This window comes from Lutra lutra, chromosome 6 (assembly GCF_902655055.1).
Source record: "Lutra lutra chromosome 6, mLutLut1.2, whole genome shotgun sequence".
NCBI lineage: Eukaryota > Metazoa > Chordata > Mammalia > Carnivora > Mustelidae > Lutra > Lutra lutra.
Genome location: NC_062283.1, coordinates 36,998,459 through 37,141,954, shown reverse-complemented (window position 1 = coordinate 37,141,954; position 143,496 = coordinate 36,998,459). Strand labels below are relative to the sequence as shown.

The 143,496-nt window shown below is 41.1% G+C and overlaps 4 protein-coding genes, 1 long non-coding RNA gene and 1 other non-coding gene across 7 annotated transcripts; 4 read left to right on the top strand and 2 right to left on the bottom strand.

Moving 5' to 3' along the window:
- The first annotated feature begins 3,125 nt into the window (after positions 1 to 3,125).
- On the top strand, positions 3,126 to 22,573 carry DDX43 (DEAD-box helicase 43). 2 transcript variants are annotated; one of them, XM_047733966.1, is made up of 17 exons: positions 3,126 to 3,473; positions 5,948 to 6,003; positions 7,770 to 7,899; positions 9,139 to 9,270; positions 10,997 to 11,078; positions 12,371 to 12,527; positions 12,977 to 13,095; positions 13,531 to 13,635; positions 14,020 to 14,161; positions 15,338 to 15,438; positions 16,694 to 16,781; positions 18,193 to 18,320; positions 18,521 to 18,630; positions 19,359 to 19,497; positions 20,646 to 20,733; positions 21,326 to 21,481; positions 22,317 to 22,573. In XM_047733966.1, the coding sequence occupies exons 1-16, from the start codon at positions 3,227 to 3,229 to the stop codon at positions 21,440 to 21,442; spliced, it is 1,941 nt and encodes a 646-aa protein (XP_047589922.1). In that variant the 5' UTR covers positions 3,126 to 3,226; the 3' UTR covers positions 21,443 to 21,481; positions 22,317 to 22,573. The 2 variants fall into 2 exon arrangements, with proteins under 2 accessions (XP_047589922.1, XP_047589921.1); XM_047733965.1 differs by having other exon boundaries at positions 13,525 to 13,635.
- An 11,459-nt stretch (positions 22,574 to 34,032) lies between these two features.
- On the top strand, positions 34,033 to 50,612 carry LOC125103241 (uncharacterized). Its single transcript, XR_007128327.1, has 3 exons — positions 34,033 to 34,285; positions 39,052 to 39,054; positions 50,602 to 50,612. It is a non-coding gene; the product is annotated as an uncharacterized LOC125103241 (long non-coding RNA).
- Positions 43,533 to 67,423, bottom strand: CGAS (cyclic GMP-AMP synthase). Its single transcript, XM_047735161.1, has 5 exons — positions 66,653 to 67,423; positions 59,032 to 59,251; positions 52,672 to 52,914; positions 46,684 to 46,786; positions 43,533 to 44,571 (listed from the first exon to the last, which is right to left on the bottom strand). Exons 1-5 carry the CDS (start codon positions 67,349 to 67,351, stop codon positions 44,220 to 44,222), a joined length of 1,617 nt encoding a protein of 538 aa, XP_047591117.1. The 5' UTR covers positions 67,352 to 67,423; the 3' UTR covers positions 43,533 to 44,219.
- Positions 58,628 to 58,732, top strand: LOC125103454 (small nucleolar RNA U13). Its single transcript, XR_007128439.1, has one exon. It is a non-coding gene; the product is annotated as a small nucleolar RNA U13 (small nucleolar RNA).
- Positions 67,424 to 73,827: 6,404 nt separating the features above from the next.
- MTO1 (mitochondrial tRNA translation optimization 1) lies at positions 73,828 to 104,731 on the top strand. The gene is made up of 12 exons (XM_047732951.1): positions 73,828 to 74,146; positions 82,997 to 83,196; positions 83,280 to 83,397; positions 90,214 to 90,503; positions 93,139 to 93,251; positions 93,339 to 93,529; positions 93,764 to 93,894; positions 95,472 to 95,676; positions 95,756 to 95,927; positions 100,312 to 100,430; positions 102,819 to 102,979; positions 104,469 to 104,731. The coding sequence occupies exons 1-12, from the start codon at positions 73,930 to 73,932 to the stop codon at positions 104,628 to 104,630; spliced, it is 2,079 nt and encodes a 692-aa protein (XP_047588907.1). The 5' UTR covers positions 73,828 to 73,929; the 3' UTR covers positions 104,631 to 104,731.
- A 16,660-nt stretch (positions 104,732 to 121,391) lies between these two features.
- Positions 121,392 to 126,173, bottom strand: EEF1A1 (eukaryotic translation elongation factor 1 alpha 1). Its single transcript, XM_047732953.1, has 8 exons — positions 126,033 to 126,173; positions 124,841 to 125,018; positions 124,387 to 124,566; positions 123,981 to 124,277; positions 123,734 to 123,884; positions 123,381 to 123,637; positions 123,064 to 123,298; positions 121,392 to 122,971 (listed from the first exon to the last, which is right to left on the bottom strand). Exons 2-8 carry the CDS (start codon positions 124,982 to 124,984, stop codon positions 122,847 to 122,849), a joined length of 1,389 nt encoding a protein of 462 aa, XP_047588909.1. The 5' UTR covers positions 124,985 to 125,018; positions 126,033 to 126,173; the 3' UTR covers positions 121,392 to 122,846.
- Positions 126,174 to 143,496: the final 17,323 nt, after the last annotated feature.

Here is a 143,496-nt window from a genome sequence, read left to right as displayed (position 1 = left end):
CTGGAAGAGATTGTAGAGAAGTGGTATAATTTCTTCCTCATATTTGGTAGAATTCACCTTTATGTGGCAGGATAAAGTGAAGGAAGTCCTTCAGAAAGTAGAACAATTCGGGGGTGCCTGGCTAGCTCAGTCCATAGAGCATGCGACTCTTCATCTAGGGATCATGAGTTCAAGCCCCACATCGCATGTAGATATTATTAAAAAAATAAAAAATTAAAAAAAATAAAGAAAATAAAACAATACTGAAAATTTAAAACTTCTGCTCTGTGAAAGACACTGTTAAGAAAGTGAAAAGACAAGGGGTGCCTGCTTGGCTTGGTTGCCTTCTGCCTTTGGCTCAGGTCATGATCCCAGGGTCTTGGGATCAAGCCCCCTGTTGGGCTCCTTGTTCAGTGGGGAGCCTGCTTCTCCCTCTGCCACTTCCCTTGCTGTGTGTCCTCTCCTCCTCTCTTTCTCAAATAAATAAATAAAATCTTTAAAAAAAAAATAGGAAAGAAGGGAAAAAAAGAGTGAAAAGGCAAGCCACAGACCCAGAGTGCTTAGAGGGAAATTTATAGCCTTGAATGCATATATTAAAAAAGAAGAAAAATCTAAAATCAATCATCTAAGTTTCCATCTTAGGAACCGGAAGAAGAGAGGAGCACGATAAATACACAATAGCAGAAGAAAGAAATATAAAAATTAGAGTGGATATCAGGGCCACCTGGGTGGCTCAGTTAGTTAAGCATCTTCTTCCGCTCCGGTCATGATCCCAGGATTCTGGATATAGCCCTGAGTCGGGCTCCGCTTAGGGGCGAGTCTGCTTTCTCCTTCTCCCTTGCCCACTGCACCTCCCACCCCGCTCCTGCTTTCTCTCTCTCATAAATAAATAATAAAATCCTAAAAAAAATTAGGGTAGATATCGATAAAATTGAAAACAGAAAATCAGTAGAGAAAATGGATCAAATCAAAAGCAGGTTCTTTGAAAAGAGCAATAAAATCATAAACTTCTAGCCAGGCCAACAAAGAAAAAAAGAGACAAGACATAAATTACTAATATCAAAAATGAAAAAGGGGACATCACTACATATCCCATGGACTTTAAAAAAATAATGAAGGAGTATTATGAACAACTCTATGTCCACAAATTTGACAATTTAGATGAAAGGGATCAATTCCTTGAAAGACACCATCTTCCCAACTCATAAGAAGAAATCAGTTGAATAGGAAAGACATAAAGAAATTAAATCAACACTTAACTTTACAAAACAGAAAGCAGCAGGCTCAGATATATTCACTGGTGATTTCTACAAAACATTTAAAGAAGAAAATATACCATATTTTAGCATAGTTTAAAATAGAAAAATTTAGATAAATAAAATTCAATCCAAGAAAGGACTGGTTAAAGAAGTGGTAGCAAGGGTGTTTGCAAAGTTCTATTTTTTTGACCTGGGTCATGGTTACACAGGATTCACTGCACGATAATGATTTCTTTAAGTTTTATTTATTTTAGTAACCCCAACCCAATGTGGGGCTCAAACTTATGACCCCAAGATTGAGTCGCACTCTCCCCCAACTGAGCCAACAAGGTTCCCCTTACTGCATAGTTATTTATTAAGTTATATCTTTGTTCTGTGTACTTTCTGTGTGTATAATATATTTCACAATAAAAGTAGCTAAAATTAATACATCTATGTTTAGGAATACTGTGAAATACTATACAATCAATAAAATAATAGGGTAAACCAAAGAGAAGGAGAAGGTGGGGGAGGAGGAAGGGGCCAAAAATATACAAATTTTCTACAATCTCTTCCAGAAAATAGATGATAAAGGAAAGCTCCCTAACTAATTAACCCAGTACCAAAACCAAAGACTTTGTAAAACTACAGACCTCTTTCTCATGGACCTAGATGCAAAAATCCTCAACAGAATATTAGGATTAGATTAGATTGGATTAAACTAGACTAGATTAGATTAGAAATCTAATCCAACAAAATCCCTCTCTAAAGGTCATTAATACTATCCATTTCATATTAAGGATTAGATAATGATATTAAATATGAGACACATTTATGCTTTTATCTATTTTCTGGGTGCTTTAATAGCACTGTAATCCTATTTCTCCAGAAATAGGATCTCACAGTAAGAGTTACAGTTAAGGGCGCCTGGGTGGCTCAGTGGGTTAAGCCGCTGCCTTCGGCTCAGGTCATGATCTCAGGGTCCTGGGATCGAGTCCCACATCGGGCTCTCTGCTCAGCAAGAAGCCTGCTTCCCTCTCTCTCTCTCTCTCTGCCTTCCTCTCCGTCTACTTGTGATCTCTCTCTGTCAAATAAATAAATAAAATCTTTAAAAAAAAAAAAGAGTTACAGTTAATCCCATGTGAGTTAACCCATTCAACCTGTATGGACCAGGTTTAGTTAACGGTTTTCCTTTTTTTCATTCCCCAGCACAACATATTAGATAACTACTTTGAAAGGTGAGTGAACTGAGATTTGTTTAGATAATTCAGAGATCCTAATCAAAGTAGGGGCACCCCTAGCTGGCTTACAGCACTGAAATAGTATGTTCAGCCACAGAGCCACCGTGCAATGATGGGAGTGCCTCAAGCATTTATTATATTTATTTCGTTAGCTCTAATACTACAGCAACCATTCAGGTCAAGTGTTGTGTGAAGCACTGAAGCACCATTTTTAGCCCAGGGGTTTTTAAGCTGTGAGTCATTTTATTTTGTGGATTACAACCAATATTTTAAAAATGAATATAGGGTTAAGTACATCAAGTGCTGCTCTGAAAGCAATAGTAAATGCTGTTTTGTCACCCTTCTGTTTCAAATTTTTTTATGTATGTACTGGGTCATGTCGCAAAAGGGACTGATGTTTACGAGTCACTGAGATGGGTACTTGGGGTGGGAGATCAGCAGGGAAAAGCAAAAAGGAGGACCCGGGAGTCCCACGCCTGAAAAGGAACACGAAGCCGGCGCAATGACACGTTCAAGGAGCGCTCACACGTTAAAGAGACTGGATTGGTTAAACCTTCAGAGTCCCGCCCACGACGTCTCCTGCACCAATGGATGTGCGGCCAGGGCGAGGCGGGGCGGGGCGGGGGAAGGGGCGGGGCGAGCCGCGAGCGGGCTCCTTAAGTAGAGGCTGCGTGGATGCACTAGTAGAAAAGTCTACGACGGCACGGTGGAGTGGTGTAGAGCCAGACGGGAGCGACGTCGGACGCGCCGGATCTTTCTCACGGAACCATGTCAAGGCAAGAAGGAGGCGCTAACGCCTCCTCGTGGGTCGTTGCTTCCCGGCGAAGCTCGGCAGTGTTCCGTGCTTCGGAAAGGAGGCCGGCGGAGGACCCGAATCCGAGAGCTTCGGAGGCCCGTAGAGGCGGCAGAGGTGGCGGCTGGAAGAACTCCGGCCTCCAGCAACCTGTGACCGCGGGCCTCCGAGAACCGCCGCTTTGCTTTGGATTGAAGAACGTGTGGGTGGGCGCTGTGATCGGTGAGTGAAAGAGGATGGGTGTGTCGGACAGGGCCGGGGGCGGAGCCTGGGCAAGGCGTCCTTGCCCCACTCTCCTCACCTCCCATCAGCCGCCACTTAATGAGTTCAGGACTTGACCTGGGTTATTCATAATACCTTAAGATGCTGTACTTAGTCATTTAATGCACATTTGATATTTCGTGGAGACGATATTTTGGTAGAACAAACAGATGTATGAAATCTTTGGGATGAAAGGTCAAGTCTTTTCACAGTTTACCCCAAAATGAACAACAAAGCAGTCCTGAGTACAGTCTGTTCCTTTGGGCCCCATTTAGAGCCATTGAACAAGGTTTAGGATATTATAGGGTTGTTCAGACCATTGGCCATATCTTGCACTTAGTTTCTTTTATTGAATATGATTTATCTGCTGAAAAACAGGATCTTTTTTCTTAGTACATCTTGCGTCTTCCAAATTCACCTTTGATAAGCATTTGGAAACAATAGGAATAGAGATTTGCCCCCATTTGTGGCCATTAAGACTGAGAATAAGTTCCAACATTTTCCCTATTAGGTATGGGAGCTAATATTTTGTTTACCCTCTTTTAAACCTGTTTTAAAAACAATAACCAGGGCGCCTGGGTGGCTCAGTGGGTTAAGCCGCTGCCTTCGGCTCAGGTCATGATCTCAGGGTCCTGGGATCGAGTCCCGCATCGGGCTCTCTGCTCAGCAGGGAGCCTGCTTCCCTTCCCCTCTCTCTGCCTGCCTGTCTACTTGTGATCTCTCTCTCTCTGTCAAATAAATAAATAAAATCTTTAAAAATAAATAAAATAAAAATAAAAACAATAACCACATTTTTTTAGGCTGCTATTAAATAGAGCATTAGGAGAGGATTGCTAGGCCAGCTAGAGATTCAGTGTTTCTTCAAGAAGGCTCAGGCTCAAAGATCTGACAAGTGATGCCCCATAAGTGAAAGCCACTAGGTTTGCGCTAAAAATCACTCAACACTTACTGAGCTCCTGTGACAGTGCAGGCACAGTGCTAGAGGGCACCTGCTTAATGTTGGTCTGGAACCACTTTTTTTTCCTTAGTGTAGTTAAAAAAAAATTAAGCTTAATTTTAGGGTTACAGTGTGCGGCACAGTACTGTTAACTGTAAGAACAATGTTGTGTGACAGAGCTGTAGAATGTTTTCATGTTGCATGACTGAAACTGCCCATTAAACAACTAACTCCCTATTTCCCCCTTTTCCCATCCCTGGAAAATACCATTCTATTTTGTTTCTTTGTTGGACTACATTAGATACCTCCAAGAAGATCATGCACTATTTGCTTTTTGTGATTGGCTTATTTCATTTAGCATAACTGTCCTCAAGTTTTATTCATGTTGCAAATGATAGAATTTCCTTTTTTTTAGGGCCGAAATCTTCTCTAGCATATTTATACTATGTTTCTTCATCCAGTCATCTGTTGGTAGACATTTAGCTTGGTTCCACCTCATGACTATTGTGAATAATGCTGTAATGAACATGGGAGTCTAGATAGCTCTTTGAGATAGTGGTTTTGTTTCCTTTGGGTATAGATCCATAAGTGGAATTGCAAAATCCTATGGTAGTTATATCTTTAGTTTTTGGGGGGACCCTGCGTGCTTGCACCAATTTATATTCCCACCAAGAGTGCACAAGGCTTCCCTTTTCTTCACATTCTCACCAACACTGATCTCTTATATTTTTTAAGATTATTCATTTATTTGAGAGTGAGAGAGCAGAGCGTAAATGCATGAGTGGGGGGAAGGGGCAGAGGGAGAAGCAGATTCTCCACTGAGTAGGGAGCCAGACACAGGGGGCTCCATCCCAGGACCCTGAGATCATGATCTGTGCCGAAGGCAGCCACTTAACCCACTGAGCCACCCAGATGTCCCTCTTGTATTTTTCTTTCTTCCCTTCTTCCTTCCCTCCCTTCTACCTTCCTTCCTTCCTTCCTTTATTTCTTTCTTTCCCTTTTTATTTTTTTTCTTTCCCTTTTTAAAGATTTTATTTATTTATTGGAGAGAGAGAGACAGAGATAGCGAGAGTGAGAAGCAGGTTCACTGCTGAGCAGGGAGCACAATGCGGGGCTTCATCCCAGGACCCTGGGATCAAGACCTAAGCCAAAGGCAGCCGCTTAATCAACTGAGCCACCCAGGTGCCCCACTCCTTTCTTGTATTTTTGATAGCCATTCTTTTTTTTTTAAGATTTTATTTATTTATTTGACAGAGAGAGATCACAAGTAGGTAGATAGGCAGGCAGAGAGAGAGAGGAGAAAGCAGTCTCCCTGCCAAGCAGAGAGCCCGATGCAGGACTCGATTCCAGGACCCTGAGATCATGACCTGAGCTGAAGTCAAAGGCTCAGCCCACTTAGCTATCCAGGCGCCCCTCGATAGCCATTCTAATAGGTATGAAGTGATACCCAGTTGTGATTTTGATTACAACTTTTTAAAAATTTTATTTTTAAAAATAGGTCGTGGGGGATCAAAAATAAAAGACATCCAAAGTACAACAAACACGAAAATACAGGTAAGTGGTCTGAGATCTTAAATCCTCAAAGAGTGTAGTTCTTTTCTAACTCTAATTTTTGTTTAGCTATTAACATAACTGTAGTAATTTAGTAACAATGTAGTAATTTCACATACTGTGGTCCATTCCAGGTCCAGGTTTTGTGACTCCTAGAGGAAAAATCTTTACAGATAATCTCCACTGAGAAATGAGATCTCTGAGGGAATATTCATTACGCGCTTCCTGGCTCTCATGCCTCAAACATTGACCCACTCCTGTGTTCCCAGTCTCAGCAGCAACATCATTCACCCAGTCCCCAAGCTGGGAATCTCCGATTACTTCCTGTTCCTTATCCTGTAACCAGTGCTTTCTGTTTCCTGTGTTTCTCAAGAAGAATCCCATCATTTGGGGTGTTCTCCCCTAACGGTTCACCCTACTTCCAGTCTTACCCGCTTTAACCATCCTGTACCATGACCAGGGCAATAATTGTGTTCATAATTTTTCTTTTTATGCATAAAAACTTTTTCTGATATCTCAGGGTCTTAAGAAGTCCAGACTTCTTAGCATGGTCCACTTGATCTAGCTCCTTTTCCTTCACTCCCTCCTCGAACTCTCTCTTGAGTGTCACCAACTGGACTCCTGCCACTCTCTCTCCTATCTTAGCTGTTAGAACTCCTGCTCATAAGGGAGGTCTAAGACCTCCTGCATCCCCATTCTAGGTAGGTCTCTTTCCCATCTTCTCAGCATCAGTTTCAGCCTCATTTAAGAACTTCCACAAAGTTGTCTATAAACAGTGCAAATGGCAAGCTCTGAATCACCAGTCAGAAAGCATTTGGTGCAGCAGTTTCTAGTTACTATTGAATCAGTGTGGGTATCTGAGATTATGTACACTGAAAGATGTGACTTGTAGATCTTATCCTCCAAATGTCATCTCAGCCTTGTAGTAAGTTGATTCCATTACGATATACGTGGTGAAAGTAGGGCATCCCCTCAAGTTCAAGAGTTCCTGTAAGTAACCTGACAGTTCAGTGAGCTGGTATTTATATACGACAAAGACAAATCCCTACAGTTGTGCAAGATTAGTCAAATTACTATTTGATAGTTAAGAGGACAGATTAACACCTTAATCTTCTAAAACTGGTTGCTGAATTTATTCTCTAGTGGTCACAGTAGCTTTTATTTACTTTTTTAAAAGATTTATTTACTTGAGAAAGAGTGAGGGAGAGGGAATCTGAAGCAGACTCTACACTGAGCATAGAAGCCAACGTGGGACTCACTCCCACTGTGGTGGGATCATGACCTGAGCTGAAACCAAGAGTCAGCCACCCACGTATCCCTGTCACAGTAGTTTTTAAATTTAGATTGTCCTGCTCCTTTTCATCCAAAGGGGGGGGGGTGAATCTCAGGATAAATTTGTTGACTGTAGAATGCCCTCAAAAATTAGAAATTAAGGGGCACCTGGGTGGCTCAGTCATTGGGTGTCTGCCTTCGACTTGGGTCATGATCCCAGGGTCCTGGGATCGAGCCCCGCGGGGTGGGGGCTCCCTACTCAGTGGGGAGCCTGCTTCTCCCTCTCCCACTCCTCCCGCTTGTTGTGTCCCCTCTCTTGCTGGATCTCTGTCAAATAAATAAATAAAATCTTTTTTAAAAATTAGAAATTAAGATACTGATTGATAGCAATACTATATTTCCTTTCAATTTTTATACTGTTTGTACCTGAGTGATCTTTGGATGTGGGGGGCATGGTATGGGGACTTCGGTCTCACCTATTTTTCTGCTGCATCTAGATAATAAAAGGTCATTCAGAAGAAGCAGAGGTCAGAATCTTTGGCGACAAGGTGATGCAGGCGAAGGCCAAAACAGTGATAGATAATCTTGTTAAAAAACAAGAAAATTATAGTTCAAAGCTCAGAACTGGTAAGTAATTTTTGCTTACTACATACCGCCTTGTAAAATTTTAAAAATTGCACTCAGTGTTATAAGGCATTATAGTTGAGGCTTCTTTTGACAACAAAGCTTCAGATTGCCATCATTAAATCTTATCTGTTAGGGACTTTTTTTTCTTTGAAATCCCAGAATACTGTTTTCCTCAAATTAAGACACTTAATCTCTGTGGTTAAGCCTAGCAGTTTTACTTTTAGCCACAGATAGGTGAAAACAAAAATAACCTTTTAATACATTCACTCTTAATGGTAGAAGAAGGATTATTCTGACCTTCTGATTCTATGGTCTCTTCCTTTCTGGAACGTGACTGATTTTGAAAAGGGTCTAGTTATTTGGTATTTAAAGAATCTCTAGGGTAGGGGCGCCTGGGTGGCTCAGTGGGTTAAGCCGCTGCCTTCGGCTCAGGTCATGATCTCAGGGTCCTGGGATCGAGTCCCACATCGGGCTCTCTGCTCAGCAAGAAGCCTGCTTCTCTCTCTCTCTCTCTCTCTCTCTCTCTCTCTGCCTTCCTCTCCATCTACTTGTGATCTCTCTCTGTCAAATAAATAAAAAAAAATAAAATCTTTAAAAAAAAAAAAAAAAAGAATCTCTAGGGTACCTGGCTGGCTCAGTCAGTATAACATGCAATTCTTGATCTTCGGGTCACGAGTTCAAGCCCTAGGCTGGGTATAGAGTTTACTTAAGAAAAATCTCAGATTTTGTTAAAAACAAAACAAAAACAAAAATTCAGACCTGCTTGGACTAGAGAAAAAGCCATTATTGAGCCATTTCCAGGAGCAACGTGAAAGTAAAAAGAACTGCATCTTAGGTTCAGATGGCAGCGTTGCCTCATATAGTGTTTCTTGGGAAGGGAACTTTAGGAAAGCCTTTAAAACTCTTCATCTGTTAACCTGGGTGACATCTGGCTCACAGGATTCTTATAAGCTTAACATGATTTATCAGCAAACACTAGGCTCTCCTATTTTCCTTCTCTTCAATAAATGTATTTTCCTCATTTATCCTCATAATCTGGTATTATCCTTATAAATATCCTCATAAATCTGGTAACTGACAAACCATGACTACTATTGTCATAGCATTATAGTACTAAAACCTACATTTTATATTTTAAGCATGATTGTCTGGTTTTTAAACAAAATAGTAAAGTGGTTTGGGGGAATTTGTACAATTAGGATTTGTTTTGAAACTAATTCGATAAAAATATTTTAACAGATGTTGTTGCATTCCAACCTTCTGTTGGAAGAGATGTAAAGACAGATAGTAATGTTACAGAGAATCAGCCATTGATTGATTGGGATCAAATTCGAGAAGATGCTTTGAAATGGGGGAGAAAAAAGTGGGAAGGTTAGTGCTATATCCGAACATTTACGTGTGGTGTTGATGTATCACTTGAGGTGTTGTTTTTTTTTTAACTTCATGAGGTTTTTATCCTCTAAAATGTCTTATTTCTAGTAATGAAATTAATATGAAAAATGATAATAAGGTATTAAATGCTACAAATAGTCTCTAGGGCAAGATTTTTTTCTATGTTGTCTGTGCTGTAATCTATGCTCTAAGTGGGATATTAAAATATTATACTTAACATTTTGTCTTATTTGAGGTAACTCACAGCAAGAGTTTAATAATAAATGGAAAGAAAATGGGGTATAAGGGGAAAATGAAGGCGATAAACACGCCAACCATAAGTGGTTTAACATTGTTGCCTATGGTTGAATAAAAATTGATCCTGCAGTGTCCTGGTTGACAGCGGCAAAATAAAAAAGGAAAACCGTTTAATAAAGAAAGATACATAGTTCTTGAGAAGAGATTTGGGTTTGTTCATTTGCTTTAGTTTTAAATGAAAGTCTCACCTGGAATTATATGGAGTGTTATGTTTCATGTTCACTAAATTTCAGGGTAAATTCAGGTAATAATTCTGGCTATCAGAGTGAGGCGGCAACACAACCTTTATTAAAAATTTAAAAGCTAGGGCACCTGGGTGGCTCAGTGGTTGGGCCTCTGCCTTCAGCTCAGGTCATGATCTCAGGGTCCTGGGATCGAGTCCCACATCGGGCTCTCTGCTCTGCGGGGAGCCTGCTTCCTCCTCTCTCTCTCTCTGCTTGCCTGTCTGCCCACTTGTGATCTCTCTCTGTCAGATAAATAAAAAATCTTTAAAAAAAAAAATTTTAAAGCTAATGGATTGATAGTGAACAATATTAACAATGACTAATTCAGGGGTGGGTCTATCTGCATGTTGTTACCAGTGCCACCTGGACAGGATATGTGGTGGGGAGATATGGAATAGGGAGGCCAGAGAAAGGATTTAGATTCGGAGGAAGTTTGCGAGGCATATAAGGAAACAAGAAGTAGGGACGCCTGGGTGGCTCAGTTGGTTAAGCAGCTGCCTTCAGCTCAGGTCATGATCCCAGCGTCCTGGGATCGAGTCCCACATTGGGCTCCTTGCTTGGCAGGGAGCCTGCTTCTCCCTCTGCCTGCCACTCTGTCTGCCTGTGCTCACTCTCGCTTCTCTCTCTATGACAAATAAATAAATAAAATCTTTAAAAAAAAAAAAGAAAAAAAGAAAACAAGAAGTAGCCTCAGAAAGTGGAAAAAGAAATACTCTATTCCTAGACAGAAATGGGATAGACCATCAAAAGAAAAGAAAAAAAAAATCAGTCTACTGTGTTTTAGAGAAGATTAATCAATTGGGATGATTGTCGTGTAAACCATACTTCCTTTTGTTTTTTACTATGAAAAATGTTATATTTGTTATAAAACAAGTAATTTCATCCCAACTTAAGAATAATAAAAATTTTACCAATACATACAGCTTTCTTTTTAAAGATGGGTTTTTTAAAAAACCTTTATCTATTTTTTTCTTTATATTAAACTTAATTATTAAAATTCTTTCTTCAAAAGGTAAACTAAAACAGATTTCAGAGACTAGCATAAGCCTGACTGGCAAAGAGCAGATATCTAAAATTGTAAGGGTGAATTTAATAAGTATTTTAGTTTGATTTCTGTTACTTTGCATAAGTTTCAATGAAATGTAAATTCTGATAATTTATTGAAGTTTTAATCTTTGTCCCAGATCTACCGCCAATTAAGAAAAACTTTTATGTGGAGTCAGAAACAACAAGTTCAATGTCCCAGGTGCAAATAGACACTTGGAGGTGGGTGCTTTTATTGCCTTAAGTATTTGTATAGTTGCTACTCATTAGGGAAAGCTTTAAAGTGATTACATTTGAAGGCTACGCCTCTGGTGTTCACATGAACTTGATTGCATCCTACATGATATTTTAGAGCATTGCTATCCAATAAACCTTTCTGCAAAGATGGAAAAAGGGCTATATTTGTGTCTGATAGAGCAGTCATTATCTATATAGCTATTGAACACTTAAAATATGACTAGTATAATGGAGGAACTGAGTTTTCCATTTGAAATTTTAAAAGATTCGTTTGGTTAGTGCCTGCTGTATTGGACAACACTTTTAAAGAATTATTTCTACAACCGTTGAAAAAGAATTGATTCAATGCATTTCTTATTCTTCAGTGCTTACTATCTGGAATTAAAGGTCCTGACAGCAACATTTTTTTTTCTCTCAAAGTCAGTTATAGGGGTGCCTGGGTGGCTCAGTGGGTTAAAGCCTCTGCCTTCGGCTCAGGTCATGATCCCAGGGTCCTGGGATCGAGCCCTGCATCGGGCTCTCTGCTCTGCAGGGAGCCTGCTTCCTCCCCTCTCTCTCTCTGCCTGCCTCTCTGCCTACTTGTGATTTCTCTCTCTGTGTCAAATAAATAAAATCTTTAAAAAAAAAAAGTCTGTTATAAAACTAAGTATGGTATAGCAGAAAGAAGAGTTATTCTAGCTCAGACTTTGGATAAGTAACTAAGGATCACCTGTCAAAGGAGAATGATTGCCATTTAGCAGAATTGTTGAGGATAAGTTAAGAAAATATGTATGGAACCTTGTTCCATACACATTTTTGTGTCTGCAAAGTCTGATTTGAATCATGAAGTATGTGATTTTCAGGCTCTATTCCCATTTCCATGAAATTTCACTGGCCCCTTCATAAAATGGAATTTTTTCCCTCTTTTTTTAAAAGATTTTATTTATTTGACAGAGCATGAGTAGGCAGACCGGCAAGCAGAGGGAGAGGGAGAAGTAGGCTCTCCACTGAGCAGGGAGCCCGATGTGGGGCTCGATCTCAGGACACTGGGATCATGACCTGCGCTAAAGGGAGACACTTAACAACTGAGCCACTCAGGCACTCCTTTTTTCCCTTTCTGATAACTATTCTGATTAGAAAAAGATGTGTTCACTTGTATTTCTTTGTAGTTACATCTTACTGTAACTTTACAGTTGCAGTTGAATTTCTAGATACGATGAACTAATGCTGGCAAAAATTTCTGGCTTAGGGAATGAAGTGACTAAAGCCACTAAGATTTGTTCTGTTTTTCCTTAAAGGAAAGAAAATTATAATATAATGTGTGATGACCTGAAAGAAGGTGAGAAGCGTCATATACCCAATCCTACCTGTAAGTTTGAGGATGCTTTTCAGTGTTTTCCTGAGGTTATGGAAAACATTAAAAAGGCAGGCTTTCAAAAGCCAACACCGATCCAGGTATGCTTTTTTTCCTTTCTTTCTTTAATTCCAATATTTTGCTGACAGATTCCCTCCACCACCACCAAACAATATCTGATTAATTTTTTAAAGATTTTTTTTTTTTGAGAGAGAGAGAGTACAAGTATGGGGGTGGGGAGGGCGGAGGGAGAAGCAGACTCCCCATTGAGCAGGAAACCCACTGTGGGGCTCCATCCCAGGACCCTAGGATTATGACCAGAGCCCAGTGCAGACCCTTCACGGAGCCATGCGGGCACCACAATATCTGATTATTAGAAGTTAAATCAGCAGGGAGTAACTATCCCTTCTGAGCTTTCCCCCGAAACCCCCCTCTACCACCAGTGCCTAGCACTTAAAAATGTTTATTGAAAGAAGTTTGGGCTTAGGAGAGGAGGGGCATGTGACTAAAAGATGTACTTTTAATTTTAATGTTGATCTTTCTTTTTTAGTCGCAGTCATGGCCGATAGTTCTACAGGGCATAGATCTTATAGGAGTAGCCCAAACTGGAACAGGGAAGACATTGTCCTACTTAATGCCCGGATTTATACACTTGGACTCACAGCCTGTGTAAGAATTTCTGCAGCGGGGTTCTCTTTATAGGGGGTTAGCAGATATGGATACCAAAAATGCAAGTTTCTTTTTTGTCTGTTGCATTGGTCAAAAAGTAATGCCAAGCCTCAGGGAAATGCACTTGTACCATGGTGGTGAGGGTATAAATTGTCAAAACACTTTTAGGAAGCCATAGGTAGTCTTAATAGTGAAATACTAATGTTTAAATTATCATTTCCAATTGTGTGAGACAATGTTGACCATGCTAAATGAAAAGACTGGTATCTGAGACCTTGGGAGTTTTTTTGTGCACTGTTCTTCAATATTTTTACATTATTTTACATATTGTAAATGTGTGTGACATTCATTGCTACAAATTCTGAAAGCACTGAACAAATATACTATGTACCTGAATCAGGTACTTTAACAGTTATTTTCTCTCCAAAGAATTAGAGGAGAAAGGAATGGACCAGGCATGTTAGTCCTTACACCTACCCGCGAGTTAGCACTTCAAGTAGAATCTGAATGTTCTAAGTATTCATATAAAGGCCTTAAAAGGTAAGTCATCTTTGTCCCTTCTTGCATCCACATTTTTATAAATCCTAGTTTTATACATTCTCCCTATTATTTTTCACACATGTAGAGAATCTGAATGGCTTAGCATGGGTCAGGCATTGCCCTAGTTCAAATCAATGGTAGCCAGGGCAGTGAGGTCAAGTAACAGCAATGCAAATGTCGCTCTTGAGGACACATCATTGTGGGCTGATGGGTATGGATGGTTTTAGAATGGGGCTAATACTACCCAGAAGGTATCTGATACTCTTTCTGACTTACATACTTTTTACTGTGTTGTGTTATACCCAAAATGCTTTGGTTAGTTGGGATTTTGCTTTGTGATGGGACATTCCTTACCTGAACATGAACCTATTTTTTTTTTTTTAGTGTTTGTATATATGGCGGTGGAGATAGAAATGGACAAATACAAGATCTGAAAAAAGGAGTAGACATTATTATTGCAACTCCTGGAAGACTGAATGATCTACAAATGAATAACTTTGTTAACCTCAGAAGTATAACCTACTTGGTAATAATGGAGGGTTTGGGATACTGGAAGGAAGAACTGAACTCTTATTAAATTCTTTTTTTTTTCCCCTAAGATTTTATTTATTTATTTATTTGTCAGAGAGAGAGAGAGAGAGCGCGTGCGTGCACACAAGCAGGCAGAGAGAGAAGCGGGCTCCCTGCCAAGCAAGGAGCCTGATGTGGGACTTGATCCCAGGACACTGGGATCATGACCTGAGCCAAAGGCAGTGACTTGACCGACAGAGCCACCCAGGCGTCCCCCCCTCCTTTTTTTTTTTTTAAAGATTTTTAAGTAATCTCTACACCAAACCTGGTGTTCAAACTTACAATGCTGAGATCAAGGGTCACTAGCTCTACTGACTGAGCTAGCTGGGTGCCCAGAACTGAACTCATTAAAACAGTTCTTTAGAATGGTTGTCCATTTTATAATGGTTTCAAATCCTAGGGATAGTTTCCATTCCCTCTAGTATGTTAAAATAAGGATTTTGAGAATTCTATTTTAGTTTTTTGTTTTTTTTTTTTAAAGATTTTATTTATTTATTTGACAGAGAGAGAGAGAGATCACAAGTAGGCAGAGAGAGGGGGAAGCAGGCTCACCGCTGAGCAGAGAGCCTGATGCAGGGCTCGATCCCAGGACCCTGAGATCATGACCTGAGCCGAAGGCAGAGGCTTAACCCACTGACCCACCCAGGCGCCCCTAGTTTTTTTTTTTTTTTAATAAATGTTGGAGAATGTAGCGATGTATAAAAGAAAATTAAAATCCACGTGGTTTTTTTCTTTTTACTTTTATTTTTTTAAAGATTTATTTTAGAGAACACGTGCAAGTGGGGCGGGAGGGGATGGTGGGTGTGGTGCAGAGGGAGAGGATCTCAAGCAGACTCCTGCACTGAGCCTAGAGCCCATTGTGGGGCTCAGTCCCCAAATTCCAAGGTCAGGCATCCCTCCATATGGATATTTAAGACATTTACAGTTTTTCTTAGATCTAGAAACTGTTAGCCAACTTAAAGAATCAAGTCAGTCTATTACAACTGTAGATCACTTACTTTGTCTTGAAGAAACTAAAATAGTGGCTTAAATAATAGGGAAAATGAGAGAACAGTTCCCTTACCATAGTATTCTGTTCATAAAGAGAGCATATTTCCCATATCTAAGGTAGCCGCTGTTGATTTTGATGCAGGTACTAGATGAGGCTGACAAGATGCTAGATATGGGATTTGAACCCCAGATAATGAAGATTTTATTAGATGTGCGCCCAGACAGGCAGACTATTATGACAAGGTAGGTGTATGCCTAACTGCTAGTCTGTAAAATAGAAATCGGTGGCCTGAACTCTATTCTTTTGGATTTCCACAGAGGATTTTAGAGGATTGGTTGAAGGTGTCTTGAGATCCTCAGGTAAAAGGCTTGTCATCACTTAGGAATAGCAACTCAGTGTAACTGCGGAACAATGACTGGGTTTCCTAAGTTACAGATAGAGTTTTGTTTTGTTTTGTTTTGTTTTGTTTTGTTTTGTTTTGTAGAGGACATTTTAAAAAAAGATTTATTTGACAGAGAGAACAAGTGAGAGAGCACAGGCAGGGGGAGCCTCAGAGGGAGAGGGAGAGGGAAAAGCAGGCTCCCAGGGAGAGATGTGGGGCTCAAACCCAAGACTCTGGGATCATGACCTGAATGGAAGGCAGATGCTTAACTGACTGAGCCACCAGGTGCCCCACAGATTTCTTTAAAAACCTAAGGGGGGGCCTCTCCTTGGAGAGGAGATTTTATTTCATAGTTGTGGCCTCAAATTTGAATGATCACCTGTCCTTAGAGATAAACCTTTGATTGCCCGTAACTTTTTTGTGCAACATAAAACTGAGAAACAATGGTTGTCATTTAAATACAGACTGATCTATAGACTGTTATCTCCTGGACTTATATGACCTATGTGCCATTAACATAAAAAAGAATAGTATATAATTGGGGAATACATTAAATTTTCTCACTTGTTTACTTTTTAATACCACCCTCATCTGTTTTTTACTAATATTCCCATTATTGTAATTACTGTGAAAGTACAAAAGGTGATTGCTTTCATAATATATGGAATATATGAAGAAACATTTGAATTTATATGTCCTTTCATCAGTACATTTCATATGCCTTTATTTTGCATATGCATTTGGTTTTTTGCCTGTTGACAATGAATGCTAACAAAATACTAGGGCTTTTTTTTTCTGTTTTTCTTTAATGAAGGCCAAGAAAAACCTAATCTATGAATTCATTTTAGATTATTAGAATTTAGGTTAGAATTTAAGGTGTAGGTCTCCTTTACCTTATAAACCTGTTTATTAAACTTATTTAAAGGTTTCATGTAGTAGCTTTGTTATAGTTGAGCTATTCTTTGTGAAATATACATTGTCTATAAAGTCTCCCTTATTTAAAAGTACTCAGGGTGTCTTTCATGGGTAATCTGGTTCATAGCATCCTTGGAAAAACTTAGTAATATTTGATTTATAATACAATTTTTAACATTTACATCATGTTTTATTTCCAGTGCAACATGGCCATATGCTGTCCGTCGCCTTGCACAGTCTTATTTGAAAGAGCCAATGATTGTATATGTTGGTACTTTGGATCTAGTGGTAAGCTTGTTTATTACTATTATAAAAATATTTGTTATGAAAATTTTAGTTACTTTGTGTTTTGGTGTACCTCCTCTGCCCTCTCCCTAATTACAAAGACCATAGATACATATGATTTTATTCATAAATAATTCAGTATACATCTAAGACTAACTTTTAACATCTCAAGTTTAAAATTTTAATAATCCCTTAGTACCATCAAATATCCATTTCTTATTCTTATTTTCCTGATATCTCATTTTTGTTTAATCCTGTTAAAATCAGGTTCTAAACAAGGTCAATGTAGGTGTATGTATGTAAGTCTGGTGTTGTCTTTTGGTGAAGTCATGATGGATCATTGGGTTCAGATGTCAGTAATTATATGATTCATGAAGGTCTCTGGTATGTATCCCCTCCATTATAAAGTTATCTGGCCTTTCACTTAGTTGAGATCTGAACTTTCAATTAATCATTATTTTTTTTAAAGTGTATTTATTTGACAGAGACACGAGAGAGGGAACACAAGCAGGGGGAATGGAAGAGGAAGAAGCAGGCTCCACGCTGAGCAGGGAGCGGGATGCTGGGCTCGATTCTGAGACCCTGGGATCATGACCCCAGCCAAAGGCAGACACCCAACAATTGAGCCACCCAGGCTCCCCTCAGTTAATCGTTATTGAAAAAAATGACCTTTTACTTAATCACCAGTGATAGTGAAAGGTCATTGCCAAGATTCACTTCATCAGATTTCATGAAAAGTGAGGCTAGAGATGTCATTCTTTACTTTCATTAAATGCTGTTAAAACCTATTTTAAGGGTGCCTAAATGGCTCAGTTGTTGGGTGTCTGCCTTTGGCTGGGGTCCTTATCCCAGGGTCCTGCGATCAAGCCCCACTTCAGGCTCCCGGCTTGGCAGAAGGCCTGCTTCTCCCTCTTCCACTCCCCCTGCTGGTGTTCCCTCTCTCACTGTGTCTCTTTATCAAAAAATCTTTAAAAAGAAATAATAAAAATAAAACCTGTCTTACCTCTGGGTTAAAAAATTGTATCAATGATATGTTGAAATTTTGCATTAAGTTGTCAAAATCCTGAGTGGGAATTCTTGTGTCCTAAGCTAATCATCTTCCTTTATTGTAAGGACTGTACCCAAATTCATGATGAAAGTTTGGCCTTACGCCATGGTTCTTTTCCAACAATAGTAAGCAATAACTTTAAACGCACTGCCAAGCATTCAAGTTTCCAGCTCAGCCTGGGTGAATGAGCAAGAAGCAAAAGGCTGAGCTACAAGTCTTTGAGTAGGTACAGGTCATTTTCAAGGACCTGCCTCTTCTTGTTAGCAGTTTATTAAAACTTAACCAGAGATAGAAATAGATGTATTCTGAGCCAATGTATAGGGTTTGCCCATCAGTTTTGACGTACTGTGATCTTTATTCCTTTAGGCAGTAAGTACCGTGAAACAAAACGTAATTGTCACCACGGAAGAAGAGAAACGCTCTCATATCCAAACTTTTCTAGAAAGCATGTCTCCCAAAGACAAAGTCATAGTGTTTGTCAGCAGAAAAGCTGTGTAGGTATTTTTCTTTTACATCCTTAAATCATCCAGTTGATTTGTTTAGCATTAGCTCTCTTTGCATACTAATTTCAAAAGGAGGATGCATGCATTCTAGTATGTTAATTCAGTCTTTTACTAATACAAGTAAAACTAGTGAATTTGCTGGTGGCATCAGAAGAAGCACTTCAGATCCCTGACTTCGTCTTTTGCTTCAGGGCTGACCACCTGTCAAGCGACCTGATTCTGCGACAGGTATCAGTGGAATCCCTTCACGGTAACAGGGAGCAGAGTGACCGAGAGAGGGCATTAGAAAACTTCAAAACAGGTACATTTATGCAAGTTGTTACTTGTGGCCGCTGAAGGGTGCGAGGCCTGGGCATGGCTGAGTGACAGCACCTTTCCATGGAGCCCATTTGTAAGATCTGTCCTCAGCTTGCAGAGCCCAAAATATACTGGTAAGAGCTCTGAATAGTAATCAGATCTTCAGAACCATACAAATTCAAATAGCAAATATTTCAACCTGGAAATCAAGGTAATAATTTGCGATGTGGTTATTTTTGTTAATTTCCCTGCAAGGCATAGATCTTCGTGATGTGGTTCAGGTGATTCAGGGGTTGGTTGCTGAAGCATGGTGTGCTCTGTGTTGTAATTCACCAGCAGTTCATTTTTTTTTTTTAAGATTTTACTTATTTATTGGACAGAGAAAAAGAGCACACAGGTAGGCAGAGCAGCAGGCAGAGGGAGAGGGAGAAGCAGGCTCCCTGCTCAGCAGAGAACCCCATGCAGGGCTCGATCCCAGGACCCTGAGATTATGACCTGAGCCGAAGGCAGAGGCTTAACCCACTGAGCCGCCCAGGTTCCCCATAATTCGCCAGCAGTTTAAAAGAAAGTCTATAAATGCCCCTTTCTCATTTTCACTCTCTGAAGTGTTTTAATACTAAAAATAACCACTCACCTAATTAGATATTAGGGGAACATTATAATTTTCTGCTATGTCTTGGGTTGGTTTACACCAGCATGTATATTCATGTATATTTTGGTTTTATTCTTTAGGTAAAGTAAGAATATTGATTGCCACAGACTTGGCATCTCGGGGGCTCGATGTCCTTGACATCACACATGTCTATAACTATGATTTCCCCCGGAACATTGAGGAATACGTGCACAGAGTAGGGCGCACCGGAAGGGCAGGGTAAGTCAGCACAGTCTACCTGTGAAAGAAGCCAACTTTGGGGCGCCTGGGTGGCTCAGTGGTTTAAGCCTCTGCCTTCAGCTCAGGTCATGATCTCAGTGTCCTGGGATCAAGACCTGCATCGGGCTCTCTGCTTGGTGGGGAGCCTGCTTCCCCCTCTCTCTCTGCCTGCCTCTCTGCCTACTTGTGATCTCTCTCTCTGACAAATAAATAAACAAAATCTTTAAAAAAAGAAAAAGGAAAAGAAAAGAAAGAAAGAAACCAACTGTCACTATGCCCTTCACAGGCTATTCTTAGCCAGAAAATGGCTTTTCTATTGCCTCTGAATTGTCTGGGCCACCTGCTGTACTACTTTATCCTTGTCTTAACTGGCCTGTTCCTGAGTCAGCCAGACCCTCTGATTAGCTGCCGCTGTTTCTTATTCCAGTCTCTGCTTTCTATCTGTAGTGTCACACTGAGCTATACCCAGTGGTTCCTCTACTGTCCCCTATAAGAAGACCTTTCTCACCACTGAGAGCACTACTATCAAATCCCTTGCAAGCACGTTGTATAAACAGCTCCAGATAATTGAGTTCTAAATCAGTGTTTGAGTGATGCTAACTTTCAATATATAATACATATTTGGGCTTATGAAAAAGTTGCGGTTTTGGGGCGCCTGGGTGGCTCAGTGGGTTAAGCCACTGCCTTCGGCTCAGGTCATGATCTCAGGGTCCTGGGATCAAGCCCCACATCGGGCTCTCTGCTCAGCAGGGAGCCTGCTTTCCCCTCTCTCTCTGCCTGCCTCTCTGCCTACTTGTGATCTCTCTGTCACATAAAAAAAATAAAATTAAATTAAAAAAAAAAGTTGCGGTTTTGCTATTTTTAGTGTTTTGCTAACTGAACCATGAGTATAAATCAAAAATCAGATTACGGGGCACCTGGGTGGCTCAGTGGGTTAAGCCTCTGCCTTCGTCTCGGGTCATGATCTCAGCGTCCTGGGATCGAGCCCCGCATCGGGCTCTCTGCTCAGCTGGGAGCCTGCCTCCCCCTCTCTCTCTCTTCCTGTCTCTCTGCCTACTTGTGATCTCTCTCTGTCCAATGGATAAATAAAATCTTTAAAAAAAAATTAAATTACATGAGTTCCTTCCCCCCACCCCACCCTTTTATAGGAGGATGGGGATATCTATTACTCTCCTCACTAGAAACGACTGGAGGGTTGCTGGCGAGTTAATTAATATTCTGGAAAGAGCCCAACAGGTGAGATTATACAACTTAGAACTCTACCTTGTATCACTTTTCTAATGTTCAGATAATCTCATTGATTCCAAGTATGGGCTTACTGCGTGCCAGGGTAAACTGATGTTAAACGTGTTATGAGGACCATAACATGGCAAAGACAAGGAGCTGTAATCCACAATTAGGGAGCCTAATCTAATGGGAGTAAGCAGCAGTGGGAATCATAGTGCGGAAGAAGCCGGTAGAGTGGAGGTTGGGAGAATTGTTGTACAAGAATGGGATACAGATTCCAGCAGGGGAACATATTCAGGCCCAACGGACAGAATGCCCCAGAATGTGGCACCAGTTAACGCCTGCCTGTTCAGGGCCCTGAGAAGCAACTGAGGGGCCATATGAGCAGGGAGTGGTAGCATCAGGGAAGTTGAAGATGAGTCTGGTTTTCTAGCTGCAAGATAGATTTCAGAGCTTAGCGTGCAAGGAGACACATTTCGTTGTTGGAAAGATGTCATGGAACTGGGGAGATTTTGTGACTGAGATGATTTGAAAATATTTTAGCATATTGTAGAAAAGCTGTTAACAGAAAAATCTCCTAATAACACATTTAATGTTTCAGAGTATCCCAGAGGATCTTGTGGCAATGGCCAAGAGGTATGAGGCGAATAAACTGAAAAAAGAAATGGAGAAAAAATTGGGGAAACCCCAAGGAAAACCCCAGAAGTTTTATTATTAATGTCCTTGTTGAAAAGTGGTACCAGCCTACTGAGAAGAGGTAAATAACACTTTCAAATTTTGGACTTTCAAATGCCTGCTTTCCTTAACTACATTGTTGGTGTGTTTATTGAAATCAGCATTATCTCTGAGAGTCATTAACATAAATTATTCAGGGTAATTCTTTACCTATTACCTAAATTCCAGTTAATATCTTTTTTTTTCTTTTAAAGATTTTACTTATTAGAGAGAGAGAGTACACAAGCAGGAGGCAGGGGGAGAGGGAGAAGCAGACTCCCCACCAAGCAGGGAGCCCAGTGCAGGGTTTGATCCCAGGACCCTGAGATCATGACCTGAGCAGAAGGCAGATGCTTAACCGACTGAGCCATGCAAGTGCCCCCAGTTAATATCTTAGAGGTAGAAGTATTAATTCAGGAGTGGGCAAACATGCCATGTTCATGGCAGCTTTACTCATAATAGCCAAAAGGTGAAGGCAACTCAGGCATGAATGGATGGGTAAACAGGTTGGCCTGTCAAGGGGAATTCTGACCTGAGGCACAACATAGCTGAACCTTAATGACACTACACTTGAATGAAATAAGCCCGTCAAGGACAAATACTGTGTAATTCCACTTACATGAGATACCTAGAGTTATCAATTCACAGAAGCTGAATGGTTTTCAGGAGCCAGTGAAAGGGGGAATATGGAGAGATGTTTAATGGGTATAGATTTTCAGTCTTTCGAGATGAAAAAAATTCTGGAGGTTATGGAACAGTGAATATACTGCACACCGAACTGTATATTTAAATGGTCAGGGTGGCAAATTTTTATGTGAATTTTATCAGTTTAAAATTCAAAGGCTTGGGAACAGCAATTTACATTTTTTCTTTTTCAGATCTCAAGATATGTGGAAGTATGAGAAACATGCTGGCACTATGAAGAAATAAGTGATTCTTAATAGTGTTAAAAATGTAGAATTTGATATTTTATACTTTCTTTAATAAAATCAGAAGTACTTAAACAAGTTAAATTTTTTTCATGGATATTAAGCAATGTAGCATTGAACTTTTTTCACTTTTTACTGTCCTTATTTAAAAATGTAAATTTTATCTCCTGTAATGTTGCTGTATTAAGGTCGGTCTTTAAAGAGTTAAAAGCTTGTTCAGATGTCATGGCAGTGAAAGATACTGTTAAAAATAAATGTTTTTCTATGATAAAAAGGTAAAGTGATCTGTCTTTCTGAATAGCCTTTTAATTTTTTTTGGTAATGGTATTTTATTTGGGAGTACTTTTCTTAAGGGATTATGTTTCACCTACTTCTAAATGAAAAAAAGGATTTCATGAGACTAAAATATGCAATAGTTCTTAAGTTTCAGCCCATAGGCTAAAATAAATCCTAGGAAAATAATTTCATTTTCATGAAACTTCTTTGACTAATCACATTCTCCAACTTCAGTTTTTTTTTTTTTAAGGTTTTATTTGGTTATTTGTCAGAGAGAGCAAGCAGGGGGAGCAGCAGGGCAGAGAGAGAAGCAGGCTCCCCACTGAGCAAGGAGACTGATACAAGACTCCATCCCAGGACCCCAGGCTCATGACCTGAGCCGAAGGCAGACACTTTACCAATTGAGCCACCCAGGTATCCCCAATTTTTTTTAATTAACATAAAATATTTGTTTCAGGGGTACAGGTCTGTGGTTCATCAGGCTTACACATTTCACAGCACTCACCATAGCACATACCCACCCCAACGTCCATAACCCAGCCACCCCATCCTACCCAACCCTCTCCCCTCCAGCAACCCTTAATTTGTTTCCTGAGATTAAGTTTCTTATGGTTTGTCTCCTTCTCTGGTTTCATCCTCTTTCATTTTTCCCTCCCTTCCCTTATGATCCTCTGTCATGTTTCTCAGATTCCTCATATCAGTGAGATCATATGATGATTGTCTTCCTCTGTTTAACTTGTTTCATTTAACATAATAGCCTCTAGATCCATCTATGTCATTGCAAATGGCAAGATTTCAGGGTTTTTTTTGGTTTTTTTTTTTGTTTTTTTTAAAGATTTATTTATTTATTTATTTATTTATTTGAGAGAGAGACAGTGAGAGAGAGCATGAGTGAGGAGGTCAGAGAGAGAAGCAGACTCCCTGTGGAGCTGGGAGCCCGATGCGGGACTCGATCCCGGGACTCCAGGATCATGACCTGAGCCGAAGGCAGTCGTCCAACCAACTGAGCCACCCAGGCGTCCCAAGATTTCAGTTTTTGATGGTTGCATAGTATTCCACTGTGTGTGTGTGTGTGTGTGTGTGTGTGTGTGTGTAATATATATATACTACATCTTCTTTATTCATGTATCTGTTGATGGACATCTACGTTCTTTCCATAGTTTGGCTTCTCCAGCTTCAGTTTTGAGTTGTTTTCTGTTCTATACATGATAGTAACTTGTGTTAACACTTAGTATTTATTGTAGGTATTTATATTTGTATATGATTAGCTAGGGCTTCACCTCATCTTACACAATAATAGTTTCCTAGCATAGGGATAGGAAGATTAATAAGAACAGAAGGGAAATAAAAGTAAAAATAGAAATGAATCAAAATAGAGTTCAGTGAAAACCAACAGCTGATTCTTAAAGCTGACCTGTGAAGGAAGTTTCTAGTACCTCTGAGTGGGGAGGAGGGTACAGCTCTCCCTGTTCTGGCTACCTTTATAGAGATCAAGAGGCATAAAATTTTAAGGGCACTGTATAATACTATTTCAATAAATATAAATTTACCAGCTTGACTATATTTTCCTAAGTTAACCCAAAATAACCCAAGTAGTTAAACTGAATAGACAGAAGAAACATGAATGGTATTATCAAGGGCCTTCAACAAGAGGGTTAGATCTTGTGCAGAATGTTAAAAAGGATGAGTCTTCAACTAATTCTATAAAACTAACATAATTGATACCAAAACTGAAAAATTGCATTATCTCAAGCCATTCTCATGGTACGTAGTCTCTAGAAAGTAATAACAACCTGAGTGCTGCAATGGAATAAAATGCACAGACTAGAAAGCATGAGGCAGGGTTTTTTTGTGTTTGTTTTTTTTTTATGTGATAGACACAACAAGAAAGGGAACACAATGGGACTGGGATAGGGAGAAGCAGGCTTCCCACTGAGCAGAGAGTCCCATGTGGGACTCGATCCCAGGACCCTGGGATCACGACCTGAGGCAAAGACAAACACCTAACGACTGACCACCCAGGCCTCCTCAGGATGAGGCAGAAAGAATCATCTCAAAGTGAAAAATGTTTTATTAGACTGTGTATATACACAAAAGCATATTCTTAGTATATGTAAGAAGTATTAGTAATTGTCTTTGGGAAGGCAAATGTCTGAGTAATTGGACAGTTGATACTTTCATTGCATTTAGGTACTTTTTAGGGTTTTTTTGGCATTTGCATGTATCAACTGTCAGCAAAAACTGAAGAGTAATGACATATGTTCATGACATAAAAATTACAAACACCTATCAAAGTGTGTAAGAACCCATTTTGTAATAAAAATTATACAAACAGAAGCATTAAAATAAGTGAAAAGTGGCTAACATTACTATGGGTTACAGACAGATTTTCAGGAAAAATGGTCTAGGCTAACAGCTAAACTGTCCTTACCAAAATTCAGGATTAAATATAAAGGTCTTAAGTACAGGGTTTCTTTTCAAGGTGAGGAATTACATAGGAAATACATATCCTGGAATTACATAGAAGTGATTTGGCTTTTTTGTGCACTTTGTTTTTTGTTTTTTGAAGATTTTGTCAGCACAAGCAGATCAGCAGGCAGAGGGAGAAGCAATCTTTGGGAACCCAATGCAGGAATCGATCCCAGGACCCTGGGATCATGACCTGAGTCGAAAGCAGACAATTAACTGAGCCACCCAGGTGTCCCCATAGAGGTGATTGCTAGCACCACTTTTTGAATATACTAATAATCACTGAATTATACTTTAAATGGGCGGATTTTATGTTACTGAATTATGTTTCAATAGAACTCTTATTTTTTTCAGAGTGGGAATGGAGGTGAGGGGCAGAGAACTTTTTTTAAGGAGTGGGGAGGAAGGGGTAGCAGGAAAAGGAGAGAAAGAATCTTTTTCTTTTCTTTTTTTAAGATTTTATTTATTTATTTGACAGATCACAAGTAGGCAGAGCGGCAGGCTCCCTGATGAGCAGAGAGCCCCATGCGGGGTTGGATCCCAGGACCCTGGGATCATGACCTGAGCCAAAGGCAGAGGCTTTAACTCACTGAGTCACCCAGGCGCCCCAAGAATCTTTTTCTTTTAAGGATTCATTAGAAGGTAATGAGCACTGGGCATTATATAAGACTGACTAATCACTAAACTCTACTCTAAAACTAATAATATACTAAATGTTAGTTAATTGAATACAAATTTTAAAAAGATGTAAGAGCTTAAAAGTAAAGCACGAAATAAAAAAAAATTATTCAATAGAGTACACGTGGCGGTGGTTGGGGGATAGGAGGGAAGGATGGCACAGAGAAACCCAAGCACACTCCCCCTAAGTGGAAATCCTGACAAGGGCTCAATCTTATGGCCCATGAGATCATGATCTGAGCCAAAGACAAGAGTCAGATGCTTAACCCACTGACCCACACAGGAGCCCATAGAGTTCTTATTTATGTCTCCTTAAAGACAGAAGCACTAGTAGGATAGTAAGGAACTTATGTTATAGGTCTCTTTTCAAGCCAAAGAGCTGGTAGGATAGTAAGGAACCCAAGAAGGTAAAGCTCACCCAAACCCCTTTTGGATGTAATGACATTTGATGACCCTATTCTGCTAGACCAGGGAGGAGGGAGGCTCAGTGGCAACTTCCTAGGCTAAATTACACATATTCAATACCACCAAACACCATACTTAGCATCAAACTCACTCAGGAGCATGTGCGAGGAACCTCAGCTTGCCAGGGAAGCACTGCTCGGTGTTCATGGGAAGAGCCCTTGCAGAAGTCCCTATGACCAGCCTGGAGCCAGGATCACTGACTCTCCCAGGTGACGCTTAAGGGGCAGGAGACTACATCCACCTCGTGAGCTTGAGGTCCACTTTGACTTGGTAGCTCCAGGACCCACAAGAGCCAGCATCTCTCATAAAAACTTCTCAGGCATAGATTCCCATACTGAAAAACTGAATTCTTACTTTGGTGACAAAAAAATCAAGGACCAAGTTCAACTAGAGATGAAGAATTTTTTTTTTAAAGATTTTTATTTATTTATTTATTTGACAGGCAGAGATCACAAGTAGGCAGAGAGGCAGGCAGAGAGAGGAGGAAGAAGCAGGCTCCCCGCTGAGCAGAGAGCCCAATGTGGGACTCCATCCCAGGACCCTGGGATCATGACCTGAGCCGAAGGCAGAGGCTTTAATCCACTGAACCACCCAGGCGCCCTAGAGGTGAAGAATTTAAATAAGACCCTCTTCACATTAAATGAGGACACCAAAGGGCTATTTAAGGCAAGGTAAACCAAAAGTAAACCCACTTCCAACTTTCTGCAAACAAGAAGACCTTGGCACTAGGAGAATAGGAGTTAACATGAAAAGTGAAAAATGGTGTTGAGAATTATAGCCGTTACACAGATGTGAAGACTAAGTTCATATTGCCTGGGTGATCTAAGAAGGCTCTAGAGGTAATCTTTTCTTTTTCTTTTTTTTTTTTTAAAGATTTTTTATTTATTTGTCATAAAGAGAGAGAGTGAAAGCACACAAGTAGGCAGAGAGGCAGGCAGAGGTGGAGAGAGAGGCAGGCTCCCCGCCGAGCAAGGAGCCCGACACGGGACTCGATCCCAGGACCCCAGGATCATGACCTGAGCCGAAGGCAGCGGCTTAACCCACTGAGCCACCCAGGCGTCCCAAGGTAATCTTTTCTTTAAAAAGATTCTATATATAGAGAGAGAGAGAGCGTGCACACACATACATGAGTAGGAGAAGGGACAGAGGGAGAGAGAATCTCAAGCAGACTGTACAGCTCAACTGACTGAGCCACCCAGGCGCGCCTAGATAAAATCTTAATTTGAGGTGCTTTGCTGACTGCAAATGTCCCCCAGAAAGCTGGCAAATGCAAACAACTCTTCTCTAGAGGGAGGCACCCTCACCCTAGGCTAAAAAGAATCTCCACAAATAGCTCCTTAAGAATAATGACCAGTACTCAGAGAAAGAAAAAAAGAAATTTAACCATGCACCACAAATGAGACTCCGAAGAAATGACAGAAATAGCAGAAGTAAACTACAAACACTGAATTAGCAGATAATAAAACAGCTATGCTTATTATGGTTAAATAAATAAAACAAGTTTCAAAATACCTCCAGAAGCAGTAACTATAACAGTGACACAGCATATGAGAAAAGGAACCAGATGAAACATCTAGAAATGAAAAAAATATATAATAAATTCAAAATCTGACCACAGATGAAACCAGAAAAGTGAAATGGTACTGTTGAAGCCAGGTGGCAGATATAGGATAGATAATATATTATCCTCTCTACTTCTGTGTATATTTGAGTATTTTCTTTTTTCTTTCTTTTTTTTTTTTTTAAATGACTTTTTTTTTTTAAGAGTTTTATTTATTCGACAGAGATCACAAGTAGGCAGAGAGGCAGGCAGAGAGAGAGAGGAGGAGGAAGCAGGCTCCCTGCAGAGCAGAGAGCCCAATGTGGGGCTCGATCCCAGGACCCTGGGATCATGACCTGAGCCACCCAGGTGCCCCTATTTGAGTATTTTCATAATAAAAGTAATAAAAAATGAGTTTGCCAGAGTAGACATAATTGAACACTGTGTATGTGATCCTGTAAGTCAGAATCCAGATTGCAGCACAGAAAGACAAAAAAAATTGAGTATACAAAAGAGTTAAACATTGAACTCTACATCAAGAACTATTGATGTACTATATGTTAGTTAACTGAACTTAATTTAAAAAAAACGAGGGTTAAATAATAGGAAATTCAGTTAGTTCTAGCATTCATTTAACTGGAAACCCAGAGAAGAGAAAGTGATTGGGTCATGCCAATATTTGAAGAGATAATGACTGAGAATTTCCCAGAACCCATGTAAAATATCCACAGAATCAAGCTCAGTGAGTCTCAAGCAGGATAAATAAAAAGACATAAACAGTTATATATATCATAATGAAATTCCAGAATACCAAAGACAAAAGTCCTAAAATTACACAGAGAAAGAGATTAGGTTAACAATGCTATGCATCTGGATAGTATATAAATAATTTTCACTTCTTTACACTTAAATGTGAACATCTGATTTTGTTACAGTGGACACGTATCACTTTAATTTCTTTTTCATTTTTTTTCTTTTTCGTTTTTATCAAAGTCATATATGCATGTAGTATAAAAGGCAAAATTTCCACATGACTTTTTTTTTTTAGCTTTTTAATCAGATTTTTAAAAAAGATTTTATTTAGGGGTGCCTGGGTGGCTCAGTGGGTTAAAGCCTCTGCCTTTGGCTCAGGTCATGGTCCCAGGGTCCTGGGATCAAGCCCCGCATTGGGTTCTCTCCTCAGCGGGCAGCCTGCTTCCTCCTCTCTCTCTCTGCCTGTCTCTCTGCCTACTTGCGATCTCTGTCTAATAAATAAATAAATAAATCTTTAAAAAAAAAAGATTTTATTTATTCATTTAAGACAGCACGCAAGCAGGCAAACACGAGCAGGAGGGACAGAGGGCGAAGGAGAAGCAGACTCCCTGCTAAGCAGGGATCCTGGCTCAGGGTTCTATTCCAGGACCCCAAGATCAGGACCTGAGCCAAAGACAGATGCTCAATGGACTGAGCCACTCAGGTGCCCCTTTGATCAGATTTTATAAAAAAACAAAAAAAAAGGGGCGCCTGGGTGGCTCAGTGGGTTAAGCCGCTGCCTTCGGCTCGGGTCGTGGTCTCAGAGTCATGGGATCGAGCCCCGAGTCAGGCTCTCTGCTCAGCGGGGAGCCTGCTTCCTCCTCTCTCTGCCTGCCTCTCTGCCTGCTTGTGATCTCTCTGTCAAATAAATAAATAAATAAAAATCTTTAAAAAAAAAAAAAAAAACCAAAAATACAATTTTTCGGGGAGCCTGGGTGGCTCAGTGGGTTAAAGCCTCTGCCTTCGGCTCAGGTCGTGATCCAAGGGTCCTGGGATCGAGCCCCACATCGTGTTCTCTGCTCAGCGGGGAGCCTGCTTCCTCCTCTCTCTCTGCCTGCCTCTCTGCCTAGTTGTGATCTCTGTCAAATAAAGAAATAAAATCTTTTTAAAAAACATACAATTTTAGGGGCACCTGGGTGGCTCAGTGGGTTAAGCCGCTGCCTTCGGCTCGGGTCATGATCTCAGGATCCTGGGATCGAGCCCCACATCGGGCTCTCTGCTTGGCAGGCAGCCTGCTTCCTCCTCTCTCTCTCTGCCTGTCTCTCTGCCTACTTATGATCTCTCTCTGTCAAATAAATAAATAAAATCTTTAAAAAAAAAACATACAATTTTAGCAACATGGACGGGACTGGAAGAGATTATGCTGAGTGAAATAAGTCAAGCAGAGAGAGTCAATTATCATATGGTTTCACTTATTTGTGGAGCATAACAAATAGCATGGAGGACAAGGGGAGATGGAGAGGAGAAGGGAGTTGAGGGAAATTGGAAGGGGAGGTGAACCATGAGAGACTATGGACTCTGAAAAACGATCTGAGAATTTTGAAGGGGTGGGGGGTGGGAGGTTGGGGGCACCAGGTGGTGGGTATTGTAGAGGGCACGGATTGCATGGAGCACTGGGTGTGGTGCAAAAATAATGAATACTATTATGCTGAAAAAATAAAAAATTAAAAAAAAAACATACAATTTTTCCTTAAATTCCACAGTCTTAGTTTTTCAGGGACAGAAAATTTGCAATGAGGACATCAACCCCATGTTATTTGGTGGCTCCTGACTGCAAGACTAAGAGGAGTTGTGCCTCAAGAGCCAGTGAGGATATGAACTCTGAGCTGTTCTCCAGAAGCATCTGAGCCCTGGCAAGGGGGCTTGCTTGTAGGGTCTGACAAAGCATTGCACAGGTAACCCAGGATTCCCAGGCCTTGCAAAGGCTTTTATTAGCGCCCACCAGGCCTGTGCCAGTTCATCAAGTATCCTAACCAAGCACGCACCCTTCTTTCCTGACACTCTGCCACCCACTAGCCTGCCATAATCCTCTTAGCCTAGTTCCCTGACCTCGTAAATGGCAAAAGGTGCACCAGCCTGGAGTATAGCAGAAGTTGTGGTGGGGCAGCCTCTGAGACCATGTTAATGAGTATTGATAAAAGAGTGGGGCAGAGTGGAGGGGGCTAGAGTTAAGATGGTGGAGGAGTCGGGGGACCCTAAGTTTGTCTTGTCCCTGGAATACAACTAAATATCAAGTCATTCTTAACACCCAAGAAATCAACAGGAGGTCTGAGAATATAAATATTGCAAGTCTACCGGTAGAAAAGCACCACCTTTTGGAAGGTAGGGAATGCAGAGACCTGAATCCGGTGTGACGTGGTTGAGGGGATATAGTGGCGAGGAGGGAGCCTGCTTAAGGAGGCGGTCGCAAGGTATTATAAGCAGGGGAACACAAAATCAGAACTTCAGAAGTCTTCTCCAGTGCGGAACGTGCCTCACCTAAGGGTGCTCAGGTGACGAAGCAGGGCAGAATCCCAGCTGTGATACCATGATCTGAGGATCTGCTGGGTCGCAAACAGAAGGGGTGGTGCCTAAGTGATGCCCTGTTACCAGGCTCAGCAGTGGGGAAGCTGGCTGAGAACAGTCTAGGCGCCGGCTCTCTGTTCTGTGTTGCCATGAACTGCAAACTGCTGTGTGGTCAAGCGACCGCTTTCCTGGGATAGGTCCAGCCAAAGGGAGAAGCATGGTGAGAGCCCCCCCCCTTCCCTCCAGGAGGAATGTACATGTCCCAGTTTTTAACAGTTTTGAAACTCAAGTCCCCGGCCTGGGATTAAAAAGCTCAGAGGTACACAGGATGAACACAGAGGTCTGACAGAAACTGGGGGGACAAGAGTGATTGATTGCTCTTCTATGAGGGCTCACTGAAGAGTGGGGTCCCGAGTGCCTGGGTGGCTCCATTGGTTAGGTGGCAACCTTCAGCTCAGGTCATGATCTCAGGGTCCTGCAATGGAGTCCAACATCAGGCTCCCTGCTCAGTGGGGAGTCTGCTTCTCGCTCTCCCTCTGCCCCTCCCCGCTGCTCGTTCTTGTTCTCTATTTCAAATAAATAAACAAGTAAAATCTTGAAGAAGAGGAGGAGGAGGAAGAAGGAGAGGAGTAGGGTCCCGAATTTTCAGCTCTGTGGCTAGAGAGTGGGGCACCGCCATATTCATCCTGCCCATCAGTACTGAAAGGCTTCAGGGAGCAAAACAGCACCACCTAGTGGAGTCTGGCGCCGCTTACACCAAGTCCTGCCTCCCTTGTGCACTGAAGGTGCGTTTCCACAAGGGCAAGTCCACCGGAGAATCAGTGCAACAGGCCCCTCCCCCAGAAGACCAGCAAAAACAACTCACTCACATCAAGTTTACTGGTCATAGAGGGCTCCAAAGCTTCAGCTCTGGGGAAAATAGTATCTAGTATCTTTATACTTTTATTCTTTAGTTTTTTATTATTTTTCAGTTACTTTATTATTCTTTTCAGTTATTTTCTTTTAAAGATTTTATTTATTTGACAGAGATCACAAGTAGGCAGAGAGGCAGGCAGAGAGAGTGGGGGGGAAGCAAGCTCCCTGCCGAGCAGAGAGCCCGATGTGGGACTCGATCCCAGGACCCTGAGATCATGACCGGAGCTGAAGGCAGAGGCTCAACCTACTGAGCCACCCAGGTGCCCCATTTTCAGTTTTTTTTATTTTCTTAATTTTTATATATATGTCAAATATTTTTAATTTTTTTCCTTTCATTGTGTGTATATATATATATATATATATATATATATATATATATCTTTTTCTTTCTTTCATATTTTGAGCTCTTGTCCCTTTTAATAAGCAGACCAAAACACAACCAGGATTTAGTTTTATTGTTGTTGTTGCTATTGTTTTTTCTTTTTCTTCTTTTCTGGAAAAAATAATGAGATGGATAAATTCAACCCAAAAGAAAGAACAGGAGGTAGTACTTATAGCCAGGGATTTAATCAAGATAGGTGTAACTAAGATGTCTGAACTGCAATTTAAAACAACAAATATAAGGATACTAGCTGAGCTTGAAAACACAGAAAACACTAGAGAATCCCTTACTGTAGAGATAAAAGAACTAAAATCTAGTCTTTTCTAGGCAGAAATTAAAATGCTATAACTTAGATGTAGTCCCAAGAGGAGGCCCTAAAAGCAAGGATGAATGAAGTAGAAAAGTGAATCAGTGACATAGAAGATAAAATTATGGAAAATAATGAAGCTAAAAAGAAGAGGAAAAGAAAACTGTCTGGTCACAAAGGTAGACTTAGGGAACTCAGTGATTCCATAAAGCAAAATAATATCCACATGATAGGAGTCACAGAAGAAGAGCCGGGAAATAGGGGCAGAAGGCTTATTTGAATAAATTATAGCTGAGAACCTTCCTAAGGTGAAGAAGGAAACAGGCATTCAAGTCCAAGAGGCACAGAGAACCCCCCTCAAAATCAACAAAAAGAGGTCAACACTATAAACTTGCAAATTACAAAGAGAAAGAGAATATTCTGAAAGCAGTGTGGGACAAGTGTTCCTTAACCTACAAGGGTAGGCACATAACGCTGGCAGCAGATCTGTCCACAGAGACCTGGCAGGTCAGAAAGGACTGGCATGATATAATCAAGGTGCTAAATGGGAAAAGTATGCAGCCAAGAATACATTATCCAGCACAGCTGTCATTCAGAATAGAAGGAGAGATAGAGTTCCCAAGAAAAAACAAAAAACTAAATGAACATGTGAACACTAAACCAGCTCTGCAAGAAATATTAAAGGGGACTCTTTGAGTGAAAAGAGACCAAAAGTAAAAAAGACTAGAAAGGAAGAGAGACAATCTATAGGAACAGCAATTTTACAGGTAATAAAAGGCACTAAATGTATATTTTTCAATAATTACTCTGAATATAAATGGACTAAATGATCCAATCAAAATACATAAGGTATCAGGATGGATTAAAAAAATACAAGACCTGGGGTGCCTGGGTGGCTCAGGGGGTTGAGCTGCTGCCTTCGGCTCGGGTCATGGTCGCAGGGTCCTGGGATCGAGCCTTGCATCGGGCTCTCTGCTCAGCGGGGAGCCTGCTTCCTCCTGCCTCTCTGCCTGCTTGTGATCTCTCTCTGTCAAATAAATAAATAATAATAATAAAAAAATACAAGACCCATCGATACGCAGTCTACAAGAAACTCATTTTAGACCTAAAGTCACCTCCAGATCACCTATCTCCAGTGGGTAGAGAACCATTTATCATGTTAATGGGCATCAAAAGAAAGCTGGGGTAGCGATCCTTACATCAGACAAACTAGATTTTAAACCAAAGACTGTAATAAGAAATGAAGGACACTATATCATAATAAAGTGTTCTATCCAACAAGAAAATCTAACAATTGTAAATACTTATGCCCCTAACTTGGGAACAGCCAAATATATAAATCAGTAAAAAAAAAAAGTAAAGAAACTCATTGATAATAACACAATAATGGTAGGGGACTTTAACAACCCACTCAACAGGAATGGACAGATCATGTAAGTAGAAGATCAACACGGTAAAAATGGCTTTGAATGACACACTGGCCATGATGGACTTAACAGATATATTCAAAGCATTTCATCCTACAGCAGCAGAATACACATTCTTTTTGAGTATACATGGAACATTCCCCAGAACAGATCACATACTGGGTCCCAAATCAGGCCTCAACCAGTAAAAAAAAGATTGAGATCCTATCATACATATTTCCAGACCACAGTGCTATGAAACTTATGTGTCTTGAGACACATAATAAAAAATTTGAAAGGACCACAAACACACAGAGAGTAAAGAACAGCCTACTGGGGGTGCCTAGGTGGCTCAGTTGGTTAAGCCTCTGCCTTCAGTTCAGGTCATGATCCCAGGGTCCTGGCACTGAGCCCCATGTCGGGCTCTCTGCTCAGTGGGGAGCCTGCTTCTCTCTCTCCCTCTACAGTTCCCCTGCTCGTGCTCTCTTTCTCACTCTCTTTCTCAAATAAAAAAATCTTTGTAAAAATTAAAAAAAAAAAAAAACAGCCTACTAAAGAATGATTGGGTCAACCAGGAAACTAAAGAATTATTTTTAAAAATATATGGAAGCAAATGAAAATGAAAACGAAAACATGATAGTCCAAAACCTTTGGGATACAGTAGAGACGGTGCTAAGAGGGAAGTATATAGCAGTACAGGCCTTTCTCAAGAAGCAAGAAAAGTCTCAAATATACAACTTAAACTTACACCAAAGGGCTGGAAAAAATAAATAAAACCTAAATCAAGCACAAGAAGAGAAATAATAAAGATCAGAGCAGAAATCAATGATACAGAAATTAAAAAAAAAAAAAAAAAAAAACGGAGTACCTGGGTGGCTCAGTGGGTTAAGCCTCTGCCTTCAGCTCAGGTCATGATCTCAGGGTCCTGGGATTGAGCCCCACATTAGGTTCCCTGCTCAGCAGGGAGCCTGCTTCCAACCCCCGCCCCCTGCACCTGCCTCTCTGCCTACTTGCGATCTCTCTCTCTGTCAAATAAACAAATCTTTAAATAAAGAAAGAAATAAAAAATTTTAGAAAAACAGTAGAACAGACCAATGAAACTAGGAGCTGGTTCTTTGAAAGAATTAACAAGGTACATAAAACCCTAGCCAGACTTAACAAAAAGAGAAAGAACCCAAATTAATAAAATCATGAATGAAAGAGGAGAGATCACAACCAACACCAAAAAAATACAGTTTTAAGAGAATATTATGAGCAGTTATAGGCCAATAAATTGGGCAATCTGGGAAAAAATGGATAAATTCCTAGAAATATATAAACTACCAAAACTGAAATAGGAAGAAATAGAAAATCTAAACAGATCCATAATCATCAAAGAAATTGAATCAGTAATCATAAGTCTCCCAACAAATAAGAGTCCAGGGCTAGATGACTTCCCAGGGGAATTCTAGCAAACATTTAAAGAAGAGCTAACACCTATTCTTCTTAAACTGTTCCAAAAAATAGAAATGGAAGGAAAACTTCCTAACTCATTCTATTACTAACTCATTAGAGCATTACCTTGATCCCCAAACCAAAGACCCCACTAAAAAGGAGAATTACAGACAAATATCCCTGATGAACATGGATACAAAAACTCTCAACAAGATACTAGCTAACTGGATTCAACAGTAGTACATTAAAAGGATTTTAATCCTTTTAGGATTTTAGGATTTATTATTTTAGGACTGACAGCTAATATCACCCTCAACAAGGAAAAACTGAAAGCTTTTCCCCTAAGGTCAGGAACACAACAAGGTTATCTATTCTCACCACTGTTGTTCAGCATATTACTGGGAGTCCTACTCTCAGCAATGAGACAACAAAAAGAAATAAAAGGAATCCAAATCAGTAAGGAAGAAGTCAAACTTCCACTATTTGCAGATGACATGATACTCTATGTGGAAAACCTGAAAGACTCCACCAAAAAATTGCTAGAACTGACACAGGAATTCAACAAAGTTGCAGGATTTAAAATCAATGCACATAAGTCTGTTGCATTTCTACACACTAACAATGAAGCAGCAGAAGAGAAATCAAGGAATCAATCCTGTTTACAACTGCACCAAAACCCATATGATGCCTAGGAATAAACCTAATCAAAGAGGTAAAGGATCTGTACTCTGAAAACTATAGAACAGTTATGAAAGAAATTAAGGGAAACACAAAGAAATGCAAAAACTTTCTATGCCCATGGATTGGAAGAACAAATACTGTTAAAATGTCCATGTGACCCAAAGCAATCTACACGTTCAATGCAATCCCTACCAAAATGCCACCCACATTTTTCACAGAGCTGGAGCAAACAATTCTAAAATTTGTGTGGAGCCAGAAAAAAACCCAAATAGACAAAGTAATATTGAAAAAGAAAACCAAAGCTGGAGGCATCACAATTACAGACTTCAAGCTGTATTAAAGAGCCGTAGTCATCAAGATAGTATGATATTGGCACAAAAACAGACACATAAATCAGTGTCTGATCAGAATAGAACAGAATAGAGAACCCAGCAATTGACCCTCAACTCTATGGTCTACTAATCTAAAAGCGGGAAAGAGGGGCACCTGGGTGGCTCAGTGGGTTAAAGCCTCTGCCTTCAGCTCGGGTCATGGTCTCAGGGTCCTGGGATCAAGCCCCACATCCGGCTCTGTGGGAAGCCTGCTTCCCCGTCTCTCTCTGCCTGCCTCTCTGCCTACTGGTGATCTTTGTCAAATAAATAAATAAAATCTTTAAAAAATAAAAAAAAATTTTTTTTAAAGCGGGAAAGAACATCCAATGGAAAAAAGACAGTCTCTTCAAGAAATGGTTCTGGGAAAACTGGACAGCCAGAAGAATGAAACTGAACCACTTACCTACACCATACACAAAAATAAATTTAAAATGAATGAAAGACCTAAATGTGAGCAGGAATCCATCAAAATCCTGGAGAAAAACACAGGAAGCAACCTATTTCGATCTTGGAGGCAGCACCTTCTTACTAGATACATCTCCAGAGGAAAGGGACAAAAGCAAAAATGAACCATTGGGATTTCATCAGGATAAAAAGCTTTTGTGCAGCAAACAAAACAACCAACGAAACTAAAAGGCAACCTTTGGAATGAGAGAAGATATTTGCAAATTACGTATCAGATAAAGAGCTGGCATTCAAAATCTATAAAAATCTTATAAAACTCAACACCCCAAAAACAAATGATCCAGTGAAACAATGGGCAGAAGACATGAACAGACATTTCTCCAAAGCAGACATACATACAAATGGCCCACAGACACATGAAAAGATGCTCAACATCACTCACCATCAATGAAATACAAATCAAAACCTTGGGGCACCTGGGTGGCTCAGTGGGTTAAGCCTCTGCCTTCGGCTCAATTCATGACCTCAGGGTCCTGAGATCAAGCCCTGCGTCAGGCTCTCTGCTCAGTGGGAGCCTGCTTCTCCCTCTCTCTGCCTGCCTCTGCCTACTTGTGATCTCTCTTTCAAAAAAATAAAATCTTAAAAAAAAGAGAGAGATACCACATTACACCAGTCAGAATGGCTAAAATTAACAAGTCAGGAAATAACAGATGTTGATGAGGATGTGGAGAAAGGGAATGTTGGGAATGCAAATTGCCACTGTTCTGGAAAACAGCATAGAGTTAAAAATAGAACTACCCTATGACCCAGCAATTGCCCTACTGGGTATTTATCCAAAGGAGACAAACATAGTGATCCGAAAGGGCACCCGCACCCCAGTGTTGATAGCAGCAATGTCTACAATGGCCAAACTATGGAAAGAGCCCAGATGTCCATTGACAGATGAATGGATAAAGAAGATGTGGTCATTTATACACACACACACACACACACACACACACACACACACACATATATATATATACACACACATACACAGACACAATGGAATATTATATTACTTGGCCATCAAAAAAGAATAAAATCTTGCCATTTGCAGCAACATAGATAGAACTAGAGGGTATTATGCTAAATGAAATAAGTCAATCAGAGGAAGACAAACACCACATGATTTCACTCATATGTGAACTTTAAGAAACAAAACAGATGAATATAGGGGAAGGGAAGGAAAAATAAAATAAGATAAAAACAGAGAGGGAGACAAACCGTAAGAGACTCTTAACTATAGAGAACAGACTGAGGGTTGCTGGAGGGGAGCTGGGTGAGAGGAAGGGGTCACTGGGTGATGGGCATGGAGGAGAACTCGTGATATTAAGAGCACTGTGTGTTATACGCAACTGATGAATCACTAAATTCTACCCCTGGAACTAATAATACAATATGTGTTAACTAAATTGAATTTAAATTTTAAAAGAGGGGGAGCAGGGAGAACAGGGTTCCCCAGGGACAATGAGACCATATCCCCTTCCCCTCCCACCGCACCCTGTCGAATCTGCTCCTAGCATCTCCTCAGGCAGAGTTCATGTATTAGAGGACCCTAGGGAAGCTGAAAGTTAAAACTCCCGACCCTTGTCCCTTCCTGGTAGGTGAAAAGCCCCTCCTAGCACTTCACAAGTGTAGCAGCAGAACACTAGCAGGACTAGGACTAGGTCCGTTCAACCCTGTCTCCCCTGCCCCGCCCCCTGCGAGTGGCATAGACTCTGTGCATTTTATTTTGTGAGAAACAGGTGTGAGTGACAAATGGGGCACTTCCTGCCACAGCCTCCTTCCCTCCCTGTGTAGATGTCCAGGCCTCAGGTTCTGGAGCCCCTGGTAAGCACACCCTGAAATGGATGTTCTTCACCCCCAAGCAGCCCGTGGTCCACCAGTCTGCGGTTGAACAGAACATCTCAACAGCAGAACAAAGTCACAAAATAGAGCTTCTCCTAGTAACACTTACGGTCTGAGACCCAACTGAGGCTTCCCTCCCTCCTTCAAAACATAAGACTCTACAGAAAGAGTGTCCAGCTTCTTCCTCACAGACAGGACTCTCCCCTGTCCATGAATTCTCTCCTGGACCATGTACAGCATCTAAGAGGAAACCCAAGCCTCTTTACATACAGATGGGCTCATGGCTGGGACCAGGAGAAGACAGGGGGCACTGCCTGGGGCCAGCGGGGGCCCCGGCAGAGCAGCTGCATTTCCCAGCAAGGGCCCAAGTCCTCTCTAACCTGCAATCCCAGCCCTTTCGCCTCCCCTGCTGGTGTCGGTACCTCCTACCCTAGTCTGCAACCGAGCTGGGAAGTGGCTCGGCTCCTCCAGGAGACGCCTCTGGGTCAGACTGGATCCTGGACAGCAGTTTGTGGCCAGGCTGGGCGAGCCCTGTTTCCTGATCTGGCTGTTGCTGCTGCATAAGCCCCTGGAGGAGGACAGGCCTCCTGTGGCCACAGCAGGTGTACAGGTAACTAGACCAGGGGAGCGGACCCAGAGGGTCTTCTCCACAGGGAGGAGGGGCCATGTACAGGGTGGGGAGAGTGTAGCCAGGTACACCCCCAGGCCATCTCATTTAGTGAACAGAGCAAAGTCAGCGGCTCCAAACTCAGCATTCATGGAAACAGCCCATTCATCTGGCTCTGATTTCAAGATCTCTGGAAACTTCTTCATTCATTTCTTTTTCATGGCTGATGGGGGGATTCCCATTATGTGGGGCCCAGGGATTCCCAGGGACTCTGGGGACCTCGATTAACTTTGAACACACTGCATGAGACTCCGGCCCAGCCTTCTGACCCCTGGAAACCAAAGCAAGACAGACTGGCATCCTGGGGCGGAGATGGAGGCAGAGCCAAGGGTCTCCAGCTGGCTGGAGGACCTCCTGCACAGAGAGAGACATTTCCAAGTCTCTGAAGTCCAGGTCTTCTTCCCTGTTGGACTCAACGTTCAGGGGTTACAGCACAGGAATGGCGGGGGGTGATGCGGATATGACATGTCATGAAGAGGTCCTCCCTTGGGGCGCCTGGGTGGCTCAGTTGTTGGGCGTCTGCCTTCCGCTCGGGTCATGATCTCAGTGTCCCGGGATCAAGCTCCCTGCTTGGCAGGAAGCCTGCTTCTCCTCTCTACTCCCCCTGCTTGTGTTCCCTCTCTGGCTGCCTCTCTGTGTGAAATAAATAAATAAAACCTTTAAAAATTTTTTTCGGAAAAAAAAAGAAGAGGTCCTCCTAGTAGGCTCCTTGCTAGGAGGACTGTTTTCCTTCTCCGAGAAAAAAGCAATCCTTGGGCTCCTTTGAGGCATGTGGACAGACAGGATCTCTGCAGTTTGGGCCACAATCTTCAAAGTGATGGGCTTTCTTTTTTTTTTTTTTAAGTTTTATTTATTTATGTAATCTTTATATCCAACGTGGGATTAGAATCCATGACACCAAGATCAAGAGTCACATGCTCTTCCGACTGAGCCAGCCAGGCACCCCTTAAAATGACAGGCTTTCTGACTAGAGCCGTATCAGGGGCCTTGGCCAGATTTCAGGAAGGGTGCTCTATCAAGGCCTGATTTCTGCTGGGACCTCCACAGAGACTGAGTAGGAATGGAGCCCTGGGCCTGGAGCACTGGGCAGCCCCTCTGGACCACATTCACCTCTCAGACACATGAACCTTGGTCTCTGTCTCAGCCATCGCTGGGGCTCACACCAATCCAGGGCCCCACTGGAGACCCTTACATGACTTATTTTTTAAAAGTAGCTCCCAGTCCTTTTCCCTTTATTTTTCATTACCAAGTTGCCACCACTTTATCTATTAGCCATTTCTTTTTCTTTTTTAAAAAATTTATTTATTTGAGGGTCACCTGGGTGGCTCAGTCATTAAACAGCTGCCTTCAGCTCAGGTCATGATCCCAGGATCCTGGGATCGAGCCCCATATCAGGCTCCCTGCTAGCTGGGAAGCCTGCTTCTCCCTCTCCCACTCCCCCTGCTTGTGTTTCCCTCTCTTGCTGTGTCTCTTTCTGTCAAATGAATAAAATCTTTTTAAAAAATTATTTATTTGAGAGGGAGACAGAGAAAGAGAGCACATGAGCAGGGGGAGGGACAGAGGAGAGAATCCCAAGCAGATGCCCTGCTAACTGTGGAGCCTGCCCCAGGGCCTGATCTCATGACCCTGGGAACACGACCTGAGTCAAAACCAAGAGTCTGACGCTTCTTAACTGACTGAGCCACCCAGGTGCCCCTTATCTGTTTCTAAATAACCTGCCTAAATTGCATTTTAATTCAGCCCATTCATACCTGTGATGGTTATACTCTTAGGGTGGTTTGTGACTCTCACCTCCTGGGATTTGTATCTAGGTAATAAAGATACAAATACATAACTCAAATTAGTAACCTAACTCAAAGAGAAGTCTTGCCTTGGCCATTGCTTCTGGCAGGTAATCAATCACTAAGCCCTTGGAACATGCCAGAAACTCTTAACAAAGTGATTTATGGTGGGGCTTTGGGTCTTGACCTCCAGCATGGTTGGACTTTGAGGTTAGACATGTAGGCAGTCAAACACTTGAGCTCCAATAAAAATCTGGACACTGGGGCTCAGATGAGCTTCCCTAGTTGGCAATATTTCTTGTGTATTGTTATATGCTGACGCCAAGAGAATAATGCATCTGTGACTCTATAGGGAAGGGAGAACAGAAGCTCTGTTTTCTTTCTTTTTTTTTTAAGATTTTATTTATTTATTTGACAGATAGATAACAAATAGGCAGAGAGGCAGGCGGGGTGGTGATGCTCTCTCTAGCAGAGAGCCTAATGTGGGGCCCGATCCCAGGACTCTGGGATCATGACCTGAGCTGAAGCCAGAGGCATTAACCCACTGAGCCACCCAGGTGCCCCTCTTTTCTATCCTCCAGGGCTCTGCTCTATGTGTTCTTCCCTTGGCTAATTTTAGCCTGTATCTTCACCCTGTAATAAATTGTAACCAGTAACCAGGACTATAACTGTTTCAGTGAGTTCTGAGTCCTTCCAGCCAATTATCAAACCTGAGTGCTTGTGGGGGGGACTCCTGAAACTGCAGTTGGTGTCAGAAGTGAGGCAGTTCCTGTGGGGGCGGTTTCCCCTTCAACTGTGTAGTTGGCTGAACTGGCACAACACTCCTGAGCGAGTGCCCTCCCCCAGAATATGTATGGGAAACTTGACTTGTTTCCAACCAATCAAATATGGTAAAGGGGATGGAAGGTACACATGTGCATGCAATTATGTTACATAAGACCATAGCACAGCCTCTTGTGCTGGAGTCTCTCCCTCCCTTGAGCTCTGAAGTGACCTGCCACGTTGTGTGGGCTGCCAGTGCTGGGGGAATGACATGGCAAGGAACCCAAGGCAGTTCCTAGCAGCTAAGGGTGACCTCTGGCTGCTGTCCGTAAGAAACTGAAGTCCTCAGCCTTTCAAACGTGTGGACCTAAACACCGCCAACAAAGCACCTTTCTCGGTCAAGCCTCAGATGAGACTGCAGCCCCACATGACACTTTGATAGTAGCCTTGTGTGTGAGACCCTGCACAGAGCCACGCCCAGGGTCTTGACCCACACACACAGAAAATAAATGTGTGCTGTTTGAAGCCACTAGGTTTGTGGTAACTTGTTAGGCAACAATAGGGAACTAGAGAATCCAACCCCTCAATCCCACTGTCACCATACCAGCCCTCAGCCTGTTCCCTTATCCTCCCCAAATAACTCATCATAATTTTGATAAGACCGAGTCAATGGTTATATTACTTCAACTTCATATATAAATACAGCTGAGCAATATTCTCAAATCAGAACTTTTCTTGCACGAATTTGTTTTTCCCCTGGAATTAAAAGAAGTTTGGAATTTTTTTGGTCTTTTTTTTTTTTTTGTCTACTTTTCTATTATTTAGCATCCACTGTCCCCCAAACTCTCTTCCAAATATCTAACTTTTCTCTTAGTATGTTCAAGTAGGTTGTTAGACATGTATAAAGTGCACAAACTGTAAAGGAGAAGACTGATAAATTCAACTACATTAAAATTTTTAAAACTTGTTTACTAAAAGACACCAAAAATGGTAAAGACACACCACACAAGTTATTCATTATGTAGACAAGCAAGGAAGCATAAATATCCAAAGTATATGAAGAACTTCTACAAAACCATGAGAAAACAATACAATAGTCAATAAGAAAATGTACAAAATACTCAAGTAGGAAAAGGTTAATGAACAGTCTCTACATTGAATGCTGCCTGAGCAGAGGAGAAAGGGTGATTCCATCCATTCCTTTCAGTGTTGTACCATATACATTTATTACCTTTTCAGAAATACATATAAAAGTGTTGCAAAAGGGGTGCCTGGGTGGCTCAGTTGGTTAAGCCTCTGCCCCCAGGATCCTGGGATCCAGCCCCACATCAGGTTCCCCACTCAGAGAGGAGCCTGCTTCTCCCTCTCCATCTACCTGATGCTACCCCTACTCATATTCCCTCTCTGTGTGTGTGAAATAAATAAATAAAATCTCTTTAAAAAGTGTTACTAAAAATAAAAATAATAAAGGAAAATAAATTATATGTTTCATATTTGGCCATGTGCATTGGTCTATATTTTGCTATGACTTTATGGATTTCCTGAGACATGTAAAAACAATATAGAACTTATCTTTTCATTTCCTTCTTGCCTATTCTGGCATAGGACAGGACACTGCTTCCAAATATATTTGAACATTGAACAAAGCCTACCAGTTTTGTGGAGGCAATGATCATTTCTCATATTGTCTCTTGCAAACTTCCTCACGCATTTGTGCTAGGTGAGAAGTAGTGTTCAGTGAGTGTTTGATGAATATAACTCAGGCGATATGTATTTCTAATTTTATTTGTAAGTAATCTCTATACCCAACATGGGGCTCAAACTTAGAGCCCTGAGATCGAGAGTCACATACTCCACCGACTGAGCCAGCCAGGCACCCCATGTCCTTCTTTTCATTCCAAACTGGTGAAGCTTTTAGATCTTAAAGACTCCTTTTGCTTCTTATTCTTTGACTAATCTCTTTCCTAGGACGATCAATCCTTTTATACTGATTCAGGTTTCTTTAGACAGTTGAGAGCTAAATCATTATTTACATTCCTTTTGGTCGATCACTGACGTGACAAATTTCAAACATTCCAGTTATTATAAAGTCACTCTAATTCTTGATTCTTTTTAAAAATATAATTTCAAAATTCATAAAAAACTGGAAATCCATTTTTTCTTTCATATTCAATTTGCTGTGATAGAAATTCTTTATTTATTTTGTCAATTTGGTCCCGAGAGAAAAGATTGAATCCAGGAATAAAATAATGCTTCAGTTGTTCCGTCTTGAGGCACTCAAGAAAGTATGTCACACACTTATCAAAGCAGAGCTCTAGGTCTCTGGTGTCCCACTGACTGTCTTGTGGGTCCCGGGTACAGACATGAAAGAAGGCAGTTTTCACATGGTAGGAGCAGAATTTTTCCAGTTCCTTTCGGTGTCTAAACTTCACTTTCAATTGTTCTAAGAGGTACTTCATTAGTTTTAAGCAATCTTTCCTATTGAATAAAAAAGAAAACCACTTATTTTTATTTATTTACAAACTGCTTCATTCCACAAAAAGCTTTAGGCATCTTACAGGGAAAACATATGAAGATAAAATAAACAATAGAGATATTATGTATAAAAATACAAAAAACAATAAAGACATAAATATAATTATAGGGTCATTCTAAACCTTGGTTATGTTTCGAAATATATGCTTTGAAGTTTCAAAAACATTTTATTCTTCCCTCTTCCTTATTTTTAACTTGAATATTCTATCAGGATGAATTTATGTATGAAACTGGCAGATATTCATGCTATTCATTCCGTTATTTAGCACCTAGAAAAATCTTGTTTTAACTTTTACAAAATGATTTTGTCTTACTAAGCTGCAAATATTTAATTATTCATCCAGTTATTTCGTAGTTGATAAGATGCAATTTTACAAAACTATTTAGTCTTATCAGAAACACAATTTTCTTTTTTTTTTTAATTTTATTTATTTATTTGACAGACAGAGATCACAAGCAGGCACAGAGGTAGGCAGAGAGAGAGGAGGAAGCAGGCTCCCCACTGAGCAGAGAGCCTATGCGGGCTCGATTCCAGGACCCTGGGATCATGACCTGAGCCGAAGGCAGAGGTTTAACCCACTGAGCCACCCAGGCGCCCCAGAAACACAGTTTTCTTAATGCCTGTTTCAAAGCCCACAGACGAAGCCTTAAAGAATCTGGGTGGCTCAGTCAGTTAAGCATCTGCTTTGGGCTTAGGTCATGATCCTAGGGTTCTGGGATCAAGCCCCACATCGGGCTCCCTGCTCAGCGGAAAGCCTGCTTCTCCTTCTCCCTTTGCCTGCCACTCCTCCTGCTTGTGCTCTCTGTCAAATAAATAAATACAATGTTTAAAAAAAAAAAAAAAAAAAAGAACATCAGGGCACCTGGGTGGCTCAGTTGCTTGAGCGACTGCCTTCAGCTCAGATCATGATCCCAGAGTCTCAGGATTGAGTCAAATATCTGGCTCCCTGCTCAGCAGTGAGTGTGCTTCTCCCTCTGACCTTCCCCCTCTCATGCTCACTCTCTCTCATTCTCTCCCTCTCAAATAGATAAATAAAATCTTAAAAAAAAAAAAAAAAAAAAAGAACCTCCCATGCCTGCCCGTTGGGCATTCTTGTTCTGACCTTTTAACTTCTGTGAACCTTCTACTGGACAACTTTAGAAACTCAAATGATTTCTTTTCAATCTCAGTTCTTTATGGTGTGCGTGCTAACAAGGAAAACAATTACCCACTCTTAGTGTTGTTTCACGTTTAGCTAGTCAGTCTCTGGCCTTCAACACAAACCATCCAGAAGAAGGTACCAGTATCAATATCCAATAAGAATGATCTTTTGGCCTCCTCCGACTCTGACATTAATACTCATTACCTTGAAGCCACCAGAATACTAAGACACATCCAATTGTTGTGGCTAGCTGTGGTGAGTGATCATATCCTCTCACTTGGTCATACTTTATACAACTATCTGATCTAGCTTCAGGAATATGCTCTCTGGCCTTGCCTTCTAACAACACTATTTCCTTGGGCCCTCGGATTTGGCTTCCCTGGTTTCATGCTCATCTCCTAGATAATACTCCAGGATCAATCCAGCCACACACTGCCTCTAGGACTCAACTCAGCAATGATCATCTTTAGGTTAGAGCTATGAAATCAGTAAAGAATTAGATGTTCAGGGGTGCCTGGGTGACTTAGTCAGTTAAGTGTCTGCCTTCAGCTCAGGTCCTGAGATCAAGCCCTGTGTCAGGTACCTGGCTCAGTGAGGAGTCTGCTTCTCCCTCTCCTTCTGCTCCTCCCCCTTCTCGTGCTCTCCCTCTCAAATAAATAAATAAAATCTTTACTGTTTTATTTTTTAAATATTTTTATGTATTTGACAGAAAGAGACACAGCGAGAGATGAAACACAAGCAGGTGGAGTGGAAGAGGAAGAAGGAGGCTTCCCGCTGAGCAGGGAGCCTGATGTGGGGCTCCATCAGCTGAAGGCAGATGCTTAACGACTGAGCCACCCAAGTGCCCCTAAATAAAATCTTTTAAAAAAATGAAATTTTCCATAGATAATCTATAAAAAAACAAGGAAGTTACCTGCAACATTTTATTCCATCAGTTTCACAGCATGTTTTAGAATGTCCATGACTTTTCAAGAGGTCCTTTTCAATGTGAGAGAAGGAGAGCCTCCATGTTTCTTCTTAATTTCCAAAAGAAAAATAGAAAAGCACTTTAACAAAAACATTCATATATAAATATAACACAATGCTGAAGTGATTTCCTTCATTAAAATATCACTCTGGAAGAGTTCTAGGAGGAGACAGACCATAAGAAGCGAATAGGAAAATAATGTAATTACATATTAAAACAAGTGATTTGAGGGCGCCTGGGTAGCTGTTCTGTATGATTAGATATTTTTGTGATTTGTCCCGCATAACTGACCACCTGGACATGCATATACACAGGCAGGCTAAGGAATGTTGTTTGTGAGACTCTTGCTGTGTGAATAACCTTGGGAGTCTGATTGTTTAAACCGTATTATCTGGCTTCCAGGTCAGAACCGGCCCTTCTGTTCTGGATGCCAGGAGCTACAAATCGTATCTCACATCCCCTCCTGCTCCAGGCTCGGCTGGCGCCCCAGAATGGAATCCAGGAAGGGAGGCAGATACACAGCCTAGGTTCCTTGAAAACATAGAAACATGATAACGTGGAAATGTACCTTGCTCCAAACTGCATGTAGGCGAACAAATGTTTCATTTCAAACCCTGTGATTTGCCCTATAATAATGGCCCTTATGGGGATGGTCAGTTGGAAGTCTCACCCGAGAGGAGGACCCTCCACCCAGGCCTCTCTATGGGGACCCCAGCCTGGCTGTTTCCATTGGGTTCCCCGGCTGATGAGGCTGAATGTTCAAAGTACTGGATTTGATGTAACTTTGCCTTATTTTCACTTATTGCCTACTATAAGCTTCATCTCTGTGTAGATTCCTTTCCTCTCCTGTTTCTGTTGTTTTCTGTAATAAATAGGTTTCTATTAGCTTTTTATAATAATAATAATAAAGTTTTCTTTCCTTTTTGGAACCAAAACACAGCAGTTGTGAATCTTTTGTGCAGAACAGTGGCTCAGTTAGTTAATGTGTCTGACTCATGATTTCAGCTCCGGTCATGATCTCCTGGGTTGTGGGATTGAGGCTCATATGGGCTCTGCACTCAGGGGGGAGTCTGCTTGAGACTCTCCTTCTGCCTCTCCCCCCACTCTCTCTCTCTAAAATAAATAAATTAATATTTAAAAAAATAAAATAAAACAAGTGATTTGAAGCAGACAATGAGCTGAGATAGGAAAAAATGGTGGGGAGCAGCACGGAGCTTAATATAATTAGCCATAACAAGATATAGTACTTTTATCCATCATTAAGTTCAGTTTTTTTAATATTCTGTTTCAATAATAATTTAAATCAATTGATTCACATTTTTTGTTCATTTTTTATACCATACTTGCAAGTTTTTGTATTCATGTAAAATGAACAAGGGCATGTTGCCTTTTTTCTATTCTTTGGGAGACTTTATATAAGAATAGAATGATTTCCAACCCTTCTCCCCAGGTTTTACCATGGCTAACTCTTTTACATTCTGACTATTCTATTATTTGTTGGTTTTATACCAGAAATATATGATTGGTTTATAACTTTAAAATCAATCAATTTACTCTGTCTCATTAACAGAACAGAGGAAAAACATATGATCAGGAGCGCCTGGGTGGTTCAGTTGTTAAGCATCTTCCTTCAGCTCAGGTCATGATCCCAGGGTCCTGGGATCAAGCCCCACATCAGGCTCCCTGTTCAGGGGAATCTGCTTCTCCCTCTCCCATTCCCCCTGCTGTGCTCTCTCTCTCTCTCTCTCTCTCTCTCTCTGTCAAATAAATAAATAAAATCTTTAAAAAAAAATATGATCACGGGCGCCTGGGTGGCTCAGTGGGTTAAGCCGCTGCCTTCGGCTCAGGACATGATCTCGGAGTCCTGGGATCGAGTCCCGCGTCGGGCTCTCTGCTCGGCAGGGAGCCTGCTTCCTCCTCTCTGCCTGCCTCTCTGCCTGCTTGTGATCTCTCTCTGTCAAATAAATAAATAAAATCTTTAAAAAAAAATATGATCACGGGCGCCTGGGTGGCTCAGTGGGTTAAAGCCTCTGCCTTCGGCTCAGGTCATGGTGCCGGGGTCCTGGGATCGAGCCCTGCATCGGGCTCTCTGCTCAGCGGGGAGCCTGCTTCCTCCTCTCTCTGCCTGCTTCTCTGCCTACTTGTGATCTTTGTCTGTCAAATAAATAAAATCTTTAGGAAAAAAAACATCTCTTAGTAATTTAAATCTGGATGGAAACTTGACCTGACAAAAGGTAGATTCAACTGAAAGAGCTCCCAAAGGCAAAAGCTAAAACAATACAGGAGTGCCTGGGTGGCTCAGGGGGTTAAGCATCTGCCTTTGGTTCTGGTCATGATCCCAGTGTCCTGCGATCAAGCCCCACATCCGGCTCCCTGCTGGGCAGGAAGCCTGCTTCTCCCTCTCTCACTCCCCCTGCTTATGTTCCCTCTCTCACCATCTTTCTGTCAAATAAATATATAAAATCTTTTTTTTTTTTAGTTTATTTTTAAAAACTACATTGTCATTTCTCACGTTTTGGATTATTGGCGAAAATTCCAAAGTTTAACGAGTGTTGTCGCTACGGCTGAGGGTGAAATCGGTACTCTCAGTACATTGCTGTGGGAATGCAAATTGTGGGATCCCTGTGGAGGCGGATTCTGGCAACGTCTAGCAAAATTACATATAGATCTACTCCTTGACTGGTTGTGAAGACAGACTGAGAAAAGGAATGGGTACTACCTCCATACAGAGCCAGGGCTCGGTATTCAAGATATCTTACTAAGTGATATAAGTGATAAAAAGAAGGTGTACTTTTATCTTAAAGGGCGAGTAGCATATGAATATATGCAAATATGTATTTATTTATATGAAAGGTAAACCAAAAACAATTAAGAGAATTTCCAACTAGGGAAGGAGGGAAGAATGAAGAGCGAACAGCTTGGTCGTTGGAACCATGTGAATGCCTTATAAATTTATGATATAAAAATAAATCAAAATTGAAAATCCAACATCTAGGGACACCTGGGTGGCTCAGTCGGTTAAAACATCGGCTTTCAGGGTGCCTGGGTGGCTCAGTGGGTTAAGCCGCTGCCTTCGGCTCAGGTCATGATCTCAGGGTCCTGGGATCGAGGCCCACGTCGGGCTCTCTGCTCGGCGGGGAGCCTGCTTCCCTCTCTCTCTCTCTCTGCGTGCCTCTCCGTCTGCTTGTGATCTCTCTCTGTCGAATAAATAAATAAAATCTTTAAAAAAAAAAAAAAAACATCGGCTTTCAGCTCAGGAGAAATTTTTTCAAGCAGATTTAAGCTTGATAATTTGACTGTCTTTTTATCTTCAGAACAAAAGAACTACAAATAAATCTTCAACTTTTTAAATTATACTCTTGATAATGGATGCTGGTATTATTTCTAAATAAGATAGGTAGAAAGATTTTTTTTTAATTTTTCACTAAAAACCAAATGAATTCTATTTTTTAAAATATAGCTTGTGGAGGTGCCTGGGTGGCTCAGTGGGTTAAAGCCTCTGCCTTCAGCTCGGGTCATGATCCCAGGATCCTGGGATCGAGTCCCGCATGGGCTCTCTGCTCAGCAGGGAGCCTGCTTCCTCCTCTCTCTCTGCCTGCCTCTCTGCCTACTTGTGATCTCTGTCAAATAAATAAATAAATCTTTGAAAAAAAAAATATATATATAGCTTGTGAGGCCAGAAAAATTATAGTAAAATGTTTGGAAAGAAAAAAACTAAAATAGGTGTTAACGCATGCCTGCAATATAGTGTCAGTATTTTCACTGTGAATATATCCCCTCTGTTCAGTCATTTGGATACAGAGATTTGAGGGGAGGGGAGAGGGCTCTTGCCCGAATACAGATAACCTAGAATGATAAGAGGAGAACAGCCAAGGGTAACGAGAGTAACAAGAGAGCAAAGGTCACCTGAGCACCCATCACCAGCCTCCACTTTGATCTTAACCCAAGGACAGGAAGAACTACCCAGTCACACGGGCCTTTGAACAGCCACAGTGCCTCTGAGGGCTCTCTCATCCCTAATCTGATTTGTCTCCCAGTCTTGCCCAGGGCAGTCAGTAGTAGGCCAGCAAGAGGGTGGTATGGGTCCTGTCAAGATTTCCACATCACAGACAGAGTTTCTTGGGATAGCCGTTCTAGAAATTATTCAGGGGTGGCAACCCCTCTTTGCAGAAAGCTGCGTTCCTTTTCCAAAATTATGAATAATGATATCTGTAATTCCCTCTTAACAACTTTTCTTGCAGAAAATGACTCCTATATATGTGCAATGTAAAAAGTTATGATGTGTCTACAAACATAAGCCATCAAACTAAGCATGATTAACTAATTCCAGGATTTGTACAGCAATACTAATTTGTAACTTGGTTCCTACATTTCGTGGTCTCCTCCAATATCCCTGGAATCCAGCGGTAGTAGGTACCAAAAGTCCTTAATTTATGAGAAAAATAAAATAATCACCTAAAATTATTTTAGCTGTTTTATCTGCAGACTAACTCAGAATTTGAATGTTACCTAAGAGCACCACCTGAAAATCCTGTCCTTACCCGCCAGGCAGAGTACACAGGTGAGAAGTCCAACTGCACCAGAGGCTGCAAAGGTCAGGTAGCTGCATGGAGCGCAGCAGAAGGGCAAGAAGGAAAGAAAGGTGTACGGCTGAGAATGAGAATCTAGGCTCTGATGAGAACATTAATTTTAACTGCCTTGGATTAAACTAGGGATTTTGCATACGCTGTCTCATTTTTATCTTCCCAGAAGCTATTTTTGTCTTTTAAAAAAGAAATTTATTCATTTGAGGGGTGCCTGGGTGGCTCAGTGGGTTAAGCCTCTGCCTTCGGCTCAGGTCATGATCTCAGGGTCCTGGGATAGAGCCCCACATCGGGCTCTCTGCTCAGCAGGGAGCCTGCTTCTCCCTATCCCTCTGCCTGCCTCTCTGCCTACTTGTGATCTCTGTCTCTCTCTCTCTGCCAAATAAATAAATAAAATAAAATCTTTTTAAAAAATTTATTCATTTGAGAGAGAGAAAAAACGTGAGTGCAGTGACGGGGGCGGGGGAACAGAGGGAGAGAGAGAATCCTCAAGCGGATTCCCCACTGAACTTGACACAGTAGCCCAATCCCAGGATCCCGAGATCATGACGTGAGCTGAAGCCAAGAGTCAGCCACTTAACCGACTGAGCCACCCAGGCGTGCCCCCACCCCCAGAAACTTTCAAGTAGCTTTGATTAAACCAGTATAGAGATGAGCAAACAGATTTAGAGAGACTTGGTTAACTAGCCCCAGATCACACATCTAGTAGGAAAAGAAGCCTCAGGATCCAGACCCAGGGCAGTCTGACTCCAAGGCCAGTACTGCCCTTCTCTACTGAAAATAAACAAGCAAAACTAACATTCCAATGTGAGTTAGAAAACACTTTAAATCTGAGTATTTGATATTACTGCTACAACTATGCCTTTTTCAATTCCATTCCTCACCAAACTCCCATCTTACAGTCTGTTTAGCCTGATGGCTCTTGATATGTTGACAGCACTAATTACTGTCCTAGGATATAACATTAATAACCCTTGGGTGCCTGACTAGCTCCACGGTTAGAGCATGTGATTCTGGATCTTCGGATAGTGAGTTCGAGCCCCAGGCTGGGCATAGAGCTTACTTTATTTATTTTTTTTAAAGACTTTACTTATGTATTTGAGAGAGAGAATATGATCGGGGGGAAGGGGAAAAGCAAAGGGACAATCAGACTTCCCACTGAGTGGGGAGACCTATTGGGGCTTGATCCCAGGACCCTGGGATCATGACCAGAGCTGAAGGCAGACACTCAACTGACTGAGCCTCCCAGGTATCCCCATAGAGCTTACTTAAAAAAAAAAAAAAAAGAAAGAAAGAAAAAAATGACAGACCCCTCTTTTTGTCTTTAAGTTAACCTTCACATTCAAGATACCTTGAAAACCATTTCCTTCCTTCGCATGCTTGGGTACCAGGTAAAACGGCTGTCGCCTTAAATTGGTTTTAACTTTTGTTCCAAGCCACTGACTGATGGGCAGTCCTTCCTGGGTGCTAGCAGGCCAGCTGCTTTTTGACTCCAAAGCCAGGATTATATCCACAGATATTTCTTTGGGTTTTCTAATAAGAAGTGTTACAGCAGGGCTCCCCCTCTTCTTCTTCTCCATAATGACATCGATACCTGTTTAAAAGTATAAAAGGGGAAGACAGCAATTATCAATACGATTTTCTGCAAAAATAATATATCCGTCATTGGAGATCTGTAAAGTGCTGAGTGTAAAGTGAAAATGAATTCTAAAGTAGAAACTGACCCCACAAAGCAAAGTGTTTTTCCCCATTTAAGCAATATTTATCCATACCTACCATAGAGAAGCATTGTCAAAATTCTGTCTGGAATAAATGATGAGGAGCCCCTGAAGATGTTGGGCTTTTGGAGTACTATGATAAAATTTTCACTTAAATGTATGGGAGGCAGTATGGAGGGAAGCCTGGAGAAAAGAGCAGATGAGTGGCAGGGAGGAGACGGGCCATCGCAAAGACCACAGCAACTATCCAACACAGAGCGTGTGTATCTGTGACACCACAGAGGCAGGGGGCATGAAGACAAGGGAGCAATGCGTGTTCACTGCAACATCATTCACAACAGCTAAGACATGGAACAACCTAAGTGTCAATGGATGGAAGAACGGATACAGGAATTGTGGTACGTACACACAACGGACAGCATTTGGCCTTAATGAAGAAGATCCTGCCATTGGTGATGACAGGGTGATCTGGAGGCCATTACACTAAGTGAAACAAACTAGATGCAGAAAGGCAGATACTGCATGACCTCACTTTTATGTGGAATCTAAAAAAGCAGAATACAGGGCGCCTGGGTGGCTCAGTGGGTTAAAGCCTCTGCCTTTGGCTCAGGTCATGATCCCAGGGTCCTGGATCGAGGCCCGCATCGGGCTCTCTGCTCAGTGGGGAGCCTGCTTCCTTCTCTCTCTCTGACTGCCTCTCTGCCTACTTGTGATCTATCTCTCTGTCAAATAAATAAATAAAATCTTTTAAAAAAAATAAATAAAAAAAAATAAAAAAGCAGAATACATAGAAGCAGAGGGTAGGATGGTAGTTACCGGGGGTGGGGAGGTGGGGAAAATGGGGAGATATTAGCTACAGTTATGTAGGATGAGTAAGCATGATGACTGTCATTGATACGACTACACTAAATACTGGAAATGAGCTCAGAGGGTAGATTTTTAGGTCCTCTCACTTTAAATACAGCTGACGCCTGAACAACATGGGTTTGAAATATATAGGTTGGCTTAAATGAGTGTTTTTCTGGTAAATACAGTACAATCCTGTAAATGTATTTTCTCTTCCCTATGATTTTCTCTTTTTGAGTTTTTAAATTCCAGTTAGTTAACATACAATGTGATAGTTTCGGGTATACAACATAATGATTCAACGCTTCCATACATCACCCAGTGCTCATCATGACAAGTGCACTCCTTAATCCCATCACCTATTTATTTATTTATCTATTTGACAGAGATCACAAGTAAGCAGAGAGGCAGGCAGAGAGAGAGGAGGGGAAGCAGGCTCCCCGCTGAGCAGAGAGCCCGATGAGGGGCTCGATCCCAGGACCCTGGGATCATGACCTGAGCTGAAGGCAGATGCTTTAACCCACTGAGCCACACAGGCGCCCCATCCCATCACCTATTTAATCCATCCCCTCCCCCCTCTCTTCTGGTAACCATCAGTTTGTTCTCTGTAGCTAAGGGTCTGTTTCTTTTTGTTCCTTTGCTTCTTGCTTTGTTCCTTAAATTCCATGCATGAGTGTGATCAGATGATATTTGTCTTTCTCTGACCAACTTATTTCACTTAGCATCATACTCTCCAGCTCAATCCATATGATTGCAAATGGCAAGATGTCATTCTTTTTTCACGGCTAAATAATATTTCATTGTAGATATACATATACCACATCTTTATCCATTCATCAAGCAATAGACACTTGGGCAGCTTCCATATCTTGGCTATCGTAAATAATATTTCTATAAATATAGGGGTGCATGAATTAGTGTTTGAATTAGTGTTCTTATATTCTTTGGGTAAATACCTAGTACTGTGCTTGCTGGATTATAGGGTAGTTATATTTTTAACTTTTTGATGAACCTCCATACTGTTTTCCAGAGTGGCTGCCCCAGTTTGTATTCCCATCAATAAAGCACTAAAGTTCCTTTATCTACACATCCTTGCCAACACTTGTTGTTTCTTGTGTTTTTTATTTTGGCCATTCTGACAGGTGTGAGGTAATATCCTATTGTAGTTTTGATTTGCATTTCTCTGATGTTGTCATGATAAACACCTTTTCATGTATCTCTTGGCCATCTGCATGTCTTCTTTGGAGAAATGTCTGTTCATGTCTTAATTGGATTATGTCTTTTTTGGTGTTGACTTTAATAAGTACTTTGTATATTTTGGATACTAACCTTTATTGGATATATCATTTGCGAATCTCTTCTCCCATTCTGTAGGTTGCCTTTTATTTTATTTTAATTAATTAATTTAAAGATTTTGTTTATTTATTTGACACAGAGAGAGAAAAAGAGCACAAGCAGGGAGAATGGAAGAGGGAAAAGAAGGCTCTGTGGTGAGCAGGGAGCCCAATGCAGGACTCTATCTCAGGACCCCAAGATCATGACCTGAGAAGAAGACAGTCGCTTAACCAACTGAGCCACCCAGATACCCCCATAGGTTGCCTTTTAGTTCTGTTGATTGTATCTTTTGCTGTGCAGAGACTTTTTATTTTGACGTAGACATTCCTTATGATTTTCTTAACATTTTTTTCTCTAATTTACTTTATTATAAGAATATAATATATACTACATATAGCATACAAAACACATGTTAATCAGCTGTTTATGTTATTAATAGGGCTTCCAGTCAACAGGAGGCTCTTGGTGGTTAAGTTTGTTAAGTTATACACAGATTTTTGACTATGCAGGGAGTTTGGTGGCCCTAACTGTCCTGTTGTTCAAGGATCAACAGTACAGTTTTTGTTTTTTTAAAAAAAGACAGAAGTGGGGATGCCTGGGTGGCTCAGTTGGTTAAGCCACTGCCTTCGGCTCAGGTCATGATCCCAGGGTTCTGGGATCGAGTCCTGCATAGGGTTCCTTGCTCCGCAGGGAGCCTACTTCTCTCTCTGCCTCTGCCTGCCACTCTGCCTGCTTGTGCACTCTCTCTCTCTCTCTCTGACAAATAAATAAATAAATAAAATCTTAAAAAAAAAAAGACACAAGTAGCAGAAATGAGAGCAATTAAAAAGGTTTAAATCAGGGCGTCTGAGTGGCTTAGTTGTTAAGCGTCTGCCTTAGGCTCAGGTCCTGATCTCAGGGTCCTGGGAACAAGCCCCACATCAGGCTCTCTGCTCGGTGGGAGGCCTGTTTCTCCCTCTCTCTCTGCTTGTGTTCCCTCTCTTGCTGTGTCTCTCTCTGTCAAGTAAATAAATAAAATCTTTAAAAATAAAGGGGTTTAAATAAACAAAACTGGTAGATGGACTGAATCAGTAAGGTAAGAAAGAAGGTAGAAGTCTAGAATGTAATCCCAGGATTTTGGCCTGGAAAATGGTTGACGTTGATTTGATTCTTCAATATGGAACAATCAAAAGGAAGAAATATGGGGCTGAGTTGCACTTGGTTTTAGACACACTGAGCTATAGGTGTGTGGAAAACCCCCAAGTAAAGATGGCCATATTACAGGTGGCTGTGGTGGTCAGAAATTCAGGAAAACCTCTAGATGAGAGATACTGGCTTTGGGATTCGGAGGTGTACAAGCAGTAGTTAAAGACTACTCTTCTGGAAGGGACCACAGTGAGAGAAAAGCTAGAGAAACAAAGAGAAAACTCTAGAGAAGGCCTTCAATTTTCTTATTACTAAATCTGCAAAATCTACTTCTTACCCATGATATCCTTCTACCCTCCTATTCCTACTAAGAAGTGTCCATCTACCTTTCAAAGGCCACCCTTGCACAAAGGCCACCCCTTCCATCCTAAGCACCTTGTTTCTTCAATTGTTCCCTCTCTCCTCATCGGGGGCTGCCCCCTCCCTACTGGATCATTCCTATCTATATACGAAGGGTTCCAGTATTTCTCATTCTTAAATATCCCTCTCTCTTGACCCCACCCTGCCTCTTCCCCACACTTAAACCCACCTTTCTGTGCCCTTTACAGCGGAGACTTTGTAAGGATATGCCTACACATGCTGTCCGTACAGGACTCCACTGGAACTGTTAAGTCAAAGGCACCAACAAACCCCACAAAACTATAGACCAAATCCTATGGTTTCTGGAAGTCAGTAGCATTCTACACCCTGACCCCTCATTCTGCAAAATCACATAGTCTCCTTAGGCTCCTTCTCTTCTTCCCAACCTCTAATGGGATCCTCCTCCTCTTACCACTCTACTTAACACTGTAACTCCCCCTCCCCCATCCTATCCCCAACACTCCTGGTCCCTCTCACTTTGCTATACTTTTTCATCATAAAACTTACTACTTTCTAGTATATAAGATAATTATGGTTTCCATTCATTATTAATTGTATGTCTGCCCTTATCTAACCATGAGGTACAGAAGGGTGAGGGTCTTCATCTCTTTGTTCATTACTGTATCCCAAACACCTAGACCATCTGGCACATTAGAGGATCAGAGGATACTGATTCATGAATAAACGAATCAATGCTCTCTGCCTACATGGTCTCATCTATGGCCAATGCCATTTATATGTTCACATACAGCCCAAACATATCCTCTGCACTTCAAACCCATATCCAATTACATACATGACATTCTCACTTCAGTGTATCACAGGAATCTCCAACTTAATATATCCAAAGCCAAACTCCTTTAATTCATACCTCAAGATATGTTCCTCTTCAGTCCTTCCCATCTTAGAAAATGGTACAATCAACCCACACAGGTGCTCAGTCAGAAACCTGGAGGCCTTCTTTAATTCAATCCTTTCTCTCAACCCCTACACTTACTCCAGAAGGAAGCACTACGACAAGCTTGGATGTGTCTGCTTCTCTCCATCCCATCCTCCATGTAAGCCACCACTGTCTTTCACCTGAATTACTTCAATATTTTCCTTTTTCTTTCCTTTTCCTTATTTGTCTTTTTAGAATATCTTCTCCAGAGAAGCCAGAGTAAACTTTTAAAAATACACAGCCAGGGGCGCCTGGGTGGCTCAGTGGGTTAAAGCTCTGCCTTTGGCTCAGGTCATGATCCCAGAGTCCTGGGATCGAGCCCCACATTGGGCCCTCTGCTCAGTGGGGAACCTGCTTCTCCCTTCTCTCTGTCTGCCTCTCTGCCTACTTGTGATCTCTGTCTGCCAAATAAATAAATAAAATCTTAAAAAAAAAAATACAAAGCCAATCATTATTCCTTCATTAAAACCTGAGTGAACATGAAATCATCTGAATTCATTTCCAGGATCTACAAGTCCTTGGACAATCTCGCCCCTGGCCACCTCTTCAACTTCATTTCATGTCACTCTTCCCCTTGTCCACACAGGCCTCTTTTTGTTCCTTGAGCTTGCTGTTTTCTGCCTTGTGGTCTTACTCCACCCCAATTGCCACTATTTCCCCTAGTTCATTCCCTTCAGAGCACTTGGTGCAATTTGTGTTTACAAGCTTCAAGAGGTGAACCCGGGGATTTTATGCAACCACATGTATCCAGAGGCATGAGGCAGCTGTCCAGTGAATAGTCAGTGGAGACCAAAATAGAACTAATCAACGTTTAGAAAGAATGTCAAGAAAATGTAGTAAACTAAAATCAAGAGCAAAAAGTTGTTTCTAGGAGGTACTGATCAACAGTCTGCTGCAGAGAGGTCAAGAAAGATCAGCAGAGGATGCTTTTGTAGTTCATAAGTGTGATGATTGGGTGCTCACGCTGTTGTGTGATTATATGCCTCCCTCAAACCCTGTTATGACCAGGGCACTTTAACTGCTTGATGTGGAAAAAAAAAAAAAAAGTCAGTAGAGGAGTGTACATTGGCAATTAGTAGGTATGATTAAAACTTCAAGAATCAGGGCACCTGGGTGGCTCAGTTGGTTGGGCGGCTGCCTTCGGCTCAGGTCATAATCCTGGAGACTCAGGATCGAGTCCCACATTGGGTTCCCTGCTCAGTGGGGAGTCTACTTCTCCCTCTGATCCTCCCCCTTCTCATGCTCTTTCTCCCATTCTGTCTTTTTCAAATAAATAAAATCTTAAAAAAAAAAAAGAACTTCAAGAATCAAAAGTCAAAAATCTTACCTTGAATGTTTTTAATTTCTTCCTTAATGATCTTCCTAAACTTGAACAGCATCTTAGAAGCTGATAATATTTCATCTTCTACAAACTGAATCAGAGGATTTCCTTTAGGATTTCTTTTGAACTTCACGAAGTAATAAGCACCACTGTTGCAATATTCTTCTAGCTGAATTCTGGGGACCTCCAGTTTGAACATTATATCAAATTCATTAGGAGCAGAAATCTAAGAAATAGTAAAAATAACACTGAAATGTTGTTTTGTGAATATTTTCCAAGCAACTGCAATTTTTTTCTTGAAATGTCCACTTAACACACTACTTTGAAAAGCAAGATTCCTAAGATTCATACCCTCTGGAAGTGGGATGAGTGAAACTAGGAGAGGATTATTGTTTTGGTTTGTAGGTTCCATACCTTTTTTTAACCAAGAGTATGCATTATTTTTATAATTTAGAATAATTTTAAATTATATCATGCAAGCTTTTAAAATCTGTACCAGCTTTTTCTGAATTAAAAACTTAAAATGAAAAACCTATAAGGTGCAATCTTTTATGTCACAAGATACATGCTGCAGCCACACTCCTGTCACAATGGTCTAAAAAAAACGTGTGTAGCCCTGTGCTGGCTAGTTGAGCAAAGGCCATCTTGTTAGAGCTGTTGGTCACCCAAGTAACTGCGAATGCCAAGTCATGCACTACATTAATGTCTTTGAACCACAGCATTTTAGGAGCTTCAAAGAATCATTTTCATCCTCACAATAATAAATCTATGAATCAGCAATTATGTCAAATGATTATTTTTCCTGTAGTAAAAATACCACAAATCTCTCATTAGTCAAGAGCATGCTTCAAGCACAGCTATTGGACTATACTGCTCAACAGGGTACCTAGTAGCCATATATGTCTACTGACCATATGAAATGGGGCTAGTCCAGATCGAGATGTACTGTGTTGTATATTCAATTGTGTCCTCCCCAAACTCATATATTGAAGTCCTAACCCCAAAAGTGACTGTACTTCGAGACAGGGTTTTTAGACGGTTAAATGAGATCATGAGGGTACAGTGCTAACCTGATAACACTGGTAGGAGGAGAAGGAGGTGGTGGAAGAGGAAGAGGAGAGGAAGAGAGATCCCTTTCTCTCTGCCCACATGCACTGAGGAGTAAAGTGAGGATACAGGGAGCAGGTGGCTGTCTACAAGCAATGAAGAGAGTCCTCATCTAAACCTAACCATGCTTGCACTATGATCTTTGACTTCCAGCCTCCACAACTCTCAGAAAAAAATCTTATGTTGTTTAAGCCACCTGGTTTATAGTGTTTTTGTAATGGCAGCCTGGACTGACTAGAGTGTACTATGAGAGTCAAACACTTGGGAGTGACATTAGTGAGAATGAAATAAGAGCCTGCGAAAATCCACTCTTCCATAAAAGCAAAAAGAACACGGGCCAGATTAGTCAGTTCAACTTTTTCATATCTGTATATTAACCAGGAGTTTGCAACAATCCAAGGAGGATTTGTTCCAGAAAAATGGCTGAATCTCAATAGGAACTGGGAGCTCTGTGGGCGCTGCCCTATTCTCACCCCCAGAGCACAGAAGGTTCTCATTCCCATTCCCTCTCAGAAACCTCCACCGAGAGTCCCTACTGTTCTAACACCATAAATTCGGCCACCTGTTTGGAAGCACCATATAAACAGAATCATATAAAATGTACTCTATTACAACTGACTCCTTTCAATGTTACATTTATGAGATTCATCCATACTGTTACATGTGTTGGTATTTGTTCTTTTTCATCTTATGCAGTATACTACTGGATTAGTGGAATATATCAAAATACATTTGCTTATTCTGTCTTTGAGTATTTGGATTATTTCCAGTTTTGAACTATTACAAAGCTGTTCTGAGCACTCTTTTTTTTTTTTTTTTAAAGATTTTATTTATTTATTTGACAGACAGAGATCACAAGTAGGCAGAGAGGCAGGCAGAGAGAGAGAGGAGGAAGCAGGGTCCCCGCTGAGCAGAGAGCCCGATGTGGGGCTCGATCCCAGGACCCTGAGATCATGACCTGAGCCGAAGGCAGAGGCTTTAACCCACTGAGCCACCCAGGCGCCCCTGTTCTGAGCACTCTTACATATGCCTTTTGGTGGACATGAGCACTCATTTCCACTGTGTATATATCTAGGAGTAGAACTGCTGGACCATAGGATAAGCGTATCTTTAGCCTTAGACCAAAGTGTCAATGTTCCAAAGAGGTTATACCAACCTATCTTCTCTTCATCAAGGCAAAGCAGTTTCAGTTGCTCCACATCTTCTAAGATGGAACTATCAAGCCTTTTAAAATTTTAGCCATTCTAGTGGATAGATGTGTAACAGAATCTCATCATGATTTTAATTTACATTTTCTGGCTGATTAATGATGTTGAACACATTTATTGTTATTTGGATTATATACTAAAGCATCTATTCAAGTGCTTTTGCCCAATTTTAAATTGGTTTGTCTTTTTCTTATTGATTTGTACTAGTCCTTTGTCAAATATACATATTGAAAGTAACTTCTTTGAGTTTTTGGCTTGCATTTTCATTCTCTCAATGGTGAGAAGCTCAATTCTAATGAAGTCCATTTTATCTATTTTTATGGTTAGCAATTTTAGTGTCCTATTTAAGAAATGTTTGTACATCCCATTGTTATAATGATAGTCTTCTATGCTTTCTTCTAGAAACTTTGTTGTTTCCTCCTTTATCTTTAGGTTTATTTTATATCTTGAATTAACTTTTGTATATGATGTGTGGGGTTGGTGGCTGTCATGGATATCCAATTGACCCAGTATCAACTATTGAAAAAACCATCCTTTCTCCCATTGAACTACACTATTGCATATATTTTGTACTGAATTGAATTATATACGCAGATCTGTCTCTGGACTTTCTACTCAATTAGCCTATTTGTCTATCATTGCACCAATAATATCTGCTTAATTAGGGTATTTGTATAGTAAGTCTTGCTCTTTGATAGGGTAAATCCTCTAACATTTTCTCCTTTAGATGTGCCTGGATTGGGGTACCTGGGTGGCTTGGTTGGTTGGACGCCTGCCTTCGGCTCAGGTCATGATCTCGGGGTCCTGGGATCAAGGCCCATGTGGGGCTCCCTGCTCTGGGACAGCCTGCTTCTCCCTCTCCCTCTGCCCTTCCTCACCCCCGTGTTCTCTCTCTCTCTCTCTCTGCTTTGTCTCTCTCAAAAAAATAAATAAAATCTAAAAAAAAAAAAAAAGAAAAAAGAATTGCCTGGGTTATTCTAGGTCCTTTGCATTTCTTTTATTTTCATTTCATTTCATTTCATTTTTTTTAAGTAGTCTCCATGCCCAGCATGGAGCCCAACATGGTACTTAAACTCAAGACCCTGAGATCAAGACCAGAGCTGAGTCAGGAAATCAGATGCTTAACTGTCTGAGCCACCCAGGCACACCCCCACCTTTGCATTTTCACATATGTCTTATAATAAGCTTGTCAATTTAATCAAAAAAATTGATAGGGCTTTGACTAAATTGCACTGAATCTATATAGATCAATTTGAGGCAAACAGAACATGATATAGATTTCCATTTATTTAGTCTGTTTTCAAATTTACTCAGCAATATTTTAAAATTTTTATCATCTTTAGCAAGATTTATTCCTAAATATTTGATGATCTTGATGCTATCGTAAATGGCATTTTTACATTTCATTTACACTCTTTTTGTTGTTAATATATTGAGGTACTTTGATTTTTGTTTACTGACTTTGTATCCAGCAATCCTGCTTTATTCACTGATAACAGTTGAACAACACAGATTTGAATTGGGCAGGTCCATTTATACATGGTTGTCGTTTTGGTTTTTTTTAAACAGTACAGTATTATAAATGTATTGTGTCTTCCTTATGATTTTCTTAGTAACATTTTCTCTTCTCTTCTTACTTTATTGTAAAATACAATATAAAATACATATAATGAACAAAGTATGTGTTACTCTTACTGTTCATCAAAAAGTCAAAACTAGGCTCTTAGTAGTTAAGGTTTTGGGGAGTCAAAAGTTATATGCAGCTGCACCTGGGTGGCTCAGTTGGTTAAGTGTCTGCATTCGGCTGGGGTCATGATCTCAGGGTCCTGGGATTGAGCCCCACGTGGGGCTACCTGCTCAGCAGGGAACCTGCTTCTTCCCCTGCCTCTACCTACTGATTTCCCTGCTTGTGTGTGCTCTCTCTCTCTGACAAATAAATTTTTAAAAAATTTTAAAAATAAAAAAATTTTTTTAAGTTATATGCAGATTTTTGACTACATGGATGGGGAAGGGTTGATGCCCCTAGTCCCTGTGTTGTTTAAAGGCCAACTGTATTTCTAATAGTTTGTACAAAAATTCAATCAAGTCATCTGCATAAATAAGTTTTATTATTCTTTTTCTGATCTTACGTATTTTGCTTCTTTTTCCTGCCTTGTTTACATGGGTTCTACGTATTCCTTTACCTTTTCCTTTTTTGTTCAACATTATGACAAGATTCATTCACATTGTTGCATGTGGCTGTAGTTCTTCTCTTTACTGGTTAATGTACTACTGGCTAGAACCACTACAATTACTTGATTTCTATATAGCCTTATACTCAGCCCAAACTTATGATTGGTAAATTGCAAAAAGAAAAAGAGAACATTATGGAGTGGCAATTACCCAGAGAATTTCTATATAAATTTTCCAAATTTTCACCTAAAACTTGACAATATTACAATAAAATACATGAATAAAAATGTGTCAATATGGAACCAAGTAAATAAATTACTGAGAGGTGTGTCTATTTTTTATCAGTTACAAAGAGTTTGGAATCTAGCTTTGAAATCCAAGTGGATGCATAACAGAAGAAAATACACCAAAAAGATAACAGTGAATAAAATGAACAGGAATAATATTGCTCTTCTTTATGCTTTTCCTAACTTTCCAGGGACATCAACATGGATAAGGGGTGACTATGGGAAAGGCTGAGAAAAGTGGTAGTGGGCAGGAAGCTGTGGGAGCATGCCAGAGGATTAACTGCTGGAGCCAGGCAATGAATCAACTCTGATGAAAATGTATCAGTTTTTGGGGCACCTGGGTGGCTCAGTGGGTTAAAGCCTCTGCCTTCAGCTCAGGTCATGATCCAGGGTCCTGGGATTGAACCCCGCATGGGGCTTTCTGCTCAACAGAGAGCCTGCTTCAGAAAACCTGCATCCTCCTCTCTCTCTCTGCCTGCCTCTGTGCCTACTTGTGATCTCTGTCTGTTAAATAAATAAGTAAAATCTTTAAAAGAAAGAAAGGAAATGTATCAGTTTTAAAAATCAATACATGTTTTAGGAAAACAAATTTCATTCAATTTCTTCCACCAGTGTATGATTTTAAAAAGGAGAGGCACCTGGCTGGCTCTGTCAGAAGAGCACATGACTCTTCATCTCAGGTTGTAATTCTCAGGTTGTAATTCAAGCCGCACTTTGGCTGTGGAGATTACTTTTAGAAATTGAATTTTTTAAAAAATAAAAATAAAAAGGAGACAGGTTCTTGGACAGCTGGCCTGGCTCAGTCAGTAGAGTATGTCCCACTCTTATCTCGGGGTCCTGAGTTCAAGACCCACTTTGGATATGGAGCTTACGTTAAAGAAAAAAAAAATAAAAAGGAGACTGGTTTTGACTGGAAACTTCTTTAAACATCTTATTGTTCCTGCCATATGACTGAACTGAATGATATTTATGTAATAAGAATCACACTTAAGCCAAACAATCTAGTGAAAATTTTGCTCATTTGGCTACCAAAACGCTTTAGATGGAATTATATAGTGTTCAGTGCTAAAAGAGTTTTAAGATTCAAAGACTGATACATACACTATCTTTCTGGCAGTAAACAAATATCACTGGGTCCACACCAATGAAATGGGCAGCTGTTTAGGCTACAATTTATGTAAAACATTCTGTGGCAATGGAGTTTACAATCCAGGTGGCAAGCCAAAAGAAAAATATATGAAAGGTTTAATTTCCACTGAAATCTATTAGGTTAAATGCTTATCGTGGGAATGAAGTCTGAATCTGCTACCCTAAGACAGAGGTCTTGAGAGAAACCACCCATCCTTTCTTCTAGAGCACGTTCATTCATTCGTTTGAATACTTACTATATGTTAAGGCTTAGAAACACAAAGATGCAAAATATTTGGCCTGCTATCAGGAGTTTATAATTCTAAAAACCTAAATCTAGAGTTTAACAATCATTTACTTCTGAAGGAGAGAAGTTAATTGAATAAAGCCAATAGGTAACTATAAAATAAATTACGGTCACCTAAATGCTATCAGCCTCTATTTCCTTCATGCTATACCCAAGATTTTAACAGATCTCCTGCAAATGCACAGCCCGGCCCTGAAAAAACGGACTAGGTGAGGGGCGCCTAGGTAGCTCAGTGGGTTAAGCCTCTGCCTTCCACTCAGGTCATGATCCCAGGGTTCTGGGATCGAGCCCCACATCGGGCTCTCTGCTCGGCAGTGAGCCTGCTTCCCCCTCTCTCTGCCTGCCTCTCTGTCTACTTGTGATCTCTCTCTCTCTCTGTCAAATAAATAAATAAAATTAAAAAAACAAAAAAAAACAAAAAACGGACTAGGTGAGAACACAACTAAAGAAACTGCCACTAGGGGCGCCCGGGGGGCTCAGATGATTAAACGTCTGTCTTCACCTCAGATCGAGATCTCAGAGCCCTGGGATCCAGCGAGCTCCCTGTTCCGAGGGAATTCTGCTTCTCCCTCCTCCCACTCCCTCACCCCTGATTGTGCGTGCTCATTTTCTCTCTCTCTCTCGCTCACACACACAAATAAAATCTTAACAAAACAAACAAACAAGAACAACAACAACAACAAAAAAAAAAAACAACCATCACTGGTCAGGAAAGATTCTCTAGTCAGAAATCTGCTCCTAAATCTTCAACGCCTACTGGCATGAAGACTTTAATAACTCAGCCACACACAAACAAGGGGAGCCGTGGAATACATACCCTGAAACAATCACGCTGTATGTGTATTTAGGAGGTACACTTTTTAGGGTCTGTAGGAGATCTTTTCTTAAAAAAAATTTTTTTTAAATCACTCACTGTGAGGTTCCCATGACATTGGCATAAGAAAACTGGGGAGAGGGGAAGTCCGCAGCGGCTGGGGGACTGACTGAAGATATTCTTCCTATAGTTTTTCCCATAGGAAAAATGCTCCTAGATATACCAATTTTGTGTAATTTTTCGCACTCCTAATTATCCAAGTCGGAATTTGACTAGGGCACACCAAGTAGGGCCCTGTTACAGAAACTCCATACAATCTGCTTGCATGAATGAATCTATACATTGGAATTTCCCAACAGTAATGTCTTGACAGTAGTTGGCACCAATGTTGGTTAGCTGTACGTCCGCTGAATGTACAGATAGGTAAACGAACAGCTGTTCTTCTCTTTGGCTGGAACTGAGTCACAGGCCACAAAAGACAAAGAGTCTGAGTTACTTTCGAAGGGAAGTGAGGGACCGCGCGACCCGCCGGTGTTGGGACTATCGGGCAGGCTGGGGACTGGGGCGAGGGAGTCGGCGGGAGGAGAGGCGCTGGGCAGCTCACCTTCACGCGCTCGTAGTAGCTTCCGGTGCACAGCCGCGAGACACCCTGGAACTCGGACTCGCAGCTCTGCAATCTCCGCAGCAGGTGGTCCACAACCCGGTTCACAATCTCCGCCGCCACTGAGATTTCCTGGCGCCTCAGCTTCAACTTTTCCAGCACCGTTCGGGGCTTCCAGGCGCCGGGCGCCGCCCCCTTCTTCCTGAGTCTCGAGGAGGGAACCAGTGGGCCGTGGCCGAGGCGGAGGTCGAGGCCGAGGTCGAGGCCGAGGTCGAGGCCGAGGTCGAGGCCGGAGACCTCCGTGGGCTCTGGCAGGGTTCTCTGCTCCCGAGGGGCGCGCGCGCCCCTCTCGCGGCGAGATCCAGTCCTGGGAAGGGGCGGCCCCGGGGCCGCAGGAGGCGCCAGCTTCCCCGCCGGAACCGCCAGCCCCTCCACGGCGTCCTCAAAACCCAGAGGCGCCTTTTTGGCACAGGCATTCCGCGCGCGCACCGGTGGTCTCTCGGGAGAGCCCGGGGCACGCTTCTTCCTCCCGGATCCAGGGGCCCCGACCTGGCCGCACATCTGTGCTTTGGGCCGGGCTGCCCCAAGCGCGGCGGGAGGTTCGCTGGGCTCCGTCCCGGTACCCTTCACTCCTTGCGCCTTGGGCGCGGCGGCTCCAGCCTTCGAAGCTGTCCGCGTGGCCTTTCCGCGCCGGGGGTCCATGGCTGGCGCTCTCTGTTCCCCGAAAGAACCGAGACTTGGCCTCGGGAAAGGCCACGGGAGGAGGAGCCGGCAGTCGCAGCGGGAAATGAAACTTAAATAACTGGCGGGAACGCAGGGACCGCGGCCTGAGAGCAGGCGCCCAAACTGAACGCTGGGAGGTCACGGGGAGCCGGGCCAGGCCACCAAGGGGCGGGCCGCCCACGGTGCCGGGAGAGATGCTAAGTTTCTCACCCTCCATTGCTCACGAGTCGCCGGGTCGGGAAGCACACTGAACGCAACCAGAGGGTCTCAGAAAACACCCTCAAGGTGCTTTGAAAGCTTGACAGATTTGCTGGCATTAGGCCTAAAAGAATTTGGGGAAACTAGAGAGCTTCTCCCACATTGAAGTCAACGGAGAAACTTTTTCTTTTTTTAAGATTTTATTTATTTATTTGAGAGAGAGAGAGAGAGAAGGAGCAGGGGGAGGGGCAGAGGGAGACGGAGAAGCGGACTCCCTGCTGAGCAGGGGCACCCCAACCCTCACCCCCACCCCCACCCCCAAGCCTCCGCCATGCAGGGGTCAACCCCAGGACCCTGAGACCATTACCTGAGCCTAAGACAAATGTTTAACTGGCTGAGCCACACAGGCACCCTGATAGAGAAACTTTTTCAGTGTGAGTTTAAGTAAGGGTACTTTTTAAATTAATGAAATAGAAACTGTCCAACTTTTACAAAATGGAAATGAAATGAGGACTGACTGCAATTGGAATAAATATTTCATTTTATTTGACTTTGTAAAAGCAATAGAGTCTTAAATTGTGTCCAAGTTCTATTTTTTTTTTTAAGATTTAAAAAAAATTATACTTATTTGTCAGAGAGAGAGAAAGATAGAGCTCACAAGCAGGGGAGCAGCAGGCAGAGGGAGAGGCAGGCTCCTTGCTCAGCAGGGAGTCCAGTGGGGGACTCAGTACCAGGAACCTGGAATCATGACCTGAGCCAAAGGCAGAAGCCACCCAGGCTTCCCTGTGTAGAAGTTCTTATTTGTTAGTTTTAGCCATTGGTTCTCAAAAGCCCATCCAAAAATGGCACTTACGTTTAAATAATTTATGCTGTTTTGGCCCTTGCGATACAGAGTTCTCCACATAGGCTTTCAAATATCTATTTCTAAACCAATCCCTTTATAGAAATACATATTAGAAAACCCCTGGCTTTAGAAGAGTTTGATTACTTTTTAAAAAAAAAATCATCCTAACCATTTTTATGTGTACAATTCAGTGACATTAAATACATTAATATTGTTATGCAACCCATCACTACCATCCATCTCCCCAACTCTTCACTTTGTAAAACTGAAACTCTACCCATTAAACAATAACTCCCCATTCCTGCCCTCTCCCTTGGCAACCACCTGCTACTTTCTGTCTCTATGAATCTGACTTCTCTAGGTACCTCATGTAAGTGGAATCATACAGTATTTGTCCTTTTGTGACTAGCTTATTTCTCTTGAGATAATGTCCTCAGGGTTTATCCATATTGTAGCATATGTCAGCCTTTTTTTTTTTTTTTTTAAGATTTATTTATTTGTAGCATGGAGGACAAGGGGAGTTGGAGAGGAGAAGGGAGTTGAGGGAAATTGGAAGGGGAGGTGAACCATGAGAGACTATGGACTCTGAAAAACGATCTGAGAATTTTGAAGGGGTGGGGGGTGGGAGGTTGGGGGCACCAGGTGGTGGGTATTGTAGAGGGCACGGATTGCATGGAGCACTGGGTGTGGTGCAAAAATAATGAATACTGTTATGCTGAAAAAAATAAAAAAAATTAAAAAAAAAAAAGATTTATTTATTTGTTAGAGAGAGAGAAAACATGGGGGTGGAGTTGGGCAGGGGATGGGAGAGAGAGAGAGAATCCTCAAGCCAACTCCTCAGCAAGTGCTGAGCCCGTCTTAGGGATTAATCCCAAGATCCTGAGATCATGATTTGAGCTAAAATCAAGAGTCAGCTGTCCAAATGACTGAGCCACCCAGGCGCCATCAGCCTTCCTTTTTAAGACTAGTTATTTCTACTGAAAGTATATAGGACATTTTGACAGCCATTACTCTGTCAATGGACAACATGCCTTGATTACTCTTTTAAAAAGGTTTTCTTAAAACCAATATTTTGATATATCCTCTTTGATACAAAGGTGTTTTTAGTTTGGTTGGTTGGTTGGTTTGGTTTGTTTTTGGTGTTTGTTTTTTTTTAAACACCCCATGGCAATGACCCCTAGTTCTAAATGTGATGTGAGAAATCTGTATATTTCTTTTGTAAAATGGAAGGAGGACTATATTGTAGTCAGGCTTGTTCTCAAGCAAACCAATCTCAGGGAAAAGTAGATACAAAGGAAAAGGGTAGAACCCAAGGGTAGACTGTGCCTAGTTGTTCAAACAACAGCACGTGTGGCTGGAGCTTGTGAAGTTTGAAATGTGTCTGTTATCAACTTATTGCTTCTCAAACAAGGACTTAGTACACCCCTTGGTAAATGCTGTCTGATAAAAAACAGAATTCCTTTAAGCAGTTCTCTTTTAAAGTGCCCACTATGTTAACCTTTCTCAGTAGAGGTTATAGGAGGACACTGTAGGAAGAAGAGGTTTCCTGCCAATTTCCAACATACTGGAGAGAGTGGAAGGGAACTGCAGGGCAAAGGTCAGACTTGTAGGTGTGAGAATATCTGGTAGGGCCTACCCCAGCTATAGGCCCGGAAAGTGATCCCTCTGAGAACTTGCCACCTTGGCCCAGCCATAACCCATCCACAACTTACTAGACAGAGAAACCAAGATTCCTGCCTGGCCTGTGGTCCAGAAGGTCACACACCAAGAAGCTGATCCTTCTACAAGCCTTGCATGCAGCCTGCCTATGGCCAAGGAGGTCCACAGAGAGCAGCTGCTCTTTCTGCAAGCCCTCTATGTTATGTAGCCCATACTCTCTGAAGGCCTTCTGCACTTGAGATCTGAACCCCTTTTGAATTCATTCTTACTTGGGTACTCTCTCTCAGCCCTAGCGTACCATATATAGTTTCTTTATATGGTATTTCTTTTATTACAAGTATTCTTCTTTATTTTAGAGTGAAATAATTAAGTAACCTCCACCCCCAGTGTGGGGCTTGAACTCACAACCCCAGATCAAGAGTTGCAGGCTCTACCAACTAAGCCAGCCAGATACCTCAATATGGTTAATTATTCTTACATTAACTACTATGATGTAATACTCTTTTTAAAATATTTTATTTATTTGAGAGAGAAAGAAAGCATTAATGGGCAAAGGTCAGAGGGAGAAGCAGACTCCCTGCTGAGTGGGGAGCCCATGTGGGACTTGATTCTGTGACTCTGAGATCATGACCTGAGGTTAAGGCAGACCCTTAACTGACTGAGCCACCCAGGTGCCCTACTATGTGATTCTAACTTCTGACTGGACCCAAACTGCTACAGAGTTAGTATTGGGGGTGGTCCCAGGAGATAGAGGCCTAAAGATGGGATTTGGGAATTGGTTTTGTTATGCCCTTGGGTTTGAGCTCAGTGTTTAAGGAGGAGGCACCAGAAAAATGACTGAGAAGGAATAGCCAGAAAAAATAGGAGGAAAACCAATTCTGGTTTTCCAGAATCCATTAGCTTGATGTCTTGGATGTGGCTGTGAGGGGTGCCTGGGTGGCTCAGGTCATGATCTCAGGGTCCTGGGATCAAGCCCCCTATTGGGCTCTCTGCTCAACGGGGAGCCTGCTTCCCCCCCTCTCTCTCTGCCTGCCCCTCTGCCTCCTTGTGAACTCTCTCTCTCTCTCTGTCAGATAAATAAATAGAATCTTTATTTTTTTTAAGAGTTTATTTATTTGACAGACAGAGATCACAAATAGTCAGAGAGGCAAGCAGAGAGTGAGAGGGAAGCAGGCTCCCTGCTGAGCGGAGAGCCCAATGCAGGGGTTTGATCCCAGGACCCTGGGATCATGACCTGAGTGGAAGGCAGAGGCTTTAACCCACTGAGCCACCCAGGCGCCCCCAATGAATAGAATCTTTAAGAAGAAGAAGAAGAAGAAGAAGAAGAAGAAGAAGAAGAAGAAGAAGAAGAAGAAGAAGAAGAAGAAATGGCTGTGAAATGGAAAAAAAAAGCATTCACATATAAAATGTCCATCTTCTTCACATTTATATTTAAAACTTAATTAAAACTCCGGTCCTGGCTACAGTATAATGAAATAGCCTTACACTATTAATGCAACCTGACATGAAGCTTTCAGAAGGCTAATTTAGCCATTACCAAAAGTATAAATATTGAGGAATCCTTTTGCCTAGTATCTTAATTTATAGAAAGAGGCCCACCAATTTAGAAAGAGATATATGTACAAGGATGATGACAATATCAAAAAGTTAGAAACAATCCAGATGTCCAGTAATTGGGATTTGATTAAATAAATTATCGTTAAAATGTGACATATTGATATATATGTAAGGGCCTATTTAGCCAGAGGGATTCCATTTTGGGTTAAACAGTGATTTTGTTGTTTATGCAGTAAAACTTAAACTGACCCTGCCCCCCTTCAGGGACTTACTTAAAAGCAAGCCCAGGAAACCAGTCCCAGGTAACAAAGCCCAAATACAAGGGTGGGTCAGGCCAGGTGGAGGTATCCAATCGGCGGGGGCACATACTGTCTCCCTAGCTACCAAGGAGTATGGGCCCCGCCCTTTGGGTGCCCTTTGGGCATCAATTCGGACCAAGGTGATAGGCTAGTTCAAATATCTACTAGGGTAAATTGTAATTCAATTGGCCACCCGTGTGTAACCTAGCATGACTGCGCAGCTTTCTCTGTGTGTTACAATCTAATTGGCCACCTGTGCGTGGCCAGGCCCAACCACATGGCCTTTGCCCTTAAAAGCTAGTCTGTAAGGCAGAGAGAGGTCGCCCTCTCTGTAAGAGGCGCAGTCCCGAACGGTCGGTTTGATTCTCAAGGCTTGGCGCAAAATAAAGCTTTGCTTGACCTTCGCATTGTATCAGTCTCTGATACAATGCGAAGGTCAAGCAAAGCTTTATTTTGCGCCAAGCGTATCAGTCTCGTTCCTTTAATCACAGACCCATTATTGGGGGACCTTTCAATATACATGGCATAGAGTCAAAAATACATTGTTTAAAAAATATAAGCAAAGTGGGGGTCCTGAGTGGCTCAGTTGGTTGCACATGGAACTCTTGGTTTCACTCAGGTCATGATCTCAGTTGTGAGATCCATCTCCTAGGTCCAACTCCATACTCAGCAGGAAGTCTGCCTGAGAATTTTCTCCCTCTTCCCCCAGCCCCTCCCCCCATGCATACACATTCTCTTTTTCTATCTCAAATAAGTAAATCTTAAAAAAAAAAGTCAAACTGAAAAATAACATAATCACAGTGTTAGAATTGCAAAATATTAGCAGCATGAGTATTTCTATTAAAAAAATTAGGAGGCAGGATACCTGGGTGGCTCGGTAGGTTAAGCATCTGCCTTCGGCTCAGGTCATAATTCCAAGGTCCCAGGATTAAGTCCCTCATTGGGCTCCTTACTCAACAGGGAGCCTGCTTTTTCCCTCTGTCACTCTCCCTCTGCCTGCTGCTCCCCTGCTTGTGTTCTCCCTCTCTCTGACAAATAAATAAAAATCCTTAAAAACAAAAACAAAAATTAGGAAGCATTAGCAACAAAATGCTGACAAGGATTACAGAGGTGGGGATGAAAACGTCTGAGGAAGTTATAGCTTCTTTAAGTCTCACAGTTTTCTATTTCTATTTGATATATTTTAATAATCAGAAGAATAAAACTGTCACGTGGGTTGTTTCATTAACCCATTAAAGGTCTCCTAAGAAAGGTTTTAAGAATGTCAATTTCCGGGGCGCCTGGGTGGCTCAGGTCATGATCCCAGGGTCCTGGGATCCAGCTCCGCATGGGGCTCTCTGCTCAGCAGGGAGCCTGCCTCTCTGCCTACTTGTAATTTCTGTCTGTCAAATAAATAAATAAAATCTTAAAAAAAATAAATATAAATAAAAATGTCAATTTCCAAAGGCTGGACATTTAATCTTCAACCATTCCATTCCCCTAATTAGCCATAATCAATCTTTCATTTTAACAATTTATTTTGCTTTAACTGCTTTCCAAATGTATTTTAACTGCTTTCCAATCTCCTCCTATTCATAGGCTAGCCTTTATAAACAAACAGTAATCCCTGTGATAGTTTACCAGAAAATTCAAAGAATCTTTTAAGGCAAAGCGATCAAAATCATTGTCTGTAGGTGACCAACTGGCGATTAGGGATGCCAATCGCCGAAAAGAACAGAAAATGACCAAGTAGAAGCCACCAGTTCACAGCCATATGTAATCAAAAGCCTCCACCAACCACGAAAGGAGGTTTACACAACCGGTGCCACCTGCACAGTTACCCGGTCTCACTTCTCCAGTAAAATCGCGCCAAAGCTCGTCAGCGCTGACGCTGGACGTAGACTGCTACGCTGTGACATCAGCGTAAAGATGGCTGCGCCCTGAAGCCTTTCCCTCCTACCCTGAATTTTTGCGAATAGCCTGCGTCAGATTCAGGGTCAGACTCTTAACTTTCTCCAGCTATGTTTTCTCTGCGCGGTTGTGGTCTCTGTGTCGCGGCTTCCTTCACCAAAAAGCACCTTTCGTTGGCCCGTTTCATCGGTGACAGCGCGGCGCCTCTGGGTACGAACTTTGACGTGGTAGTCATTGGCGGAGGACATGCCGGGACCGAGGCAGCCGCCGCTGCTGCTCGGTGCGGCTCCCGAACTCTGCTACTAACCCATCGCGTGGACACGATCGGTAAGGAGCTCGGGTAGCGTGGAGCTTGGCGAAGGTCGCAAGCTGCCAGTAAGCGCCTTCACCGCTTCCCCGGTTGCTGATGCGGGGAGCCTCTCCTCTTCCCCAAGGCTAGTGAGAATCCTAATGTCTGTGGTTTTATCCTTTTGAGTTTCACAGATAAGGTAGGCCTGACCCAGAACCCTGTATTAGGCTGTTCCGTGGACCATGTATTGTGCTGCTGCTGACAGAAGTAATCAGTTTGGGAAAGAGGGAAACTAAGAATACAAGCTGATAGTTTCTTACTTCATTTTTGTCGTTTACCCTTTACTAGCTTGTTGCTTTGGAAATAGAGTACATTAACATTTATTAGGAATGATTTGTTAAACGATTGTTGTGGGTTCTGTTGTTGGTGTTGTTTAGATTTTATTTTTATTTATTTGACAGAGAGAGACACAGGGAGAGAGGGAACACAGCAGGGGGAGTGGAAAGCAGGCTTCCCGCCAAGCAGGGAGCCCAATGCAGGGCTCCATCCCAGGATCCTGGGATCATGACCCCAGCCAAGGCAGATGCCCAAGGACTGAGTCACCCAGGCACCCACAATTGTTGTGTTTTTATCAAGATTTTATGAAGCCCCTTTGAAGAACGATGCTACCTTTTATTGTATTCTATATCTCTACTTGATTGTTTCCTAATTTTGTGATCAGGAACTGGCAGTGCTTTTTTCACACTTAATAGGCAATGGGTGGACGGCTATAATTTAAAGCAACACCTCTTTCTAGCACCATAATAGGTGCTAGCTAAAACATCATCTTGTAATGTTGTGCCCGAGTTTTCGCGTCTGAGAGACCACCCAGGAGCCAACACCGATGTTATCACACAAGGGTTTATTTGACAAGCTTAAGTTTGGGTCCAAGTATACCTGACACAGCGGAGTAGGGACTTGGACCCTGAGGTGACATGCTTAAGCTTGGGCCCAAGTATACCCGACACAGTGGAGTAGGGACTTGGACCCTGAAGTGACATGCTTAAGCTTGGGCCCAAGTATACCCGATGCAGTGGAGTAGGGACTTGGACCCCGAACTAGATTACAGTCAGTGTTTTTAAAGGCAGAGTAGAGGTGGGCTTGGCGGTGGGTGAGAACAAAGGGGATATTCAGAAGGACTATCAGGGTAAAGGAGACTGTCCGGATAAGGCCTGGTTACTATCAAGCCAAGGCTGTTTTTCCCTCTAATGAGGCACTAGCATGAAGACAGTTGGGAGTTTCCTGGTGGAATGTCACATTCCTCCTATCAAGCATCCTTGTTAGTGAGACTTAGCACTGGGACATTTGTAAACCGAGGGAGACTCCTGTCTTGCAGGATTGTGATTTTTACAAGTTAACTATTTGTTCACATCTACTACTGAGGGGAGGGGAGCGGGTGGAGAGGGGGTGCAAGGTGCCAGCTTTTGCTTTGTCAAGATGGCTGTACTTATGTCAGGGCTAGACTCGAGGTGGGTACAGCCTTGTTTTTCTTGGCCTCCAGAGTAAATCGTGCAAGCCTGTGTTTTTTTTCCCCTCCTGCATTTTGCTTAAGAGTGAACAGTAGAAATATTAACTGTTTTGCAAAAATTGTGAATAAAACTGGGCGCCTGGGTGGCTCAGTGGGTTAGGCCTCTGCCTTCAGCTCAGGTCATGATCTTAGGCTGGAATCCAGCCCCCTCCCCCATCCCACATGGGGCTCTCTGCTCAGCGGGGAGCCTGCTTCCCCCTCTCTCTGCCTGCCTCTGCCTACTTGTGATCTCTCTCTGTTAAATAAAGTCTTTAAAAAATTGTGAATAAATCACATATTTGATACTGAAGTACTTTAAAAAAATTCCCATTCAGCTCATAACTGTGGAGAAATAAACACTGTTAACAGTGATTCTTTTTTTGGGGGGGGTGATGTGATTACCCAAAAGATTACAATTTGCTTATTAGACATTTCAGTGTTTATATTTTAAGAAATAAAGACTGGATACTACCTTTCAATAATAATTTAAAATTTTAATGAAGAAAGTGTTGTATTATTGAACTAAGATGGTCATTAAATATAAGTTATGTAGTTCTGTGAGGGATAAAGGGATTCTTACCAAAATCCATATTCATATAATTCAGTCAATAAAATACAGTGTTTTCTTTTTAAATAAATGCATTTAGGAAATAATAACTCTAATAGATGAGCTTAGGGGATGACAGTTTTGTTCTTGAATCAAAATCTGATTTGTAGGGGCGCCTGGGTGGCTCAGTGGGTTAAGCCGCTGCCTTCGGCTCAGGTCATGATCCCAGGTCCTGGGTTCTAGCCCCACATCGGGCTTTCTGCTCAGCGGGGAGCCTGCTTCCTCCTCTCTCTCTGCCTGCCTCTCTGCTTACTTGTGATTTCTCTCTGTCAAATAAATAAATAAAATCTTTAAAAAAAAAATCTGATTTGTAAGATAATTCAATATATTGGAGAATCTTAAATATTTCTACATGGCCTCAGAAAGATAGCTTTCACTTAGAACTGACCTAAGAATGCAAAAGGCAGAATTGTCCTGTTGTGATTTAGTCATTATCATCTGCTAATAATAAAGGTAGAGGCAGAAAGTCTTTTATTTTCTACTAACCTGGAAAATAATGTTTGTTTGTTTGGTTTTTTTGCCAACTATTTTTACATTTCACAATGAAAAAGAAAAGCCTTGTGCACCTGTTTATTCTGTGTCATATTACCTACGTGTTTCATGGAAAATATTCACCATTAAAGAGATTGTTAGACATTCTGTATTTTAATCCAGGCTTCACAGAGTTCTAGCTGTGTGACCTTGGACAAGGGACAATTTATTTAACCCTCAGTTTCTTTATGAAATAGAAAGAACAGTACCAACTTCAGTTTGCTATAAAATTTAAATCAGAAAATACAAGCAAATCATCTGGAACAGTGCCTGACCCATTAAGTGGTTCAGAGGTTAAACTATTTTATAAGCTTTTCTACATAGCCAACTTAAATTCTTTAGCTTAGTGAAAAATGGACTGATTTATACTTTTGGGGGGGGGCGGGGAAGCAGGCTCCCCACTGAGCAGGGAGCCCAATGCGGGGCTCGATCCCAGGACTCTGGGATCATGAGCTGAGCTGAAGGCAGAGGCTTTAACCCACTGAGCCACCTAGGAAAATTTATACATTTTCATTTATACATTTTCATTAGCATTACCAAGTACTGGTACCACACTTGGGATGTTAGTAGTCTTTACCTAAGGATACAGATGACAAATAGACTTTCTTTCTTTCTTTTTTTCTTTTAAAGACTTTATTTTTTTTTGACAGACACAGATCACAAGTAGTCAAGGAGGCAGGCAGAGAGAGAGGAGGAAGCAGACTCCCTGCTGAGCAGAGAGCACCACATGGGGCTTGATCCCAGGATCCTGGGATCATGACCCAAGCTGAAGGCAGAGGCTTTAACCCACTGAGCCACCCAGGCACCCCGACAAATAGACTTTCTTATCCCAACTTCAAATGATTGGGAATGAAGGCTAGTTTCCTGGAGTTCTATGTGGAGAAAAATCAATCTTGAGGCTAAGCAAAAGAAAAGTGGCATGTTCAACTTTTCTGCCCGTAAGGAGAGGGGCTCAACATTGATAAATATATTTGAGAATAAGTTTTCAGCAATTTAAAAAGACAAGGATTTCTTTGCATGTGACTTTTACAAATACAAGTTTTATAAATAGGTATATAATGTATGGTAATTCAGTAAAGGACCTAGAAGTTGTTTAGTTTAGAGGTACAGGAAGTGGTAGAATTTCAAAAATTTGTCCCTCCCAACCCCCGCCTATGTGAAGGAGACTCATCTCTAGGGATGAAAGTTTGAGATAAATGTTGGTTATTAGTGGGATTAGAGATTTTTAAAAATTAACTGATTTATAATGAGAATTAAAAACCAAGTCATTTTGGGGTACCTGGAAGGCTCAGTCGGTTGGGCTTCTGACTCTTGGTTTTGGCTCAGGTCATGGTCTTCTGGTTGTGGGATTGAGCTCCTCTCCCCCCACCTCCACATACTTGGGCTCCAAGATCAGTGTGGAGTCTGCGTGTCCCTCTCCCTCCCCCTCTGCTTCCTCCTCTCTCTCTCTCAAATAAACTAATAAATAAAATCTTTTTTTTTTTAAACAAAACAACTAAAGTCATTTTGATGAGTAGCAATATCTAAGACAAAGGATCACAGCTTTAGATGCTCTAGGAGCTAGATACATAATTTAAATGTATAAAGCTGGAGCACCTGGGTGGCTTAGTGGGATAAGCATCTGCCTTTGGCTCAGGTCATGATCCCAGGGTGGTGGGATCCAGTCCCTCATCAGGCTCACTGCTTGGCAGGAGCCTGCTTCTCTCTCTGCCTGCTGCTCCCTTGCTTGTGCTTGCTTGCATGCACACATTTCTCTCTCTCTCTCTGGCAAATAAATAAATAAAATCTTAAAATAAATAAATGTGTAAAACAACATGGAATAATGGGAACAGTGGTGAGCTGGAAAGTATATCCTCATTCATTCTTTTGTTTGTTTTTAACAAAAGCTTCATGTGGGGCACCTGGGTGGCTCAGACTGTGAAGCATCTGCCTTTGGACCACATCATGATCTCCAGGTCCTGGGATCGAGCCCCATGTCGGGTTCTCATCTCAGCAGGGAGTTTGCTTCTCCCTCTTCCTCTGCCTCTCCCTGTGCTTGTGCTATCTCTGTCTCTATGTATCTCTTTCAAATAAATAAATAAAAATATTTTTTAAAAAAACAAAAGCTTTGTGTTTACCAAGCAGAACATCACCAGCAAATGACTGAGTTATGAGCTCTGATCTAAAATGTATCCTCTCGGGGCGTCTGGGTGGCTCAGTGGGTTAAAGCCTCTGCCTTCAGCTCAGGTCATGATCCCAGGGTCCTGGGATCGAGCCCCGCATCGGGCTCTCCGCTCAGCAGGGAGTCTGCTTCTCCCTCTCTCTCTCTGCCTGCCTCTCTGCCTACTTGCGATCTCTGTCTGTCAAATAAATAAATAAAATCTTTAAAAAAAAATAAAAAATAAAATAAAATGTATCCTCTCTAGTGATTGGAAGAAGATTACTTTAAGAGCAATACGCAGTACTAGAAAAAAATCTTACTTGGTGATATCATTTCACATTTCTAGTTTCTGTTTTGTTTACTTATTCATTAAAAATTCAGATATTTCAAGTCTGATTAAGTTATTGTGGGGTTTTTTTTCCTAAACAAATAAGTCCTTGTCTGAAATATTTTTTTTAATTTTTTTTTAAATTTATTTGACAGAGAGAGAGAGATCACAAGTAGGCAGAGAGGCAGGCAGAGAGAGAGAGAAGGAAGGAGGCTCCCCACTAAGCAGAGAGCCCCGGGGCTCAATCCCAGGACCCTGGGATCATGACCTAAGGCGAAGGCAGAGAGGCTTTAACGCACTGAGCCACCCAGGTACCCCTGTCTGAAGTATTTATAGTTGATAAAATGTCTGGAAGATAAGGAAGTGTGTAGAACTATAACAGATGTAAGATTGGACCTGAGTTGATACCTGGCAGTTCATTATACTGTTCTCTCTTATTCTTTAACAAAATAGCTTAACCTTGGGGTACCTGGATGGCTCAGTCAGTTAAGCACCTGACTCTTGGTTTCAGCTCAGGTCATGATCTCATGGGTTGTGGGATAGACCCCCACGTGGGACTCTGCACTCAGAGGGGAGTCTTCTTTTTTATTTTTATTTTTTAAAGATTTTATTTTATTTATTTGAGAGAGAGAGAGAGCATGAGAGGAGAGAGGTCAGCAGGAGAAGCAGACTCCCTGCCCAACAGGGAGCCCGATGTGGGAGTCGATCCTGGGACTTCAGGATCATGACCTGAGCTGAAGGCAGTCATCCAACCAACTGAGCCACCCAGGTGCCCCAGAGGGGAGTCTTCTTAAAGATTCTCTCCCTCTGCCCTGCTCACACTCCCTCTCTCTTTCTCTCTCAAATAAATAAATCTTTAGAAAAGAAATAGCTTAACATTTGTATGTGAAATAATATGTTGAATTAGAAACTCAGGAATGGGGGCACCTGGGTGGCTCAGTGGGTTAAGCCTCTGCCTTCGGCTTGGGTCATGATCTCAGGGTCCTGGGATCGAGCCCCTCATCGGGCTCACTGCTCGGCAGGGAGTCTGCTTCCCTTCCTCTCTCTCTGCCTGCCTCTCTGCCTACTTGTGATCTCTCTCTGTCAAATAAATAAATAAAATCTTTAAAAAAAAAAAACAACTCAGGAATGCAAATTGATTGCTTTCATATAAACTCAGTGATAGGATAAATATTCACTGTGTTTATCGATTTTATGTGTATATGGAGCACTTTTCTAAGGTACTCGTAGGACTACTTATGTCAATAATAATATTTTACATGTTTGAGAAAGTCATAAAATTTTTAAATGTTGCCATGGAAAATTATTTATGATTAAAAATTTTTTAAGCCAATTCAAAGAAATTATGTGATTTTTGAAAAAGTGAAAATCAGAAGCAGAGAGTATTATACACTGATAAATATTTTACACTGGGAAATAAAACAATTATTAGTAAATGTTACTCATTGCTTATTCTGTGCCAGATACTGTGCCACTTGCTTTGTGTACACTCTCATTTGCAAATAACAAATCCTTATTATTTAATTAATTTAAACAAAAAGGAGAATTTATTTTTATAAATTTATTTACTTTTTTGAGAGAGAAAGAGAGAAAGTGAATGGGAGAAGGGACAGAGGAAGAGAGAGAATCTCAAGCAGACTCCCTACTGAGCACAGAGCCTGATAGTGGGGTTTAGTCTCACGACCCTGAGATCATGACCTGAGCCGAAATCAAGCTTAACCAGCTGAGCCACCCAGGTGCCCCCAGAATTTATTTATTTATTTACTTTTTAAAAGATTTTATTTATTTATTTGACAGACAGAGATCACAAGTAGGCACAGAGGCAGGCGGCGGGGGGGGGGGGGATGCAGGCTCCCCGCTGAGCAGAGAGCCCCATGTGGGGCTCGATCCCAGGACCCTGGGATCATGACCTGAGCCGAAGGCAGAGGCTTTAACCCACTAAGTCACCCAGGTGCCCCAAGAATTTATTTTTTTAATAAGAAATTTGCAGGTAGATTACTTTTAAGGTTGGTTAATTCAGCAACTCACAATGTCCAAGAATTCATTCCTTCCATATCTCCATTGTGCCATTCAGGCTAGCTATCCTCGTGATTAGAAAATGGCTATATAATAGTTCCAGGTGTCACATCCAGACATGACAACTTTCAGCCTAAGAAGGGTGGTTTTTTTTTTTCCTCCTTGTATCTCTTTAAAGAGGAAAACAATTCATTACTACAGACCCTCTCCCCGATAGGTCACCTCTCATGACTTATTTCCCATTCCTCATCCAGAGAGTGGCAAGTGGAAACAGGATTACCATGATTACTTAGATCAATGAAGATTTATTCCTACTGAGCTTAGATAACACTCCCTGAACACAAACCTTATTGGGGAGTGTTTACCTAAATAAAATTATGATTCTGTATCAAAGGAAGGGGGTGGGGCATAAGCTGCTGCAGTTATCATTCCTGTTTTTATAGTAGGGGAAATGAGTTAGAGAAAATTAAATAACTTGCCAAAATGACAGACCTTGTAAGTGGTAGATCTAAGAATTGAGCCAGATCCCTTTCACTTGCTCCTAATCACAACATGATTCAGCCTCCTTATGGAGACTGTAAAAACTTGCAGAGGGTTTGATGATGACTATAGTGGACCTACAGATGTTGACATATCCCTTTCCTATCCTTCCACCGCCCATAAAAACCTTTGAGGTAACCACATGAGTTAGACCTTCAAATAAGACTAGGGGAATTGGGGGCACCTGGGTGGCTCAGTGGGTTAAGCCTCTGCCTTTGGTCATGGTCTCAGGGTCCTGGGATCGAGCCCCGTATTGGGCTCTCTGCTCAGCAGGGAGCCTGCTTCCCCTCTCTCTCTGCCTGCCTCTCTGCCTACTTGTGATCTCTCTCTTTCGAATAAATAAATAAAACCTTTAAGAAAAAAAAAGACTAGGGGAATTTAAGAAGAAGGTATAAAATATGGTTTCTACTTTCAGGAAGCTTATAATTTAATTATTTTTACAAAATAAGCAAAAAGAAAACAGCAGATGGCATTTATGGAAGACATAATCAGTCTGAATCAGTGTCAGGAAACTTATGCGTGATTTGGGGAAGGTTTCATGAAGTAAAGATTTCAAAGCCACATTTTAAAGGAAAAGGCAACCTAATAAACCAGTAAAAATATTTGTCAAGGAAAAGATTCAAAAGAAACTACAGTCAGTGGTTTATCTTCCAAGATGCCCTGAATGACTCTTGCATCCCATTGGGATTTTCTAATTTTGTATTGTATGAGATGATTCTGATCACTTGTACAGACATTTCCCTATTAAACACTCACTACGGGGATCCCTAGGTGGCTCAGTCAGATGGGTGTCCACCTTTAGTTCGGGTCGTGATCCCAGGGTCCTGGGATCGAGTTCCGCATCGGGGTCCCTGCTCAGCGGGGAATCTGTTTCTCCCTCTGCCTGAAGCTCCCCCTGCTTGTGCTCTCTCTCTGACAAATAAATTTTTAAAAATCTTTTTTAAGGGGCACCTGGGTGGTTCAGTGGGTTAAAGCCTCTGCCTTCAGCTCAGGTCATGATCCCAGGGTCCTGGGATCAAGCCCCGCATGGGGGGGGGTGTCTCTGCTCAGCGGGGAGCCTGCTTCCTCCTCTCTCTCTGCCTGTCAAATTTAAAAAGAAAAATCTTTTTTAAAAAATAAAATATAAATACTCACTACATGCAGGATGCTCATATATTTATTTTATGTCTGTTCTCTTTAGGTCAGATGTCCTGTAATCCTTCCTTTGGTGGCATTGGCAAGGGGCATTTAATGAGGGAAGTTGATGCCCTGGATGGCCTGTGTTGTCGAATCTGTGACCAATCTGGTGTACATTACAAAGTATTAAACCGGCGTAAGGGACCAGCTGTTTGGGGTCTGAGAGCTCAGATTGATAGGAAACTCTATAAGCAGAACATGCAGGTAAGGATGGGACAGGGAAAAAAAGGGGGAGACTATAGTGATTACTTAACTGTTAGGTTTCAATCTGTGTTCTCTTTTGACAGAAAGAAATCCTAAATACACCACTGCTTACTGTTCAGGAGGGAGCTGTAGAAGACCTTATTCTTACAGAACCAGAGCCTGAGCACACTGGGAAATGCCGTGTCAGTGGCGTGGTTTTAGGTGTGTGCGGGTTATAGATGATAATAACACTATCAGACTCTGTGTGAAAAATTAATTTGAGAGCAGAACGTGGAGATGTTTTGCTTATTCTAGGAAATTGTGTTTTCTCCTCATGGAAAAGGAAGACTGCATAAAAAATTATTTTCTTTTTTGTTAACATATAATGTATTACTTGTTTCAGGGGTACGCGTCTGTGATGCATCAGTCTTACACAATTCACAGCACTCAGCATAGCACATACCCTCCCCAATGTCCACCACCCCACCACCCCAACCCTCCCACCCTCCTCTCCTCCAGCAACCCTCAGTTTGTTTCCTGAGATTGAGAGTCTCTTGTGGTTTGTCTCCCTCTCTGGTTTCATCTTGTTTCATTTTTTCCTCTCTTCCCCCATGATCCTCTGCCTTATTTCTCAAATTCTACGTATCAGCGAGATCATATAATAATTATCTTTCTCTGATTGACTTATTTCACTTAGCATAATACCCTCTGGTTCCATCCATGTTGTTGCAGATGGCAAGATTTCTTTTTTTTTTTGATGGCTGCCTAATATTCCATTGTGTATATATACACCACATCTTCTTTATCCATTTCTCTGATGGACATCTAGGCTCTTTCCATAGTTTGGCTATTGTGGACATTGCTGCTATAAACACTCGGTGCACGTGCCCCTTCGGATCACTACATTTGTATCTTTAGGGTAAATACCCAGTAATGCGATTGTTGGGTCATAAGGTGGCTCTATTTTCAACTTTTTGAGGACCTTCTGTACTGTTTTCTTTCCGGAGTGGTTGCACCAGCTTGCATTCCCACCAACAGTGGAGGAGGGTTCCCCTTTCTCCGCATCCTCGCCAGCATCTGTCATTTCCTGACTTGTTAATTTTAGCCATTCTGACTGGTACGATGTGGTAACTCACTGGTTTTGATTTGTATTTCCATGATGCTGAGTGATGTTGAACACTTTTTCATGTGTCTGTTGGCCATTTGGATGTCTTCTTTGCAGAAATGTCTGTTCATGTCTAAAAATTATTTTCCTCCTTTCACCTTTTTTTTTTTTTTAAGATTTTATTTATTTATTTGACAGAGATCGCAAGTAGGCAGAGAGGCAGGCAGAGAGAGAGGAGGAAGCAGGCTCCTTGCTGAGCAGAGAGCCCAATGTGGGGCTCGATCCCAGAACCCTGAGATCACGACCCGAGCCGAAGGCAGAGGCTTTAACCCACTGAGCCACCCAGGTGCCTCTCCTCCTTTCATCTTGATAGTCATGAAGCTCAGTCAAATTCTGGGCTCATTTATACCATCTTAGTGTAGTACTCTATAACCTGCTTTATAGCCTACATCTTAGTATAGTACTTTATAACCTACATAACCTACATAAAATGTGCATTGCCAGGGTGCCTGGGTGGCTCAGTCATTAAGTGTCTGCCTTCGGCTCAGGTCATGGTCCCAGGGTCCTGGGATGGAGCCCCATATTGGGCTCCCTGCTCAGTGGGAGGCCTGCTTCTCCCTCTCCCACTACCCCTGCTTGTGTTCCCTCTCTCACTGTGTCTCTATCAAATAAATAAAATCTTTTAAAAAAAAATGTGCTTTTCTTCCTGGTCCTTCTTTTGTAATTTTTACTTTTCCTGGTCCTGACTTTAAGTTTTTTAAATTTATATATATTATATTTTATTATGCAATATAGTTTATTTTATACAATGTATTTTTTTTTTATTTAAAGGAGTTATGGATGGACTTTTTTATGGAGGGGGAGGGGCATAGGGAGATACAGAGAAAGAATCTTTTTTTTTTTTTTTTTTTTTTTTTTTTGTCAGAGAGAGAGGGAGAGCGAGCGAGCACAGGCAGACAGAATGGCAGGCAGAGGCAGAGGGAGAAGCAGGCTCCTGCCGAGCAAGGAGCCCGATGCGGGACTCGATCCCAGGACGCTGGGATCATGACCTGAGCCGAAGGCAGCTGCTTAACCAACTGAGCCACCCAGGCGTCCCGAGAGAGAAAGAATCTTAAACTGGCTCCATGCCCGGTGCAGAGCCTGACGTGGGACTTGATCTCACAACCCTAGGATCATGACCTGAGCCAGAATCAAGATACAGACACTTAACCAACTGAGCCACCCAAGTGCCCCATGAATTAATGTTTTAATCAAAATAATATAAGCACATAAGTTTTACAAAAGTCAAATAGAAGTTAAAAGTTTTTATGAAAAACAGTTATCTCTGTTATCTCCCTTTACAGACTTAAGCACTTCAGTTTCACTTCTGATATGTACTTACATATTTCTAAATAGTGTGCTTATACTTGTACTGCCTAAATTATCAGTATTAGACGTTATCTATTAATTTTTTTATAGTAGCTCTCTTTAATCCCTTACTTTCCTTCTCTCTGTTCTAATGTATTTATGCTACAAATTTTGACTGATAGTATTTATATTGTTATAATTATATTGTTATGTATTATGATTAAATATAGTTCACTGCATGGGGCACCAGGGTAACTCAGTCATTAAGCATTTGCCCTCAGCTCGGGTCATGATCCCAGGGTCCTGGGATCGAGCCCGGCTTCAGGCTCCCTGCTTGTTGGGAAGCCTGCTTCTTCCTCTCCCTCTGCCCCTGCTTGTGTTCCCTCTCTCGCTGTGTCTCTCTCTGTCAAATAAATAAATAAAATCATAAAAAAAAAAACTTGTTCACTGCAGATCCACATAGTGTGTTATGTTTTTTCCTTTCATATACCTCTTTGCTTTGCCTTGGGTTAATATTTGCTTTCTCTCTCTCTCTCTGCCTGCCTCTCTGCCTACTTGTGATCTCTGTCTGTCAAATAAATAAATAAAATCTTAAAAAAAAAAAAAATGGCGCCTGGGTGGCTCAGTGGGTTGAAGCCTCTGCCTTCAGCTCAGGTCATGATTCCAGGGTCCTGGGCTCAAGTCCCACATCGGACTCTCTGCTCAGCGGGGAGCCTGCTTCCTCCTGTCTCTCTCTCTCTCTCTCTCTCTGCCTGCCTCTCTGCCTACTTGTGATCTCTGTCTGTCAAATAAATAAATAAAATCTTTTTAAAAAAATTTAAAAATATATTTGCTTTTTTTTTTTTTTTTTAACAGATTATTTATTTATTTATTTATTTGATAGGCAGAGATCACAAGTAGACAGAGAGGCAGGCAAGGGTAGGGGGAGCAGGCTCCCTGCTGAGAAGAGAGCATGATGCGGGGCTTGATCCCAGGACCCTGGGATCATGACCTGAGCTGAAGGCAGCGGCTTAACCCACTGAGCCCCCCAGGCGCCCCTGCTTTATTTTTTATTTGCTTATTTTACTTATGGACTTGTTCAGCTTTTTCATTAGGAAAAAAACCAGTCATTTTGTCAGTGGTCAAGTAATCTGCCAATTCTGTTTTTTTCTTTGATACTTCCCACCCAGAGACATCAACTTCCTCAGTCCTCCGACCCATGCTCTACTGAGGACAATTGCTCTCTAAGCCTTCTGCACAGATGCTATTTTGAGCCTTTCTTTTACTACCTTGTGTTACATCATCCCATGTTTCTTGAGACTTCAGTGTGTTTCTTTCTTATTTCCTCCTTTTGCTGGAGCACATCTTCCAGTAGTTTCCTCAAAAAAGAGGCAAGGAAGGAAGTTTTTTTTGTGTTTAAGCATATCTGAAAATGTCTCCCTTTAGACTTGACTCTTAATTTGTCTGAGAATAGAGTTTTAGTTAAATTTTTTTCTAAGAATTTTAACAGTCTTGTTCCATTATCTTTTAGCTTCAGTTTTGCTATTAAAAAGCAGTGCATATTGGTGCACTTGGTTGGCTCAGTTGGAACATGCGGTTCTTGATCTTGTGGTTTTGAGTTTGAGCCCTATATTGGGTATAGAGATTGCTTAAAAATAAAATCTTTAGGGGGCGCCTGGGTAGCTTGGATGGTTAAGCTTAAGTCTGCCTTCATCTTGGGTCACAATTCTGGGGTCCTGGGATCGAGCCGTGCATCAGGTTCCCTGCTCAGTGGGAAGCCTGCTTCTCCCTCACCCTCTGCTGCTCCCTCTCCATGGTCTTTCACTCTCTGTGTCAAATAAATAAATAAAATCTAAAATAAATAAAATCTATAAACAAAAAATTTAAAAAAAATAAATAAGATAAAATAAAATCTTTAAACAAAACAGATGAATGTGTATGGTGGGGGTAAGGAGAGAAGGAAACAACCACAAGAGACTCTTAACCATAGAGTACAGACTGAGGGTTAGATAGAGGCAGGTGTGTGGGGGATGGGCTAGATGGGTGATGGGTATTAAAGATGAGCACTGGGTATTGTATGCAAGTGAAGAATCACGAATTCTACTCCTGAAACTAATATTGCACCTGTATGTTAACTAAAATTTACATTAAGTTTCTTTTTTAATCAGTATGGACTAGAAGAAAAAAAATAAAATCTTTTAAAAAGAAAAAAAGCTTGGGTGGCTCAGTTGGCTAAGTGTCTGACTCTTGATCTCAGCTCCGGCCTTGATCTCAGGATTGTGAGTTCAAGCCCCACACTGGGCTCCATGCTGGGTGTGGAGCCTACTAAAAAACAAACAAATAAAAACGACAATAAAGAAAAGCTCAATGCATATTTACATTTTTTTGTATATGAAAGGCTTTTTGCTTTTAAAAGCTGGGTTCTTGAATTTGTCTTTGGTGTTCTGGAATTTTAAAGTAGTGTCCCTTAGTCTGCTGTTTGTTCATTCATTATGGTGAGATACTAAGTGTTTCCTTTTAATCTGGAAATCTGTCCTGGATCTGTATATTTTCTTCTATTATTTCTCCATGCTTTCTTTCTATAACTCCTATCCCTTTCTGGGTTAGTCTTCTGGGCTTCTTCTAATTTTACTTTTTGTCATTCCCCCCCTCCAAGATTTTACTTATTTATTTATTTGTCAGAGAGAGGGAGAGAGAGTGCACAAGCAGGCAGAGTGGTAGGCAGAGGCAGAGAGAGAAGCAGGTTCCCTGCTGAGCAAGGAGCCCAATTCGGGACTCTTTTCTTTTTTTTTTTTTAAGATTTTATTTATTTGATAGACAGAGATCACAAATAGACAGAGAAGCAGGCAGAGAGAGAGAAGGAAGCAGGCTCCCTGCCAAGCAGAGAGCCCGACGTGGGGCTCGATCCCAGGACCCCATGATCATGACCTGAGCTGAAGGCAGAGGCTTAACCCACTGAGCCACCCAGGCGCCCCTCAGGACTCTTTCTTGAGGAGCATCTTGGTAGGAGCATCTAGCCTGGGCCTAGAGAGGTCTGCAGACCTGGATCCAAGGCTTGGCTCTGATGTTGGGGTGTTCTGGGTGCTGCAGAAAACTGACTCGGGGGAGCCTGCGTGGCTCAGTTGGTTGATCGACTGCCTTTGGCTCAGGTCATGGGTCCTGGGTTCGAGCCCTGCATGGGGCTCCCTGCTCAGTGGGGAGCCTGCTTCTCCCTCTTTGTCCTGCTTCTTGTGCTGTCTCTTTCCCTGTCAAAATCTTAAAAAAAAAAAAAAAATTTTTATTTTTAAAGATTTTTATTTATTTATTTATTTGACAGAGAGAGATCACAAGCAGACAGAGAGGCAGGCAGAGAGAGAGAGAGGGAAGCAGGCTTCCTGCTGAGCAGAGAGCCCGATGTGGGACTCGATCCCAGGACCCTGAGATCACGACCCGAGCCGAAGGCAGCGGCCCAACCCACTGAGCCACCCAGGCGCCCTTTAAAAAAATTTTTAATGCTATTTTTTTATCTTGTTTATATTTTATAGGCACAACAATACAATGTTTTATTGTGGCAAAATGTACATAACATAAAATTTGTCATTTTGCCATTTTTAAATGTACAATTCAGTACCATTAAGTACATTCACAATGTTGCGCAACTGTTAGTACCGCCCATTTCCAGAACTACTTGATCATCCTAAACTGAAACTCTGTACCCACTAAACAGTAACTCCCCATTACCCAAAGAATAAGCCCAACATTTTCCTATAAGATAGGAACACAAAACGCTTATATATAGATTTAACTATTTCTCTCATTTTCAGCCTCCTTTGTTCCTACATTCCTCAGTTCTCATTCTCAGTTCTCCAGTTTGCAAGCTTTGCAGAGCAAATTATTTCATTTTCATTGGTACGTTCTCCTCAGATTCTTGAGTTGTATCCTTCTCACCTCTGCTGGGTTAGTTATTGCTCTTTCATCTGCTCTCTGTCTTATGAAAATATTTTGAAAGTTCTCATCTTTTGACAAGTTCTTTCCCATTAGTTGTCCTTTTGGGTTTATACCTTTTTTTTTGCCCCTTTATTTCATTTTCTTGGCGTTTTAGGAGATAGAAAAAAATCATGTGAGGTAGTCTGTCATATTTAACCAGGAGTCTAAAATTAATTTTAAAAATTAACTGAGACTAGGGGCGCCTGGGTGGCTCAGTGGGGTAAGCCGCAGCCGTCGGCTCAGGTCATGATCTCAGGGTCCTGGGATCGAGTCCCGCATCGGGCTCTCTGCTCGGCAGGGAGCCTGCTTCCCTCCCCCTCTCTGCCTGCCTCTCTGTCTACTTGTGATCTCTCTCTGTCAAATAAATAAATAAAATCTTTTAAAAAAAAATTAACTGAGACTAACTTTTCAGTACTGATTTGATTTTAGGAGGATGTGAACTAGTTTTTATATGTTATTATGTTCTCTCTCCCAGCTGTCTTGGATTCTTGGTATTAATAACATATAGCCTTCTTACTCATTTAAAATTCTTTTTCAAGTTTCTAAAGACACATTTTCTCTTTAGTTCTCATGTAAAATAGGCACATTTCAATTAGATCCATGATAACAGGTCACAGTTTTTACTCTTTCTTATCCTTTAGCGGATGGAAGCACAGTACATGCAGAGAGTGTGGTTCTGACTACCGGCACGTTCCTGAGAGGCGTGATTGTAATTGGATTGGAGACGCATCCGGCAGGGCGTTTAGGGGATCAGCCTTCCATAGGGCTGGCTCAGACTCTGGAGAAGTTGGGGTTTGTGGTGGGAAGATTGAAGACTGGGACTCCACCCCGAATTGCCAAAGAGTCCATTAATTTCAGCATTCTAAACAAGCAGACACCAGATAATCCATCCATACCATTCAGTTTTATCAATGAGACAGTGTGGATTAAGGTAAGATAATTTACGAAAACTTGACTTTACAGGTGACTGCGGGTGTTCACAACAGAATGTAGCCTAACCCTCCCTCCATCCCTCTTTTCCTCCCTTCTTTCCTTCCTTCTCTCTTCTTCCCTTCCTCCCTTCATTCCTTCACAAGTCACCTTACATTCCTGTTGCTTAGGGTCCCAAAATAGAATCTTTAAAAGGATTAGCTAATTTGGCTAATTGGGTGTTTCCCTGTAAGTTTTTTTTTAAATATATCTATGTATTTATTTATCAAATATGTGTTTTATATGAGTCAAATCACATTTTAAATTCAGAATAATGCATAATAAATCTTTCCACTTATTCAAAATTCATTTGGCTTTTTTATTTTAAGGACAATCAAATGATAATAGATTAAACATTTTCACTAGTCTAATTATAAAATAAACTGCCTTTCCAAGAATTTTTGAATTTGAATAATCTCATCCTGTGTATCATATTCTTCAGCATATTATTTCTTTTTTTTAATCATTTTTTTTAATTTATTTTCAGCATAACAGTATTCATTGTTTTTGTACCACACCCAGTGCTCCATGCAATCCGTGCCCTAATACCCACCACCTGGTTCCCCCAAACTCCCACCCCCCCACCTCTTCAAACCCTTCAGATTGTTTTTCAGAGTCCATAGTCTCTCATTGTTCACCTCCCCTTCCATTTCCCCCAACTCCCTTCCCCTAACTCCCCATGTCTTCCATGCTATTTGTTATGCTCCACAAATAAGTGAAACCATATGATAATTGACTCCCTGCTTGACTTAATTTCCCTGTAAGTTTTTAAATTTCATTACTTCAGTAATTTTGCCAATTTAAACTTTTTTGAAACAGTTTCAGACCTACATAAACATTGCAAGATCATTAAACAAACTCTTGTAAACCAATGAAGTTCACCGACTGTTAACATTTTACCATATTTATCTCTATATATAGAGATATACATATATATTTAATCTGTAAAAATGTAATATAGACATTTATCTTTATTCTTTTCTTTTTCCAGAACATTTGACTATAAGTTGTAGAGACCATGACCCTTTACTTCTACGTACTTGAGTATGGATTTCAACTAAGCACAGAGACATGCTCTTACATTACCTCATTGTAGTAATGAAATTTGGGGAGTTTAACGCTGATAGAATGCTGTTATCTAATATAAATATAGTTCATAGACAGATTTTGCTGATTGTCCCAATATTGTTCTTTACTAGCAACCTTTTTTTTTCCTATCCAGGAAAAAGTATAGCATTTAATTGTCATTTCTCTTTGATCTGGAACCATTATTCAGTCTTTCATGTCACTGGTATTTTGGAAGAGTACAGGCTACTTTTTTGCCTACCTTTGGAGTTATTAAAAAAAAAAAGGTATATTGTGTGTTTAGAAGATAGGACTAATAATTGGTGGTCCTAGTTTCTGGTGAGTGTTATCTTGATAAGTGGCTCCAAATAGTCTGCTGTCACGAGCAAGTCGCTTTTATATTCTTGCATTGGTAAAATGTAAATTGTGATGCTACTTCCTTAGTGTGTGTATTTTTAAACTGTTGATTATAAAATTTCAAGTTTATGGAAAGTAGAAAAAAATAGCATCACCCAGTTTCAAAAAGTAACATTTTCTGGCATTCCTGTTTCATCTTTTCTTAACACTTTCTCCTTGTGAAGTTTTTGTTTTTTGTTTTTCAAGATTTTATTTGCTTGTCAGAGAGAGAGAGAGAGAGCATGCATAAGCAGGGGAGCAGCAGGCAGAGGGAGAAGCAGGCTTCTCACTGAGCAGGGAGCCCAGTGCGGGACCCAATCCCAGGTTCCTGGGATCATGACCTGAGCTGAAGGCAGTTGTTCAACCTACTGAGCCACCGAGGCATCCTGACTTCTTGTGAAGTTTTAAAGCTACAGCCCCAAATATCACATCATTTCACTTATAAATACTTTGGTATAGGTCTTTAATAGATGAGAACTTTAAAAAAAAAAAAATAGCTACAATACCATTATCACACCCAGAAAATAAGGACGAAATAAGGACCACACATTGAGTTGGATGATATGCCTTATAACAACAGTTCTTTTTTTTTTTTTTTTTTTTTTTTTTTTGGACATTTATATGTGGAAGAAATGGAGTCATCTGTTCTCTAGAATTTCCCACATTCTAGATTTCTCCCTTCTGGTGCCTTAAATATTTTCTTCCATTTCTATATTTTCTGTAAACTGGTAGATCTAGAAGCTTTTTTTTTTTTAATTTTTAATTTTTTTTAAAGATTTTATTTATTTATTTGACAGATAGAGATCACAAGTAGACAGAGAGGCAGGCAGAGAGAGAGGAGGAAGCAGGCTCCCCGCTGAGCAGAGAGCCCGATCTGGGGCTCGATCCCAGGACCCTGGGATCATGACCTGAGCCGAAGGCAGAGGCTTTAACCCACTGAGCCACCCAGGCACCCCTAGAAGCTTTTTTAAATTTAGGTTCATCTTTTGGATTGTTTTTGGCAAGAATACTTAATTAGTAGTATCCAGCATTATGCATAGGTTTAAAAGTAAGTGCATATCATGTGTGTAATTTATTGAGTAAAAGGCAAACTAGTCAAGAAGCCAACATTGTTATAAATAGTTCCTATATTTTAGCCAGAAGATCAGCTGCCATGTTACTTGACTCACACCAACCCTAGAGTGGATGAGATTGTCCTTGAGAACCTTCACCTTAATAGTCACATTAAGGAGACTACAAGAGGACCCCGGTAAGAACAAAACATTACTTTAAGGAACGCTGTCAACCCTCTTTTGTTTGCTTCATTAAATTTTTAAATTTCATTGTCCTGCTCTAGATACTGCCCATCCATTGAATCAAAGGTTTTGCGTTTTCCAAACCGTCTACATCAGGTTTGGCTGGAACCTGAAGGAATGGATTCTGACCTCATCTACCCCCAAGGGTTATCTGTGACACTACCAGCTGAATTACAAGAGAAAATGATCACATGCATCAAAGGCTTGGAGAAAGCTAAAATGATTCAGCCAGGTAAAGAGAACCACAGCTGCCCTTCCATATGAGCTCAGCATTGCTTTAGCAGACAGTGAGGAGGTCTTCACTACACTCATAGGTGCCGAGAGCCTCAGAAGACAAAGCCCAACATCTATGCATTTAAAATATTCTCTGTTTTTCGAGAACATTTAATGACAGTCTTTGCATCTCTACTTTGAGATAAATCCAGCTTGAGTTTTACTTATTTTGTATCATTTATTTTTTGGTCAGGCTATGGTGTTCAGTATGATTATTTAGACCCCCGTCAGATCACCCCTTCTCTTGAGACTCATTTGGTGCAACGGCTCTTCTTCGCTGGCCAGATAAATGGCACTACTGGTTATGAGGAAGCTGCAGCTCAAGTAAGCAGTTGTTCAAATGTTATATAAACAGAAAAGGACTATTTAACTGGTGTTCCTCCTTTTAATTTCTGTTAAGATAGATCTTAACTACAACTCATAAATTGTAATGGAACTTACTTCTGTTTCAGGGTGTACAGGGATGGCTACTATATACAGTAGAATTTAAAAAACACTTGTGGTTTTTTTTATTTTTTTATTTGCATGTAGTTGACACACAATGTTATATTAGTTTCAAGTGTACAACTGAGTGATTTGACAAGTTTATGCTTTATGCTGTGTTCCCCACAAATGTAGCTGTTACATCCCTCTTACAGTATCTTTGACTGTATTCCTTATGCTTTGCTAAACACTTGTGGTTTTAATTCTCTTTTATGAGTTCCAAGGTCTGATATCATAGTTGATTAGATTTACTGTATTTTGAAATTTTTTAAAGGTTTTGTTTATTTATTTGCCAGAGAGAGAGAGCACACAAGCAGGGGTGAGAGGCAGGCAGAGGGAGAAGCAGATTCCTTGCCAAGCAAGGACCCTGGTGTGGGACTTGATCCCAGGACTCTGGGATCATAACTTGAGCCAAATGCAGACGCTCAACCAAATGAGACTCCCAGGCATCCCTATTTTGAAATTTTTTTGTAAAGATTTTATTTATTTATTTATTTATTTATTTGAGAGAATGAGAATGAGAGAGAGCATGAGAAGGGAAAAGTCAGAGGGAGAAGCAGACTCCCTGGTGAGGAGGGAGCCCATGCAGGCCTTGATCCTGGGACTCCAGGATCCTGATCTGAGGGAAAGGCAGTTGCTTAACCAACTGATCCACCTAGGCACCGTGAAAATTTTTTTTAAAGATTTTATTTTATTTTTTTTTTTAAAGATTTTATTTTATTTTATTTTTTTATTTTTTTATTTTTTTTTTTTGACAGAGAGAAATCACAAGTAGGCAGAGAGGCAGGCAGAGAGAGAGGAGGAAGCAGGCTCCCTGCTGAGCAGAAAGCCCGACGTGGGGCTTGAACCCAGGACCTGGGATCATGACCTGAGCCGAAGGCAGCGGCTTAACCCACTGAGCCACCCAGGCGCCCCTAAAGATTTTATTTTTAAGCTATCTCTACACCCAGTGTGGGGGCTCACACTTAATAACCCCAAGATCAAGAGTTGCATGCTCTACTGACTGAGCCAGCCAGGCTCCCCTGAAATTTTTTGAAAAAAAAAAAAAATAGTTCTTTCAACATAATTTTATTGCAAATTATCATATTCCTCTTAAGTGAGAAGTTATGTTATTTTTACTTGTAAGTGGGAAAAGGCTAGAAGAGTTCTATGGGTGGATTTAAAAAAATATATTAGCCCACCTAAAGCTTATCAGAAATGTTAAGTATTTTTGAAAACAGTGAAACATAGCATTCTAAAGTGGCACATTACCTGTATTCTGTTTTTGAATACATATCACATTTTCTCTGTCTATTATCTCTTCTGGGCAGTGCCTGCTTTCTTACTACCCGATGCTGTTTTTTCCGGGTAGTGTTCTGACTAGGGTAGCTCTTTGTTCAGTTCATAATGGCCTTTTAAACATTTCAGTCCTCTTGTAGGGTGTCATAGCTGGAATCAATGCAAGTCTTCGGGTCAAACGCAAGCCTCCTTTTGTCATCAGCCGAACAGAAGGCTACATAGGGGTCTTGATTGATGACCTCACCACTCTGGGTACCAATGAACCCTACCGCATGTTTACAAGCCGAGCAGAATTCCGTCTGTCACTGCGCCCTGATAATGCCGACAGCAGGCTCACGTTCCGAGGTAACTCTTCACTGGGTCCTACAACCAGGTTTACTTTTCCTTAAAACTTCTTATTATATTCTTTCCCCTCCTCTTCTAGGGTATAAGGAGGTTGGCTGTGTGTCCCAACAACGATATGAAAGAGCTTCTAGGATGAAGTCTTCTTTGGAAGAAGGCATTTCTGTGCTAAAATCCATTGAGTTTTCAAGTTCTAAATGGAAAAAATTAATTCCAGAGGCTTCTATAAGTATTGGTAAAAGTCTGCCTCTCAGGTATGTACTTTTAATGTAGACTTTTCTCGCTTTTTACAGAAAAGTAAGATTGTTTCAGAGTTATTACTTGCGGGTTCCCTTTTTATTTTTTTTTTGTTTTTGTTTTTTATTTTTTGGATTCCCCCTTTTTTTTTTTTTTAAGATTTATTTATTTATTTATTTATTTGACAGAGAAAGAAAGATCACAAGTAGGCAGAGAGGCAGGCAGAGAGAGGGGGAAGCAGGCTCCCCGCCCCGCTGAGCAGAGAGCCCAATGCAGGGCTCAATCCCAGGACTCCAAGATCATGACCTGAGCCGAAGGTAGAGGCTTACCCACTGAGCCACCCAGGCACCCTGCATTCCCCACTTTAAATGAATTTAGCTTACTCTTGGCTTCTTTTCTTTTTTTTTTTTTTTTTTGAAGATTTTATTTATTTATTTGACAGAGAGAGATCACAAGTAGGCAGAGAGAGAGAGAGGAGGAAGCAGGCTCCCAGCTGAGCAGAGAGCCCGATGCTGGACTCAATCCCATGACCCTGAGACCATGACCTGAGCCAAAGGCAGAGGCTTAACCCACTGAGCCACCCAGGCGCCCTTGGCTTCTTTTCAAAATCCTTTAGATGTAAGTCATCTCTTCATTCAGTATTAAAAATATATATGAGTCTAAATTATTTTTATTTTTTTATATAATATTTCTGAGGCTCCCATTGAGTTCTTCTGGCTTTCCTACAATTTAGAGGGTACAAACCAAGAAACACTGTTAATCAGCCTTCTTTTATAAGTATGGAGTAATTGCAAACCTCTTTTTTTTTTTAACTTATTTATTTTAGAAAGAGAGAGAGTACGCACATGTGAGAGTGGGGAGAGGCAAGGGGAGAGAATCTCAAGCAGATTCTGCACTGAGCATGAAGCCCAACTCAGGGCTCAATTTCACGACTTGAGATCATAACCTGAGCCTAAACGAAGAGTGAGACACCCTACTGACTGAGCCACAAAAGCCTATTTTAAACAGAGTATTTTTAATTCTGCGGACTTACTGGCAGATTTCCTTTCTACATGTTAGGGGTTTTTTGTCCTTGCTTTTATCATTCTGGTTATATGGTTTCTGAATCTAAAGGACATTAATTTAGAGCTTTTGCTTCATAGATACATTCCTAAGGACATTGTATAGTTCAAAATCTGCATATTTTACCACTCATTCTTTCCATTTAAAAAACTGTAACCTGATTTGGGTAGGGAGGTGCCCAGAAAAACATAAATCTAAAAACACTGTAGGGGCGCCTGGGTGGCTCAGTGGGTTAAAGCCTCTGCCTTCGGCTCAGGTCATGATCCCAGGGCCCTGGGATTGAGCCCCGCATCAGGCTCTCTGCTCCGTGGAGAGCCTGCTTCCTCCTCTCTCTCTGCCTGTCTCACTGCCTACTTGTGATCTCTATCTGTCAAAGAAATAAATAAAATATTAAAAAAAATAATAAAAACACTGTAGCTTAGAAGCTAATATGGTGGCATTAATCTTGGAGCTATGTCTCCAGTATATTTTCTTTTCTATTTTTCCTTTTTTTTTTTTTTTTTTCAAACACCGTTTTCCTTGTGAGGGATTTTTATGGACTTAAAGGTGTACCTATTTTAATGCTGCTTTTTATTATCTCTAATCTTGCTCTCTCCTTGACTAACAGCCTGGCATAATGAGTTCTTGTTTGACTTTATCTCATCATGGTGTCTTATCATTTGTGACTTCTATTCCCAAGTTTTCATTTTCACAGGAATTTCCCAAAGCACTGACACTACTGTTAGAGGATTTTAAGCACTTTTTTAATTATAGTAACAGTAAATGTTTAAGAACCTGCATTGTAGGGGCGCCTGGGTGGCTCAGTGGGTTGGGCCGCTGCCTTCGGCTCAGGTCATGATCTCGGGGTCCTGGGATCGAGCCCCGCGTCGGGCTCTCTGCTCAGCAGGGAGCCTGCTTCCCTTCCTCTCTCTCTGCCTGCCTCTCTGCCTGCTTGTGATCTCTCTCTGTCAAATAAATAAATAAAATCTTTAAAAAAAAAAAAAAAAAAGAACCTGCATTGTAGTCACCCAAACCAGGAAATCTTATTCATAGGAGCGACGGCCAAATTGACAAGTGAGGACAGTGGATATATTTACCAGCTAAGTAGCACTGGAAGATGACAGTAGTATATAGTTTGTAATCCACTCAATATTTCTGGTGTTTGTTTAAATTTAGGAAGGCTCACATTATTTTGGACTCTGTGCAAAGAACTTATAACATCATGTTTGTTTTGACAAATATTATACTATTTCAAATTTATATAAGTAGAATTTGCATTAAATGTGACTGATGTGTTACATTGCCAGCAGGGCACATGATTGTTTTTAACACAATCTAAAGTGCTAATCAGTGAATAAAAATATGAATGAAAAGGCTAGCAGCTTTTACCAAACTAATTTATTGCATTTACTGTGTACATGCCAGGCTCTGTGCCAAGTATCCACATGTTGAACCAGACTTTGAACAGGCATTTTAACAGAAGAAATAAATAAGTAACTGCATATACATTTCCTATCAGGATTATAGGGAAATAGACTGATGTGTTAGATTTTCTCTTGTGTTCTGTTGAGGTGTGCTAACTTGTCCTCTCTGTGCCAGAACTCTGAACTCTGAGACTCAGGCTTGATTCAAAGCAGGTCTTGAAGTTTGGACCTGTGAACAGATCCAAGGTTTGAAAATACATTTTTTTAAAAAAATTTTTAAGTTGGGGGCACCAGGGTGGCACAGTCATTAAACCTCTGCTTTCAGCTCAGGTCAGGATCCCAGGATCCTGGGACTGAGTCCCACATTGGGCTCCTTGTTCAGCGGGGAGTCTGTTTCTCCCTCTCCCCACCCCCACTCTGCTGTCTCTCTCTCCCCCAAATAAATAAGATCTTGAAAAAATATTTCTTTTTTAAGTTGTATGGTCAAGGGCTTTTCTTTGAGGTCATCACCATCCTGCTAGATTCCCAGAGAATGCTTTTTTGGTTAGTCAGTTGTGTTCCAGTATGTTCTGTAGTTTATTTCTTTTTAAGATTTTATTACCTGAATTCAGTATGAAAGGGATTAAATTGGCCAAAGGAGCACCAAGAACTTTGGATTAACAAGTGTCAATGAGTCAAGTTATTGCAAATCTCACCTGATCTACCTGTTAGCATTTATACTGAGGTATGTTCTCTTGGTGAGCCATGTAAGTTGCCTGGGAATTTTAGCAGTTGTCTCTATTCGCTGCATATATTGATTGTTTTCCTCTCCTCTTGCTTTGACTCAGGAGGCCTTAGTCTAACCAGAGTAGTGCAAGTTGAACTGAGAATTAGCTGCCTGAAGTTTCCAATCCGTAAAAATTAAAATGGAGATTATACTAAATTAAAAAATATCTGACTGGAAGAATACTTAGGAACCCTGACCATCATTTTCATCAGTTTGTTTTGCAGATATTTAAAACATTTAGGGAGGGGCCTCTCATTCTTACTTGGGGAATTCTGCAAAAGCAAGAAAGAGATCTGCAGCTGGTTTCGAGCATGCAAGAGGGTGACTCCTTCATGGGACATGGGGTTCAACATGACTTAGATGTAAATTCTTAGGGAATTCAAACCCTTGTTATCAGAGGATATTTTGTCCTTACAAGAAAGGGAGAGCAAAAGGTTGCATTACCTTTACCAACAACTTATTTCTCATGATAAAGGAAAGGAGTTGGGCGCCTGGGTGGCTCAGTGGGTTAAGCCGCTGCCTTCGGCTCAGGTCATGATCTCGGAGTCCTGGGATCGAGTCCCGCATCGGGCTCTCTGCTCAGCAGGGAGCCTGCTTCCTCCTGTCTCTCTGCCTGCCTCTCTGCCTGCTTGTGATCTCTCTCTGTCAAATAAATAAATAAAATCTTTTAAAAAAAAATAAAAAATAAAGGAAAGGAGTTGGGGAGAATTACAAACCAGTCTTATTGAGGTTCTCCTGTGTTGCAGATCTACTGCATTTGCTCACTGTGCTTGCAAAGAATTAGGAGTATATCTTTTTTTTTTTAATTTTATTTATTTATTTGACAGAGAGAGATCACAAGTAGGCCGAGAGGCAGGCAGAGAGAGAGGAAGGCAGAGAGAGGAAGGGAAGCAGGCTCCCCGCTGAGCAGAGAGCCCAATGCAGGGCTCGATCCCAGGACCCCGAGATCATGACCTGAGCCGAAGGCAGAGGCCCAACCCACTGAGCCACCCAGGTGCCCCAGGAGTATATCTTTTGATATTTGTGTTAATTCTGAGATTTGGCATTATTTCCAAGGAATTTTGTTCTTAATCTGGCTTATGTGATACAGACCCCTATGTTTTGTTCTGGGGTTTGTTTTTTTTTTTTTTTTTGGACCCCTATGCTAATGAAACTTTTGTGTATTTGCAGAGCTCTAGATGTTCTGAAGTATGAAGAAGTTGACATGAAGTTGTTAGCCAAGGCTGTTCCAGAGCCCTTGAAGAAGTACATTAAATGTAGAGAGCTAGCTGAAAGGCTGAAAATAGAAGGTAGAAAATAATTTTTTACTTAACATGCCTATATGTTCTATTTTCCATTTGTGCAAATTATGAATGGACAGCAGATTCAAGAAAGAGCTCTACGTTAAGAGGAGCCATTATTAGCATAGAAACAGCATAGTCTTGGGCTCTATGCTATTCAGAGTGGGGATCCCAGGCTAGCAGCATTGCAATACATGGGAGCTTGTTAGGAATACAGATTCTCATAGTCTACCTCAAACCCACTGAGTAAGCATCTGCATTTTAATAAGATCCCTAGGTAATTTGTGAGCACGTTCCAAGTTTGGGAAATGCTATAAGGTTTACCAAAAATAACCCCCCAAACCAAAAAAATACAAAACACATAACTTTTTTTCCCCTTAAACTTCCTTTTATATTTTCTCCATCCAATGTTCTACCAGTGAGAAAAATTATAGTCTTTGGCTTTAACAATATACTGGAATTATAATGGTATTTAACAATAACAAAACTATAATGTTATATTTAACAATATACTGGAATTTTAATGGTAGAATTACCATTAAAATACTTATTTTGTATCAGGCAAATCAGAGCTTGCCCCTGTACATTATAACATATATCGTGCTCTCATTTTTTCGGTCAGTGTACTGACCATCAAAACTACAGATGATTTTGTAGTTGTACTCTATTTTTCAAGTTTTTCATTGTGAAAAATTTCAGACATAAAAATACTGAGAATGATATCAGCTTTTTCATTGTAGTAGATGTTTTTTCCTGGGGTGACAAATTATTTGAGAAAAAGGCAGGGAACAGAAAGAGCTGGGGAGAAGGGTAGGAAAAGTTGGATAATGATGTACTGTTCAAATAGGAAAGGGCTTTAAATTCTGTGGAGACCAGCCAAGGTGGTAAGAATTCTGCATTCCTTCTAGCAATGGTATTTTCTTTCACTTCCAGAGATCTGTCACTTTGCTAAGCTTTGGCTCTACATATAGGATGACCCAATTGCTACCTGTCATCCCACCATGCAATTTAACAGAAGTCTAGAAACAAAGAGAAACTCACCAAAACTTTAGAATCATATTCCAAATGACCAGACACTATACTTACACTAATGTATAAGAAATAATGTTGACAGGGATGTCTGGGTGGCTCAGTTGGTTAGGTGTCTACCTTTGGCTCAGGTCATAATCCCAGGGTTCTGGGATCGAATCCCTAATCAGGCTCCTTGCTCAGTGGGGAGCCTGCTTCTCCCTCTGTCTGCTGCTCCCCCTGGTTGTGCTCGCTCTCTCTCTCTCTCTCTCTGACAAATAAATAAAATCTTTTTTAAAAAAAATAATGTTGACCTTTTATTTCAACATCATGATTGCTCTATTGAGTAAAAATTACTTACTCAACATTCAGGCTGTTATCATCTGGGAACAGGTGATTAAATTCTATATTTCATTTATTTAAAGACTTTTTAAAAATTTTCAAAGATTTTTAAAGATTTTTAAAATTCATTTATTTGAATAAATAAATTATCCAGAAACGGTAAGAAACTAGGCAGTGGGGATTATACAGACAGAGATCACATGTAAGCAGAGAGACAGGGGGTGCCCCTATATTTCACTTTTTTTAAGTTTATTTAAGTAATCTTTACACCCAGTGTGGAGCTCAAACTCACAACCCTGAGATCAAGAGTCACAGGCTGGGGGCGCCTGGGTGGCTCAGTGGGTTAAAGCCTATGCTTTCGGCTCGGGTCATGGTCCCAGGGTCTTGGGATCGAGCCCCATATCGGGCTCTCTGCTCAGCAGGGAGCCTGCTTCCTCCTCTCTCTCTGCCTGCCACTCTGCCTACTTGTGACCTCTGTCTGTCAAAAAAATAAAAATCTTAAAAAAAAAAAAAAAAAGTCACAGGCTGACTGAGCCAGCCAGATGCCCCTAAATTCTATATATATATATTTTTAATTATATATATATATTTTTTTTAATTTTATATCTATATTTTATTTTTTATAAATAGAAGGGAGAGGAAGAGAGCACAACCAGGGGGAGTGGGAAAGGAAGAAGCAGGCTCCCCACTAAGCAGGGAGTCCAACCCGGAGCTCGATTCCAGGACTCAGGGATCATGACCTGAGCCAAAGGCAGATGCTTAGCTAACTGAGCCATCCAGGTGCCCCATTTTTCCAGATTTTTGAAGTAAAAAGCACATGCGTTAAACTACCAAGCATAATGCTGTAGTTGGTATGCAAGATACTTCCTCTCATTTAGCCTCAATTTCCTCATCTACAAAAGGGAGCATTTATGCCATTTATCTCCTGGTATTAGGAAAAGTGTTATTTGACATACACAAAAGCTTTTATAAATTATAAAAAGCTATAAAAATACAAGTTATTAATATAGTCTGAATATGCTAATATAATTAATTCTGTTCACTCAGCCACTTATGAATCAGTGTTGTTCCATCAGCAACAACAAATAAAGGAAGTTCAGCAAGATGAAGCACTCCAGCTGCCAAAAGACCTAGATTATTTAACCCTCAGAGATGTGTCTTTGTCTTATGAAGTTCGAGAGAAGCTACAGTTCAGTCGCCCAGAAACGGTAAGAAACCAGGCAGTGGGGATTATACAGAGCCAATGCTTTAATTTTTTAAATGTGGATTTACAGTGGTCACATAATTAAGGTTTTATTTCATTATAAAAAATCTAACCTCTTATTTCATAATTATATCTCTTTGTATGATAGATATTGGGTTTGTTTTTGAGAGATAAAAAACTTATTCTAAATAAATAACTAGAAAAATTGAGTTAAAATTATTTAGTCCCAACTATGTGCTAAACCACAGTGCAAACTAGTATAAGGCATGACATAAAGGAACCCACATTAGTTAATACATGTGAGTGGTTTTCAAATCACCACTTGGATCCCTCCCTAGGAGTCCCATAGCATTGGCTTAGAAGCTACTAGGAAGAAGAGAGGAGCCTAAAAAAAGGTCCCTCACCCCATGCTTCTGTATAAGTGTGTATGTATGTGTGTCTGTAAATGTCTGTAAACTGAAAATTTTATGTATATATATGTTATGTATATGTTTTATATATATATGTATGTATACATATATGTGTTATATATTATATACTATATTATATAATATATAGTACTAGACTTCTCATAACAAATATTTAAAGACTGATAGGCTATATTTATTGATTCTGAGATGCACATTTAACATTTCTGCAACTGAACTGTATCTTAAAAATGGATGGTGTATCATAGTTTATTGGACAGTATTAAATGGGTGATTCATATAATAAAAGGCATTTAACAAAAATATAACCTCAAAATTTTTGGAAAAAAAATTATTTTTGAAGGGAAGAGTGATTCTGTCAATATATTACATGGTGTTCTTAGTGATAGTCATCATGGAAACTACATGGAAGCATGTAGGCCTTCCATTTTATAACTCTGTATATCCTATTCATTTTTAGTTATGTTTTTATGGATAGTCATAGGCTGCACTGCCCAATAGCTAAATGTGACCATTTACATTAGTTCAAGTTAAATAAAACTCAGAATTCAGCTCTTTAGTCATACTACCCATGTTTCAGGTACTCAGTAGCCACAATTCTGGAATACAAAATGCTCTGACAGATATTTGTGACAGACTCATTTGGTAGCTAAACCTGATCTGACCTGAACTGACATTATTTATACCACATAGAGTGAATATTCATACATTTCACTTTAAAAATACACCACAGAAGTATTCATGAGATTATAGGGCACTGCCCAACACACTGCTGAGGTTACATTAGTTTAATGAAAACAAAAACTAGGTAGTCTAACATCTATTAGTTATATGATCTTTGAGAAATTGCTTTAATTTCTCTGAGCCTCATTTTCCCTAATTTGTAAAATGAAGATATTAATAATTATCATATTCCCCTTATCTACTTTATAGTTATTTTGAAGATACATTAAGATAAGTTTTGAAAATATTTTATAAACTATAATATACAGATTGTTATTAGGAGCAAAATAGATTTGATTTGACATAGCTCACTTATGTTTCTCTTATGGTTTTAATTCTTAGATTGGGGCTGCTAGTCGTATACCTGGAGTGACACCTGCTGCCATCATCAATCTGCTTCGATTTGTGAAGACTTCTCAGCAAAAACAGATGGCTGTGCATGAATTGCCCCAAACTGATCAATCATTATGTGATACAGACAGACTTGAAGAGAGACAGTTATAGCTTTATATTCATAGATGACTTTTAAGTAGTACAAGAGTATAGATACGATATAAGAAGTATTTATATTTAGCACCTATTAAAATAAACTTACTAGGTTATTATGGATTTGTCACTAATTTATAAAGAGGGCAGAGATTATAACTGTGCTTTTTTATGTATCTGAGAAAAGTTATAGTCTTTATTAGGGACATCTGGGTGGCTCAGTTGGTTAAGGAACGGCCTTTGGCTCAGGTTATGATCCTGGAGTCCCAGGATCAAGTACCACATCAGGCTCCCTGCTTGGCGGGGATTCTGCTTCTCCCTCTGACCTCTCCCCTCTCTCTCTCTCTCTCTCATCCTCTCTCTCTCAAATAAATAAATAAAATCTTAAAAAAAATAGTCTTCATTAATCTACAGTGAGCCTATTAATGTAACTGCAGTGTTCATCAGAGAGATAATAGTGGACCCACAACTAAACCTGAAGAAAAATCTCAACTTCTCAAAATCTCATGACCTGAGCTGAAGGCAGACGCTTAATCGACTGAGCCACCCAGGCATCCCATGGCCATGATTTCTTAACACTAAAGACAAATCCATAGTAACTGACTAGTGTTTTCCTGTTTTTAAGTCAGAAGTGACAGAAAAACTGAAATGGTGCTGGCATTTATCTTCCTCTTCAGCACTTCGATTCTGTGTTGTCACAACATTTAGGGTGGGATGACTGCCTGGGTCCTTTGGCTGGCTGGTTCAGACATCTCAGCCTTTCTGTGTAGACTAGAGGATGAATACAGACAAGCAGACCAGAGAGCCTTGCTTATCCCTGGAAATGTCAACTCGTATCTCTGGTATCAGTCAAGGGAGAAGCTCCCATGTCAGCTTCAAGCCAAAGCAGATATTTAAGACAGCACCAAGGGCCCTGAAGTCACTCTGGCTACATATCTATGTGTTAAGCCTGATTATGGGTGTGAGGCAGCCAAACACCTTGTTGCTATAATCAGATATGGCTACTTGAATATAGCTCAGTTTTCATGTTTCATCTAATTTTAGTCTTTCCACTAAAGTAGTTAATATCAGTAGCAAGTAAAAAGTATTTGTAATATTGGATCATTTAGCAATGATGAATTCTTTTTGATACTTGATTTAGTAATTTCAAAAAGTGGTAACTTTTACTTTAGTTATGGCCATTCTGGGCAGAATTCTTACCACAGAGGCAATACTGATTACAATACTACATTATATTTCATTATTTTTTAAAAGATTTTATTTATTTATTTGACAGATCACAAGTATGCAGAGAAGCAGGCAGAGAGAGAGGGGAAAGCAGGCTCCCCGTTGAGCGGAGAGCCTAATGCAGAGCTCGATCCCAGGACCCTGAGATCATGATCTGAGCTGAAGGTAGAGGCTTAACCCACTGAGCCACCCAGGTGCCCCACTATTATATTTTTTAAAAGGCCATTTTGCACTACCTGTTTAGCACCAGAAGGGAAATCACTGTTATAAAACTTTTTCTGGTTAAGGACACCTGGGTGGCTCAGTTGGTTAAGTGCCCCATGTCCTGGGATCATGTACCACATCAGACAGGAATCCTGCTGCTCCTCTGCCTGCAGCTCCCTCTGCTTGTCTCTCTTTCTGACAAATAAATAGAATCTTAAAAAAAAAAAAAAAAAAACCTTCTGGTTAAATACAGGAGTAAAAGCAGTGGTGCTTTTGGGGTGCTTAATGAATGGAATATAACAAAATTTATCTTGAGGGAATAGAAAATTCTTGATAGCTGTAATTTTGGCCTAGTGACAGTACACACATATTAAGAAACTTAAGTTTTATAATGTGATTCCATTATAATAGTAACTGTCTCACTGAAAAATGTTTGATGGAAAACATTTGTTTTAGGTTCTGCCATTTGGTTTAGGATCTTTATAATTTAAAATATGTTAACTTTTACAAAATTACCTCGCTTAAAAAGACTGTTCCAAAACAGCTTACTTACCTTCTGGTGCTGCTGGCCAGAATGCTTTGGACCATCATGCTCTAGGGAAAAATCGGCTAAAAATGTACGTCATAGAAATCTCCCCCAACAGGGCTCCTGGGTGACTCAGTGGATTAAGCATCTGCCTTCAGCTCAAGTCATGATCTCAGGGTCCTGGGATCAAGCCCTGAGTCAGCCTCCCTGCTGAACAGAGAGTTTGCTCCTCCCTCTCTTCTGTCCCTCCCCCACCAACCCCACTTGTGCTGTCTCTCAGATAAAGAAATAAAATCTTAAAAAAAAAAAAAGAAAGAAAGAAAAGAATCTATTCCAACAATAACAATAGTCAGCCTCCAACAGAAGTTGGCCACACTTGTGATTTCCCCTACCCACCACAGACCACACTGCCTAGTAGTTAGAAAAGCTATGTACTAAAGTTCATTTCAACAGGAACACCAAAATTTGAAAAAAGGAAATAGCAAGGAACACAAAGCATTTATAAAATCATTGGTTCCGGGAGAGAGAGGGAAGGAGGATGAAGACAGGAACCTATGCTAAATTAAGCCATTATAACCTTGAATTGTGACATTACCTCCTGTAGCCAGAGTTTGAATTTTATCATTTTTAAAAATATTTGGTCCTTTTTTAGTTTCAACCTAGATTAGAATAGCCATGGCTTTTTCACTTCAGAAATTTCAACTCCTAGAAGAATGCCCTGTCCAGAAGTGGTGTGAAATACTAGGAAGTCACCAACAGACACAAGATCATTCTGAGCTGGCAGAGCTGCTTATCTTGGAGGGCACACAGTAAAAATAACCTGTTCCTCTTAGGCTCCTTCTTTATAATACTTTTATTATTGCACTTCCTTCATTCTACCTTAATTTTTAATATCTGTCTTACCTTAATCTCTTAAAAAATATAAACCTCATGAATGCTTGCAGTGCCATAGTTGTAGGTACACAGGGCATGGTTTTTGTTTGTTGTTGTTGTTTTTGAGAGAGAGAGCTTGAGAAGGGGAGGGTCAGAGGGAGAAGCAGACTTCCCACTGAGAGGGAGCCTGCTGTGAAACGATCCTGGGACTCTAGGATCATGACCTGAGCCAAAGACAGTCACTTAGCCAACCGAGCCACCCAGGCGCCCAGGGCGTGCTTTTTGAATGAATGAACATTACTAAAGGCAATAGATGACAAAACTAAAACTTAAGTGAAAAATGGGATAAAAATGTTTGACACAAATATTAAGAACTGTATACTTTTGTGCTTGCCTTTGTCTCCATAACTCTTCTATCTTCATATTCTCTTCAGCTTCCTTTCCTCCCTGTCTTCCTGTTCTAGCTCTGTTTTTCCTGTTCCTAATATGAAACTGAAGTTTAGTTTTATGATACTCATTTATGAGACAGATTTTTAGTATTTCCTAATGTAAGAGCCAGGTGAAGGAAACCAGAGAATGAAAAGGCAACTCACATAATGGAAGAAAAAAATCATGTATCTAAAAACAGGTTAATATGCATAATATGTAAAAGACTCTTAAAACTCAACAACAGCAACAAAAAACCACAAACAACCCAATTAAAAAATGGGCAAAGGGCTTGAATAGATATTTTTCTCACAAGATATACAAATGGCCAATAACTAAATGAAAAGATGCTCAACTTTGCTAGTCCTCAAAAAAAATGCAAATCAAAACCACAATGAGATGCCATCTCACACCTATTAGGATACCTATTATCAGATAAACGGAAAACAAGTGTTGGCAAAACTGGAGAAATTGGAACCCTTATGCACTGTTGATAGAAAAGTAAATTGATACAGCAGCTATGGAAAACAGTATGACAGCTACCTCTACCAAAATTAAAAGAACTACTGTATGATCCTGCAATTCCACTCCTAAATATATACCCAGAAGAATTGAAAGCAGGGTCTCAAAGACCCTGTTCAAGGGTTATGTTCATAGTAGGATTATTCACAATAGCTAAAAGGTGAAAGCAACCTGTGTCCCATCAACAGATGCATGGGATAAGTAAAATGTATATAAATACAGTGAAATGCTTTTCAGTCTTAAAACGGAAGGAAATTCTGACATGTTACAAGGATGAATCTAGAGGACATTACACTAAGTGAAGTAACTCAGTTAAAAAAGCACAATATTCTAGGATTCCACTTACTTTTTTTTTTTTAAGATTTTATTTATTTATTTGAGGGAGAGAGAGTGAATGAGAGAAAGCACGAGCAGGTGGAGTGGCAGAGGGAGAAACTGGTTCCCCCTCCTGCTGAACAGGGAGCCTGACTTGGGACTTAATGCCAGGACCCTGGGATCATGACCTGAGCAGACACTTAACCGACTGAGCCACCCAGGCACTCCTAGGAGTCCGCTTAAATGTGGTACCCAGAGTAGTCAGATTATCCTAGAGAAAAAGGAGAGTGGTGACTGGGGCGAGTGAGGAATGTGGAGTTATTGTTTACTGGGTATAGAATTACAGTTTTTGCAAGATGGAGTTCTGGAGAAGGATGGTAATGGTTGCACAACAATGTGGATGTACTTAATCCCACTATACACTTAAAAATTGTTAAGATGGTGAATTTTTGTTGTGTAATTTTACAATTTTTTAAAAAAGCTAAATGAATTTGTATATGTATCTCAGCTCTAAAACCTATTTACTGATAATTTATCCCCTGCTTCTTTCTTTTTTTTTTCCAAAGATCTTATTTATTTATTTAAGAGAGAGAGTACAAGCAGGGGGAGCAGCCGGCAGAGTCAGAGAGGGAGAGGCAGGCTTCCGGTGAGAAAGGAGCCTGATGAGGGGCTTGATTCCAGGACCCTGCGATCAGGACCTGAGCTGAAGGCAGACACCTAACAACTGAGCCACCCAGGCGCCCCTTCCCTGCTTATTTCTAAAAATATACTTGAGACATTATAAAGAGAAGAAAATTAAGGATCAGCTGAGGAAAAGGCAGATTATACTTAAATGTTAAACTCTAGCTCTGAGCTGTCAGTGGTTTAGTTCTATCTCATCAAGGAGACCAAGAAAAAATGTTTTCCTAGTACTAAAATCTAAAAGAGGGGCACCTGGGTGGCTCAGTGGGTTAAATGTCTGCCTTTGGCTCAGGTCATGATCTTGAGGTCCTGAAATTGAGCCCTGCACTGGTCTCCCTGCTCAGTGGGAAGTCTGCTCCTCCCTCTCGGCCTGCCCCCTGCCCCCCAACTCATGCTCTCTCTCAAAATCTTAAAAAAAAAAAAAAAATCTGGGGCGCCTAGGTGGCTCAGTGGGTTAAAGCCTCTGCCTTCGGCTCAGGTAATGATCCCAGGGTCCTGGAATCGAGCCCCGCATCGGGCTCTCTGCTCAACGGGAAACCTGCTTCCTCCTCTCTCTCTGCTTCTCTGCCTGCTTGTGATTTCTGTCTGTCAAATAAATAAAATCTTTAAAAAAAAAAAAATCTAGGGGCACCTGGATGGCTCAGTGGGTTAAAGCCTCTGCCTTCGGCTCGGGTCATGGTCCCAGTGTCCTGAGATCGAGCCCCACATCGGGCTCTGTGCTCTGCAGGGAGCCTGCTTCCCCCTCTCTCTCTATCTGTCTGCCTCTCTGCCTACTTGTGATCTCTGTCAAATAAATAAAATCTTTAAAAAAAAAAAATCTAAGCTTTGGGCATACTTCAATGCCTCTCCGGACAAGTATAGGTTGACACCCTATGCTCTTATGCCCTAGGGAAAGGATGCATTTCTTTTGATCTAGAACCTCATTTTGACTGTCACTGACTTCTAAATCAACATTCTCAAACTGCTGGCTGCAATTCATTAGCAAGCTATGAAAATTTTTGTCATAGGTAATAAAAGTATTATTCTCTGACGCTTTGGTTTCAGTACTTCACATACAAATTATATTTCACCAATTTTAGGACTTACCTTTTTCCTTCTATCATCTCTAAATGGTTGTATGTTCTATAATCAATAGTATCTTAAAAATTGGCAGCATTTGTGGCTTACAACTGAAAACATCTTAGATGTTATGCAATACTGTGTTATACTGTGTTGCAATAGAAAATAGATTTCTTACTATGGATCCTAGTCAAAAAAGCTTGAAAAAGACCCATTTGAAAAGCATTAATCCCTAATGGGAAATCCCCAATATATTAGGATTTTTTTTAAGACTTTATTTATTTGAGAGAGAGACAGTGAGAGAGAGTATGAGTGAGGAGAAGGTCAGAGAGAGAAGCAGACTCCCCGTGGAGCTGGGAGCCCGATGCGGGACTCGATCCCCGGACTCCAGGATCATGACCTGAGCCGAAGGCAGTTGTCCAACCAACTAAGCCACCCAGGCGTCCCAGGATTTTTTTTTTTAAAGATCTTATTTATTCATTTGAGGAGGGAGGCGGGATGAGAAAGAGAGTGCATATGTGCAGAAGCAGGGAGAGAGGCAGAGGGAGAGGGAGAAGGAAACTCTCTGCTAAGCTGGGAGCTCAACATGGGGCTCATTCCCAGGATCTGGAAACCATGACCTGAGAAGAAGATAAATCCATAACCATCTGAGCCACGCAGGCATCCCTGTATTAGGATTCTTTAACATGTGTGTATTTCTCAAAGTAGGAAAAACTTACCAATCTCTCCCTATGCTATAGCCTGGTTAGGTGATGTGATTAAAGTATAATTGCAACTTGCTGTTGGGCATGGATCTCAGGTATTCCCACTTCACAATACCTTTCTGCCACTTTCATTTTTTTCCTCCTAAGGACCAGATGTCCTTCACTATATGAAGTTTCTCAAGCTCTCCTAACCAATCTCTTTCTTGGGCTTAACCTTCAATTCCCTTCCACTTCCACCCTTTGTAGCCTATTTCATGCTAAGCATTTATGGAGTTGCCATGCTTAATGAATCATTACAGCACTCAATCTAAATGTTTTTCAGAGTTTAGAGGCTATAGGGGAATTTAGAATATGAATTTCACTCTGAACAGCACTCCTTTAAGATTTAAAATACTCTTCATATACTTGAAGACAGTAATACTTTTCTAGTGTTTGCTAGGCTAAACAACTATTTCTCAAATTCAGTGCCTCATAATTCACATTTAGTCTATGTTGGTTGCTCTTTGAATTCTCTTTCAGAGTTGGTCTACACTATTTAAAACACTATAATCAAAATTTAAATAATACGTTAAGACACATAAAAAATGGACTATCTAAACTTCAAAGGAAACATTCTAGACTATATGTAAGAAAACATCAGCACACGTGCCATGTTTCAAGCAATGAAAAGGACACTTACTGAATTTTCTGTATTTCTAACTTCACAAAGAACAACCTAAAAGTGGGAGGGAGGACAGTTTAACAAACTTCAGAGACAGATGTCAGAGCTTTGAAGAAAAACATACATGAACAGTTACATAAAATATGAGAAAGTAAAACAAACAAACAATCAAACAAAAAACGAGAAAGTGCATTCCAAGAGATACATTCCCTAATCTCAATATAAAGATTTAGCTACAGGGACACCTGGGTGGTTCAGTTGGTTAAGCATCTGCCTTCAGCACAGGTCATGATCCCAGGGTTTTGAAGATTATTATTATTTTTTTTAAAGATTTTATTTATTTATTTGACAGAGAGATCACAAGCAGGCAGAGAGGCAGGCAGAGAGAGAGGAGGAAGCAGGCTCCCCGCTGAGCAGAGAGCCCAATGCGGGGCTCAATCCCAGGACCCCAGGATCATGACCTGAGCCGAAGGGAGGAGCTTTAACCCACGGAGCCACCCAGGTGCCCTGATCCCAGGGTTTTGGAATCGAGTCCCGCATCAGGCTCCCTGCTCAGCAGGGACCCCGTAAAGTTTTATAGGCGAGATAAACACAACACCAGGCGAGGTAGGCACAAGGCAAGATTTATTAAAGGTGCCCTCAGGCAAGGTTCCACGACTCCACTCTGGAGAGGAGAAGTCGTGCCGGGAGGAGCTCGAGTGGGTCTTGAGTGGGTCTTTTATCTGGGTAAGACAGGGAATGGGTTCACAGCCATATAAGGTACGGTATTCAGGGATTGGAGGGTTGGGGGAGTCCTGATGTTCCGGTTTCTTGCATAGGTATCGGGTTACTTGTGGAGATGTGACCTGGGCATACATCCTTAAGGCGGGAGAGTCAAGGGTTAGGAAAGGGGGTGGGCCTGGAAGATGGCAGCTCGGTGGTCATTTCTATTGTTTCTCCTGTATATCCGGAGCTGCCGACCCAACCGACCCCACTTCTCTTCTGCCTCTGTGTCTCTCTCTTACCCTCTGTATCTCATTAATAAGTAATCTTAGAAAAAAAAAAAAAGAGTCTAACTCTTGGTTTTGGCTGAGGTTGGGATCTCTGTGTCATGCACTCTGGGCTCAGTGGAAAGTCTGCTGGAGATGATCTCCTTCTCCCTCTGCTCCTCCCCCTGCTCACACAGTCTTTCTCCCTCAAATAAAATCTTAAAAAAAAAAAAAAAATTAGCTATAAGGAAATGTTCCCGCTACCCAACTGAATAAAAATCACCTCATTTCTTGTTAGACATTTACTGAGTTGCCAGCTCTACACAGAAACATGTAGGAGGCTCAAGAGAGATGTCCAAAGGATCAATCAAGGTTTGACAATAGCTAAAGAGAAGGGCTGCAGGTCAAGGCTGGTTCATGCCCTTCCTTTGTTGCAGTGATACAGCGGCACCCCTTATACTTAAGGGGTGCTAGCCCAAGCCTCAGAAAATGTTGCAGATGTTCTCATAAGAAGGCTGAGAGAAGCACTTCCTCAGTTTGGGCAGCTCCAGACAGCCCGGGAATTCAAAACTCAAATTGCTTATGTGGCAACTCTGCAGTTTATCACACCACCAACTAGAATATTCCCCTAATCACATGATTTTACTGAAAATTTAACCAAGTCATTTAACCTCTAGAAACCACATTTGCAGGATCATACCATAATAGTCTTGCCATCTTTGCTGCCAATTACTCTTTAGAAAAATGAAACTACCTATTTTTGACTTATGTCTATTTTCAAATCTAATCTCCTTTATGCAAGCATTAACCTACATTTTAAACAATGTCTCAAAAGAGATTATGTTTCAGGGAATAACCAGATTGAATATGTTGATATTTCAGTGACTTCTGGATATAAATTTTGACAAAGAGCTAGAACAACTCAAACTCTTAGATAAGTCATGATTGGTTAAAACTGAAATTTAAATTCCTAGTACAGATTTTACTTCCACCTTGACTGACCTTATGTGGCACAGCAAATTATTTTTGTCTGCTGAAAAAAGGAAAGTAAATTTAAAGCTATTACTTATTTTACTTTGTTTTTACCAAGCATTTGGCAAAATTTTCATCATGATTATCTTGTGATCAAAATGGTGAAATATGACCTAGATTATTAAATATTAGGTGAATTTGCAATTGCCTGGACCATCATAATCAAAGAACAGTTCTCTAGTATAATACCTCAGGTCTTATTTCTGGATCTAGTTTTTTTTAGTACTTATCAATAATTTAAGTAACACTACAGAAATATAAATATTAGGGCGCCTGGGTGGCTCAGTGGGTTAAAGCCTCTGCGTTTGGCTCAGGTCATGATCCCACACTCCTGGGATTGAGCCCTGCATCAGGCTCTCTGCTCAGTAGGGAGCCTGCTTCCTCCTCTCTCTCTGCCAACTTGTGATCTCTGTCAAATAAATAAATAAAATCTTAAAAAAAAAAAAAAAGAATGTAGAACCTTTAAAAAAATAAATATTATAAATATCAGATGTATAAATAACAAAATCCACAATTTTATTTAACATGCTAGACAGCAGGCTCCAAATTCAAAATAACCTTGAGATACAGCAGAGATAAATGTAAACTCCTAACATGTAAGTTTTTAAAACTAACCAAAACAGTGGTGCCTTGGAATGGATCCTGGAACAGAAAAAAGCCATTAATAAAAAAAACCAATGGAATCTGAATAAAGCCTGGAGATTAATAGTAACATATCAATGTTGGTTTCTTAGTTTTGACAAATGTACTATGATAGTACACAATGATAACATTAGGGGAAACAAACTAGGTAAGGGTGATTACAGGAACTCTTTATTCTATCTTTGCAACTTTTCTATAAATCTAGTTACTCCAAAAATAAAAGGTTTTTTATTTTTAAAAAAATTCACAAAGCAAATAATTTAAAGGAGATTTAAAATAAAATTTACATTTGAAAAATCAGGTGATAGGGCGCCTGGATGGCTCAGTAGGTTAAGCATCTGCCTTTATGCTCAGGTTATGGGTCCCTGCTCAGTGGGGAGTCTGCTTCTCTCTGCCCCTCCTCCTGCTCCTTCTCCCTCAAATAAATAAAATGTTTTAAAAAAAAAATCCCAAGAGAGTTTTAAAATAAATAAACAATTAATCCGGTGATATTTGTTGACCATAATCCAGAATAACCACCAACTTGCTTTACAGCAACTGATCTTCCAAACAACTATAATAAGAACTAACTTTTATTATTGGCTCCTTACAATAGGCCAGGTACTGGGTACAGAGTCTATATCTACTAACTCATTTCATCTTCACAACAATCCTAAGAGATGGACAGGATTAGGCCCATTAGACAGATGAATGAAAGGGACAGTTTTCCCCGCTTAAACTACTCTGATCATCTAGTCCAAATGCATCATTTTAGGAAACTAAATCCAAATAAGGTGACTTATCTCTATAAAAGCACACTCTATATTAAGAGACCACATCTACATCCACTTATGCAGCCACAGCTATAATATACTTAATTTTGGTGCAAACACTTTAAAAGCTATAAACTGGGGGGGTGGCTATAAACCCATAAGGAGAATGGCATGGAATAGAATCTAGAAACCATGCAACCCAAGGTTAAGAAATAGCTATTAACTAGAGTGTTTAGCTCAAATTGACTAAAGCCTATTAATTGGAGATACCTGGCTGGCTCAGTTGGAGAAACATGTGACTTCTGATCTTAGAGTCGTAAGTTCAAGCCCCATGTTGGGTGTAGAAATTACTTAAATTTTTTTTTTCTTTAAAGGGCATCTTAGGGGCACCTGGGTGGCTCAGTGGGTTAGGCCTCTGCCTTTGGCTCAGGTCATGATCTTAAGGTCCTGGGATCAAGCCCCGAATCGGGCTCTCTGCTCAGTAGGGAGCCTGCTTCTCCCTCTACTTGCCTCTCGCCTACTTGTGATCTCTCTGTTAAATAAATTAAAAAAAAAATTTTTAAAGGGCATCTTAAATTAGTGATTCCTATAAATAGAATGAAATAGTTCAATTATCCTAAAGAAGGCCAAGTATATTAAAATTTACCAGCAAGGAAATACAATGAATTGAGAAAAAAAAATGATCAGCAGTAGGATGACTTAGGAGCCACCCTCTATTTGTATCTGTCTGCCATGTCTAATGAGGGTATACCTGCCCTCCTAAAAAGGCTATTGTGAGGTCTCTGCCCTCCAATATGTGATATACACATTGATGAGGTAATCAAGTAAAGATTTCAAGGAATATACTTCAAAATTGATTTGAGTAGATTAAAAAAGGATTTTGATTCTTTAGATTTTTCTGATTTCTATGCAATTGTTATAAGGCTAAGACATAGACATGTAAATGTCTAAACTTTTTTTTTTTTTAAAGATTTTTTTTTGACAGCGAGAGAGATCACAAGTAGGCAGACAGGCAGGCAGAGAGAGAGGAGGAAGCAGGCTCCCTGCTGAGCAGAAAGCCTGATACAGGACTTGATCCCAGGACCCTGAGATCATGACCTGAGCCGAAGGCAGTGGCTTAACCCACTGAGCCACCCAGGTGCCCTAGACATGTAAATGTCTAAGAAGAAGGGGCACCTAGTAGCTCAGATGGTTAAGTGTCTGCCTTCGGCTCAGGTCATGATTCCGGGATCCTAGGACTGAGCCTGGCATCAGGCTCCCTGCTCTGCGGAAAGCCTGCTTTTCCCTCTCCCTCTGCGGCTCCCCCTGCTTGTGCTTGCACTCTCTCACAGTCAAATAAATAAAATCTTTTTTAAAAATGTCTTAGATGGGGCGCCTGGGTGGTTCAGTGGGTTAAGCCTCTGCCTTTGACTCAGGTCATGATCTCAGGGTCCTGGGATGGAGCCCTACATCAGGGAGCCTGCTTCCCCCCCGTCCCCCGCCGCCTACTTGTGATCTCTGTGTTGAATAAATAAAATCTTTTTTTAAAAAAATGTCTAAGAAGTGCGCCTGGGTGGCTCAGTGGGTTAAGGCCTCTGCCTTCCGCTCAGGTCGCGATCCAGGAGTCCTGGGATCAAGCCCTGCATCGGGCTCTCTTCTCGGAGGGGAGCCTGCTTTCTCCTCTGCCTGCCTCTCTGCCTGCCTGTGATCTGTCAAATAAAATCTTTTAAAAAAAAAGTCGAAGAAGTAGTATTTTCAGATTCTCCATTAACTCCTATTTGTCTTTCAGATCTCCATTATTCCTGACAAGTACCTTCTCTAGACAATCCAAATTGTGTTCCTTTCACTCTTCTCCCTCATAGTATCCTTTTCTTCATAGCATCATCACAACTCAGAATTACCTACTTATTTATGCTAATCTCTACCTCCTCCACTGGATTATAAACTCAAAGGGCAAGACCTGTCCATTTTGTTCACAGCTCTATCCCCAGTGCCTAAAATAGTGTAACTTTGTAGGCACAATTTATTTTATTTTTTTTTTAAGATTTTATTTATTTGACAAAGAGAGAGATCACAAGTAAGCAAAGAGGCAGGCAAAGAGAGGGGGAAGCAAGCTCCCCGCTGAGCACAGAGTCGGACATGGAATTTGATCCCGGGACCCTGAGATCATGACCTGAGCCTAAGGCAGAGGCTTTAACCCACTGAGCCACCCAGGCGCCCTGTAGGCACAATTTTAAAAAAAGTCCTTCACTGAGCTATAGAACCTAACACTTTCTTTCCTTAAAAAAAATTAAGCACAGCAAAATAAAGCTAAACTTGAGAAATTGATTACTAATGATTTAGCCACTTTGGAAAATGTTTAGCAGTTTCCTGTAAAAGGCATACATTTGCCATACAATCTGTGATCCCACTGCTAGGTATTCACACAAGATGAAAACCTAATGGTCATACACAAACCTACCAGTGAATGTTTGAAGTGGCTCAGCTCATAACCTTCTGAAACTGGAAATCAAATGTCGATCAGCTAGGAATAAACTGTCCCATTAAAAAGCAACAAGTTGGGGCGCCTGGGTGGCTCAGTGGGTTAGGCCGCTGCCTTTGGCTCAGGTCATGATCTCAGGGTCCTGGGATTGAGTCCCGCATCGGGCTCTCTGCTCAGCGGGGAGCCTGCTTCCCTCTCTCTCTCTCTGCCTGCCTGTCTACGTGTGATCTCTGTCAAATAAACAAATAAAATCTTTAAAAAAAAAAAAAAAGCAACAAGTTGCAGGGGCACCACGGTGGCTCAGTTAAGTGCCCAACTCGTTTCAGGTCCAGTCCTGGTGTTCGGTGGGGAGTCTGCTTAAGATTCTCTCTTCCTCTGTCCCTCCCCCAGCTTGTGCCCCTACACTCTCAAATAAATCTTTTTTAAAAAAATATTTTATTTGACAGAGATAGAGATCACAAGAAGGCAGAGAGCCAGGCAGAGAGAGAGGGGGAAGCAGGCTCCCTGCTGAGCAGAGAGCCCGATGCGGGGCTCTGAGCCACCCAAGCGCCCCTCAAATAAATCTTAAGAGTTTACAGATACATGTTAAACAGATGAATCAAATTCATCATGCTAAGTGGGAAAAAAAAACAACAAAGAAACAGACTCAAAAGACCTATATACTATACAAACCCAGGTATGACATTGCTGCCAAAACAAAATTACAGGTACAGAAAATACATCAGTGGTTACCAAGACTTAGAGGTAGAGGAGTATGTTTACTATGAAGAGGCATGGGGGAATTTTGGTGGGGAGGAATTTTGGTTGAGGAAGGAGATGGTGGAACTATTCTATTCCTTGATTGTGGTAAACCATCTGTCAAAACTTAAATTTAGAATGATTGGGTGGCTCAGGTCACGATCTCAGGGTCCAGGGATCAAGCTCCAAGTTGGGTTGGTGCTCCCACTCAATGGACAGTTTGCTAGCCCCTTCCCCCTGCTCATGCTCTCTCAAATTTTTTTTAGGATTTTAGTTACTGGGGGCGGGGGGGGGGGCGCCTGGGTGGCTCAGTGAGTTAAACCTCTGCCTTTGGCTCAGGTCAAGATCTCGGGAGTCCTGGGATCGAGCCCCACATTGGGCTCTCTGCTTAGCAGAGAGCCTGTCTCCCCCACTACCTACTTGTAATCTGTCAAATAAATAAAATCTTGAAAAAATTTTATTTTTTGGGGGGGTGGGAGGAAGAGAGGACACAGGTAATGGGAAGGGCAGAGGGGTAACAAATGGCAGATTTTGAACTGAACAGGGAACCTGATGCAAGGCTCAACACAGGATCCAGGGGATCAGGACTTGAGCCAAAGACAATCAACTGAGCCACCCAGGTACCCCTCAGATAACATCTTAAAAAAAAAAAAATCTCGGGGCGCCTGGGAGGCTCAGTGGGTTAAGCCGCTGCCTTCGGCTCAGGTCATGATCTCAGGGTCCTGGGATCGAGGTCCGCATCCGGCTCTCTGCTCAGCAGGGAGCCTGCTTCCCTCTCTCTCTCTCTGCCTGCCTCTCTACTTGTGATCTCTCTCTGTCAAATAAATAAATAAAATCTTAAAAAAAAAATACTTTGGATTGCTTAGTAAAGTTTCCTATTGTTTTTTGCTTACTTGGGAGTAACATTAACTTAGCATTATCTTTGTATCATGAGGTCTCTCTCACAGAAGCCAGAGCTCTAAACTCTTGAGACCCATGTGCCCCTTTAAAGGCAGTCCAATGTCAATGCCACTTTCCTTACATCACTCATTTTTGCTAGTGACTGATGGATGTCACATTTGGGTCCTAGTTGCTTAAAAAACAAAAGAACTTACTTGTGGAGCGTAAGGAGTAAAATGGAGGACATTAGAAAGAAATGAAAAGGGAGTTGGGGGAAATCGGAAGGGAGGGGGTTGGAGGTTAGGTTAGCCTGGTGATGGTTATTAAGGAGGGCACATATTGCATGGAGCACTGGTTGTGGTGCATAAGCAATCAATCTTGGAACACAAAAATTTTAAAGAAAAAGGACAAAATCATATGGTCCCTCCCAAAGATTTCCATTGGATTAGGGGTCAATTACCTTTAAAGAAAACATGTGCCAGTTTCATCAATTTTTTCCCTCTTCAAAAAAATCACTAAGACAATGATTTTGTTAGGCTTCAATTCTAGTTTTAAGAAGTCAAGGAAATTCCCAGAGACTTGCAAATAATAGAAAGGACTCTGATACCACCTAGATGGAAAAGAACCTATGCGTTGGTAGTGAAACGGTTATTATAGAACAGGTTAAAAAAAAAAAAAACTTCAGGAAGGTAAACAAAAAAGGGTGAAATGGTCCTACTCAACTAAAACATGCACCCCCTTCCTTCCTTGCAAGACATAGAGCTCATTGTTGACCCCCTACAAGCTACAGTGGTTAACTCCAGATCTTAACTTTCAGTTGATTCAATCTATTTCTGCATTTTGTGGTAACAAATGAGGTGAACATTTGGCTACCAACCTAAAGCCTATCAAAAAAGTCACATTAAGGGGCGCCTGGGTGGCTCAGTGGTTAAAGCCTCTGCCTTCGGCTCGGGTCATGATCCCAGGGTCCTGGGATCGAGCCCCGCATTCGGGCTCTCTGCTCAGCAGGGAGCCTGCCTCCTCCTCCTCCTCCTCTCTCTGCCTGCCTCTGCCTACTTGTGATCTGTCAAATAAATTTTAAAAAAATCTTTAAAAAAGTAAAAATAAGTCACAGTAACACACAAGAAATTGTCACCCTTTTTCTAGAGTTGCCCATTTCAGGTAACTGAGTATTAGAGCCACAATATTTGTTTTGCATTGAGCTCTGTAATCAACCTGCAAAAGTTAATGAGGTTCATCAACTTAAATACACATGAAATCGTTTTTGTAATATTCATGTTTATACCCCATACTGAAAGCTACTTAAAAATCAAGGACTCTACACATCTGTATAGTCAATAACCATTAACGGACATAACTCCATTAACCAGATGAATTCTCACGCTCTTGGGAAGTAAAGGACATCAAGTATTAAAGGAAAAGGGTATAAAAAATGAGCTCTGATCTGCCTGAAAACTTATTTTGGATTGCCTATTCTGGGCATTGGATGACTAACCAAAATAGTTTCCTAAAAAAATCAGATATGCTTTACTGACAATGTTTTAACTCCTAAACCAGAGAAGTTTCTCGGTTTCATCTTCTGAAATCACACCAGAATTCCTGGGACAAATGTTAACAAGCTCCCATCTGAGCTTCCTTACAAACATGGGTAACTCAACAGCTGGCCAATTTAGAACATGAAGGTCAAACACCAGCTTGAGGGATTCTGGCTTAATTTTCATCAATTCAAACACAAAATGCAGTTAGTATACAAAACTCAGAGCCGAAGTAAAATGCTGTATGTATCCCTTTAATCTCAGGGTTCAAACTAATTTGTAGTGACCACCAGTAGATGGTGCTCAAACCAAGGCATCTGTACTGAGTTGTATGGAGTTAAGCACACTAGGTGAGCTGAACTTTCCTGGACACTACCCCTCTCCTTCCTGCTTTGTGGGATATATTCTCTGGTTTGGTTTTAGGGCATGAACAAATCCCTTCGAGCAAAGCCATCATTCAAAACTTCTTATGCCAGCTACCATTTATTGATTTTTAAGAACCTTACTTAGGTCATCTCTAAACACTAAAGCAACAGCAAGCACATTTGCACAGACAAGTGAAAAATACTTTCAGTTGCGGACAAAACCTTTTATTAGTTTATTTACAGGCCTTATCAGTGCTCCTGGTAGTATCATTAAAAGACCATTACCTAACTTAGAAAATGCCCATCTTTTCAACTGTAGTCCTTTCCTATTGCCTATGGCTGCTATGGTATTCATTTCACTCAGCATTGTTTGCCTACCAGGTTCTCCTCTGCTTTTTGCCTTAATTCCAAGCTGCCTGATGAATTCCCCTTTCATTAAGAAAAAAGCCTACCCAGAGAACAAAGTTCAAATGGTCAAGATTCAGTTGTTTTATCAAATGCACCAGTGCTGAGATTTGCCAGCTGTCTAATGCCAAAAATTAGATGGTTATCACCCAAATACTATTAATTTATCTATTACTATATGCAACTATAAAATCACCACCGTAATCTTTAAAGAGCTTTTTTTATCCCGTTCTTTACTTCCAACTATCATTCAATATTCCGTTTTTGGAAGGACACTTGGAAAAACCTCCAAAATAACTTCAAATTAAAAACAAAGCTTACCCTACACTCCAGTCCAAATTTGAGTATCTGACCATCACACCTCTTCAAACTGGGCTTAATTTAATCTCCAGTTCCCTCTTCACCCCAAACTTGCTTTTTAAAGATGAAAATTCCTATTTTAAGGCAATATCTAGTTATGTGACTAGAAAACTTCTAGACTTTCTTTTAAAATCTAGAGAAAAACTAACTCTACCATTAAGAATGTCACCGAATGCCTGTTGTAGGTAAACTACTTTACAATATTTATAAATGGAACATTAAGCATCCCAGTAAGTGGGAAATTAAAATGTGACAATGTATCAAGTTTACTCCCTAGTAATAAAGTTTTATAGGCAACATATTAACTTTGGTATTACAGAATCTAACCTGCTTATAGTACAGACTGTCTTGTGGTCACTCTTTTGCTTATGTAAGTTGTGTTGCACTAAACGACCTTTTTCCCATAGCTTTTTACTATGTACTTAACCATTTCCTGTCCTCAGACAAAGTGAAAACTCCCAAGATTCCACCCAGGAAAAAAAAAATGTTACCCAAAATCTCAGTTTCGGCATATTTTAACATTAGAAAACAGGATCTATGCAACTTACCCTTCCTTTTACTTGATAGTACAAGGTTACAGTGTTGACCAAAAGAAGACACAGATTTCTCATTAAACTTTTGTTTTAATGGGTCTCAAAATTCTGTGACAGATTTTTGGTCAAGTTGTTTCCATTAAAAAGTACTGATTTTAAAAACTAATAACTTAAAACTGCCACACACACACAAAAAAACAAATGGTCCACAAAACATTCTCCTTTCCTTCTGAAGGTTTTACGATGCATTGTTATCATTAACCAGTCTTTTACTATTAAACTTAAATGGCCAATTGACACAAACAGTTCTGAGACCGTTCTTCCACCACTGATTAAGACTGGGGTGGCAGGTATTGGGGATAATATTCATTTAGCCTTCTGAGCTTTCTGGGCAGACTTGGTGACCTTGCCAGCTCCAGCTGCCTTCTTGTCTACTGCTTTGATGACACCCACAGCAACCGTCTGTCTCATGTCACGAACAGCAAAACGGCCTATGAAAACAAATTTTAGATTACCATCAGATTCTATACAAGCAATCATTTCCCAGCTTTAGTAATTTTCTAATTACTCAAGTGATCCTTACCCAGAGGAGGATAGTCAGAGAAGCTCTCAACACACATAGGCTTGCCAGGAACCATATCAACAATGGCAGCGTCACCAGATTTCAAGAACTTGGGACCATCTTCCAGCTTTTTTCCAGAACGACGATCTATCTTCTCCTTCAGCTCAGCAAACTTGCAAGCAATGTGAGCTGTGTGACAATCCAGCACAGGTGCATATCCAGCACTAATTTGGCCTGGATGGTTCAGGATAATCACCTTTAAGTAAAGATTTACATTTAGTAAGTCTCAAAAGACAAGAGTCTGGCAGTAAGAACATTGCCACTTTAAAAGTTGTTACCTGAGCTGTGAAGCCAGCTGCTTCCATTGGTGGGTCATTTTTGCTGTCACCAGCCACATTGCCACGACGAACATCTTTGACAGATACGTTCTTGACATTGAAGCCCACATTGTCCCCAGGAAGAGCCTCACTCAAAGCTTCATGGTGCATTTCAACAGACTTGACTTCAGTTGTAACATTGACTGGAGCAAAGGTGACCACCATGCCAGGTTTAAGAACACCAGTCTCCACTCGGCCCACAGGGACAGTGCCAATACCTAAAAATATTTGACAAGTGTGGTGTCAACTACCTTATGTTAAGAAAACCTAGCAACCTACACAATTACATTCTGATTAAGAAATATTCAACTTACCACCAATTTTGTAGACGTCCTGGAGAGGCAGACGCAAGGGCTTGTCAGTTGGACGAGTTGGTGGCAGAATGCAATCCAGAGCTTCAAGCAGTGTGGTTCCACTGGCATTCCCATCTTTACGGGTGACTTTCCATCCCTTGAACCAAGGCATCTAAAAACAAGATCGTCCATTAGCATTCCCCAAACAGTTGTCATTTAGTGTCAAAATTTGACCCATCACTTTCTCTAAAGTCTTGACATCACTTACGTTAGCACTTGGCTCCAGCATGTTGTCACCATTCCAACCAGAAATTGGCACAAATGCTACTGTGTCGGGGTTGTAGCCAATTTTCTTAATGTAGGTGCTGACTTCCTTAACGATTTCCTCGTATCTCTTCTGGCTGTAGGGTGGCTCAGTGGAATCCATTTTGTTAACACCAACAATTAGTTGTTTTACACCCAGTGTGTAAGCCAGAAGGGCATGCTCACGGGTCTGCCCATTCTTGGAGATACCGGCTTCAAATTCACCAACACCAGCAGCAACAATCAGGACAGCACAATCAGCCTTTAAAAAGAAAAAAAGACCTATCCCGTTAAATGTTTTTCCAAAGAATGAACTCACCCCTTTTCCGAAGAAGCATTCTAGTTATTTTCTAGTTATTAATCCTACAAACCTGAGATGTGCCTGTAATCATGTTTTTGATAAAGTCTCTGTGTCCTGGAGCATCGATGATGGTCACGTAATACTTGCTGGTCTCGAATTTCCACAGGGAGATATCAATGGTGATACCACGTTCACGTTCAGCTTTCAGTTTATCCAAGACCCAGGCATACTTGAAGGAGCCTTTTCCCATCTGTAAGGATTAAGAACGGTTACTAGGTAACTAAACATAATCATACTTCAACCTGAAATCCCTTAGTCTCACTTAAGCACAAACTCTAAACTCCACTTTACAGCTGTTAGATGGCTTTACTTCCCTGAGTTACCTAAGAACTGGAACAGGGATCACTAATTTATTCCACCCTAAGTAACACGTTCAGGTATTAACTAGTACCTAATTTGTGGCAGTTAACACTTGTTGGCTAACTTATTTGAACTATCTTTCTCCTTACGGTTATTGTACCTACCTCAGCAGCCTCCTTCTCGAATTTTTCGATAGTTCTTTTGTCGATCCCACCACATTTGTAGATCAGATGACCAGTAGTGGTAGACTTGCCCGAATCTACGTGTCCGATGACAACAATGTTGATATGAGTCTTTTCCTTCCCCATTCTGGCTTAGGTTGAGCGGTGGTTTTCACGACACCTAAATTGAAGGGGGGGGTTAAAAAAAAAAAAAAAACCTTGAAACTACTGTCTCAGAGACTTGAGAATAAGCCACGACCCAAACTCGCAAAGGGCAAATTCCAAGGAGAATTACAACCACTGCCAAGCTGGCCCAACTCTCGTCTCCACCCACTAAGCGTGGGGCTAACTCCACCGCATAAAATCCCCTCCCCCCTCCGAGGAAGGCCGCTTCCAAGGCGTTGAGGAGAAACGGAGATGCCAAGACGGTGCACGGTACACAGTGGGGTCACAGGAAGCAGCGGCCGAAGAGGGAAAGGCCCTTTTCTTTTGTGTGGGTGACTCACCCGCCCGCTCTCCCGGGCCGCCGCGTCCTCCATTTTGAGCTCCCTGCAGCAGGGCCGGAGAGCGGCCATCTTTCCGCGCACGCAACTGGTGCTGAGCGGGACGGCCTTGCCGCCCGGGGTGGGGACGGCACATCGCCGCGCGAGGCTGGGCACCAGAGCCGCCCGGCCCACTCCACGGGCCTCCCCAGCGTCCGACTCGGAGGCCACGGCTCGTGGGCCCCCTCCCCCCGCCTCGTCGTACATGTGCGCTGGGACGAGATGGCCTCGCCGCCGCCCTCCGCGCCTCGCGGCGGCCCCATACCCCAAGAACCCGAGGACCGCGAAAATGCCCACCCAGTTGAGATCCTGACCAACCTCCGCCAAACTGTGTCGACGGAAAAAACCATAACGACTTTTTTTCCTTATAAGCTAGACGTCTGGACTTAAAACGACTGTTACCACAGAATAAGGTTCGGCGGAACTCGCACGCGGCCGCCACACCAGCCAAGCCAGGCCTCAAACCAACCACGAGGCGAAGAAGGTCCTAAAAAAAACCGCAAGGCCTCGAACCTCCCCACCCACTCATAACCCTAAATTCGGGGTCAAGAACATCGGAAAGTAGCTCGGTGGCGCGGCAGTTGCTAGAAGCACGCGAGGGTCGGAGCCGGCTCTGAGAGGCCAAGCCCGCGGAAGCCACACCCGGCACTCACCTGTGTTCTGGCGGCAAACCCGTTGCGAAAAAGAACGTTCACGGCGGCTACGGCACTTATATACGGTCCTCCCCCACCCTCGGGGAAGAGGGCGGAGCCAGCACACGACACCACTTTCCCAGTTTACCCCGCGCCAACTCCATCAGGCACCGGTTCAATCGCCGTCCCCTCCCCCTACGTCTCGGGGACCGTGGGCGATGTACGCTCAGCCCACTGAAGAGCTCACATCGCCTCGCGCATGCTCCTCTAGACCCCGATGACGACGAGAGCGAGTGGGTGGGGAGGCGAGGACGAGCCATCCTTCGGTTCTAGGTTAGCGAGAGTTTAACGACGGTCCCTGGGATTCCCCCAGGCAGAGGCCAGTCCTTCTTTGTATGAATTACTCTTAGCTCCAGCTGGGGAGGGTGGGGGCGGCGAGGAGGCGGCCCAGCGGGGAAGTATAGAATCTTCCCTTTACGGTTCCTGGTTTAACTGCAAAGATGCTGTGGAGATTTGGAGTATTCTTCTCCTCGGCCATATCCCTCCAGTTCTTAGCCTAGTCCTCCCGAAGGTCCGGGACAGCCCCTTTGAGCCGCTTCCTCCGCTCGTCGCAGGTCTGTCCCGGGCTGGCTCCTCCCCGGTCCCTGCCTTCAGATCCCCTCCGGGCTAGAGAGAAGTACGAGGCCCCAGCACTTAGGGCGGGGAGGGTCGGAGGACGCAAAGGGCCGCCTTCGCAGCCCGAGAATCCGTTAAGGGCTTCACCTCGGTGGCGGTGACCAGGACGAATATGATCTTGGGCTGGCCTCTTGGCTTTTTCCATTTAAAGCCCGCTGCTTTTATCGGAGCCCGTATCACACGTTCACCCCATATGGTACTCCAGACGTCTGGTTTTTCAGTTTAGAATAGATTTCAATCCCACACTTTGCCTTTTAACTCTAGTTTTATTACGCTATAAAAAGACCCTGTGTGTTTCTACTCTCGTGGTACATTTTCTTTCCAATGTACACTCATTTGATTGCTAGAATGAGAAACCTAAAAAGAATTTTTCAGATTCAGTCTTTCCACATGATCTCATGTAGAAACTAAGATCTACAGCATCAGAAAGCTTATCCACCCAATTAACTATTCCAAACACTTGCTGTGAAATCACTCCTAAAAAGTAGCCTATCCCATTTAAATAAATGAATTCATTTTCTGTCGTCCTATTGATTCTAAGTAAATTTTAGCATAAATCGAGGATGAAACCAGCTGAGGCCTTTTTGGTTGACAATCAGGGCAGACGGAGAAATACTCCTTTCAAGAAAGAACTTTTAGGGGCGCCTGGGTGGCTCAGTGGTTTAAGCCTCTGCCTTCGGCTTGGGTGCTGGGATCGAGTTCAGCATCGAGCTCTCCGCTCTGCGGGGAGCCTGCTTCCTCCTCTCTGTCTCTCTGCCTGCCTCTCTGCCTACCTGTGATCTCTCTCTCTCTGTCAAACAAACAAACAAACAAATAAATAAATGAACTTTTATTTTCAATGAGCTAGTTACTATATCAGTATGTCTCTTCCATGTGTGGACCATCACTGCAACTCCTCCAGCCAATCTATTAACAATTGCTTGAAACCTACTATGTGTCCAGGGCTAAGGGAAGTTCTGTGGCATGTGCAAAAGAAAGACTTCCTTTTGGGGAGGAACCCACAATCAATTTGGAAGAGGAAAACTAATATAAAAAACAACTGGGAAGCAGTTAAAGGCAAACTTGATGGTGCTTACTTACTTTCTATTTCATTGTAGAATAGCTTTCAGTTACTTCTCACCACCCAAATCCTTTTTTTTCTTTGTAAATAAAATAAGTCTTTCAGAATAACCTTGCTATATATTTTTGTTTTACCACTCTTTGTAGATATAAATTTCTAAAAATAAATTTTCTTTATTCATTAGCAGGTATCTAGCTTTCTCTTTTTAACTTTGAGTTTTCATGAAAGAAACTAGGTCATATTTAAGGTAACTTAGAAATTCACATAACTAATCTTTTTCCAGCAAAAAGCATTTTCTATGTCTATATTTCTAGCTTCTTTCCTTTCATAAATTCTTTTTTCACATTGCATTTTCCTAGTGCCCTTACCCAGTCATATACATGTGAAATAAAATCATCTTGGTATGCTAGTCAATGTTTGTAATATAATAAAAATGTAAGAAATACCAATTAAAATCAGTCACTACCAATAGAACAATGCAAATACCTCTGCTCTTATTTCCTTGGAAATATTAATGACTATTCTCTTTGAAACTGAATTCCCACAATCGGTCATATTTGTACATCATAGTAATATGAAATGTACCCTGTGTTATTCAGATTAAGACTAGGATGCCACACTAGATTTATTATTTTCTTTTTTGTTTTTTAAATTTTTTAAAAGATTTTATTTATTTGACAGAGAGAGCACAAGCAGGGTTAGCGGGAGAGGGGGAAGCAGGTTCCCCACTGAGCAGGGAACCCAATGCAGGACTGGATTCCAGGACCCTGAGATCATGACCTGAGCTGAAAGCAGTCACTTTAACTGACTGAGTCACCCAGGCATCCCTAGATTTATTATTTTCCATGCCTTCTTAAGCAAACCTCGAATGGTTTAGGTTTGAACATTATTGGAGGGACGCCTGGGTGGCTCAGTTGGTTAAGCCGCTGCCTTCGGCTCAGGTCATGATCCCAGGGTCCTGGGATCGAGTCCTACATCAGGCTCCTTGTTCAGTGGGGAGCCTGCTTCTCTCTCTGCCTCTGCCTGCCTCTCTGCCTGCTTGTGTTCTCCCTCCCTCTCTCTCTCTCTCTGACAAATAAAATCTTTAAAAAAAAAATGAACATTTTTGGAGATAATACTAGGTCATATAAATATTTAACAGGAATAGCAAATTTTGGAAAAGTAAACAAAGGGTTAGTGACATGAGGGAAGGGAACAAACACTAAAGAAGACTAAAAGTTGAGTACTTGAAAGCTTTACATGGAATCCAAAACTGTAATCAACCTCTAATCTAAGAAAAGTCAAAATGAAAGTGGATGCTGGTAAGAGGGGAAGTATCAAAGATGATTTTCATTTAATAAAATAAAAGTGAGAAAAGTGACCTCTGAAATCTGCACAATTCAATAAAATGTGACATTGCAAACAAGTATGTTTATACAATCCTAAAATTGTAATAATTGGAGATATGTGTACTTTCAGTTGAATTATTGTTTGAAAATAGGGACTTACTATAATTCTAACAGTATTTTTTTAAAGATTTTATTTATATATTGGAGAGAGAGTGAGCAAGAGAGAGAGAAGGAGCAGGTGGAGGGGCAGAGGGAGGAGAAGCAGACTTCCTACCGTGAGCTGGGAGCCTGATGTGGGGACTTGATCCCAGGACTCTGGGATCACAACGGGAGCCAAAGGCAGTTGCTTAACCTACTGAGCCACCCAGGTGCCCCTAACAGTAATTTTTATAGATATGTGTGTGTATTCAGCACTATGCTGAACACTGGAATTCTTTAACGGATGCACACAAACATTTCCACGGGAGCTTGTAAAAACTACCAACTCACCTTTTAATTTTGCTAGTACTTCCTCCTTACAGCTCTTTAGGATGGTGGGAAAAAAAAATAATCCAGTATTGCAAATAAAGTAACAAAATGGTCTAAGAATGTTCCAGGAGCAAATAAAGACAGCCGAACTTGGCATTATTATGCCTAGGAGAGAAAGGAAAATTAAAGAAATATGACTCCAAAGCCATCCCAGATTGTAGGCAAGTTTTCTCCAAGGTCCTGTGATTGCAGGTAAGTATATAAAGTATATAAGGTACTTATAAATACCTTATAGAGGATCCTTTTTAAAATACAATCTAAAGAAAAGCAAGATGATACATAATTCCTTAATTTCTATCTAAGTAACCTACTGGGCACCACTGACTAGTTGCTCTTATTCATGTCACGATAATGGCCCAGACTTTTGAAGGGTGGGGGCATCTCGAGCTATATTGAGAATTAGATTTAGATAGTAGCCGCAGGCTTTTTCTCGGAGGGCAGAGGTCCCGGACCTTCTAGCCTTGGTCCGGGCCAAAGCGCAACGGAAACGCGAGTCTCCGCGAGTCACGCGCAGCTCCGGGCGCACCCAGATTCAGAGGAAGGGGGTCTGGGCGGCGCCAGTAGTACGCCGCGGTTACCGGCGGCGAGGAGGACACCGGGCCGCCTTTCCCTGGCGCCTGCTCGCCCGCTCCCGGGGCCGAGCGACCCACGCTGGCTGTGTGCTGGGACACCTGTAGGCGACCCGGGACCCGCCGGTTCGGGTCCCGGCAGCACAGAGGCTACCCCGGCCCGCCCCCGGACACGCCCCCCACCTTGAGGTCACTTTCTTGGATCCTCTGACTGCGGAAGAAAGCGCGCAGGAGGAGACAGAAAACCCCACGTGGCTCAGGGTGGGGGTCGGTTCTCGTTACCTTGGCGTGGCCACTGAGGCAAATATTCTGTATTTTAAAAAGCCGTTTTCCCTAGCCCCCGTGTTTTGAGCATGATCCCAATGCAGTTTCTCTCCCCACGACTTTATAGCAGATACGGTATGCCCTTTATTAACTTGAAGTTAAAAAGGTAACAGTAACATTGTTGAGATTGGTAAATAATAGTTTGGGGTTGTAATCTAAGATCGCATTTTGTTTAAGATTTTCCTTCATGCTGTTCATACCATTTACAGTAGCAAACTGTTAAAATACATTGTAGTAAACATCTGCATGACCCCTCTTAGGGGGAAAAAAAGGATTTTAATTATTAACTTAGTAAAGGGGTGAACTGCAATAGTTCTTTGATATCTATAATTGTGGTTCACCAAACATCTTTCAGTATTGGCTAATCACTCTGCTACTGGGCCTAATTTAAAACAGCTTTAAGTAATTACATTTTGCTGTGGCTTGACGCTTTTTCATCTTGCCTGTGCCAGGTGAAAATGATCTTTAAAGGGGTATTTTAGAATATGATCAAACTAAGGAATTATTTGGATTGAGAATCCAAGTAAAATGATACTTCCGTGTGCCAGGCACTGTTCTAATATTTGCAATATTTAATGAAATCCCATCACCAACATTTTACAGATGGGGAACTTATAGGCAACTGATAGTGTATAGATAATAAGCAAATGCAGATATATATATATATATTTTGGGGGGGGAAGATTTATTTATTTATTTATTTATTTATTTGACACAGAGAGATACAGCAAGAGAGGGAACACAAGCAGGGGTAGTGGGAGAGGGAGAAGAAGCAAGTTCCTGGCGGAGCAGGGAACCCAAGGGAACCCAATGCCAGCTGGATCCCGGGACCCGGGGATGATTACCTGAGCCAAAGGCAGATGCTTAACAGCTGGCCACCCAGGCACACCAACATATATTCTTTTTAAAAATTTCACTTTTTTGCACAAAATGCTAAAATACAATATATCATGTTGCTTCCTTTGCTTAATACATCTTGCAGATCTTATGAGTGCTTTAGGGCCCGGCAAAGAACATTGGAAACCCAGTAATCTGCCCAGAGTGCTATCTGTAACTTTTACAAGCAGGTCTAGGCAGCCTAGAAAATGAAAATAGCAGTGGCGTTGGAGTCAGAAAATCAGGGATTCAGTGTTTGATCTGCTACTTACAGATGTGTGGTAGCCAGCAGTTCTTGGTTTCTCAGTGCATCTGTATCATGAGTCTGTTTGTCATTTATATTTAGTGCTTACCTCACAATTCTAATATGCAATGACATGAAAAGATAAGGGGGCATTCAATTATCTAGGAAAGATGGTGTTTCTAGAAGCTTTTTGGAGAACACCTGCCCTCAATTGTTAGTGTTATGACACTAACCTGACTCAGTAAAGAACATGAACTTATTAGAACTTTTTTGTTTGTAAAATTTTGAAATAGCTAATACATGTACATGGTGAAACATTGTACAGATGTTATACAGTGAAATGTTACTCTCTTTTTTTTTTTGTTACTCTCTTTTTTAAAAAATCAGTTTAAAAAGTCTGAAGACTATGCCAAGAAAATTAACTAAAGCTATTTCTACAACTGTTCTCATGATTCTAAGAGCAGTGCCCACCGGAATAAATGCTCTCTCATTCAGTATGAAAAAATAATATTCCCTCACTCACTATTTTGTGAATCTGCATTTTTTAAGCAATATATGCACTTTCAATATTTCTATGTCTTCATAGGTAACATAGTGGAAAGAACACTGGACTAAAGAGCTGGAGTCTATTCCTAGCAATTTTATTTACTAGTTGTGTGATCTTGAATACATCATCCTTGAGCTCATTATGCTATCATATAATATCTAATATTACCTATTCACAGAACTGATCATAAGAGGGGCACCTGGATGGCTCAACGGTTAACTGGCTTCCTTTGGCTCAGGTCCTGATCCCAGATCAATCCCTGCATCAGGCTCCCTTCTCAGCGGGGAGTCTGCTTTTCCCAATCCCTCTGCCCTTCCCCCACCCATGCTTGTGCACTCTCTCTCCCTCTCAAATAAATAAATAAAATATTTTTAAAAGAACTGATCATAAGGATTAAATGAGATAATGTATCTAAAGATGCAGACTATTTTTACAAATGTTAATGCTCATTTTAATTAGAAAATAATCATTAACTCTTTCAAAAAAGCAAGAAAAATCTGTTCAAAATATAGAGGCAATATACCCATGTCATTATTCATCCTAATGACTACTCTTTGGTCCATTTCATTTAAATATTAGAACCATCTAGATTCACCAATACATATGACATACACTGTGTGTGTTCTCTAAGTGGCAGGGACTTTTGAATTATGGCATTCATTATATGTTGGTAATTGTAGAGGACTTCAGAGGTTAGTTTTTATTCATCCAACTATCAAACATTCACTGAGCCTAAAGTGTGTGCCAGGCACTTAGCTAGACACAGTGCCAGACACTGAAGAGAGAAAACAGTCACTGTTCCTGTGTGCAGCAGGGCCCTGGACAGGGAGAGAGGGGACACTAACAGAGTTGCCTCCAGGGGAATGTGAAGTACCCACAGTGCTTTTGAGCACTCAAGAGGGACTCAGACTGGGGGAGGGGAAGAGGACAGCAGCAGGGAAATCTTCTCAGAGTCCAGTCTCACCTTGGCTGGTTAGGAACTGTGGGAATCAGCCAGCGAAGGACCCCACGGAGGGGGTGATATTTTGGGTGACTGCCTTAGAAAAGAAGGTGGGATGAAGAGTTTGCTCCTCTGCAGATAGGAGCAGAGAGCGAGATAAAACTGTTTGGTATTCACTGAGGCCCCCAAGGAATGTGTGTAGAATAGTGGGGCTTCAAAGACAGACAGATGTGGGTGCCAGTCTGGCATCCATCACTTACTGGCTCTGGGCAAGGTATTCGGTTTCTTTAAGCTTCGGCTCTCTCATCTGTAGAAAAGAAGCCAATAATACCTACCTCATAAGAGTGCTATGAATATTAGATAAGAAAATGGTTTTTTCACCGAGTTAGAGCAGTAATTGTCAGGGAGTTGTTTGTTTTTACCCATTGTCTATAATGTATAGCGCTTTCAGAGTGAGGCAGCTCTGAAGTCAGAAAGCCTCCACTCAAATCCCTGTGGGCTCTCCCACTGCTAGCGAGGGGATGTTTGGCAAGTGATCTAACGTCTTTAAGCTCAGATTTCATATCTATAAAGTGCAGACAATAATAAATAACATCTGCCCCAGAGGATTGTGGTGAAGATTAAATAACTCAATCAATGTAAACTACTTAACCCAGTGCCTTGGCACCTGGTAAACATTCAATAAATCTTAATTGTTGCTTGTTATTTTATTTTTTCTTATTTGGGAGTCCTCATTAACTGGAATCTTGTCATAGATTGAAGTTTCCTTTCCAAGAAAATGCCACAATTGCCTTGCTCTCAGCTCTGTGTTTAGCATCCCTACATTTTAAGTTTGCTTATTAATTTTTCTCATAGTCCCTTTTCTGGAATCTTAAAGATGCCATGTTTTGAATAATTGTAAAGTTAGAAATGTTAAAGAAAACAGTTTTTCTTTGACTTCGATTTCTTAGAATTAAAGGTAGCATAAACCATCACTCCTAATTCTAAAGCCCTGTCACATCCTTGTACTTTCTAAGATTAAATGTCCTGCATCTTTTAAAAAAGAATTAGTGTAGTATCTTTGAAATTATTCTTTTTTTTTTTAAAGATTTTATTTATTTATTTGACAGACAGAGATCACAAGCAGACAGAGAGGCAGGCAGAGAGAGAGAGGGAAGCAGGCTCCCCACTGAGCAGAGAGCCTGATGCGGGACTCGATCCCAGGACCCTGAGATCATGACCGGAGCCGAAGGTAGCGGCTTAACCCACTGAGCCACCCAGGCGCCCCTCTTCAAAATTATTCTTATGTTATCTCTGTTTTTCTAGTACTATCTGCTTTTTGTAGTTGGTGTTGTTGCTTTAAAAACATTTTTTTAGGGTGCTTGGGTGGCTCAGTTGGTTAAGAGTCTGACTCTTGATTTTAGCTCAGGTCGTGATCTCAGGGCTGTGAAATTGAGCCCCACAATGAACTCTTCACTCAGTGGGGAGTCTGCTAGAGATTCTGTCTCTTCTCCTCCCTCTGCCCCTTCCCCCACCCCTCCAATAAATAAATTAATAAATAAATCTTGTGAAAAAAAAAAGCAAAACAAACAAATGAACAAATTGAAAGTGCTCAGAGAAAGATAGGGGAACACATATATGGAAGCAACAGCTGAAATGACTCTGAACATCTCATCAAAAGGATGGAGGCAAGGAGGTAGAGGAAGCTTAAAGTTCTGAAAGGAAAAAATGATCATACCCGTCAACTGCAAATTCTATATCTAGCGAAAATATCCTTTATGAATGAAGGTGATAAAATCATAATGAGATTCTACTACACACCCACCAAAATGGCTAAAATTTAAAAGACTGAAAATACCAACTTTTGGCAGACATTTGGGACCCTCACACAGCTGGTAAGCATGTGAAATGGTACATTCTCTTAGAAAAACAGTTTGGCAACTATTTTTAAGTCCTAACAAATTAAACATGCATTTATCATATGACCATCCTTTGTACTACTAGGTGTTTATCCAAGAGAAATGAAAGCACATGTCCATACACAGATGTGGGGCCAAACACTCATAGCAGCTTTATTTGTAATCACCAAAAACTGAAAAAAAGCCAATTGCCCACCAACAATTTGGATAAACAAATGATGGTATATCCATACAATAGAAAACTACTCAGCAGTAAAGAAGAATGAACTATAGATACATGTAACACCATGAATAATATTCAAAATAATTGTGCTGATTGAAGCAGCAATCCCAAGAAAAGAATATATTCTGAATCATTCTTCCTTGATATAAAATTCTAGAACATACAAATTAATCTGTGGTAACAGAAAGCACATTAATGGTTGCTAGGCGATGGGGAAGGGGAAAAGGAGGATAGAGAAGAAGGATTACAAAGAGATACAAGGAAGCTTTGGGGGATGATGAATATATTTGTGTTCTTGATTGTGATGATGGTTTCATGGGTGAAAACTTATCAAATTGTATACTTTATATGCAATATCAGATGACAATCATACCTCAATAAAATTAGGAAAAATAGAGAAAAATTCCCAACAAACAAGAAAGGAAACAAAATAGATAAGTTTTTAGATATATATGTGTATGTATATATATCCTAATTTATATATATATATCCTAATATGTACAAAAACTAAGAGAATTTGTTGCCAGCAGATTTGCATTATGAGAAATGCTATAGGATATTCTTTGGGCTGAAGAGAAATAATACCAAATGGAAAGTCAAATCTTCAGAAAGAAATAAAATGGAAATGATAAATATCATTTAATATAAAATGGTTAATATAGGTTAATATAAAAGACTGTCTTCTTCCTAATTTCTTTAAAATACATAAAACTACTTAAAGCACAAATTTTGGGATGCCTGGGCAGCTCAGTTAGTTAAGCAGCTGCCTTCAGCTCAGGTCATGATCCCAGGGTCCCAGGATGGAATCCCAAGTCAGATTCCTTCCTCAGTGGGGAGCCTGCTTCTCCCTCTGCCTCTTTCTGCCTGCTGTTCCCCCTGCTTGTGCGCTCTCTCTCTCTCTCTCTCTCTCGCTCTCTCTCTGACAAATAAATAAAATCTTAAAAAAAAAAGCAAAAATTTTAACATTACCTTACAGGGTTCATAATATATGTAGATTGAGTGCATGTAGCAATTACAGCATAAAGGACAGGTTTGGAGGTGAATGGGCCTATGGTGTCGCAAACCTTTTAAACTGTACAAAAAGCAGATATTAACTCTGTGTAGATTGTGAAAAGTTAAGTATGTCTACTGTAACCCCTAGGGCAAATACTAAAAACATAACACAAAGAGATAATGCTAAAAAGCCATTAGATAAAGTGAAATTCTTAAAGAATTTTTAAACAATCTAAAAGAAGAGGAACAAAAAGCAGATGGGACAAAGAATACAAATAGTAAAATGATAGGCATAAATCCAACTTTTTTTATAATCACAATAAATGTTAATGGACTAAACACTCCAATCATAAGCAGAGTTTGTTGGAATGGATGAAAAAAAATAGCAAGACCCAAGTATATGCTATTTACAAGAGACACATTTTATTTATTTATTTTTAAAGATTTTATTTATTTGACAAAGGGATAGAGATCACAAGTAGGCAGAGAGGCAGGCAGAGGGAGAGGGAGAAGCAGGCTCCCTGCTGAGCAAGGAGCCCAATGTGGGGCTCAATCCCAGGACCCTGGGATCATGACCTGAGCCGAAGGCAGAGGCTTAACCTGTTGAGCCACCCAGGCATCCCAAGACACATTTTAAATATTAAAAAACTGTTAACTTATTATGTGAATAGAATTCATGTATTTTAGCAAACTGGAAATTACTTTTAAACTTTGCCTATCTCAATCACTGTACCAATAAGACAGGAAATAATTATACCATCCAAGACTGTAGTGGTTAAAAATAATTAACTGGTGGGAACCTGGGTGGCTCAGTTGGTTAAGTGTCTGCCTTCAGCTCAGGTCATGATTTCTGGGGGCCTGGGATGGAGTCCCATATCAGGCTCCCTGCTCAGTGGGGAGCCCGCTTCTCCCTCTCCCTCTGCTGCTTCCCAGGCTTGTTCTCTCTCTCTGTCAAATAAATAAAATCTTTTAAAAAATAATTAAATGGTTATAATGGACTTTGCAAATACTGTATAGTGACATTAACATTTCCTTATAATAATAATTACTCAATATATATTATTTTACCCTAGTCATTCCATTGTTCCACTCTGAACAAACTCAACAATGTTTAATGTAAACTGTAAGGGCCTGCTTAGCCAGAGCCAGCCATTTTGTTGTTTATGCAGTAAACTTAGATTGACCCTGCCCCCACAGAGGAACTTACTTAGAAACAAGTCTGGGAAACCAGAAAAATATGACTGACCCTGATAACAGAGCTCATATACCAGGACATGTCAGGTCAGGGGGAGGTAACAGAGCCCAGAATACAAGGATGAGCCAAGCCAGGTGGAGACATCCAATCAGGAAAGCACCTCCCTAACCACCCAAGAATGTGGGCCCTGCCTTTTGGGCACCAATTCTGACCAGAGTGATAGGCTAGTTCAAATAACTACTATAAGGTGAATTGTAATTCAATTGGCCACCTGTGTGTAGCCAGGCTCGACCACATGGCCTTTACTCTATAAAAGTTAGTCTGTGGGGCACCTGGGTGGCTCAGTGGGTTAAAGCCTCTGCCTTCAGCTCAGGTCATGGTCCCAGGGTCCTGGGATTGAGCCCCATATTGGGCTCTCTGCTTGGTGGGGAGCCTGCTTCCCCCTCTCTCTCTGCTTGCCTCTCTGCCTACTTGTGATCTCTGTCTGTCAAATAAATAAATAAATCTTAAAAAAAAAAAAAAAAAAGTTAGTCTGTGAGGCTGGGAGGGGTCGCCTCTTTGCAAGAGACAGCCCTGGCCGGACAGTTTGATTCTCAATGCTTGGAGCGAAATAAACTTTGCTTGACCTTCGCTTTGTATCAGTCTCACTCCTTTGACTGTGGACCCAACATAAATATTTTCTTTTTTTAAAAAAAGATTTTATTTATTCATTTCACAGAGAGAGAGAGAGAAAGCATGAGCAAGGGGAGCAGCAGGCAGAGGGAGAGGGAGAGAAGTGGGCTCCCTGCTGAGCAGGAAACCTGACGTGGGATTTGATCCCAGGATCCTGGGATCATGACCTGAACTGAAGGCAGACACTTATCTGAGTGAGCCACCCAAGTGCCTCTGAATTAAGTTGGCTTCCATCAGATTCTTCCTGTGGTTGAAAATATTTTATTCTGACACTGAACTTCAGCAATCAAATGAAGCAGATGAGAGCCAACCAGCAGAAGGAATGTATTATTAGATTCCTAACCTGAAGCAAAACTTGTCTGCAGAAACCCTCTTTAGATGTCCTCATGTCCACTGTATGACAGGAGTGTGGAAGAAGATTAAAAAACATGCAGCTACAGAATGGAACCTGGGAGCCTTAAAGGTCAGAATGCTTAATTGGAATTAGAAGACAGGATTCTATGAAACTGGGAGAAATGCAATTTGTCTTGGTTAATCGTAAAATGAAGCAATAGCACAGGAATATTTTGCTCACACAACTTTTTGTATGGCACAAATGGCCACAGGAGTTCATAAGATGAGCAAAGGAGAGGGGCGCCTAGGTGGCTTGGTGGGTTAAAGCCTCTGCCTTCGGCTCAGGTCATGATCTTAGGGTTCTGGGATTGAGCCTCGCATCGGGCTCTCTGCTCAGCAGGGAGTCTGCTTTCTCCTCTCTCTCTGCCTGCTTCTCTGTCTACTTGTGATCTCCATCTGTCAAATAAATAAATAAAATCTTTAAAAAAAAAAAAAGATGAGCAAAGGAGAGGACTCAAGCACGCTGGCTCACCTCCTCCCTCAGTTGTCATTTCATACACTGCATTCCCAGAGTGATCCTCTCCATCACGTCTAAAAAGGTTCCCCCTTATAGCCCCTTCTTTGTTTCCTTCTTAAAACTGACTGCAACATGTAATTATCTTATTCATTTGGCTACAATTTCAGCATTGTCTCCTCTACTAGAATGTAAATTTCATGAGAACAAAAATCTTGTCTGATTTTTTTTTTTCACCATGGTATCTGGTACCTTCTGGTCTGACACATAGTAGATGGTCAGTAAACATTTATTGAATGAATGAACAAAGAGGAAATCTGGGACTGCATTCTACTTCTCCTCAAGTAAACTTTTTCCACTGACACATTTATGCTTGATCCAACTTGAGAATTAACCAACCAATCAACCATAAAAACCTTTCTTTAGTATTACAGATCATTCCAAAATTCTTATGTTTTCCAGTAGCCTTCCTAATGTACCCTGGTCTTTTTCTTGTTTGAACTTGGATTTGGCCGTGATCGTATAGTGGTTAGTACTCTGTGTTGTGAACTTGGATTTGCACTATTATTTCTTGTTTGAATTTTTTTTTTTTTTAAATAGGCTCCATGCCTACCCTGGGGCTTGAACCCACAACCCTGAGATCAAGAGTCATATGCTCTACCCATTGAGACAGCCAGGTGCTCCTCTTGTTTAATTTATTTAGATTTGCCTAGGGTGGCAGGTTGCCCCCAGCCCGGAGGACAAGGAACATCCCTAGACATCACTGTTGTGATATCTGCTTAGCAAATAGAGAATGACACTTTCATGTGACCTAAAAAAAAGGGGGGGGGGGGAGTTGATTACACCCATAACTGAGATTGGCCTAGAAACAAGTAGAGGGTAGTAAGGGCTGAGGGAGCTTAATGAGAACAAAGACATCCCCCTATTTCTTCATCTATCCCCCCAACCCCTTCATTGATTATCCCTTTATTCAGCAATCATAGCATTTACTAAGCTCAGACCTATACCAGAACTGTTCTGAATGTTTTATGCATGTTAATTAAACTAATCCTTACAGTTACCCTAAGGGTTCGTACTGTTATAATACAGTTTATAAATATAATACAGTTTATAAATAAGAAAACTGACAACCATTTCTTAAGCATTATTGCTCAGTGGTCTTTGAGAAAGAGCTGACAATCTTTTTAGAGTCACATAGATAATGTTACAAAAATGATGATAATTTTCTAAATCGTTTTTGACATATGTCATCATGATGAAACAGTATTTAAGCAAAATTACATACGCTGTCCTAGAATTAGGGGAAGTGTTGCATATAATACATGTTAGGACAAAGTCAGTGCTAAGCAGGAAAAATGAGCCAAGTGCTGCGCTGCAGGGAGGAAGCCAGAGGAGTGGGAAGAGCATGGTATTGGGGCTGGAGAGATCTGGGATTGAATCAGGTCTCTTAGGCAGGGTACATAAGCATCAGTTTTTATACCTGTGAAATGAAAGTTAACAAAGCCTCTAGCAGTCTTCCCTGAATTCCCCACACTGGGCTAAGTGCCCCCTGCTGTGCCTCTCCATCACATTTTGCAATGCTTGCATATCATTTGCCACATTGAAAGTACTTTGGATAGGGGCGCCTGGGTGGCTCAGCGGGTTAAGCCGCTGCCTTCGGCTCAGGTCATGATCTCAGGGTCCTGGGATCGAGCCCCGCATCGGGCTCTCTGCTCAGTGGAGAACCTGCTTCCTCCTCTCTCTCTGCCTGCCTCTCTGCCTGCTTGTGATCTCTCTCTGTCAAATAAATAAATAAAAATTCTTTAAAAAAAAAAAAGTACTTTGGATAGAACCATCTCTTCCTTAGATTATAAATTCCTCAGGGCAACAGTGTCTGAGGGTGTTCTCTGCTCCCCAAAAGCAGAGTGAACACCCCGCTTCTAGTTAAATCTGACTGGCACCTCTCGCTCTCTCTAAAAAAGCAAAAACATTACTTCCCCCCACAAACTCCCACAAGTCTTTGCATATTTAGCTGTTCCTAAATTATTTTTTGCCGTTATCTAAGTAAGCATGGAATTGAACCCCTGAGGTTAAGAGCAGGGGATTCCTTTTAGAAGTGAAAAGATAGGTTACTGAATCGAAAAATAACCAGAATATACATAATAGTAGTGTAGAAAAGGTACAGAAAGTCAAGCTGAAAATTGCAAACAAGATACAAAAGTAGGGTCTCATACTGTGATCACATCACTTTGAGGTCCTAATGGACAGGATTAGAGATTGTAAAACACGACAATTATAGTCACTAATTTCTACGCCAAGGCAATTTTTGCTTTAATTTGTTGAAAAAATTTTTTGAAGTCCAAGGTTAAACTCTTAAAGACACAAAGAGTTTCTTCTATAATGTCCAACTAGAAATAAGGGGAAACATTTCCATCAGATTGAGGGCTCAGTTGATTGGTAGAGAATCAGAACATGGTTTTATCACAGTACGATGTAAAACACAGATTACTGAAATGCAAATGTCTACATGAAATAACTGATCTCAACATAAATGGGTTGCTTTGTTCTGGTTTATGGTTATTCCCATGTTGTCTTTTTGGGATTTATCAGTGACCCCTGAGTACTGCTTAAAGATTTCAGTGAGAGCAAATGAAAGCACTTGGCACATATTGAAACAATAGCCCCCCTTCCCCCACCAAACTTTTCTTACAGAAGGCTGCTTTAAGCAAATCGACACAGGATGATAATGTACAGACGTGGAGAAGGTAGAGCCTCCAGGGACTAGATGAGTCCTCACACCATCCTCAGGGACATGAGTTTCTTTTACTCTACACATACCATAATTAGTTATATAGGTGGCTATTTTTAGAAGCAGGCTCTCTTTTTACAAAAGCATTTTCTTTATTATGAATGCCTTTCCCTCCTTGGCTTTCTTACCCAGCATTAACAAACAGGCCCAGGAAGGACAGTCGTGTCCTACAACACAGGCTTTGCAAATTTGGACTCCCTACTGGATCACATTAAGATTCACACATAGTTCATCATGATATATGCATCATCTTCGATTGGTGATGTGACCATGATTACTTTTAAGGACTTTTTTTTTTTTTTTTTTTTTGAGCAGTTGTTGTTACTGTTGTCTTAGGTTCACAGTAAAATTGAACGGAAGGTACAGAGATTTCTGGTATATGGTCCCCTCCCACACACAGCTTCCCCAGTATCTGCATCCCCCACCAGAGTGGTACATTTGTGGGTTTTTAAAAAATTTTTATTAAAAAATATGTTTTTATATACTTTTAATATTTTATTTTTTATTTGACAGAGAGAAAGAGAACATGCTGGAGAGAGCACAAGAGGGAGAAACAGGGGATGCCTGGGTGGCTCAATTGGTTAAGCCACTGCCTTCGGCTCAGGTCCTGATCCCAGGATTCTGGGATCAAGTCCCACATCAGTCTCCTTGCTCAGCAGGGAGCCTGCTTCTCTCTCTGCCTCTGCCTGCTTGTGCTCTCTCTCTCTCTCTGACAAATATATGAATAAATAAAATCCTTTAAAAATTTAAAAAAAAAAAAAAGAGGGAGAAACAGGCTCCCCACTGAGCAGGGAACTCGATGAGGGACTTAATCCCAGGACCCTGAGATCATGACCTGAACTGAAGGCAGACGCTTAACCGACTGAGCCAAACAGGGATCACTGGAGTGGTACATTTGTTACAATTGATGAACCTATATTGACGCGTCATTATCACCCGAAGTCCATACTTAAATCAGGGTTCCTTCTTGGTGTTACACGTTCCATGGGTTTGGACAAATGTTTAATGACATATATCTACCATGATGGTATCCTACAGAATAGTTTCCCTGCCCTAAAAGTCCTCTCTGCTTTGTCGATTCATACCTTTCCCCTCAATCCCTGGCAAGCTCTGTTTTTTTTTGTTTTTTTTTTTTGTTTTTTTTTTTTTTTTACAGCCTCCATAGTTTTGCCTTTCCCAGAATGTCATGGTTAAAATCATACAGTATGTAGCATTTTCAGATTGGCTTCTTTCACTTAATAGTGTGAATTTAAGTTTCTTCTATGTTCTTTCATGGCTTGATAACTCATTTCTTTTTAGGGAAATTATATTTCATTGTCTGGATGTACCACAGTTTATCAATTCACTGTCCGAAGGACATCTTAGTTGCTTCCAAGTTTTGGTGGACCATGTTTTTTGTACTAAAAAATAAGTAATTCAAGTAAGCAACATTAGAGATTTTAAAAATATATGTATTTTGGGCCTCTGAAACAAAAAATAAAAGTTAATACCAGTGGATTTGAAAAGATATTCTGCCAAACTCAGGAAAATTTTGAGACTCTTTCAAAATAGATATTTATATCTAGAAACAACACTTGGTTAAGCACAAGTAAGCCAAATTTCAGTAATTTTGTCCTAGTTTGAGTGCATTTAAGCACAAAGATTAGTATTATGTTCCTAGACTGTTTTGATAATGCTTAATAAACAAAGGGAAACTACACTGGTAGATTGTTACTTTACTCTAAATTTGTTGAATATAAAAGAAATACAAAAAAAAAGAAAGAAGAATAAAGAAGTAC

What these genes read in the sequence shown, in the direction of transcription:
- MTO1 (XM_047732951.1), top strand. Translation starts at nt 73,930, where the DNA reads ATGTTTTCTCTGCGCGGTTGTGGTCTCTGTGTCGCGGCTTCCTTCACC. An exon ending in TGTCAGTGGCGTGGTTTTAG is followed by an intron (nt 83,398 to 90,213) that starts GTGTGTGCGGGT and finishes CTTATCCTTTAG; the next exon opens with CGGATGGAAGCACAGTACAT. An exon ending in CAGCAGGCTCACGTTCCGAG is followed by an intron (nt 95,677 to 95,755) that starts GTAACTCTTCAC and finishes CTCCTCTTCTAG; the next exon opens with GGTATAAGGAGGTTGGCTGT.
- DDX43 (XM_047733965.1), top strand. Translation starts at nt 3,227, where the DNA reads ATGTCAAGGCAAGAAGGAGGCGCTAACGCCTCCTCGTGGGTCGTTGCT. An exon ending in GTGGGTGGGCGCTGTGATCG is followed by an intron (nt 3,474 to 5,947) that starts GTGAGTGAAAGA and finishes TTTTAAAAATAG; the next exon opens with GTCGTGGGGGATCAAAAATA. An exon ending in TTGGTACTTTGGATCTAGTG is followed by an intron (nt 16,782 to 18,192) that starts GTAAGCTTGTTT and finishes TTATTCCTTTAG; the next exon opens with GCAGTAAGTACCGTGAAACA.
- CGAS (XM_047735161.1), bottom strand. Translation starts at nt 67,351, where the DNA reads ATGGACCCCCGGCGCGGAAAGGCCACGCGGACAGCTTCGAAGGCTGGA. An exon ending in GCTACTACGAGCGCGTGAAG is followed by an intron (nt 59,252 to 66,652) that starts GTGAGCTGCCCA and finishes ACTATTTCTTAG; the next exon opens with ATTTCTGCTCCTAATGAATT. An exon ending in GGAAGGAAATGGTTTTCAAG is followed by an intron (nt 46,787 to 52,671) that starts GTATCTTGAATG and finishes TTGGAAATTAAG; the next exon opens with AAGAAACATGGAGGCTCTCC.
- EEF1A1 (XM_047732953.1), bottom strand. Translation starts at nt 124,984, where the DNA reads ATGGGGAAGGAAAAGACTCATATCAACATTGTTGTCATCGGACACGTA. An exon ending in GGACGTCTACAAAATTGGTG is followed by an intron (nt 123,638 to 123,733) that starts GTAAGTTGAATA and finishes AAATATTTTTAG; the next exon opens with GTATTGGCACTGTCCCTGTG. An exon ending in CTCTGACTATCCTCCTCTGG is followed by an intron (nt 122,972 to 123,063) that starts GTAAGGATCACT and finishes TTGTTTTCATAG; the next exon opens with GCCGTTTTGCTGTTCGTGAC.